Below are 118,596 nucleotides of genomic sequence, written 5' to 3'. Positions count from 1 at the left end.
TTCTTGATCCGAGCAGATCCTGGAGCTGCGTCCAGCGGGGCACTGCCCACCAAGTGTACAGTTTTCACCTAACTAGGGCTCCCTGTCTTAGGTGCCCTATACGTGCAATTTCCACGTACCTTTAGCTGAACCCTTGTGATCGCTGTACACCAAGTGGAGTCCCGCCGTCCACACCGCCAGCATCAGTCGCATCCCATCCTCGTCGCCAATTGTTATGACTCTCCACTCGGCCGAGTAAGATGACAGAGTCAGATGAGGATCCTCGAATTACACGTTTTATTTCCGAAGACCACACGCATGCGGAATGTGACTCAGTGACCCTTCAGTCAGGCTCCCCTGAATCACATTAAGAATATGCTTCAAAACAATCACATATATAATCACACAAAGCAAAACTGGGTGTGGACTAAAAGTGTATGCTAAGGGATAAGGAAACAAAGAAATAAAAGAAATAAATGTGGCAGTGGGCTTCTTTCCCCCCTCCCTTGGGCCCTAGGGGAAGTTGAATCGGTCAATTCTCAGATATGCAACCACAGTTTCCAAGCCACCTACACAACTCTCAGATATGCAAGCCTTGCAAACTAATAACTTTCCTACACTCCTTCACTAGCACCTGCTGATAACAAAGGCAAAGCTTTGGTGATCACTGAGAATAGGAATGTGTGGGATATCAGCATACACAGTTTTCCCAAGGACATGCTGTTGTGCAGCTGCAGAGCCATAAAGAGTTATCAAAGACATAGTGAAAACAGCATGATACATTTAAAGCAACATTTTAAAGCAAGGTTTGAATAATACACAATTACAAGCAAGGTTAGAATCCCGACAGCTGATTAACACACAGCTAATGGTCCAAAATATGACCACCTAGCATATCATCATAACACTAAGCACTTGCAATCGAAATCGAATCGGTTAGCCCGTGAATGAGCAAGGGGGCTTTGAATGGTCATTTTGCCCGAAAAATGCACTCATTGACCTTTGACCCCTGACCGAGCCGAGATAGGTCAATATGTCCTGAACCAAAGTTCTAGTACTCATTGAGTACGATGTACCTATGAACTTTCATTCGTATTGGTTAACCCGTGTAGGAGCAAGGGTGTCTTGAATGGTAATTTTGCCCGAAAAATGAACTTATTGACCTTTGACCCCTGACCTACTCGAGATAGGTCATTATGCAAATAAGTAAAGTTGCAGTACTCATTACGGTCTATAAGCATGTAAAGATTCATTCCATTCGGTTCAACCGGCTTGAAGCGAGTGTACTTTGAATTTTCAGCGGGAATGCTCAATGGCCCTCGGACACCTAAGTTGAGAGGGTTGCCATTTGGAAACTATAAGATCAAGAAAAAAATGGATGTCACATGGTGGATAGAGAATCACCTTCAGATTATGCATATCAAATCTCATCGAGTTCCATATGTTGATAACTACTTGGTATCAATTTGAATGAAAAGTACCGAAAATGCGGTTTGATATCAGAAATCCCCAAAATTCGAGGGGGTGCTGTGGGTGAACACAGATATAAATCGAAAATCCGGCTCCAATGTTTGTGCACAATGTATTCCAGATGATTAGTGTGAATTTTCATGACCATTTGACCATAACCCAAGGAGGAGTAGCATTTGGCACGAAGGCACCTCCAGCTCTCGTATATTATCGATTTTTGCCCTTTGACCCCTAACCTAAGCAATATCAGTCAATATGTCCTGAGGCAAAGTTGTAGTACTCATTGCGTGCTATGAACCTGCAAAGTTTCATTTGGATCGATGCACTCACCTGGTCGCTTGGGGGCCTTCAATTTTCGGGCATACCCCATTTGTAGGGGGCGCTGCGGGCAAAGTATTCCATATATCACAAAAACCGGAATATATTTAGTACCGATTTTGAAGGTTTTTCGGCTGTTGCTAGGGGACCAAAGCGTCCCTAGCAACCATCACAATTCCCAAAGCACTTGGTCATAAGATGTACCTACCACCCGAGTTTGGTCAAAATCGGCCAACGTTTACTACCAATTATGCTGATGACAAACAAACAAACAGACAGAATTACTGACAATAAGGGTCACCTATTTCGGCGACCCAACTGTTCAGCCTGGTGGATGTTTATGTGCCGCTCTTCCGAGTGCTATTGCACTGTAGTTTAGAACTGTGTTAACTGTATACCTAAGCTCCAGATAACTGAGCTCTCTTCACCCCTGTTTGTCATTCATCAAAGCGATAATATCCACGTGCGTGTGGCAGGTGCTCCCCTGGTGACATCTGGAGGGGTTTTCCACCTGCTTGATACCTGTCAGCACATGCGCTTCCTCGACATTTCATTCTGCCCCCTGTTGGACAAGGCGGTGGCCATCCAACTGAGAAATAGCTTTCCACACATCTCCATCAAGTACACCAGCAGCTGGTGAGGTCACGTGACCCGTTCAGAGCTACAAACACACCTGAGAAGGAACTCTCTGATCCATGCATGAGAAACCGATTTCATCATGTCGGTTGAGGATCGTCCGACGACCGAACTGAAAACTAAATGTACAAGTGTGACATGATCATCACGTTTATCAAACATCACGTTTTGATATTTTTGGCTTAATTGGAGATTTGCTGAAAGGACTGCTTTTTGTCCGTCACCATAATGTACTGAACGTTCAAATTGACAAATGTTGTGCCAATAAATGTTCCCAAACTGATAACCCACCTTTCTTGGAGTGTTATTCTTTCACCTTTCACCCCTGCGGCTTTTGCCAACAGATACAAAGGCTCTTTGTTATATTCTCTGGGTATGGGCCAAGGTTCGTGGAGGATCTGCAACACAAATCGTGCACACACGTGCAGACAAATACACGAGACAGCACCGGACAATTTCGCACAAACACGGCCGCTGAGCTTGGGGTGAGTGACGTCACTTCCCGAGGGCACTGCCATCTTTTTTGACGTCACTTCACTCGCCGCATCAGTGGGGCAGTCGAGAGATTTCCTCATCATGGATTCCAACCTACGGGGTTTGTCCACGCCATATCCTTTCAATGCTGAGCGTCCAGCGTGGAAGCAGAGCGTACCATTTTTTTAGTCGTGTGTGTGATTCTGCCAAGGTCGGAATTGAACCGCCTTCCTGCCAGACTCAGGGTTCATGCTCCAACTGTTCTGACACAGAGTCTGAAAGTCTTTGTGGGTGAGTCCACGTTTCGTTGGGCATGTTGGTGAGAAATTATCAAGGTTGTCCTGGACTGAGATCGTGGAGTCGTGGCTTGGGATACCAGGCTTGACTCGGATACCAGGGTTGACAACCAACACCAGTTGGTTGTGCCATTCGATTAATGATGCAAAGTTCATCTTCTCGACTATAAGAGAGAGGTTCGTCCGGCTGTCTGACGACATTTTTCTCAGAAACGGCCCAACGGATCTTCGTCAAACTTTCAGAAGTTCATCAGTCGGTGATTTCAGGATAATAATTATTTTTTTGAAAATTTTGAAAAACAAACTTTTATTTTTTTGTCATTATTTTTTAATCACTTGATAGAGTGCCGAAGCCTTTGTAGCAATATCAAAGGTAATATTAAATTACTTTTTATCAAAGGATCATGGTACCTCAATTGAAAACAAGTCCAACACCAAAGCTTTGTTCTCTGAACTGTGAATGTTAAAATCTTCGAGATGAGGTTGAAAGCCCTGGAGGGAAGAATGGGATTTTCAAATCAGATTGAATAAAACTTTATTTTTTGGTGGGGGGATGGGGAGGGGTACATAAAGTCAAGGCTCATGGAAGAGCTAGTACATTGAACCCATCAGGATGCAACAGAACAAACGGTAAAGTGGAGAGAGTGGGGGTACCAGCAGTGGAGTTAAAAGACAAGATGGAGGCAGATTTGGACAAAAGTGGGTGTGGGGAGGAATGGAGGCAAGAAAGGATGGATGGGGTGGACATTATAATGGATGCAGAGAGAAACTCTCAGGAAGGAATTCGGGGGATTCCGGTTCGGTGATCAACTCATGTGGATAACTGATCGGCACTCTCTCCGACCAGTTATTCACAGTTATGTTCCCCCGACAATTTACGTTGAGTTTTACTCTTTCATTTTTAGTTCGGCTGTTCGAAGAACAGAGAGCGTGAGCGTGAAAATGTTAAAGTTTTTGGTGCAAGTTATTTTTTCCTTTCTAATGTTTTTATCTACCACATTATTTTTTATACGCTCGATATATATATATATATATATATATATATATATATATATATATATATATATATATATATATATATATATATATATATATATATATATATATATATATATATATATATATATATATATATATATATATCATCCTTTTGTGTGTCCATCCACAATGTACGTTGAGTGTACAAAAAACACAAAAACTCACTCGAGTCCCAGTACATTGATGCGGAAGTCCTTGTCCTGCAGAAAAGCACCAGCTCAAGTTTTGTCCAAAGTACTAAATAATTCTACAACTTTTGGCCTTCAGGTGAATTGGGTTCAAACCCCCAATGATGCAAGTCGTCTCAATTTGATGCGTACCTGCGTCCTCACCTGTCGGGACTTGCTTTGGGACTGGTGACCATGACTTCAATTCCTTTCGCTTTATTTACCCAGGTAATATAACTCGACTCCATCAATTTTGGGAAACAAACCTTGCATGAGACTGGGTCACCACTGAGCACGTGGATATTATTCGCCAATGAGAAAGCGCCGAGCTGCCCGAGTTCCACAACTTTTTGTTTTTTAAACACAGCAAGTCTTATCTCGCGTTGAAGGAAACCAGCAATGACGCACACACACCCCAAGGCCTTGAGTTCTCCAAACTCTTCCTCAGCATTCTCTGTGAAGCCATCCGTCTGGAACAGCAGCTGAGGTTGAAGCAAAACTTCGTGGAATACAAAACGTTAACCGTTCAGCCTGGCGGAGGTACGCGCTCGACCGAGTGCCCTTCTAGTTGTACGTGTTAACATCTTCATATCTGCTATGTTAAACCTCGTGTTGTATTAACGGTTAAGATCTTAAGGTCCTTGAGTTTGAGCCCCTGTCGTGCTGTTAACTAACAACAGGTGGGTTGTCTCTTCCTGGTGGGTTCTCTTCTTCAACAGGTGGGTTCATCCTTCCGAGGTCGGCAAAATGAGTGCCAGCTTGCTGGTATCCTGTGTCGGAGAGGCGACCCGTCCAGGATTGTACCCACTGCCCAAGGAGACTACTTTAGGCCGCTCTGCACAGAGCATGGTCCCAATGGATGGATGGGTTGGCTTTACACCTCACCGCAGCTCCATGGTTACGATACACGAACATCTTCCTCTCCTTTTAACACAAATCGGGACTTGGTGAACGGTACATCCACAAAGGATGGGAAAAGGTGTTCACCTGAAATCAAGGTGCACGGTTTCAGGTCGTCGCGTTTACCTGGAAGAGCGACGGAGATGCTGCGGTGCCTCGTTTGCGTCGGGACAGGGAAGCCGTGCTCCGAACGTTCCTCGGGTACTCCGACCGTGCCTCCGTCGATTGAAACGAGCACGTACAACGAACAATGCGAACGTCACAATTGGAAAACAAATAATTATTTCAAACCACCGTCTTTCATTTCTCTCTTATTTATTTATTTATTTATTTATTTATTTATTTAAAACCCACGGGTCCGAGCAATTGAAGGTTGTTTGTAACAGCAGTGGATCAGCAGTTCATGAACCAACTCTGAGAACATGCACACCTTGCTATGAATTCCAATTTTAAGGCCTTCCTGGCATCAGGAAAAAAAACAAACAAAGGATGAAGAAGACAGAAGAAGAAAAACAATAAGAGGAATAAGAAAGGCTCAAAGACTTTTTAAAATGTTAAACATGACGTGGAAACAGCTGTTGGTGAAAGAAGTTCAAACTGTTAACAGAGTCATGTGATCAGCAATGGAGACACACTTTCTTAGCTTCACAGTTAACTGAACTCAAAACTGGCACAAAAACGTGGGCACAGCACTTTCATTCGTCACGAATCAATCACCTGGCAAGGGGATACCACAGGTGGGTATCAAAAACTTTCAAAACACTTCAACACATCAGATGTCAAGGCCACTGGACAGTCATCGTGGAACACAACGGCTCTTTTACACAGGAGGTGGAGGAGGAAAGGGGGACAGAAGAGGGAGGGGAAGGGAAGGCAGACGTGCGGTGGAACGTTAATTCCGATTCAGCCAGCACCCACTTTGAGGCCTTCAATCACATCACCTGTTCACACCTGGAGAAGCAAGGCGACACCAGCCAGCACCCACTATGAGGCCTTATCCTTTGAACGAAGACCGAAAGTCCACACGTAAGTCGGCCCACGCTCTTGAGTCTTGTACACGGGACATTCGTACACGGTTCGGCTGTCTTGGCGATCGACCAACACGGCCTTCACAAGGATGACCGGCATCGACGGTGTCAGCTCCTTGGGACGTGATTCGGCCAGTGAGCCTGACTGGGTATCCCATCGTGCACCTGCAACGATAAAAACATCTTCTATTATTCAGCAGGAACCTTGAAGCTCGTCCAAAAGAGCTCGTGACGCAACGTTTCGCCGAATCATTGTCAGTCCATCAACGAAAATATATATATATATATATATATATATATATATATATATATATATATATATATATATATATATATATATATATATATATATATATATATATATATATATATGTATGTATATTGGATTAATCTCAAGGAAATTGTCCCCAAAAGGAGGCTGTCCTCGGATGACGATAACAATGGAGAAAAGACTGTCAATTTCTGGAGGGTGAAGGCCTGTTCGAGCATTGTTCTCAGGCTGCCATCTTTTGACTCGACTCGAGTGTGACGCGATGGAAATGAATGTGGAACGAATGGCAGGACGTGTGATTGGGAAGAGCTGGGTATGTGTTGAGTGAAGCGCACTGTTACTGGATGACCACTGACCACGTGATGTTTGAACGACCAAAATATCTGAAATCAGCGGCTATCAGCTCCCAAAGAGGTGCGGTCTGCGTGAAGTGGCTTTCTCAGGTTTGGACACAAAGCGTTGAACAATCCAACGTTGGAGGTGTGCCATTTTGAGGAGGTGTGCCATCATCACTTGGTTTCAGGTGACTTCTGTTTGTACTGGTGGCTTAACCTGCTGGTTTGGACAAATCCGTTAAGGTTGCCTGGTCACGGACTCCGTACTGCTATGTAAGATCGGTCACGGAGTCACCTCTCGCCGGACAGCATGGCTGGCCCAATAGGTACGGTGGTGGAGATGAAGGCCGCCATCGACCCGGATGTATATGATGGTAAGTAAAAAGTGTATCATCTCTCTCTCTTTCTCTCCACCCCCCTTCTCCCTCTCTCTCTCCCTCTCCCTCTCTCTTCCTCCCTCTTTCTCTCTCTCTCTCTCTCTCTCTCTCTCTCTCTCTCTCTCTCTCTCTCTCTCTCTCTCTCTCTCTCTCTCTCTCTCGCTTTCTGTGGTGACCTGCCCGAAGGCAGGTTCTTCGCTGCTGTTGAAACGTCATGGCATGGATTACACCGGAGAGTTTCATTCTCAGCAGCAGTCAGGGCAGAGATACAAATTTGGACGGAGTGGTGGTGCCATTGGCTTCTTTTTTTTTTGGATACAATATCGAGGCTCATAAAAGAGCTAATATGCAGAACGTACAACAAAGGGAGCAGGAGACAAGATGGGCAGAAGAGGGAAGGACAAAGCAGTCTGGAACAAAGACATGAGGATATCTGTGGAAGGGAGAGGGATGGGGCATGGTACATGGGGTAAACAAGATGGACATGACAGGGACTTTCAGGAAGGAAAACAGCGAATTTGAAGGAGGTGGGTTTGGGGTGGATTAACGGGGGAAGAAAAGATCGTGGTTTTGGGTGGGGGAAGATCAGAGATGGTGGTGAACAGCTGTTTTGAAGACTGGGAGGGAAGAGTGGGATTGAAGAGAGTGTATGGGGGAAGAGGAAATATGGGGGCGGACAGATCACAGGCGAAGCGGGGTGGGGGGGGGCAAGCCGGAGAGGGAAGAGGGGGAGGTGTGATGAGATTTGAGGTGGTGGTAAGAGAAGGTGTGATGAGATTTGAGGTGGTGGTAAGAAAAGGAGGTGTGATGAGATTTGATGTGGTGGTAAGAGGAGGACGTGTGATGAGATTTGAGGGGGTGTTTAGAGGAGGTGTAATGAGATTTGAGGGGGGTGGGAAGAGGCGGAGGTGTGATAAGATTTGAGGTGGTGGTAAGAAAGGGAGGTGTGATGAGATTTGATGTGGTGGTAAGAGGAGGACGTGTGATGAGATTTGAGGGGGTGTTTAGAGGAGGTGTAATGAGATTTGAGGGGGGTGGGAAGAGGCGGAGGTGTGATAAGATTTGAGGTGGTGGTAAGAAGGGGTGGTGGTAAGAAGCGGAGGTGTGATGAGAATTAAGGGGTGGGAAGAGGGGGAGGTGTGATGAATTTTGAGGGGGTGGGAAGAGGGGGAGGTGTGATGAGATTTGAGGGGGTGGGAAGAGGGGAGGTGTGATGAATTTTGAGGGGTGGGAAGAGGGGGAGGTATGATAAGATTTGAGGTGGTGGGAAGAGGGGAAGGTGTGATAAGATTTGAGGTGGTGGGAAGATGGGGAGGGAAGACAGGAAGGTGTGTAGAATGTGGAGGGGGTGGGAGGGGGAGGAGGTGTAATGAGATGCGAGGGGGGGGGAGGAGGGGGAGGTGTGAAGAGATTTGAGAGGGTGGGAAGAGGGGGAGGTGTGATGACATTTGAGGGGTGGGAAGAGGGGAGGTGTGATAAGATTTGAGGTGGTGGGAAGAGGGGGAGGTGTGATGAATTTTGAGGGGGTGGGAAGAGGAGGAGGTGTGATGAGATACGAGAGGGTGGGAAGAGGGGAGGTGTGATAAGATTTGAGGTGGTGGGAAGAGGGGAGGTGTGATAAGATACGAGGGGTGGTCAGAGGGGAGGTGTGATAAGATTTGAGGTGGTGGGAAGAGGGGGAGGTGTGATGAATTTTGAGGTGGTGGGAAGAGGGGGAGGTGTGATGAGATACGAGGGGTGGTCAGAGGGGAGGTGTGATTAGATTTGAGGTGGTGGGAAGAGGGGGAGGTGTGATAAGATTTGAGGTGGTGGGAAGAGGGGGAGGTGTGATAAGATTTGAGGTGGTGGGAAGAGGGGAGGCAGGTTAAAAAGGAATCAGTTTCTTCGCAAAATATGTCATGGAATCTTTGAAGTCTCTCGGACTGTTCTGTTCGACGAGTCCTCAGTTTATCGTCCCACCAGATGGACAGCACACTCATCGATGCAATCAATTCCCCGCCTGCGAAGCATCAGGTTGACCGTTTATTGTGAGGTTGGGAATTGAACTCAGCCAGTAAATGTACAATGAGGATAAGACAAAGATATTTTGTTAAAACCACTTTCGGATACGACATGATGATATCTGGACAGTCAAGTCAGGAAATCGTGCCGAAGGCTGAATGTATCACACCAGTAGTGTTGCCTGACCAGGATGCGTAAGGTTTAGGAGTGGGGTCGGAGGGTCAAGGACACACCTTCCATGAAAAGTCCATGAATATAGGCCTCGTCCTGGCGGGGACTTGTTACGTCCTCTCGGTTCTTTGTTGTCACTTCCACAGCCAAGGCCATGGAGTCAAGCGGCCACTTGTTGCGACGTGCGGTCGCCTGCATGATGGCAGTGAGGAACGATTGAGGGTTGAACAACCCACCAAGCCACACGGTATTCGGGAGGATAAAATCGGCGGTCCAGCCCTCCAGCTCCTGCCAACACGATACACGCACAAAACAAAATTATTATATCAACTTTTATTTAAATTTATATCTGTTTGTCCGTCTGTCTGTCTGTGTGCAGACGTCAGTGTACGATCGAGGGACTACTCAATTTCATTTGAATGAGATATTTTGAACACGAATCGGAACACAAACCTGCAGCTTCGCGGTCCTTTGGCTCTGGATTTGGCAAATTGTACGGAATCTCTTTCCGATGCGCATATGAAGGTAATTAATGTTTTCTTTTTTTGTTTTTTAAAAATCTGCCTACCTGTCCTGGCAGTCAAGATTGAAGATCATTCCGAACAGGAAAATTCATGTTTTGGGTGACATCATAAAGGACACAAACAACAGGTACAAATCACGAGTGTGACGTGTTCAATAAGGTGGTGTAAAAGACGGTGCGTCAACAGCGGGAAACTTCCTTTTTCTACAAATTAATTATTTACTTGAAAACTGTAGAACACAAAATCTCCTTCTTGGCACTTTAAAACCCCCCTTCCGTTTGGCAGCACTCCATTGGATAAACTCGTACGTCACCTCGACCAATCACATGCACCTGTCGCTCCCTCAGTGTTGGGGTGCATCGAGATTCAGACAAAAATGGCACCTCGTCGGGAGTACATATACATCGTGCTCGGAAACACAAACCAAGAGCTGAGAAGACCCTTCCCACGTCCTTTTCCTCAAGGCTGCGTGGGGTAAGATGTTCTCGGAACTCTCTGGCTTGCTGTGCTTTTTGTTTGTGGGCAGAGTCGAGGCTCATGGAAGAGGTAGTAAAGAAAAAAAATCGTCAAAGTTCTTCTTCCTCATGTTCTTTCTTGGTCTTCTGCTTGATTCCACATAAAGTGGAAGAGAAATTGAGAGCCAGATATGCTATTGTTGTTGCTGTTGTTTCGCATGCAGCCTGTGGCTGCTTGGCTTCATCATTTTATGGAGGCGTGGCTGTGCCGCTGATACAGTGCCCCCTGTGACCAGCACGCCGGTGCTCATTTCACCGACCTCAGAAGGATGACAGACTGAGTAAACCCACCTGGTGTTATTTCAACGGGACAACAGGGTATCCATCGAACTCAAGACCCCAAGATCTTAAGCCAGCCACCTTAACCGTTAGCCAAAGATGAAAAGAGAGCCTAAAAAACACAAACGATACCAGGTGATCATGTGTCAACGTTTGATTGTTTGTTTGTTTTTTTGTCCGTTTTGATCCTTCCTTCATGTGATGTGTGTTGATGAACTCATACCCGTATGCGAAGTAGCAGGTCTGAGTACCAAACAGAAAGGCTGAACATGGAGGGATAGGCCCGACGAGTCCATGCCGCAGGCATGGCGTCAAAGAAGATGGCCGTTTCCAACTCCTCCATGTCCGTTGTGATGGTTAGTTCACCCTGAGGATGCAGAGGATGCAGATGGTTAGATCACCCTGAGGATGTTCAGAATTCAGAGGAATAAGGTCAGAGGGGACAAAACCACCATTGTTTGGTGCACGTTGGTTGCACACAGCGATGAATCTCAGTCGATAATCATTGTTACGTCACGTTTGCACATTTGTATTGTTCAACATCGTATTTCGTTATTCAATATTGTCCGTTCACGATTGGCAGACCCCTCTCAGACCAAAGGAAATTAAATGCGACCTTTTTTGGTTGACTTTGAACACTTGGGGAGGGAGGGGGAGGATGTGCCGGTTCGGTCGGCCCATTGTTCTCAAGTCATTTTCAGTGTAAATTCCTGAACTTTTGAACCCGTCCGGGATGCCAGTCCGGTTTCCTCAACACAAGGCCACAACGACCACAGATAATGATGATGATCGTGTTTTTGAAAACCCATGTGCCAGCAGGATGTGATGACGAATACTTTTGAACAAAAAAGATCAGATTCAAATTGTCCGCTTCCTTGGCGTCGAAGAAATGGGGATAAAACATTCGATTTCTGAGATCCAAATTGGACACGTCACACTTAGTTTCGACATTCCTCCCCCCAAAAAAATCCGGAATTGCAAGATCCACGTGTTGTGGAGTTCCCTCAAATGGGACCATGGCTGCACCAACCACTGCTGCACGGATCATGGGCCTTCTTCACGGAGTCGCGAGAGATTTGTGAGCGGAGTACCGTCCGTCCTGTTCGAACGAGGGCACGTGCACCTTGAGGGCGAGTTTCAGTTCTTGCAGTGACCTTCGGATCTCTCTCGTGAGCAGGTTCACGCGCTCACATTCCTGATAGGCGACGACCACGAAAGGAGTTCGCTTCTCTGCCTTGCTCAACAACTCGGCCAAGTTGAAAGGCTCGGGAAGTTTCTGCAACACTTCTTCCAGTGTGGCATTCACCTGCGCGAGACGAGGACCCAGTGTTAAGATCATGTTCGTGCTTGGAGGTGAGTGGCACATTTTCTGTGTGTGTGTGTGTGTGTGTGTGAGTGTGAGTGTGAGTGTGAGTGTGAGTGTGTGTGTGTATTTATATATATATATATATTTTAAACAGATGTTTGGAACGACAGAACTTTGATATGGATACAAACAAACACGACATAATGGTGACCGAAGCTTTTTGTGTTGCACTCTTCAGGGTAAAAATCGCAGCAAGTGAAGGAGGAAGTGAAGGCGCGTGCTTGATACAAAGTCTAAATAAGGTAGACGCTGATTGGTTCAACCGTAATGACGTCACGGTTAATCCGAACGCCCATTGGTCGGCTCATCATCTTCACCTCGAGCTCCCATTGGCTGGAGCAGAGTTCGTCGATGATTGACGTTTGCAACCGCATCCTGGAGAGAGGGGGGATGGGTTTCCCCGAAGGTCCATTACGGTTGAACCGTGACGTTCGGATTAACCGTGACGTCATTACGGATGAACCAATCGGCGTCTACCTAATTGAGACCTGCGTATAAAGCACGCGCCTTCACGTCCTCCTTCACTTGCTGCGATTTTTACCCTGAAGAGTGCAGCACGAAAAGCTTCGGTCACCATTATGTCGTGTTTGTTTGTCTCCATATTTTATATATTTATAAATAACAGGCTTTTGTGAACCTTGAAGCAAATGAAGATTGTATGAGCTGGTTTGGCAAGAAATTATTTGTTACTCTTAACTAAAAAAAAAGAGTGAGTGCCTGCATGTGAGTGAGTGAGTGAGGTGAAAGTGTGCCTTTTCCTGTCGAGAAATATCTCCTGAACCTCCACCCTCGGCCTGTCTTGGCTGCAGCTCGAGGAGTGTGCGGAAGAGTTTGCTGGAGGTCACGGTCAGAAAACCGATCTCGGCATTGGAGTGAAGCCCGTAGAGTTGGGGGCTTGCGGGGGGCAAATTCTCACTCACGTAATCGTGGTACCCCTGGGAAATCAGAAATGACAAAACTGTACGTTCTTCATCATCACCGACAACGCACGAGAGATCAAGACATCGATAACTTGTTCCTGAACGTTCCTCATGCTCACCGAGCTAACGATGCAGCTTGCACAAAGCGAAATTATTGGTATCACATGGATTATTGCTGTTATTACACAGATAATACAATACAATACATGGGTTGCTTCCCTGGTGCATTATCTCCATCAGATGTTCCCCATTGTTCCAAGCCGTGCCAATGCAAGTTGTTGAAACACAACATAACTGATGCTACAATCCCTGAGTAAATGGTTCATTAAGTAATAATAATGTAAACGGTGAATAACAGCAAACGTAACAAAATAACTACAAATGGCAATCTTCGAGATTCTGTCCTTTCGGTGCCTTCCGTGCGGAGAAAAGTTTAAGTGCGGAAGGATTTGAAGTCTGACCTGACGGCCCGGCAAGAATGTGTCCCGAGCGCCGAAACGTCCTGCGTCTGAAAAATCTTTGACGTTTTCACAAATCAATTACAAGAAAGAAGTGACAGCCTGAACCCACGGTATCTCCAGAAGCTTGGATGGAATCCTCGAGACGGTGAGAATGAACGTACAAAACCCCGGTCGTCATGGAATCAAAGGATTTCACTCTTTCTGGCCAAGGATCTGCTGGAAAATAAATAATGCAAAGCCTCCTGTAAAGAAAACATTTTTTTGTTTTGTCATGCTCACACGTGAGAGGCAACCGGTGTCCGTCATGGTTCTTGGGTCGAAAAGACTTTTATAACACACGAGCGGAGTACCTGCCTGACGGGCGATCTTGTTCCAAGCAAGCAACGCGTTCTTCTGACACATGCCTTCATTTGGGCGATGTATAGGCAACTGGCAGCTGTCTCAATCGCTCCCCAAAAATACACAAACAAACAAATTAGCACGCGCGTTACGTGCACGAAGCCAAAAAATACTTACTGCTTCGAATTAAAAACACCTCACAGCACTGGAAAACGTTGGGGACAGGAATACTGGGGACTTGTAATACCCTCTCCCACCTGGAGGTGGCGCCACATGATACACGTTCACATGGACAATTTGCTCCCTCCCCTCCTCCTTCCTCTCCCCAAGACAACAAGCAAAGATAAAAACACCCCTGTGCACCAATTGGGTTCATGCTGATCCGATGCAGCAGGTATGGATGTAATCGGCACAGAGCTGTCGGAGGAGTAGTGCGACACACACACACACACACACACACACACACACACACACACACACACACACACACACACACACACACACACACACACACACACACACACCGGTCGACGAATTCGAGTAAAGGATAAAGAGCGATGTAACACATTCCTTGGATGTGTCTGCGTCACGTGAAACAAACACCGTGGTCAAGCTCATTTTCCAATTATCTGGGTTACCGAGATCGGAAAATCCTGGCTGGAAGAACGGATTCCAAAGGAAGAAGAATCCTCGTCGTGAGCATCGTTACTGTGTTTCCAACCGACTCCGTCTCTCCGCTTGTCGGAGTTTTGTGAATATGCTCAACCACGTCACCGTCAGCGAAATCTCTTCCTTTCTGGAACCCTCTGCTCAAACATTCTCTTAAAAAAAATTAAATTATCTCAAGATCTTTAAAAATAATAATAAAATAAAAAATTTTAAAAAATCATTTTCTACAATTTTTTGAACCTGACAAAGGTGAGACGAGTTCAACCAAACGTGCCTTGTAGTCGGAGTTTGGAGGTACGGGGAACCCAGGAGCGAGTAACGATTCTCAGTCGAGCATCTCGGTCCGCACGAACTCTTCGAGGTACGTTTTGCACAAGCGCCGGTCTTGGTCATCGGTGATGTGTCCGCCGTACATTATTTCCCCAAACAAATAGCGCAGGTCATCCCAAGGCACCTGGGAAGCGAGCACAACGTTCGCCGAAAGTCGTCGACCCGGCACCGTGCATCGTTTTTGAGCGACGTTCACCTTGATCACAAAGTGCACACTCGTATTGTCCGACTGTAAAAACGCGACAACCTTCGTATTGTTCTCCAGGTAGTTGTGCAGGATGTTGACTGAGATGGTCAGGTCTCCGTTGCTGAAGGGGTAGCTGCGGTTCCAGCCCTGTGCGCCGAACTTGCGCCGTTCCGCCACGACGGCGTGGAAGTAGCAGAGGGCAAAAAGCACCGCTTTGAACTCGTTCTCCTTGGAGCACGTCTCCAGGGTGTCCTGCGAGGTCACAGCACATACACATCCATCGTCACACAGCCGCGTGCTCGCGTCCGAAACCGAAAATTAGAGGGAATCGACACGTTCTGATAACATTAACTCTCTATGAAACTATCACGACGGCGTTAAAACGTCATGAAGCTGTGTGCGTGCGTCTGAAGCCTCGTGCTCAATACCCATTGGTTGGACGGCTAGTCTGACCCCGCCCTCGATTGTGAGCCGGAAAAAAAAAATCATCTGTCCGCCATTTTCTTTCTCTGGTGAGTCTGAAGACGTCTTCGGAAGTCTCACGTTCACCGTCGCCATGGCCGATAACTTTCCCGTTCAGTTTAAACGACCGAAACGAGTGTTGAAATGATCAAGTGTCTACAGATCACGTCCATTGTGAAGGCGACGAGCCTCAGGCTTCAGGCATGCAGGCCACGAGCTTTAGGCATCAGGCTTCAGGCATGTAGGCCACGAGCTTTAGGCCTCAGGCTTCAGCATGTAGGCCACGAGCTTTAGGCCTCAGGCTTCAGGCATGTAGGCCACAAGCTTTAGGCCTCAGGCTTCAGGCATGTAGGCCAGGAGCTTTAGGCCTCAGGCTTCAGGCATGAAGGCCACGAGCTTTAGGCCTCAGGCATGTAGGCCACGAGCTTTAGGCCTCAGGCTTCAGGCCACGAGCTCTAGGCCTCAGGCTTCAGGCATGTAGGCCACGAGCTTTAGGCCTCAGGCTTCAGGTGCAAGCGCAATCGGATCCGATCGATGTAACCACCACATATTACATCTGCACACCAAGCAGTGGCCATGTCATGTGTTTTTGCTTCAAACCCGTCATTGATCGTCCATAATGTAACCCAAGTTATTTAACATTTCCGAGAGCGATGGAAACAGCGGTTTGTTGCCAATACGCCGTCCAAATTAAGGGATGAGCAATTTTGGATGATGAAAGTGGATTCAGCCCGACCAAGCTCACCATAAACGTGTTTGCCGCACTTATCCAGCAGGCAGCCCTCATTGTGTGGGACGAGGCACCGACGACGCGTCGGTGTATGCTTGAGGCACTGGGCCGGACGGACGGACGTTGTGAGAACCGACGCAGGAGGTTTTGACGTTCGCAGGTAAGGTCATTTCACTCGACGGTGACTTCCGCCAGGTCGTGCAAGTCGTACAGTGAGGTCCACAGGCACGAATGACTGATACACGCACTTCCGCGTCCATGAGCTCCATGAAAACGTGTGCGAGTACGGCGCGGCGAGAAATATGCCAGACGTCTTCCGCACAACTGGGTAATGGTGAAACGAACAAAATCTCCCAAGAAACTCTGCAACAGACGGACTCGTGATCATTAAATGTGGAGAAGGTTTCCTAAAGTCTTCTCAGGAATATAAACCAAACATACTTTTGCAAACTTCCTTGGTGAATCCTTGCCAGGATCATTATCTCGAGGTCTGATTGACTTGCTGGTTGCAACAAAAACATAAAGTTGGTCCATCGTAAAAGAAAAAGGGTTTAAATGTCAGCTTTTTTTTTCTTTTTTGACCGGTTATTGGAGGTTTTTAATGTTTTTTTTTTCATGTCCAGAGATTAAAAAGGAAATTTTCTTAAAACCATAATCCCACCAAGTTAATCGAATCTCTTCTTGACTCTTGGCATCCTCGTCTTGTCCTTAAGTTTGCCTTCCAATGATTTTTCGACGCAGTCCTGTACACGATCAAAACTCATGGAAGAGAAAGGGGAAGTGAGCTCCATCGGCCTCACACTGGAGAAGATGAAGAACAGAACTTGGAATGGGACACGTGACGTCTCCCACCATACCCAGACAGCCATTCATGATTACAGGTTAAAATCTGACGTGGAACCCTTCGTTTGTTGTCGCTCATATTTGTTTGAAAAAGGTTGTCAGATTTAACTTGGATAACGAGTCCATTTCTTCACACTTTGTAAATAGATTAAAATAATAATAATTTAAATGGTTAAATTTCTCCAAGAATTGCGGATGGAATGTATCTTTAGTATGTTAATTGGTGGATAAAACCTGAAAACAAAAAGTAACTTCGAACAGCACTCGGTGGAGCGCGTCCCTCGATCCCACCGATAAGCCGGATCTGAACGTGGACTTGAACCAAAATCGAATCAGCTTGTTATTGTCACCAAACCAACTCATCCACCTCGTTTCGTCATAATCCATGAGATATCATGCTATGAATCATTTTTGGCAGACAGACAGACAGACAAACAGAAACAGACAGACAGGGGGTGAAAACATGACCTCCCGCCACCTTCGGTGTTGGAGGTAAACATTCATCAACGGGTAAGAAAGATGAGAGAAGGGGAACACCAATCACGTGACAACACCTGGTTGAACAAGTTGAGGGCTTTGTGCAGGTTGGCACACATGCCCGTGGGAGGCTCGTTGGTTATCTTGATGGAGTTCTCAAGCAATCCCTGAGGCATGATGTGATGTTCGGGTGAAGGTGCTGGTTCAGCGCTCATGTACACGCGAAAGGATCCGTGAGAACCGAGGCTGTACTTCTCCACCTTCTTGTCCAGCAAAGGCAGCCATTTTGACACCAAGTGGATGTTCTACCCACATCACACCAATCACAGGTTTTAATCCATCACATGCTCCATTCACGACACGATGGCTTTGTGCACAGTTTTGTGGTGGCAATGGTTGAGAAGAACAGCTTCATGCACAGATATTTATCAAATTCAGGAATTAACTCGGAAACATAAACGACGCAAGATATTAATAGATAGTGACATGTATGATGCATACCTAATGTACAGACAAATTATTCATAATGTGTGATCAATTTAATTCTTCACTCACATCCGGTCACAGATCAGGTATATGGAGTTTCAGATTTTTTGGATAAAGATTTCGATTCAACCAATTGTGGCTGGAATACCACTTCACCGATGACTTCATCATTATCACTCTGTATACCCCCAATGGGGAGTTGATGACGAATGCCAACTTTCAATTTTTCCAATTTAGAGGTGTTGGGGAAAATGATGTCCAAATTTTTTCCTTCAACATAACGTGGTTGACATACCATGTGACCTATGATGTCATAAGTTTAATCTTCACTCACGGACGGTCATAGATCAGATATATGAAGTTTCAGATTTTGTGGAAAAGGATTTCGATTCAACCAATTGTGACTGGAATACCACTTCACCGATGACGTCATTGTTATCACCCTGTATACCCCATGGGGAGATACGACATTTGCAAAGTTTAAATTTCTTTCGTTTAGCCGGTTCGGAGAAAATGATTTCCAAATTTTTCCCTTTAATCCAATTGAGCTGCCATACCATGTGACCTATGACGTCAGAGTTGCCAATAAATTATTCCCCCATGGGGGAGTCCCTCCCATGTCCAGGTTGAGTGTTGGAGTTTGAGGTCACAAAGGTAGATTGAATGACACACCAAGTGAAGGATTGGGAGAGATTCATCTGAGAACCATCAAAACCACACTGAAATCTGGGAACCATCAAAACCACACTGACATATCTGAAGACCATCAAAACCAGACTGACATCTGAGGACCATCAAAACCACACTGAAATCTGAGGATCATCAAAACCACAATGATATCTGAGGATCATCAAAACCACAATGATATCTGAGGATCATCAAAACCAAACTGATATCTGAGGAAAATCAAAACCACACTGATATCTGAGGACCATCAAAACCAAAATGACATCTGAGGATCAACAAAACCACACTGATATCTGAGGATCATCAAAACCACACTGATATCTGAGGATCATCAAAACCACAATGACATCTGAGGATCATCAAAACCACAATGACATCTGAGGATCATCAAAACCAAACTGATATCTGAGAACCATCAAAACCACACTGACATCTGAGGATCATCAAAACCACACTGATATCTGAGGACCATCAAAACCACAATGACATCTGAGGATCATCAAAACCACACTGAAATCTGAGAACCATCAAAACCACACTGACATCTGAGGATCATCAAAACCACACTGACATCTGAGGATCATCAAAACCACACTGAAATCTGAGAACCATCAAAACCACACTGACATCTGAGGATCATCAAAACCACAATGACATCTGAGGATCATCAAAACCACAATGACATCTGAGGATCATCAAAACCACAATGACATCTGAGGTCATCAAAACCACACTGATATCTGAGGACCATCAAAACCACACTGATATCTGAGGACAATCAAAACCACACTGACATCTGAGGATCATCAAAACCACACTGAAATCTGAGAACCATCAAAACCACACTGACATCTGAGGATCATCAAAACCACAATGACATCTGAGGATCATCAAAACCACAATGACATCTGAGGTCATCAAAACCACACTGATGTCTGAGGACTATCAAAACCACAATGACATCTGAGGATCATCAAAACCACATTGACATCTGAGGACCATCAAAACCACACTGACATCTGAGGATCATCAAAACCACAATGACATCTGAGGATCATCAAAACCACAATGACATCTGAGGATCATCAAAACCACACTGACATCTGAGGATCATCAAAACCACACTGACACCTGAGGACCATCAAAACCACACTGACACCTGAGGATCATCAAAACCACACTGACACCTGAGGATCATCAAAACCACAGACACCTGAGGATCATCAAAACCACACTGACATCTGAGGACCATCAAAACCACACTGACACCTGAGGATCATCAAATCCACACTGACATGTGAGGTTCAACAAATCCCAGGAACGACAGAAAATATTCCTGAATACGATTCCCTCCATCTCCTCCCTGCTGATTCAAATCATTGTGATTTAATGATCGTGATATACGATCGCACAAAACACCTGTAGGATGACCCAGTGTCCATCTTGTGCTGCCACATCCAGTGCTTGCTCAGCTACGACCTCTTGACCCTGACCCAGTGACACGTTGTGGAAGTTGCCATTATCAAATGTGAAACCGAGCTTCCTTCCTGAATGGATGACAAATCGAATTACTTACATTTTATAATCCCAAGCAACATTGGCAAAAGGTGATTCCAAAAGCAAGACAAGAAAAATTAAAACTTAAAAACAAGTCACATGTCGGTCGGTGCAGTCTCAAATAAATGTATGACGTCACTGCGATTTCAGAGTTGTGCATGACGGATCGCAACAAGCCAGACGAACAAATGAGAGAAACCAGCAGTACAGTCAACGTGACCTGGGAACACTGACACTCACTTCAGTGGCGTGCAGCTGGCTGTATTGAACAAGCAGGCCAACTCAAGTCAGAGGACTCAATGAATAAGGAACAAGGAACTGATGCTCCATGTCCGCCGCCTTCTGGGTGGTGTGAGGAATCAATGTGTCTCATGTGGAAAGATAAATCTTGAGCGGTTTTTGAAATATCGCGTGCACAAGTTAAGTTGCTGAGACGGTTGCCATGGCAACACAATCCAGACAATCACCGCCGTGATCAAATGAGGTTGCGATGATGTCACGAGAAATAGATATCTTTAAGATGAAAGCGAAATTCTCAACAGTGTCTGAAATATCGCGGACGCTGCAGTACATGGACGGACGATCGGTCGGTCGGTCAGACGGACGGACGGACGGAGATCATGTTAATATCCCTAGTCTCAGACCTTGTCGGAGGGGCGGGGGACAAAAAGTGGAGGGAAGAGGAGTCAAAGGAACAGGACAGAAGAATCAGGAAGGTGATTGTAAAGATATATCAGTGCGGCTGGGACACGTTCTCCGTGACATCTCAACAGGAAACGAATGAAGATATCCACAGAGTGATACAGGGCCGCGTCGACATCAGATGAAACGAGAAGGGCACTCGGTGGAGCGCACACCTCCGCCACAAGCCGCTTGATCCTGCAGAACATTCCGGGTCCAATAAATGTTTGAAGTATCTTGTTATATCTCGATTTTATTCTCGGTGTTCGTTTAATAGTTTGGTTGGAGGGTTTGGGATCCAAGGCTCCTGAGTTCAAGTCCTGCTCAGCTGTTCAATTAATACCAGGTGTGGTTAACTCAGCCCGTCATCCTTCTGAGGTCGGCAAAGTGAGTTCCAGCTTGCTGGGATGATTGAGCCATTCGATTGTCCTGTGTCAGAGTGGTGACCGGTCCAGGATTGTGCCCAGTCGCCCAGGAGCGTGCTTCGGCAGCACCGATATGCTCTGCACAGAGTGTGCTCCCATTGGATGGATGGATAACGTCTTTGGCCCGATCTCTCAATGATGAATAATCACTTAAAAATTAAATAATTCTGGTGGTCCGATCCTGTGTCCGGTTCTTCACCACAAGTGAATCGATTCGTCCTCGTCACACGCCCAACGCATCCACCGAGTTTCGTCCGAATCCGTTCACAACTTTTTGAGATATCCTGCTCACAGACAGACAGACAGACAAACAAACGGACAGACAGGGGTGAAAACAACCTCCTTCCACTTCGCAGGACTTTCACAACACATGCAGAATGCACAGAATGCACCAAACACGATGTTGTTGCTGGATTCAAACAGACACAGCTAAACGCCAAAAAATTAAATGACAATGGTTGTGATGATTATCCGGAAGGTGCAGTGCCATTTCAAACAAAATATGAGATGAACGGATTTGTAAACGTCCACCACGTCACAGTCGGAGAGAAAACCTTCCAGAGATGCAGAACAAAGCGGGTGAGGGTTCAGTTTCACAACCCCAGGGTCGGGCAATGATGAGGTTAACAGAGTAACTTCAGGTGTCTCAATGAGCATGGACAGTAAAGGTGACGAAGCATGTGACGTTTTGAAGGAGGTGAGGGTTTTCAAACAAGTGTCACGTGACGAACACGTACGTGAATAAATGAACAGAATTGTTCGTGACGTCGGCAGGTCTATTTATTATGGTTCCCTGAAGGGAGGGAGGGATTAAGCGTTTATTGTCGGTGTGGTGTCCCACTTTCGGAATGAATGTTTTCCCCATTATTTAATTTTTAAATAAATAATTTCCCCATTGTCAGTGGTTTTTGTTGTTTTTTTGTTTCTCCAATTTTGAGTTATTTATTTTTCAATTATTTAATTTCTTTCAAGTTCCCTTTTTAAAACAAGGACAAATGTGTCCAAGAGCCGCGTTCTCAAGGTTTTGTCTTCACCAGAAGAACAAGAACAAGAAGAGGAAGAAGAATTAAAAAACAACAACAACTTCCGATATTTCGTCACGTGCCTTGATTAAGCCAATAGCGAGACCCGCCAGAGTGTATTTACGTATTTACGAAACAAATAGTGTGTTTACGAAATATAGTGTATTTACGAAATAAATAATGTATTTACGAAATATAGTGTATTTACGAAATAAATAATGTATTTACGAAATATAGTGTATTTATGAAATAAATAATGTATTTACGAAATTACAATGCATTAAATGGAATAATCCTTAAATAGTAACGTGAACTTTTCTAAACTTTAAAGCAAATGTCCGAATATATTTAAAAATTCATGATAGACGCTCTCAAAAGGCACCCTCAATGCGAGGATGTGTACAGGTGTTTAGTTTTAAGGCGATCCGGATCCTGTATATAAAAGAACCGAGTCGTAAAGGTTTTGTCTTCACCAGAAGAACAAGAAGAACAACAAGAAGAAGAAGAACAACGCGGAGCTCTCTTAGAGCCAACGTTCGCTACACGAGACACGGATAAAAAGTTAAATTATTACATTTTTTCAATTGTTTCATACTCGTATAAAAACAGTGAAAAACGACGGGTTGTAATTACTTTATTCCAAATATTCAAACACACTGGAAGATCTGATGTCTCGTAGCAAGAAGCATTATTTTAAAACACCACGTGAACAAATGTGATCATATACTTTATCTTCTGGGACCTTTCATTCCGAGGGTACAGCCTCATTGAGCGTGCCGAAGCCTGAACCCTCGGCCTAGCTTCAGGTGCGCTTATATGTTCTTTATTTATTCGACATCTCACGGATTCAACTCGTTTTACTCTGCCTACGTGACGCATCACGTGCAGCGAACTTCACTTCCCTGCGCCTTGTATTTATTGTTATTTTAAAAAATGCTTCTGTACACCGCCCTTGAGGCTCGGTTTGCTCGACACCGTCTACACTTCCGACAGAAGAGACGTAATTACTCTTTTTTGAGATATGTTTTTGGAGTTTATTTTTAATCCTGAAAAATAGACCGAAGTGAACACACCGTCGTGTTAAACGATTGCCCTTGACAACCCTTCTTAAATCGTCCTTACGAAAGCGGACAGACAAATACACAAATGCACAGTGTTTTATATGGGTATTTTCATTTTATAATTTATCTTTTAAATTTTCAATTTTTTTCCCCCCCAAATTTTAAATCATTTAAAAATTTAAAATTATTTAATTTTCCAGGTTTTTTATATATATATATTTTCCATTATGAGCAAAATTTCAATTGGCTGATATTATGAGTTGGCTCCACCGGGAACCATCAGCGATCTCCGATAGCGCCTCTCCAGTTCCAAGCTGTATCTTCTTTATCGTTTCCTAAATAGGATCAGCATGACCCCAATTAATGTAGTGGGGGTGATTTTACATTTGCTGGTGCTCTTGGGGGGGGGGGGGGTAGGGGAAGGGAGAGAAACAAATTATCTATGTAAATGTGTATGTATCGTGTAGCGCCACTCCCGGTGAGAGAGGGTATTACAAGTCTCCACGATTTCCAGCGCAGTGGAGATGTTTTTGCTTCATGCACATAACCCAGCTGTCAGTTACCTATACACCGCCCAAATAAAGTTATGTCGCATGCTTGGAACAAGAGTGCCCACGGAGCGGGTACTCTGCTCGCATCGCAGAACGCCAACACACCCAAAGCCTCGACGTCCTTGAGAGGGTCAACACCAGGAGAGAGGATGAAGAAAACGGGCGTTGACGGGCCACTCTCTTGGTATGATTTCGCAAAGTCCAGGCTACGGCCTTCGACGTAACGCGTTCCGAGCTTTTCTTCAATGAAGTTCCTGGGACGGGGTAAAAGAAAAAGCAACAACGGTTGAACGAAATGCTTCAAGTAGAGACGACTTCAAGACGTCTGAAAGTTTTTTCTCCAAATAAAATTGTTTGCACCGACATCGGTCAAATCCCTTTCTCAACAAGGATAACGCTGATTGGATGAAAATCTCTGCAAAAAGAAAAAAATCCTCAGCAGAAGTTCACGATCGAAAGTCTTACCAGACGGCGTAAGTCATCCGGTCGGGACGGAGGCATCGCATCATGCACAATTTCTGTAACGCTGATTTATTCCTCCATTCCTGGGGAAATGTCGTCTTTTCAGCCGCCTCTGCTTCCACAAACGATTTCCAGCGTTTCGCTGAACCCTCGATGTCTCCGTCCAGATTCTTGAACTCCTCCATGTCACAGAGAGCCTGGAGGCACGTTGGAGCTTCTCCAGGGATTGCAATTACATGATCGATCGAAACAAGGCCCTCACTGTCAATCAGGTAAAGCTCGTCTGTTTGCCATTCGAACACTAATTTTACACGCTCATCCCATTAAACAATAATTTACACTATCACAATGACAGCTGCTTCTATTGAAAGGAAAAGTGCAACCACAGTGAAAAATAACACTTATTGAACAAGTGTGAAATACACCACGTGGCCATATTCGTATGTGGACACCTGCTTGTCCAACATCTCATTCCAAAATCATGGCCATTAATATGGAGTTGGTCCCCCCCCCCTTTGCTGGCTGTGAGCCAGAGGTCAACAGACGTCTGGGTCGGGCCTGAGGAGTCATGGATTCACTGGATCATGGGGTGTGGCCGGACGAAAGTCCGAGTCTTCGGGTCCTTGGTGCTTCCAGTCTTGCTCTGTGGATGTGAGACTTGGACTATGATCAAGGATCTTAGATGGAGACTTAATTCCTTTGGTACCAGGTCTCTTCGGAGAATCCTTGGCTGTCGCTGGTCGGACTTTGTGTCCAGCGAGCGGTTGCTGCTAAGAGAGATTCAAATGAGATTAAAAATATAATTTCCTTTCTCTATACTTTCCCCCATTTCCGTACCCCTGCCTTGTGTTCAAGTATTTCCTATTCTTTGCCACCCACACCTGAATCTTCCAGTTGCTCCATCATTATTGGTCTCTTCCACAATGTGTGCCTGCATATTTCTGAGATTGGGATGCGATCTGAATTGGAATCTGACTTTCAGTGAGTGTAACCACATGGCGGTTCACCTACCTGGTATGAAACAGCCACTGCATCTCTCTCACCAACAACCCCTCACCACCTTCCCCCCCTTAACACCATTTCAGCTCTTATTCCTCCCCATACCTTAACAGGATGGACCTCTCACATTTGAGGAATCTGGTCTCACATCACCAATCTCTTCATTCAAGTTGTTGTCTCTTCTCCAGACATTGTGTGTTGAGCAAAACGTTCCTCTCTGAAGCTGGCCCTGACTCTTAATCCTGACTCTTCTGCTTTTCCATCAACAGGAGAGACCTCACACTCGGTGGTGAATCACAGTTTACCTTGAGAGTTCATTCCCCGCTTCAGACAATTTTCAGACAATTTGTGGCCATCCCAATTTGTGCACATGTTGTGTCCTCCCTTTCTGGACATGGAAGAGACCAACTTTCCATCCAATCTGATCTGTAGTTCCTCATCTGCACTGTTTGGCTCCTCTGACCAAAGTACAAATCTCTTCGGCTGTTGTTCGAGACATGATGGAATGAATAAACATCATGTTGATCAAAGTATGACAATCGCTGTGCGAATCAAGGAGACAGCAAATATGGAGACTGACAGCAAATCAGAGCACAGAAACGGCAGAGGGAGCAAGAGCAAAAAGGAGGCGGTGTCAGACAGAGAGACCACCGACCTGTCTGTGATAGCGAAGTGATAGGTCCAGAGACTCAGCTTCATCGCAGGAGATTCCAATGATCTTGAGGGCCTTGATGTCACAGGCATCAAGCTGAGCAAGACCTGAGGCAGGGGAGCCAGCCCAGAGGGGAGGGCAGTGCTCCATCATGCTGCAGATGAGAAGCCTTTTCGGTAGATAAAAGTTCAGGTGTGTCAGGGAAAGATTTTGTATGACGCAGGATGCACAGTTGGCAACTGGCCTTGGGAGCCCAACTTCGAGATGTGATTGGCACAACAAAGATCATGGCTGATAGTGAAGACGAAAAATCTTCAAGAGGATTGTTACGGAGGTAGATGGGAGGGTTGCCCAAACAATCTTTTCACAAAACCCACGGTCCATTGTTTCTTGCAGCTAAATTGATCAAATGAGCAGAAACCATTAATTAATTTAATATGAGGGAGTTGAAATTGAAGGGGGAAATACGAGGCAACAAAATAAGGAATGGCTGCCTTTTTGTGTGCAACATACCTTGATTCCTCCCCAACCTTGGTTCGATATGAAATCAACTGGAGAGTTCAAGCCAGCTTTGGCGGGAAACCGAAGCAGGAAATCAAGTTCCGCTGCACTGATATCCTGTTTCATCAGGAGGACCTGTGTTGGGAACATAAGAATCATCACAGAATTAATGAACTCTTTATTCTCCCGATCGAACACATGAGCCTGGTGTTGGCGCAGTGGTTAGGGCAGCGGCTTGGGATCCAAAAGGTCCTGAGTTCAAGCCCCGTTGGGCCACTGAATTAATACACTAGGGGGTTGACTCAGCCTGTCATCCTTCCGAGGTCGGCGAAGTGAGTACCAGTGTACTGGGCTGGTGTATACCCCGGTTAAAATAGGTGTACCATATCCCTGTGTCGTAAGAGGCGACCAGGGTTGCGTCAGGAAGGGCATCCGGCGTAAAACATGTGCCAAATCACTATGCGGATCATATGGATGATCCGCTGTGGCGACCCCTAACGGGAGCAGCCGAAAGAAGAAGATTCTCCCGATCGAACACCCTCGAGTGGCCCATTTCGGCCCCCTTCCCCCTCCCCACCACACAACTAATTTCTCATCATTTATAATGGAAGAACACTGAATCTTCGATGGTTGAGGTCATTGTTTTTTGTTATCTTTAGATGGGGGAGCGGGGGGGGGAGTTCCAGACGGTCTTTTGGGAGAGACAGTGAGAGTGTGAGATTTTTTGGATTGAAAGACCAGCTTGTTCCACGTGTTGGACCGGCTTGTGATTCTGCAACCAGTCCATTTCCACATGTTGGACCAGCTTATCCAGATCTGCAGAGAGCGAAGAAGCTGCTGCTTGCCAGTCTGAGGGATGACAGATGGTACGGCAGAGGGTGGAGTCATCAGCAAATAGATAAAGAGGATTTTCCAGAGATTCGGAGAGATCATTGATGAAAACCAGAAAAAGAACAGGGCCCAGAACACTGAATTGAGGAACTCCAGTCTGGACAGGAAGAGGGGATAAAAGAACTCCATTCAGGGCCACACGTTAACTGCGACAGGAGAGAAAGTCTGCGAGCCATGAGTGGAGATGGGGTTGGACACCAAAGGAAGAGAGTTTGGTGAGCAGGGCGGTGTGCCAAACTGTATTGAAAGTACGTGATATGTCTCGGGATCTGACTCTGATTTCATGTCTGGCATTGAGGACCTCCATCCATTGTTGGGAGAGCAGAAGCAGCATATCCAGGGTAGAGTGACCTGGTCTGAAACCAAATTGATGATCGGAAATCAAGCAATTGGAGAAGGGGAAGGATTTGATGTCTGAAGCGATGATGGATTCCATCACCTTGCTGATGATTGGGAGAAGGCTGATTGGTCTGTAGTTGCAGGGATCTGTCTTTGCACCTTTTTTATGCAGGGCAGTGATGTTTGCAGATTTCCAAGCGGATGGCAGAGGCCTTGAGCAAATGAGAGGGTGAATAGAACAGAGAGAGGGTGAGCAAGAGGAGAAGAGCAGGCTTTGAGGACACGTGGGCTGATGCCGTCTGAACCGGTTGCAGAATCTGAGTCGAGGTGTGACAGTAAACTCTCCACCTTGTCGGGAGAAAAGGACATAGAGTCCAGGGACAGTTGGGTGCGACTGGGTAAGGTGGGTACAGAAAGCGATGGGTTTCGGACACAAGATTTTGAAGCAAACAAGGAGTTTCGGCATTCAGCCTTTTGAAGCAAACATGGAGCCATTTGTTTATTGCTCCACATAATATTGTGGTTCATGAAGAAATACCAATGATAGAAGTGTTCCACAAGGGGTAACTCAAGCAGCACAACGAGCTCACCTGAAATGTGACTTGTGCGGTGAAGATGAGCTTGTCACGTTCAAATAGTCCACGGCTCGTGTAGTTGAACACAGAAAAGGTCACCTCCTCAATCAAATTGGTAACACGCTGAACAACTTCCTCAGCTTGCTCTGCCCATTCTATAGCTTTCTCAAACACGACTTTGAACTCCTGCAAAGAGTGAAAAAAGAATGAAAGTTTTACAATCTCGTGATGTGTAACAAAGGATCCGTTTTCCGTCATTTTAAATGGAGTACATACTGGACTTAAAAAACAAAACGTTAAAAATCCATCAGGTCTTTGACTCGTCCGCACTCGAAACCGGGGGCCTCGTTATCGCTGTACTCCTTTGCTGTCCCTGTCTCTTTCTCAGCCACCTCATCTTCTTCACTACCCTCCAATCCGACTCTCCCGTGCTCGGTTTTCAGTCCTCATAGAACCTGTCCGTGGAGGAAACAATCCCTGCCTTTTCAACATCAACAGAACCAGTCTCAAGTGGCTTGGTGTGGATTGAGAGTGGAGTTTGTATTTGGAGCAGGAGGGGTGTGGGGGGAGGGGGTGGAGCAGGGTTGGGATACCCACACACTCTCGTGTGCAGCAGCATTGAGGCTGCTGGTTGCATCAATGGTTCGGGACGCGGCGATTCCGCTGATGCGTTGCCTCTATTACCAGTACACTGGTGCTCATTTCGCTGACCACGGAAGGATGACATGCTGAGTTAACCCCACTTGGTGTTAATTCAGTGGAAAACAGGCCTTGAACTCAGGACCCGAGGATCCCAAGCCAGCCACCATAACCACTAAGTCAACCCCTGCCTGAGGGTGAAGATAAAATCATCAAAGGAGGTGGTGGGGATAAAAATAATTGAAATCGTCTCACTCTCTCTCTCTCGATTTCTCCGAACAGATCATCTGGCAAACTCTCCTATCTAGTATATTAACAATCCTCTTTAGGAAGTTCAATCATTCAAACTCCTGGATCTCAATATCAGCCATGATCTTTCTTGGGTAAACCACATTTCAAAGTTGGCCTCCAAAGCCAGCAGCCGACTGGGCATCCAACGTCGTTCCTTGGCACACCTGAAAAACTATCTTACGATCCACCGACAAGACCTTCAACCCCAGCATCATGGAGTACTGCTCTCCCATATGGGCTGACCCCCACCCCCCACCACCTCATGCTCAGCTTGTCGCCGTAGAAACCAAGTCCTTCAAAATCATTGTCATCTCCCACGATGAAGCTGAATCTATCGGCCAATCACTTCGCCATCGCTGACAGGTCGGTGGTCTATCTGTCTTCCACTGCCTCCTTTCTGGTCTTGCACCCTCTTCTCTTTCCCTGCCCCCCCCCAACCCACATCCCACCCCAGGTTTCTGCAGGGCACACACGGTCCACCATCAACCAACTTCTGGTGTAACTTCCCAAATCCAGGATCACTGCTCATCTCTCATTCATTACTCTTTTTCCCACCTGTGGAATCAACTTCCACATTCTCTTCAGTCTCATTCTCCCCAACAGGTCTTCAAGACAACTGTTCACCACCATCTTATATCGTCTCCAATCCAAAACTATCATTTCTTTCTACCCTCGTTAACCCCACACAAATCCGTCCTTCCAATGTTCCCGCCTTCGAGTTTTCTTCTGCACCTATCTTGTCCATCTCATGCATCCTCTGTGCCCATCTTGTCCACCCCATGCATCCTCTGTGTCCAACTTGTCCACCCCATGCATCCTCTGCGTCCATCTTGTCCACCCCATGCATCCTCTGTGTCCATCTCATACATCCTCTGTGTCCATCTTGTCCATCTCATGCATCCTGTGTGTCCATCTTGTCCATCCCATGCATCCTCTGCGTCCATCTTGTCCACCCCATGCATCCTCTGTGTCCATCTTGTCCACCGCATGCATCCTCTGTGTCCGTCTTGTCCACCCCATGCGTGTTTTAAGTCCTGTTTTTTGTTTGTTACGTCCTGATCCGTTCAGTGTACTTACTCTTTCACGAGCCTCGGCCATATATACAAAAATAAAATCATTAACACTGCAGAGATCCACCCAAGGGTAAGGCAATGCTTGACGTGGTGTTCACCCATTGAGTACCGCATACACAAAAAGTGGGATCATTTAATTGTACGAAGTGTGTATGTCCAAACAATAAAATTGAATTTGTTTATTTGTGCTTCAAAGACTAAAATTACTGAACCAAATCGAGCCAAATTTGGCACGTTGCCTGATGGTACCCCAAGTATGGTTTCTGGAAAGGCAGCATATCTGGGGGACAGGGTTGAGGGTGGGTGGAAGACCCCAACTGTCTCTATGTATAAAGGTTTATCGTAGAGTGCAACCCTGGTGGTGTCCAGTATTATAAATCATCTTCTTCTCGAAAGAAAGTTAAAACAACATTACGGTGATGTTGAAATCTGAGTGAGAACAATTCAAATTTTGAAAATGTTTCTTTTCACTCATTTTAAACGGACATTAAAAGCAAAGCATCCAACACTGAGCTTTGCAGCGGAGCGGAAGCGATTTTGTTTTTATACCACCATACATAAGCAGCAAGGACGGTGATGAAGATGGGTGGTAGGATGGCCTCGCGGTATGCAGATTCGTCTCCAAGCTGTCTGGCCTGGGTTCAAATGTCGGCCCAGTTACAAGCTGTCATCCCAGCCTTTCACAGGCAGAGTATGTGCCATTATTAAACTGGGCATCCCATCTATTGACATAAGTTGGTGGACGTTAGAGATCCCACGGTGTCCTTCGCAAAGAGTAGGTGAACTATTGCCGGCACCCTGAACAAGTTCCAGATTCCTTCCCGAACCTTCGTCGAATGTCAGTCGTGGCCAGCGGGTTGGTGAAAGACTTGAGCTGAGCTTCACAAATGTAACGAGCGGGGCAGTAATGACAGGGCAGTAATGCAGTAAGACAGGGCAGTAATGACAGGACGATGTGAAATGGTCCTGTCTGCTCAGCTTCAGCTTGTCCTTACGTGGTACGTGCTTGGAAGCCTTGTTTGTCTGAATTTCTGTCTGTGCTGTCGCTGATGATTCGCCAACAATCGACGAAACCAGTCCGGCAGCTGAGGGGGTGTGTAGCATTGGGATTCTCATGTATGTACTGTTTGTGAACGTCGTTATAGCTGCGGAGGAACTCTTGTAAAGGGCTTGAAACAGCAAAGGCCTTTCCTTGGGTATCCCTTCATGGTTGCTTTATGCAGCTTCTTATACAAATCGCATTTTGTGGAGGTTCTTCAAGAAACAAAAAACCAAAAGATGACCCAATCAGCAAATGTTGTGGTCCTTTTGACACGACCTGTGAGTAACTCTCAAGTCGGACTGGGTGGGAACCTTGAATGGACTGGTGAAGCTGCAGAGAGAGAGAGAGAGAGAGAGAGAGAGAGAGAGAGAGAGAGAGAGAGAGAGAGAGAGAGAGAGAGAGAGAGAGAGCATGGGGGGGGGGCAGGCAGCCTTGCAAGGCACTTTGTCGGCTGAGCGTTGATAAACTACGTGGGACAGGGGAAATGTGGTGAGAAAAAAGACCTCATGAATACCTTGAAGGCCCTCCGAGGCAGAGGCAGGGTGAAAGATGTGTTCAGTTGGATGAAACAAACGGCAACACACTTGGCAACAATAATGGGTTCATAAGGACTGCAGGGAAATTACCCGAGTCGACTGGGATAACAAAGTGACAAAATTATTGATTCAACCAAAAGGATTTTCTCCAGTCGTGGACCAACTAGCAGTAGCCAGCCAATGCATTTGGAAGTCTGGGTCTCTGACTGATATAATCGTCTGGTGTCTCGATATAACCAATCGACTCAATTTTAGGTGTACTTCCATTGGGACGACAAGGATACAAATGCACATACCTTAAGGGAAAACTGGTAGTTGGGATTGATTTTGTTCAGATCATTCAGGATGAAGTAAAGAAGCGAGGCGCGTATTGCTGCTGGCCTGTAGAATTCCCGAGCCTCGTTAATCTTCACTTCCGTGGCCTTCGCTTCTGCAACCTGCGAGGTAGCCCACGTTTGCTCACCGATAACACCGAAAACAGATCATGATCAATGGCTACTCGTAAAAGAACAAATAAATAATCCAAATCTCCTTCCATACCTTTTTCTCGATCTCAGTCGCAGTGTTCTTTGTACTTTCTAGATTCTCGACAAGCTCTGTGTCACCCAGGAAGTTCCCAGAAGCGGCAGATAACTTGGCCAGCAAAGAGTCCTCCAGCTGCTTCAGAGAGATCTTGAAGTCATTCTGCTGTTTTGTGAGGTTGGCCTGAATCATACCGGAACACACTGTTACACTCTGACTCTACTTGTGAAAGGCTAAAAGTTGATGCAAAGAAGAGGAAAATGTTTTTGTTTTTTTTTAGCATCGATCTCAATACAATTCAGCATCACAAGAAGTTTCAGTGATTCAAACAGTTGTTCTTTTGAAATACTGCGTTTTGATGGAGATAGGAGTCACTTTGAGAGGTATACTTCCTTAAGGCCCGGTCACACCTTGACGTTTTAGCCAGCGATGGCAACGTATTAAAATGTATGTAAAACGCTGGCTGACGTTGAACTTTTGATGTTTTTTTTTAAAGATTCGGACGTATTCATAACGAGTTGGTCGTATGCATAACATATTAGTAATGGACACAGAACGTTTCGTTGTGTTATTGATAACTTGTACCAACGAATGCTGACCTGCTGTCGGCCTACACAACCAATGCCCAACGATAGTCTAACTTCGGCATAGCGCGTTGCACGCATCGCCGACGATGTCGTGACGTAGCCTATTAAAAGGCTGACGCACAACGATTCGAATCATAACTGCCGTAGAAATGGAATGTCAACATCGCGGTCGCACCTTGGCGATCTTGCCAGCGTATGCCGACCTAAGAAAAATGTGTCTAAAACGTTGGGGCACGTCAAATACGGTATGAGTAAGTTTGGTATACGTGAGTACAACGCTAAAGTACGCTATCATACGTCGTAGTAAGTAGAGTACGTCAAGAAATTTTAAACATGTTCAAAATTTTACGACGTACTTGGCGTATGACACACGTTCCGCATGCGATGGGGATAAGTTTTACACACGATATGTGGACGCTTACACACGTCCACAAACGCTACTTATAAGCTACTCACAAGTCGAAACACGTCGCGGTAATGTCTTTTTTACGCGAAACTTATTTCTAACTTGTGTTTGACGTGCTTTGAACCAATTCTTTACGTAGTCCCAACACACATCGACGTATGTAGACGTATTCCAATGACGTCTTCCGGTCGACAAAAAAAAATAAATGAACGTGTTTCTAGGTTACAACTGCCATATAAAGACGTGTTCCCAGCAGTTTTGGGAATTGGTATATAAAAATGCTGCTCATAAAAGGGGAACCCAACAGTGTTTTCGAGTTCCTTTTTGAGTCGATGTCCATGTCAGCAGTATCAGTATCAGTATCAGTATTAGTATTAGTATTAGTAGTAGTTTGTTCATGTTGGCAGTAGTAGGTGAGTGTGAGGGGGAGGGTGTGGGTTATGATGGATCCTCCTTGCGTCCGCGTGTCCACAGGTAGGTTCATAGGCTGCCACTCAACGATTTAAATGGCTGCATCTCCACTATTGAAAGTAGACGCTTGCGCTCAACAATTGGATTTTTTTTACACTCAACGACTTTGAAATGGTACCACTCAGCCATTTTCATTGTTTACAATGAACGATTTAAATTGCTGTCACTCGCCTTTGTTTTTTGACGCTGGCGCTCGGAAATTTTAATCGTTTCTACTGAACGTGCTAAATCGCTCAAACCCCACTATTGAAAGTAGACGCTTGCGCTCAACAATTGGATTTTTTTTACACTCAACGACTTTTAAACGGTAGCACTCAGCCATTTTCATTGTTTACAATGAACGATTTAAATTGCTGTCATTGGCTTTTGTTTTTTGACGCTGAGGTTTTGAAATTTGAAGCGTTTCTTCTGAACGTGTTAAAACGCTCAAACTCTACTATTTTAAATAGACGCTGCCGATGGACAATTGGAATCATAGCCAAGCTAGACATCGAAGTGTGAACATCCTCGTCATGCCGAAGAAAAGTTTGAAGAATGCTGCAAATAAGTGTCCTGGCCGTGGCCGTGGACGCTGGCCTGAGACGATCCATTATACCAACGTCTTTCAGCCTATGAGTAACTTAAAAGTAACGTCTGTCGATGTGTGGCAACGATCGCGTAACGTGCCAACAACACGTTAATCATAGGTTAGAAATAAGTTTGGGGTACGCTAAACATTACCTCGGCGTGTCTCAACTTATGATTAACTTACAAGTAGCATGTGTTGACGTCTGTCAACGATCGCAGACCGTGCATACAACTTGTGGCCAGCGTAGCGGAACGTGTGAGTCATACGCCGGCATACGTCGTGAAATTTCAAGCATGAAAAAATTTGAGGACAACCAAAAAGTACAACGTTTAAAGCCAACGTACAACGACGTATGGCAGTGTTTTTCAGCATGCTCTCAATGTTATCAAAACTTACCCATAACGTATTCAACGTGTGCCAGCGTTTTAGAAAAAAAATTCAAAAATCGGCATACGTTGGCTAAAACGTCAAGGTGTGACCGGGCCTTTAAGCACATTTTCTGACCTTGAGTTCCTCAAGATCTGGTCTCTCTTTGGCTACCACTGTAGCAAGCAGCTGTTCTTCAAGGCCGGCACGAGTGACGAGGAAGTTTATGAGCGTGCACTGGGCCTGCAGTTCGGGCTGGTAGTGGGGGTTTGCCAGCTTCGTGTGCAGCAGGAGTCTGAAGCTTGGGTGGTATGACACCTCTCGATCTCCGATTTTTATGTATCTGTTAATGGAATGAAAGCAAGGCCGTTGCCGCTGTCATTGTTCATCATTTGTGAACGAATGAACGGCATCAATGTTTCTGTTGTGGTATTTACTGTTAACACATTGATGGTGTCTGTTGTCATGACCAGGTGTTACTCAAATCTTCTGGCATCATTGAGCTTGACTTTTTTCACTGTTTTCCTGGACCGTGATTTTTACTCCAGATTTGTTCCTATTTTTTCACTATTTTTCTATTCTTTGTTTTCGTCACACCAAAGTGGTTGCTATTTTTTCCCTTTATTTTTTTTGTTCTATTTTTCTTCACTGGTGATTCAAAATCTATTTTTCACCTTTAGATTTTTTTTTATAGCAGGGTGTTGCCTTAGTGGTTAGGGTAGCTGGCTTAGGATCCTTGGGTCTTGAGTTTGAGCCCCATTGGCTGCTGAATTAACACCAGGTGGGGTTGACTCAGCCTGCCATCTTTCCGAGGCTGGCAAAGTGAGTACCAGTGTACTGATAGAGGCACAGCATCAGCATCACTTCCAAGAAATGAAAGCTACCTTGCAGCCAAACTGCCACACACAAGAACAGAACACAATGGAAAACAATTTTTTCTATTTATTTTTGTTCCAAAACTCGCTATTTAAAAAAAAATTGGACTCGGTGGTTTCATTCAGAGCCGATGCTCTGAGCTACTTCTACCGCCGCTGTTAAACGGTGGTAAAACATTGGGCGGCGGAGGTTGAATTTGTCTAAAAAAAAAGGGCAAAACATCCTGCTTGCGAAATCTACCGGAAATGGGAGACAGACGAACGCACGGACAGACACCATGGTTCGCATTCTACTTGTACCAGTGGGGCACCCATGGGAAACCCACGGGCACAGAAATGTATGACATTTGGACAGCTTGAGTTCGTGCAAGACTCTGTTGAAGTTCATCAGCCGTCTCATTCTTCTTCTTCTTCTTCGTTGTTGTTTAATGGTGTTTTCAGAGCCGTGAGGCTCTATATATGCCAAGCGTCCAAACATAGCAGCGGTGGATGAATTTGGGTAGTCCTTAATCCCATGTGGATTTCCTGCTCTTTCATAAATCTCAGGACCGCCTTGCAGAGTCGGGGATGGTTCTGATTTGAAAGGCCGAAAATGAGCGGCGGATCAGACATTATCCGTTTCATTCTCCAGCCTCATTCTTTTTCTTTCCGCTTCTTGTGCAAGTCTATTATGACATTCATCGGCTGTTTCATTCTGTTGCCTCATTCTTTTATTCATTTTGGAAATGGCAGTTCCAAACGCAACACGTCACGTCCTCCGGTTTCACGTCTCTCCGATTGATCGATTCCAACCCTGGCAAGGTAGCTCAATGCCGAATGTGCAATCCTTTGAGAGTCTAAGCTATCCTGGCAGGCCATAAAAGAACAAATGCAATGCCATTGATTGTTTGAAATGATACTTTACTTTTACGATGCTATATTGTGACGACTGTCGAAGAATACAGTCACTGCGAAAAAGTGTTGTCGGCGGTGGATGTGGGCACCCTTGTGTCCACTGAAAACTGAAATTACTCTTTTCGTTCGTGTGCAGCATACAAAAGGACATTTTTAAAATTAAAGATTTAAGAGAAGCGAACAAAATGGCGGCGAGTCGATTTTGAAGCCCCTCCTTGAATGTCGGAAGCCCCGCCCCAAACGGACGGACGGACAGACAGACTGGCGCAAATTATCTATAAGATAATAGATTGGTCTGGCGAGGGTGGTCTCGTGACCACGTACTTTCCCTTCTTGATTGTATTTCGAGCGAGCAGAGGGTCCAGCACGGCATCGATCGTCTCCTCGATGTTCTCGATGAGCAGGGTGGCCCCATCGGACACCGCTCTCTCCACACTCTCCAGGTATCTTGTGACAGGCAGAGAAAGGCAAATCGAAGGAATGACTGCACAACAATCTGATCCGCTTCATCGAACAAAAAACATTTTGTGAGGGAGCTCAGACGACGGTCACATCTGAACTGAGATGCACTTTCATTTACCCATGCTGGCCGAGGCGAATGATTCTCAGCTGGCTGCCAAACTTGTTCTTTATCCACTTGAGGCCTTGCAGCTGGGGGTCCACGAGAAGTGGCCAGCGCTGAGTGCTGCACAGCACCGAGGCGTTCTCAATGGACATACGGTCGCTTGGCAAGCCCTGGTTACTCCAGGAAGCGATTTCTGCATCATCAGTCAGCAAAGTCAGTGGGTCGAGGCCTGGGAGCATTGGAATAGGTACCTGCGAATTGGGAAGTGAGGGATGCGGTGCGGAAGGGGGCTTCATAGGTTATCACTGGAAGCTTACACATTGACCTTGGTTGGCAAGAGGTAGGGTCTGACAAGAAAAACAATTGAACTTGATGAGGTCACAACAATAAATACGAATTTCAGATTTCAGATTCACAGTTAAAAAGCCGCACACATGTCAACTCGATGTACTTCAGGTAAAGATGGATAAAATTACATGATCCAGCCATGAACAAAAGACTTCCATTCTGTCACCCACATGAGAGGTAACTAATTTCCCTTTGATTTTGTCCCATTCGCCATCCTTCCTTCCCCCACACCTCCTCGAATTTAACACCTCGTGCACAATGCGGACATACTGCTGGACGAAGACTCGCTGGAAACGTTGCACCTGAGTTTTGTCCTCGGGCTCAGGTGATTATATTGTTATACCTCTGCTGACGAAGTCATCCGAGGCATTATGTTTAAGGGTTGTCCGTCCATCCGTCCGTACGTCCATGCTGATTGCCCTCGCCAGAGAGGGTATTGCATTTGGGTCCGTTTGTCTATTTGTCCATCAGAGCGTTTGTCTGTTTGTCCAAAATTTTCACCATCAGAGCGACTGCTCATGCAGAATATTTTAATCATAATTATGATGTCATCGTTCTTTTCCAGAGGTTTTTCCAAAATTGCTAAAAAAAAAAAAAGGCAAAGCGTTGTTAATAATATGAAAGATTACAATATTATACGAGTACACCTTGAATCTCTTGATGAAGTAAACGACGAGGACCTTGTTTGTTTTATCACAAGGCTTTATGATGGGGAAAAAAAAGAAGAAAAAAAAGTGCAGTGCATCCAGGAGGACTAGCAGACGAGCTTGGAGGTGTGCACACTCACCTTTGAGCTATCTCGCTTGGGTTCGAATTTCGCCCGAGCTATAAAATGTTACTCCGTCCCCGGGGATGGAAGTTCAGGCGAAGGACCAGTGTGACAGCACTGGTTGCTGTTGGTGGACATTGAGGATCCCGCAGTGTGTGTGGTGAAGAGTGACCGAGGTATTGCAAACGCTCTCGCCAAATTACAGCCGAAAGCTGTAGGTCCCAAGTGATCTGGTTTCCGTGGATATCCCTCGTCATCAGGTGACGCTGCTCGCGATCCCGGTGCGATTGCTTTGTTGCCCGGGCAGCAGCTCGGCACACAAAACTATAAACGAATTCACATTGTCAGGTTGAGAGGACGTCATAAATGGACGGCTGTCTCTTCGGCTACAAAGGGATAAACCATGAGTGTGCTTCAGGGAAAATGAATTATCAGATTTGATGGGAAATTTTCGAAATTCACGCGTCGAAAGTGCCGATATTGTAAAAGGTTATTCACCGTATTGTTCATTGATTCATTGAACTATGACGTCATAAAAGAAAAGCTGTTTATCACATACTTCTGCTAAGCTGAACGACAAGGAAGATATTTAATCTAATCATGTACAAAAAAAAACAAAAGAAACACATTGGAGAGGTAAGTTTCCCATCTGCGGTCCATTCCTGACTTCCTGCCACGTAAGTATCGCGCAACGATTCCCTGACGAGGCCTGCACTGGGATTGACAGTGTGGATTAATAAATAAATAACAAGCAAGGTAAATACAGGTTGCTGACAAGATGTAAGCACAGTTTTTGTGTCGGTTCCATGCCAGGTGTGAAAGGTGTGAAAGCACAGGCAAGATGTTGCATGCACACCTTGCAGCATGGCAGACGTGGTGTAGAAGTTGAACGGCACCGACTGTATCTGGAACAGATCTTGGTCGAGAGTACGCAGCTTGTCTGCGAGGAGCACGGACTTCCCGGTGCCGGCATTGCCCACGAGAAGAACCGGCCGGCGGCTCTCCATCAGGAGGTCGAGGAAGAAGCGCAGTCTGATCGTCTCAGGAGTGTGCACCAGCACAGCCTGGCACGCACGAACACGCGTGGACACCGTACATTTCTCTCAACCTCCTTTGTACGAAAATAAAATTAACAACAAAACAACGTTTTTGCTACGACAAAGCTGTTTGTGCTCTCAATTTCCGAACCTGTGCAACCACACACACCTCAATCGAATTGGGTAGATCTCTCAAGGTACGACAAACCCGACGGGCAAGTGTTCTGCAGGAAATAATTAAATTATTATTCAAACCGTGGACGTGCAGATCTGAGAAATGAAATAATTTTGGTTGAAGAAGTAAAAAAAACAAATTTTCTGTTGTTTTCACAACTAAATATTCCAAGGAGAGAACCCTCAACACGGTGACTGCCATCTCTTGCAGTACGTACACAGCACTCCCATTTGCCAAGCAAACTACATCATCAATTTTTACCCTGAGATGAGCAAATCCACATCAGATTCGATACCATTGTCGGGTCAATCCAGATGAGATCGATGACTTGCTACAGATACCATCGAAACCTGTACAAACCCAATTCATGGTCGGTTTGTGGGTGACTACACCGTCTCCCCCAGCAGGTTTTCTGGTGTGAAGAGGGTGTCCAGATGTGGACACCCAGCAGAACAAAACCAGTCAAAGGGCGGAGGAGCTCCTTGTGAACCAACGGACATCCGTATCCAGTGCGCAACTGTGTCGGCCGAGGTCCTCCTGCAGTTGGGGTACTTTGTTTTCAAGAGGTTGGTGGCAAGATTTGCACTCCGGCCACCGGGAAACACTTGATTCCGCAAAAACCCAGAAATTCAAGGAAACCTGAAACCTCCGTGGGAGTACCTCTGGTGCTGCTACCCTCCACAAGCAAGCTCACCGGATGATGGGATTGGAGCGAAGCCTTTGGGACCCCCATTCCTTGATGACAGGAGGAAAACCAGGAGGTAAACCTCCACGGTCAGAGTGCGAAGGTGTGTGGCTCCTGAGGTGTTGACCACCAGACGGCGGTCTCCTTGGGTAAACCTGAAGCGGTCCCTTCGCGTGGGTGCTTGGAACGTCCTATCTCGAAGACAGGACGATCACCTCTCTCTGTTATCATCTGAGCTTAAGCATATGGACATAGGTATTGCAGCACTCTCTGAGGTTCGAAGACCGGATAGTGGGGAGATCATGGCAGGTGGTTACACTTACTGTTGGTGTGGTTGCCCTGATGGTTACCATGCCCAAGGAGTTGCTGAAGCTGTGTTCAATAAGTTTACTCCAATGATAATTGAGGTAACACTGGTCAACGAGCGTATTATTAGATTAAGGATTCGTGACTCTGATGATACTAAATATTTCAGCACCCACAGTGTGATGTCTGTTTGAAAAGTGTGTGATGTCTGTTTGAAAAGTGTGTGATGTCTGTTTGAAAAGTGTGTGATGTCTGTTTGAAAAGTGTGTGATGTCTGTTTGAAAAGTGTGTGATGTCTGTTTGAAAAGTGTGTGATGTCTGTTTGAAAAGTGTGTGATGTCTGTTTGAAAAGTGTGTGATGTCTGTTTGAAAAGTGTGTGATGTCTGTTTGAAAAGTGTGTGATGTCTGTTTGAAAAGTGTGTGATGTCTGTTTGAAAAGTGTGTGATGTCTGTTTGAAAAGTGTGTGATGTCTGTTTGAACAGTGTGTGATGTCTGTTTGAACAGTGTGTGATGTCTGTTTGAACAGTGTGTGATGTCTGTTTGAACAGTGTGTGATGTCTGTTTGAACAGTGTGTGATGTCTGTTTGAACAGTGTGTGATGTCTGTTTGAACAGTGTGTGATGTCTGTTTGAACAGTGTGTGATGTCTGTTTGAACAGTGTGTGATGTCTGTTTGAACAGTGTGTGATGTCTGTTTGCACAGTGTGTGATGTCTGTTTGAAAAGTTTGTCATCTGTGTGATGTTTGTTTTAAAAGTATGTGATGCGTGTGATGATCACACCCTTTTTCTTTCAAATTTCATTATTTCAAAGCTCCACTTGAAATTCTTTCAAAGCTCCACTTGACGAAATCGTACAGTGCATCAAAGACTGCTTTCAACACTCCGAAACAAATAAAGCATCAATTAAACACCAATCAACAAACTTCATGTGTTTATGTATTTCCACAACACTGACAAAGGTTCTTACAAAATGCATTCAACTTGTATTATTTGTCATATGAATATTTTATCCCTTTCCTTGTTATTTTTTCCTTTCCAAAACATGCTAAAATACACAGAAATCTCAGTTATACATATACTCAAAACATTCATCTCATTTGCTATTTCCATGTAAAAGCAAACAGTCTTTATCAGGGTTCCAATTTGTAATCAATAATTCTTTTCACCAAAAAAAATATTCCATTATCGATACAAAAATATGAAAGTAAGCTTCTTCTTTCAAGTCCCGAATCCAACGCATTTCGATTTTTCACAGTTACCATTTTAACATTTGCAATCATTATCTGCTAAACAATCCACAGTTTCATTCACAAGCAGTTCCAGAGCAACTGCCATTATTTATTTGTTTTTCCAGTTAACTTGGCACTTTTGTGCTGATGAAAGATGGTCGTCAGTGTTAGAAATACCTCAACTTACTTATGTAAACGTACAAGAAGTACCACTCAATAAAAATCATGCACTTGTCCAATTAATCAGAAGACAGATAACATAGGTAATATTTAAATTGGCTTGAAGCATCATTGCACTCTTTTCAATATATAATTCTTTTATTTTGACTGATTTAACATTTATTTCATCATTATGTTTTCTGTACTCCGCATAATTCTCGTTTATTCTTTTGTTTGTCTTTCCACAAATTGTAGAGTCATTTTATTTAAATTACAGTCAGGTCAGTATCATCTCCTAATCAGTGAGAGCAATACAGTTACAATACATGGTACAATTCCTAATTCCATTTAATTGATTTCATGATTGCTGTTGGTCTCGCCATTCTTTATCATCTTATATATTATTTCCGAGTTTGTGGTTTCGTGTCGCGCTATCTTCGACTTTGTTCAGCGCTCGAGTAACGTGATATTCGGCTTACATTATCTCAAAGACCATATGAGGTGCATGGGACAAAAAAGTAAATAAAATGGTTCTGAAACAGTGAAATCGTATTCCACTTCCTGCATTAAAGTAAAATTACTACTGATACTCTGCATCAGATCCTTTCTCAAACACACCCACCCCAACATGTTGCGCAGAGCACGGGTTCTGCTAGTTCTGCATTATGGTTACGTAAATACCATGGTTTTTTTCCCTTATAACTTGATTTCTAACATGTAGTGTTGACAAATCTGTCGATCAATTTAATAACAGAGACCCTTTTCCAATATTATGTAAGTACCTTAACTTAATATATTATTATCTTGATTCAATTCTCAGTAACTTTTTCCTATCCTCAATGAACAGATTATCAAAGTCCTAAGGTAAAGGATTCTCAATTTGCAATCTCAAAACAAAAGTTTATATCAATTATGACCAAAAGAAACATCATGGTTCGTTCCCAATTAGTTATTTTCCCCCAATTTTCCTATTTTTATGAGCTTAGTCTGAAAGTAACTAACACGGTTTCCATACACTATCTCCATTTTTTATGTATTTGACAACCAATCCAGTAAAAGGTGTGTGAAAATCACTTTTCTGATTAATATCACATACAAACATTATCATGAGTATCACTTGTTGGTCCCATTGATCCTAAGATTATCCCCATCACCACCATTACCGGTCAAAACACACTGGTGTACCGTGTCTAGGTGTTCGCAAAACATTGTGCAGATCACACCTGTGTGTTCGGTTATCATAATTCACAAAATAGATTCCCAAATAATTCAAAGATAAGTTATTCACAGGAGTAATGATTAAACATGAGTAATTCACAGCAATATCATTGTCGTCACAGAGAGATTCCATCCATCCATCAAACCCTTTCTGCTGTCCAAGCATTTAAATCCCCCTTAACATCCAATCTACATTATTCCAATCCTCTACCATTGTGACAATAAATAGAATTATCCGATGAAATCTAATGAATTTACCCTGACAGGTAGAGCCCCATATAAACACAACAGACATGTTTTTTTTTCCCTGTCCGTTTCCCGCACAGAAAGCTATGCAATGAATCTCAACGTGTGAGGAGTCAATTAGGCCCATCAATCCTGTGTAATCATGGCGTGTGGTGTAAGTCCTTCTCTTTGCTTCATTAGTTCGCGCTCTCTGGCGGCTTGTTTCACCTCCACCGCCGCTCCTTCCTTCCAGATCGATGTCGTTGCTAAGCAACCATTCCTCCATTGGACTTCCGGTTCCGGTTTTGAGCGGCAAGAGGTCTCCTTCGGGGCTCCCTGCTGACATTCTCAAAGTTAAGTTCCGGTTGTTATTTGTCCCGTTTTAACTGTTTAATTTTCTCACCTACATGTTAATGTGTGTTCCTAGTTCGGTTTTGTTTCAAAAATCGTGCTATTTTGTGAGTATTTTTGTCGACGTTCTTACTTGGTGTTTGAGGCCTAGTCCTAGGTTTGAGGCCTACCGGTTCCACTCGGTGTTCGATCGTTTTTTTTTGTTTGTTTGTTTTTTTCTCCCCATTACCTTCAATTTCTATCCTCCCCATTACCTTCAATTTTCATCCTCCCCACTTTCCAAACATCCCCCATTCTCCCAACTAATCTCTTTCTTATCTCAAAAAAAAAAAAAAAAAAAAAAAAAAAAAAAAAAAAAACCCAACAATAACAACAACACGCTCACCTTCTCCCGATTCTGCTACTTCTTCTTCCTCTTAACTTCCTCCTCGTCTTCCTCGATTTCTTTTTTTTTTTACACTTCCATGACCTAATCTGTTGAACTCTCTCATACATTAATATTAACAACAAAAACGATCTTATAATGCTTCATCTTCCTCTCTCACACATGTGGTACTCTTTACTGTTTCACAATGCACTTCTCTTCTGCTATTTTAACAGACTGCTCTCATTTCGACCTCTCCTTCATTCCTTGCCTAAAAAATCCAACTATTACAGCGCTTCTTCTCTCCATGCTCTGAATTCGCCTTCATTGCATCCATCAAGAATTGTGTTAAATCGCATCTCTGACCTAAAACTTTTAAAAACCACAGTTTGCCATGGATGCTCGCTTTCCATCAACCATTCTTTTTTCCAACTTCAGTGCCAACTCACCCCCCTCACCCCTCACTCTCACTCTCAAAGCAACCATCCCACTCTTCTCCCTCCAAGCCTCCCTCTCACCTCTTTCAAAAATTCCCCCTCACCTTTCTCCCACCTTTCATCCCCCTCACTCTTCCTTCTCTAAGTTGCCCCCTCTCATCCACCAACCTGCCTCCCTCCACTGCCCTCTCACCTCCATCTCTTCACTCCACCTCCTCAAATCCTCAACTGCCATCTTCCTTGTCTCTTGTCCCCCCTCTCTCCCAGCACCACAGAGCCTTTTCTCCTCCTCATTCGGCCCCCTCCCCTCGCTATTCTGCAATACCCCACACTCCTTCAGCAACCCTCCTTACCTCCCCCTCGTCCCTCGTCCTACCCTCCCCCGCCCCTCCACCTCCTGCACCCAAAGCCTCCTCCCCTTCCTCTTCATTAAAAGTGTGGACCTCAAATATCCGGGGCCTTCGCTCAAACCTTTCAGATCTTTCCATGCAGGTTGCCACTGACAAACCAGACATTATCTGCCTAACAGAAACTTTCCTCTCCCAAGACGTGTCTGACTCCCAAGTATCTCTCCCTGGTTACTCCCTCTTACGGTATGACAGACCTGAGCCTCGTCCTGGTGGAGGTGTTGCTCTCTTCATCAAAGACTCTATTCCTCACTCTCCCTGCACTGCTCTCACTCCCCCACACCCCCAGGAATACCTCTGGCTTCGGCTTCCCCTCCACTCCCACCTCATGTTTATATGTGTACTGTACCGTCCACCGAACAGTGATGACTCCATCTACACCTCACTCTCCGAAAACATGGACCATCTTCTATCTTCTCATCCAAACTCTCTCTTCCTCTTATGTGGCGACTTCAATTGTCATCACGCCAGTTGGCTAGGTGTGGGTACCTCTCTCACCTGCCATGGGACGTCAGCAAAAGCTTTCTGTGACTCATTGGGACTGACTCAATCGGTCAACTTCCCGACCCGGATCTCAACCAATGGTACTCCATCTCTTCTGGATCTGATTTTGACAAATTTCCCTGACAATATCTGCTGCTCTTCCTTCGCTCCAATTGGTTCTTCTGACCACGTCCTTGTTAAAGTGGACATCTCTCTGGCTGTCATCAGAGAACCACCTCACCGCCGTCGAGTCTGGCATTTCACTCAAGCCGACTGGCAGGGTCTCCGAGCAGCCATCAAACTTACAGACTGGTCTCCTATCACTACTTTCTCAAACATCAACTCATCCTGGGAATTCTTTCAAAGAAACTTGCTCTCCCTCATGCAAAGATTTATCCCCTCTCGTGTTCAGTTGTCTTACCCTTCCTCCCGCCCTTGGTTTACTGAAGCTTGTGGCGAGGCAGTTGTCCTGAAACAACTTGCCTTTGCCTCATGGAAAGCAAACCCAACTGAGGGCAATCTCAGTTCTTTCCACAAAGCTCGGAACAAGTGTGTATCTACCCTCAGGAGAGCCAGAAAACAACATCTTTCTCATCTCAAGTCTGAACTCTCAGACCTCTCTCCCTCCTCAAAATCCTGGTGGCGTTTAATCAAATCTGTTTCTGGTGTATGTTCCCCCTCCATCCCCTCCCTTACCTCAAATGGCCGCACTGCTGATTCCACACGTGATAAAGCTGAATGTCTAAACTCGGTGTTTGCAGCTAAATCTTGTGTCCCAAACCCATCACTATCTCTACCCACTTTACCCAGTCGCACCCAACTGTCCCTGGACTCTGTATCCTTTTCTCCTGACAAGGTGGAGAGCTTGCTTTCAAACCTCGAGTCAGATTCTGCAACCGGTCCAGACGGCATCAGCCCACGTGTCCTCAAAGCCTGCTCTTCTGCTCTTGCTCACCCTCTCTCTGTTCTATTCACCCTCTCATTTTCCCAAGGTCATCTGCCATCTGCTTGGAAATCTGCTAACATCACTGCCCTGCATAAAAAGGTGCAAAAACAGATCCCTGTAACTACAGACCAATCAGCCTTCTCCCAATCATCAGCAAGGTTATGGAATCCATCATTGCTTCAGACATGAAATCCTTCCTCTTCTCCAATGGCTTGATTTCCAATCATCAATTTGGTTTCAGACCAGGTCACTCTACCCTGGATATGCTGCTACTGCTCTCCCATCAATGGATGGAGGTCCTCAATGCCAGACAGGAAATCCGAGCCGTATCCCTGGACATATCACGTGCTTTTGACACAGTCTGGCACCCTGCCCTACTCACCAAACTCTCTTCCCATGGTATTCAAGGCCATCTCCACTCATGGCTCGCAGACTTCCTCTCCTGTCGCAGTCAACGTGTGGCCCTAAATGGAGTTCTTTCATCCCCTCTTCCTGTGCAGGCTGGAGTTCCTCAAGGTAGCGTTCTGGGCCCTGTTCTTTTTCTGGTTTTCATCAATGATCTCTCGGACTCTCTGGAAAATCCTCTATTTCTCTTTGCCGATGACTCCACCCTCTGCCGTACCATCTGTCATCCCTCAGACCGGCAAGCAGCAGCTTCTTCACTCACTGCAGATCTGGATAAAATCACAAACTGGTCCAACACGTGGAACATGTCTTTCAATCCACACAAATCTCACACTCTCACTATGTCTCTTCGAAAGGACCGTTTACAAAACCCCCCATCCACTTTCTCAACAATCCTCTGGAAGAAGTCTTTTCTTTCAAGCTTCTGGGTCTCACTATCTGCCATGACCTTTCCTGGGAAAGTCACATTTCCAACCTTGCCTCAAAAGCCAGTCGCCGACTGGGAATCCTCCGTCGTGCAAAGTCCTTCCTCGGCCCTCTTGAGCTCCTGACTACTTACAAAGCTTTTGTCCGTAGCCTGATGGAGTACTGCTCTCCCCTCTGGGCTGGTGCTCCTGCCTCCCACCTTTCTCGACTTCACGCTGTCGAAACCAGGGCTTTTAAGATCATTGGCATCTCCCGCAATGAAGCTGAGTCTTTGGGCCTCTCACTCAATCACCGCAGGTTGGTCGGTGGTCTTTCTGTCTTCTACCGACTCCTCTCCAGCCTTGCCCCCCTGCTCTCTCTGCGATTTGTCCCAACCACATTTCCACAGGGCGCTCAAGGTCCGCCAACAACCCCCTTCTGGTAAAACTACCAAAATCACGAATCACTGCTCATCTTCACTCTTTCATTCCTCTTTTTTCCCGCCTTTGGAATAAACTTCCTCACTCTATTCTTTCCCATTCTTCCCTCCAGGCTTTCAAAACAGCTGTTCACCACCACCTCTTATCTTCCCCCATCCAAATCCTCGATCTTTTCTACCCCCGATAATCCACCCATGCCCACTTCCTTCAATTCTCCTGCTTTCCTTCCTGAAAGTCCCTGTAATGTCCATCTTCTCCTCGCCATGTTCCCCGTCCCATCCCCATCCCTCTCCCTTCCACAGTTCACCTGTGTCTGTTCCCCAATGTTTTGTCCCTTCCACTCCCACCCCTCTTGTCTCATGCCTCCTTGCTGTGAGTTGTGTGTTAGCTCTCATACGAGCCTCGACCAAGGTATACAAAAAAAAAAAAAAAAAAAAAAATTCCTCTACATCCCATAATCCTCCACGCCTCGGTCCCGCGTCGCTCACCATCCAAACTGTTGTCCAATGTCGGTAAAATTGTACAGTACACAAAGAGCACGAATCTTCGCAGATACGGTGGCCGTGAAGATATTAAAAAAACGCGTTTTAAAATACCAACTCCATGCGCATTTCAACACAATAGCTACCAAACCATTAAAACTTGCTGGGTTGAGCAACCAGAAGATTACCTTCACAATGCCTGCGATAGCTCGCCCCCCCCCCTCAAATGGACTTCTCTTTCATCTCATCCCCGAGCTGAGCTGAGATTCAAACACATTGTGGAGAGGGCTGGCCAATCACATCACACCATTACCGTCACCATTGAAGCATCTGCTCACCTGCACTCACTACTTGCTCACCTTTTCTTTCGCACACCTCTCTCGAATTAACTATAAACTATGGAGGTTCAAAATGTACTAACATGAACACAAAACCTCCCAACAGCATCCAACACCAGGAGCTTCACAATCAATAACCCTCCCGTTCGCCAACCAGCATGGCTACCGAAGCAAAACCACTCCACATTCAACCGTGTGATTTTAAAACCCTTCCATAAAACTCCCTACTGTGCATCCCTCCTTCAGTACACTGTTCTCTTGGCACAGCCCAGACGTTATACATGTGAAAACAGCAGACACTTTGTAACACCCACCAAACAACAACAGATAGCTCCACTCCGGCGCCAACAGGCACACGAAGCACCCACCAAACACAGGCCGGCAAGTCATCGCCGGCATTCACCTCGCATCAATATCAAAATAGCCTTTGTATAGATACCGAGAAGCTCGATGTTGGGCCACGCCGGAAGTGACGGTTTTTTTTTTCCTCCGGTCACGAAGCCCAATCAACAACAACAACAACAACCGCAAATAACATTTATTACCGCCAAAAGGATTGTCGTTCTCTATGTCCGAGAATGCGTGCACTCATTCGCGAACGATAAAAAATCGAGCAATCCTTGGTTTCAACATTTTCAACATATATTTCTTGGAATCAATCTCGTGTCCTGAATGTAATTCGATTCGGCCGCGTGATGACGTCATCACGCACTCACACAAACCCGTAACGTCGATCAGCCTTATGAAACATGCAAGGTGGAAACAGAACTGAATTTGAATTTAAAATCAAAATGATGCTCCGAAGAAACTATCCATTTATTACGTACCACGTACAGTGTTCAAAGCCAAAACAGCATACAGAGTTTATCGGACCATGAGAAAACCCGAGCCTTGGTCCATTTGACATCCCACAGCTTCACCACAGCACGAGGACTGGAGGGAATTCTCACACATAATCTCCAAACTGTCTGCCGAAGTGGTTTTAATTATTCAATTCCCTATAGAGTTCACACACAGACACAGACAGACACAGACAGACACACACACACAGACACACACACACACACACACACACACACACACACACACACACACACACACACACACACACACACACACACAGACACAGATACACACACACACACACACACACACACACACACACAGACAGATACACACACACCGGTAAAAACACTCTCAATGACATTCGCCCATCACTATGAATTAACAACACGTGCAGAACCAGTCATCATCGTCCTTCCTCCGGATTTGGTGTGCGCAATTCACCTCCTCCAAAGTCTTCACATTTACGATGACGACCAATCATTATCTCCATTCAAACATACAAGTTGTTCCACACATACAAGTTCCAGGTTGGAACACTTAACTTACATCGAACACAAACTCAACCTTCCCACTCACATTGTATTCGCCTCCTCGCTCGTTTACCTTGTGTACGTCCTGTCTCAGCTTGTGACTCCGTTAGCCAAGGTGCTAACGCCCTCCAGGGTGTTTCATTCTGTCTCGAGCATCCCACTCTCCCTCCGCCAACACAGACCTGACGGTGTGTCCTATCTTTGGATCTAAGGGCCCGGTCAGTGAGAAGGGATCCTGTCTTCCCGCTGTCCATGTTATCCAGCCCTGTACTCCCTCACAACATGTTCCTTTGGGTAACTATGTTCTTTGAAGAGTTATTCCCCATTGTATGTTCTTAACTTGTCACGAGCCTTATAGCCTTGAAACGTGTCTCCTTTAATCGGACCGGAATCCCCTTGTCTTACCTACCGCCTGATCGCTCTCTTTTCTCCTTTTAGTGTGCAGGATCAGAGACCCGCTCTTCTCGATTACCTTAAAGCTTTTCTTCCTCTGAAGGACTCTAGACCCTCCCAACAATTACCCCAGGACTCTAACCTGTGGTCACAGGACTCGAACCTGTATCCCCTGTTTACATGACATGACCCCAGGACTCTAATCTGTGGTCACAGGACTTGAACCTGTATCCCCTGTTTCACTCGGGCTTTCCTTGCCCTCTGACCCAAACCCGGTCACCTCATCCGGCCTGACAGCCCCGATGCTCCTCCAACAAACCGCATTCGACTTTCCTCATTTACCGTGACCAGTTCGGAACCCGTGCAGACCCCGAGGCTGCACTCAACAGAGATCCCTCCGGATCGCGGCGTTCAGGACCTGACAGCGTCCCATCTGGGTCGCCAGATGTGATGATGACCCTCACCAATACTGGCCAAGAATTGAGGGGAGTCAACTGAGGATTCTCGAATATACGGTTTATTGAAGTTGCACAGCACACTTACAAGCGGAGGTGGCACAGGGACCAACCACAGCAGTCAGAACCTGTACCACACTCAAGGTTACACTCCAAAAGTTTCATATATAAAACCTATTCCTCGGTGGAGAAAAGCAAAGAAAGAAACAAAGATACAAGTGGGCTTTTCCCCCTCCCTGCGGCCCTCGGGGAGAATTAGCAGTAAACAGCTCCTTCCTCACGCTTCAGACAGCGAGAAAGCGCCGGCACATGTTCATAAACAGGAGCAAATCCTTTGTAGATCTCCAAGACTTGTTGACACTCCACTGGAATCCATAACAACCTGCAGACGCTGCTCTGTGGCAAGGCCATGGCTGGCTTGTTGATATTACATTTTAACACATCGTACAGCAAATTGTAAAACGAGGGCAAAAGCTTGGAAACACAATTTGAAGCAACCGGGACAAAGGTTTGAATCCAGACACCTGGTTAATGCAATTGATGAATGTTTAAATTAGTCAAATGTACAAATATGGGCCAATGGGGCCATCACCTAATATGTCATAACACAACACATTTCTTATCATTTCGGGCAAAAGTCTTTTGGCCAGAAATGACAGCCAATTCAACTTGCAGCAAAAAAGTTACATTTCTGAAACTCCATTGTTACAATTTAAAATACATTAATAAAAATTTTTCCCCCACATGCTCATGATTTACTTCACTTTAACCGTACCAGGCGGTGTAGCAGCTGGCGTCTTGTTAGGCGGTGAATGTTCATGATTTCTTCACTTTAACCTAACCGGGCGGTGTAGCAGGTGGCGGCCTGTGAGGCGGTGAATGTTCTTCTGTTACGCACGTTTTTTTTTCATTGTACTTGTTAATGAGATCGTGCGAATGTTTAAATTAAATAATAGATCATCATCGGGCGGCGCCAACGTGAACGGCAGAGGGAGATGGGGAAGGAGAAGACGTGGCACGAACCTCGAGACGCCTTGTTGTTTTCTCATCCCGTCACGCGTCGTCCTGACCAGTGAGTGTCCCACACGCTTCGGCTTTGGTTCCCTTTGTCTCCCTCTCCCTCTCCCTCTCCCTCTCCCTCTCCCTCTCCCTCTCCCTCTCCCTCTCCCTCTCCCTCTCCGTTTTTAATTACTTTCCCCTCATGATGGAGCCTTCTTCATTGGTTCCTGAGTCGGTATTTCTCGTTCCCTTGAGCCGCACTCGCCGTCCCCAGTTTGACCCGATTTCGTGCTGTGGAGACGTGAACGTGCTGTGTGCGCCATTTCTTCGTCCCCGTCGCGACTTGAGTTTTGTAACATGTTGATTTCCCATTGGTCGTGGAGTCTCGTGTTTAATACCCACGCTCGAGGTTTCTTGATCTGTTTGTGAAGATCCGGATCCGGATTCGACGACAGGAAGTTTGAATTCATTCTTCACCTTTGAGAGATTGGGACAAACTGATGTACATGGAACGATGTCTCAAACATGTGTGTTGGGCTCGAAATGTTCTCGTGGATCAGGCTTTGTGTGCTGGAGGTGTGTGTGCTCCACCGAGTGTCCGAGTTCTTCGTGATATCGACGTGAGATGGACCGTGACGTGTTCATGGGGTTTTACCGACGAACAAATAATCTCACTTCAGTTTCCTCCAAACTCTTAATTACATTTTCACATCTTTTGTTTCTTCTTTTTTTTCTTCAATTTGTCTCTTGGGTGCATTGACAATCAAACATCGACACTCCCATTATCTATCTCTCTCTCTGCCTCTCTGTCTGGCTCCGCCTCTCTGTCTGGCTCCGCCTCTCTGTCTGGCTCCGCCTCTCTGTCTTGCAGTGACAAGTGTTGCAGTCTCTCTCTGTCTCTCTCTGTCTGTCTCTCTCTCTCTCTGTCTTACCCCCCCCCCCCTTCTCTCTCTCTGTCTCTCTGTCTCTGTCTGTGTCTCACCCCTGCCCCCCTTCTCTCTGTCTCTCTGTCTCTCTGTCTCTGTGTCACCCTCCCCCTTCTCTCTCTGTCTCTGTCTCACCCCTCCCCCTTCTCTCTGTCTCTGTCTCCCCCTCCCCCCTTCTCTCTCTGTCTCTGTCTCACCCCCCCTCTTCTGTCACTCTTCACACTCTCACTGTCTCACACTCTCACTGTCTCACACTCTCACTGTCTCTCACTGTCTCTCACTGTCTCTCACTGTCTCTCACTGTCTCACACTGTCTCACACTGTCTCACACTGTCTCACACTGTCTCACACTGTCTCACACTGTCTCACACTGTCTCACACTGTCTCACACTGTCTCACACTGTCTCACACTGTCTCACACTGTCTCACACTGTCTCACACTGTCTCACACTGTCTCACACTGTCTCACACTGTCTCACACTGTCTCACACTGTCTCACACTGTCTCACACTGTCTCACACTGTCTCACACTGTCTCTGTCTCACACTGTCTCACACTGTCTCACACTGTCTCACACTGTCTCACACTGTCTCACACTGTCTCACACTGTCTCACACTGTCTCACACTGTCTCACACTGTCTCACACTGTCTCACACTGTCTCACACTGTCTCACACTGTCTCACACTGTCTCACACTGTCTCACACTGTCTCACACTGTCTCACACTGTCTCACACTGTCTCACACTGTCTCACACTGTCTCACACTGTCTCACACTGTCTCACACTGTCTCACACTGTCTCACACTGTCTCACACTGTCTCACACTGTCTCACACTGTCTCACACTGTCTCACACTGTCTCACACTGTCTCACACTGTCTCACACTGTCTCACACTGTCTCACACTGTCTCACACTGTCTCACACTGTCTCACACTGTCTCACACTGTCTCACACTGTCTCACACTGTCTCACACTGTCTCACACTGTCTCACACTGTCTCACACTGTCTCACACTGTCTCACACTGTCTCACACTGTCTCACACTGTCTCACACTGTCTCACACTGTCTCACTCTGTCTCACACTGTCTCACACTGTCTCACACTGTCTCACACTGTCTCACACTGTCTCACACTGTCTCACACTGTCTCACACTGTCTCACACTGTCTCACACTGTCTCACAGTCTCACACTGTCTCACACTGTCTCACACTGTCTCACACTGTCTCACACTGTCTCACACTGTCTCACACTGTCTCACACTGTCTCACACTGTCTCACACTGTCTCACACTGTCTCACACTGTCTCACACTGTCTCACACTGTCTCACACTGTCTCACACTGTCTCACACTGTCTCACACTGTCTCACACTGTCTCACACTGTCTCACACTGTCTCACACTGTCTCACACTGTCTCACACTGTCTCACACTGTCTCACACTGTCTCACACTGTCTCACACTGTCTCACACTGTCTCACACTGTCTCACACTGTCTCACACTGTCTCACACTGTCTCACACTGTCTCACACTGTCTCACACTGTCTCACACTGTCTCACACTGTCTCACACTGTCTCACACTGTCTCACACTGTCTCACACTGTCTCACACTGTCTCACACTGTCTCACACTGTCTCTCACTGTCTCTCACTGTCTCTCACTGTCTCTCACTGTCTCTCACTGTCTCTCACTGTCTCTCACTGTCTCTCACTGTCTCTCACTGTCTCTCACTGTCTCTCACTGTCTCTCACTGTCTCTCACTGTCTCTCACTGTCTCTCACTGTCTCTCACTGTCTCTCACTGTCTCTCACTGTCTCTCACTGTCTCTCACTGTCTCTCACTGTCTCTCACTGTCTCTCACTGTCTCTCACTGTCTCTCACACTGACTCTCACACTGTCTCTCACACTGTCTCTCACACTGTCTCTCACACTGTCTCTCACACTGTCTCTCACACTCACACTCTCACTGTCTCTCACACTCACACTCTCACTGTCTCTCACACTCACACTCTCACTGTCTCTCACACTCACACTCTCACTGTCTCTCACACTCACACTCTCACTGTCTCTCACACTCACACTCTCACTGTCTCTCACACTCACACTCTCACTGTCTCTCACACTCACACTCTCACTGTCTCTCACACTCACACTCTCACTGTCTCTCACACTCACACTCTCACTGTCTCTCACACTCACACTCTCACTGTCTCTCACACTCACACTCTCACTGTCTCTCACACTCACACTCTCACTGTCTCTCACACTCACACTCTCACTGTCTCTCACACTCACACTCACTGTCTCTCACACTCACACTCTCACTGTCTCTCACACTCACACTCTCACTGTCTCTCACTCTCCCACTCTCACTGTCTCTTGCACTCACACTCCCACTGTCTCTCAAGCTCACCCTCTCACTGTCTCTCACACTCACACTCTCACTGTCTCTCACACTCACACTCTCACTGTCTCTCACACTCACACTCTCACTGTCTCTCACACTCACACTCTCACTGTCTCTCACACTCACACTCTCACTGTCTCTCACACTCACACTCTCACTGTCTCTCACACTCACACTCTCACTGTCTCTCACACTCACACTCTCACTGTCTCTCACACTCACACTCTCACTGTCTCTCACACTCACACTCTCACTGTCTCTCACACTCACACTCTCACTGTCTCTCACACTCACACTCTCACTGTCTCTCACACTCACACTCTCACTGTCTCTCACACTCACACTCTCACTGTCTCTCACACTCACACTCTCACTGTCTCTCACACTCACACTCTCACTGTCTCTCACACTCACACTCTCACTGTCTCTCACACTCTCACTCTCACTGTCTCTCTCTCTCACACTCTCACTGTCTCTCTCTCTCACACTCTCACTGTCTCTCTCTCTCACACTCTCACTGTCTCTCTCTCTCACACTCTCACTGTCTCTCTCTCTCACACTCTCACTGTCTCTCTCTCTCACACTCTCACTGTCTCTCACACTCACACTCTCCCTGTCTCTCACACTCTCACTGTCTCTCACACTCTCACTGTCTCTCACACTCTCACTGTCTCTCACTGTCTCTCTCTCTCACACTGTGTCTCTCTCTCTCACACTGTGTGTCTCTCTCTCACACTGTGTGTCTCTCTCTCTCTCTCTCTCTCTCACACTGTGTGTCTCTCTCTCTCTCTCTCTCTCTCTCTCACACTGTGTGTCTCTCTCTCTCTCTCTCTCTCACTCTCACACTGTGTGTCTCTCTCTCTCTCTCTCTCTCTCTCTCACACTGTGTGTCTGTCTCTCTCTCTCTCTCTCTCACACTGTGTGTCTGTCTCTCTCTCTCTCTCTCACACTGTGTGTCTGTCTCTCTCTCTCTCTCTCACACTGTGTGTCTGTCTCTCTCTCTCTCTCTCTCACACTGTGTGTCTGTCTCTCTCTCTCTCTCTCTCACACTGTGTGTCTCTCTCTCTCTCTCTCTCTCTCTCTCTCACACTGTGTGTCTCTCTCTCTCTCTCTCTCTCACACTGTGTGTCTCTCTCTCTCTCTCTCTCTCTCACACTGTGTGTCTCTCTCTCTCTCTCTCTCTCTCTCACACTGTGTGTCTCTCTCTCTCTCTCTCTCTCTCTCTCACACTGTGTGTCTCTCTCTCTCTCTCTCTCTCTCTCACACTGTGTGTCTCTCTCTCTCTCTCTCTCTCTCTCACACTGTGTGTCTCTCTCTCTCTCTCTCTCTCTCTCTCTCTCTCACACTGTGTGTCTGTCTCTCTCTCTCTCTCTCTCACACTGTGTGTCTGTCTCTCTCTCTCTCTCTCTCTCTCACACTGTGTGTCTGTCTCTCTCTCTCTCTCTCACACTGTGTGTCTGTCTCTCTCTCTCTCTCTCTCTCTCTCACACTGTGTGTCTCTCTCTCTCTCTCTCTCTCTCTCTCACACTGTGTGTCTCTCTCTCTCTCTCTCTCTCTCACACTGTGTGTCTCTCTCTCTCTCTCTCTCTCACACTGTGTGTCTCTCTCTCTCTCTCTCTCTCTCTCTCACACTGTGTGTCTCTCTGTCTCTCTCTCTCTCTCTCACACTGTGTGTCTCTCTGTCTCTCTCTCTCTCTCTCTCTCACACTGTGTGTCTCTCTGTCTCTCTCTCTCTCTCTCTCACACTGTGTGTCTCTCTGTCTCTCTCTCTCTCTCTCTCACACTGTGTGTCTCTCTGTCTCTCTCTCTCTCTCTCTCACACTGTGTGTCTCTCTGTCTCTCTCTCTCTCTCTCACACTGTGTGTCTCTCTCTGTCACTCTCTCTCACACTGTGTGTGTCTCTCTCTCTCTCTCTCTCTCTCTCTCTCACACTGTGTGTCTCTCTCTCTCTCTCTCTCTCTCTCACACTGTGTGTCTCTCTGTCTCTCTCTCACACTGTGTGTCTCTCTGTCTCTCTCTCACACTGTGTGTCTCTCTGTCTCTCTCTCACACTGTGTGTCTCTCTGTCTCTCTCTCACACTGTGTGTCTCTCTGTCTCTCTCTCAACACTGTCTCACTCTCTGTCTCTCTCTCAACACTGTCTCACTCTCAACACTGTCTCACTCTCAACACTGTCTCACTCTCAACACTGTCTCACTCTCAACACTGTCTCACTCTCAACACTGTCTCACTCTCAACACTGTCTCACTCTCAACACTGTCTCACTCTCAACACTGTCTCACTCTCAACACTGTCTCACTCTCAACACTGTCTCACTCTCAACACTGTCTCACTCTCAACACTGTCTCACTCTCAACACTGTCTCACTCTCAACACTGTCTCACTCTCAACACTGTCTCACTCTCAACACTGTCTCACTCTCAACACTGTCTCACTCTCAACACTGTCTCACTCTCAACACTGTCTCACTCTCAACACTGTCTCACTCTCAACACTGTCTCACTCTCAACACTGTCTCACTCTCAACACTGTCTCACTCTCAACACTGTCTCACTCTCAACACTGTCTCACTCTCAACACTGTCTCACTCTCAACACTGTCTCACTCTCAACACTGTCTCACTCTCAACACTGTCTCACTCTCAACACTGTCTCACTCTCAACACTGTCTCACTCTCAACACTGTCTCACTCTCAACACTGTCTCACTCTCAACACTGTCTCACTCTCAACACTGTCTCACTCTCAACACTGTCTCACTCTCAACACTGTCTCACTCTCAACACTGTCTCACTCTCAACACTGTCTCACTCTCAACACTGTCTCACTCTCAACACTGTCTCACTCTCAACACTGTCTCACTCTCAACACTGTCTCACTCTCAACACTGTCTCACTCTCAACACTGTCTCACTCTCAACACTGTCTCACTCTCTCACTCTCAACACTGTCTCACTCTCAACACTGTCTCACTCTCAACACTGTCTCACTCTCAACACTGTCTCACTCTCAACACTGTCTCACTCTCAACACTGTCTCACTCTCAACACTGTCTCACTCTCAACACTGTCTCACTCTCAACACTGTCTCACTCTCAACACTGTCTCACTCTCAACACTGTCTCACTGTCTCACTCTCAACACTGTCTCACTGTCTCACTCTCAACACTGTCTCACTGTCTCACTCTCAACACTGTCTCACTGTCTCACTCTCAACACTGTCTCACTGTCTCACTCTCAACACTGTCTCACTGTCTCACTCTCAACACTGTCTCACTGTCTCACTCTCAACACTGTCTCACTGTCTCACTCTCAACACTGTCTCACTGTCTCACTCTCAACACTGTCTCACTGTCTCACTCTCAACACTGTCTCACTGTCTCACTCTCAACACTGTCTCACTGTCTCACTCTCAACACTGTCTCACTGTCTCACTCTCAACACTGTCTCACTGTCTCACTCTCAACACTGTCTCACTGTCTCACTCTCAACACTGTCTCACTGTCTCACTCTCAACACTGTCTCACTGTCTCACTCTCAACACTGTCTCACTGTCTCACTCTCAACACTGTCTCACTGTCTCACTCTCAACACTGTCTCACTGTCTCACTCTCAACACTGTCTCACTGTCTCACTCTCAACACTGTCTCACTGTCTCACTCTCAACACTGTCTCACTGTCTCACTCTCAACACTGTCTCACTGTCTCACTCTCAACACTGTCTCACTGTCTCACTCTCAACACTGTCTCACTGTCTCACTCTCAACACTGTCTCACTGTCTCACTCTCAACACTGTCTCACTGTCTCACTCTCAACACTGTCTCACTGTCTCACTCTCAACACTGTCTCACTGTCTCACTCTCAACACTGTCTCACTGTCTCACTCTCAACACTGTCTCACTGTCTCACTCTCAACACTGTCTCACTGTCTCACTCTCAACACTGTCTCACTGTCTCACTCTCAACACTGTCTCACTGTCTCACTCTCAACACTGTCTCACTGTCTCACTCTCAACACTGTCTCACTGTCTCACTCTCAACACTGTCTCACTGTCTCACTCTCAACACTGTCTCACTGTCTCACTCTCAACACTGTCTCACTCTCAACACTGTCTCACTGTCTCACTGTCTCACTCTCTCACTGTCTCACTGTCTCACTCTCAACACTGTCTCACTGTCTCACTGTCTCACTGTCTCACTCTCAACACTGTCTCACTCTCAACACTGTCTCACTCTCAACACTGTCTCACTCTCAACACTGTCTCACTCTCAACACTGTCTCACTCTCAACACTGTCTCACTCTCAACACTGTCTCACTCTCAACACTGTCTCACTCTCAACACTGTCTCACTCTCAACACTGTCTCACTCTCAACACTGTCTCACTCTCAACACTGTCTCACTCTCAACACTGTCTCACTCTCAACACTGTCTCACTCTCAACACTGTCTCACTCTCAACACTGTCTCACTCTCAACACTGTCTCACTCTCAACACTGTCTCACTCTCAACACTGTCTCACTCTCAACACTGTCTCACTCTCAACACTGTCTCACTCTCAACACTGTCTCACTCTCAACACTGTCTCACTCTCAACACTGTCTCACTCTCAACACTGTCTCACTCTCAACACTGTCTCACTCTCAACACTGTCTCACTCTCAACACTGTCTCACTCTCAACACTGTCTCACTCTCAACACTGTCTCACTCTCAACACTGTCTCACTCTCAACACTGTCTCACTCTCAACACTGTCTCACTCTCAACACTGTCTCACTCTCAACACTGTCTCACTCTCAACACTGTCTCACTCTCAACACTGTCTCACTCTCAACACTGTCTCACTCTCAACACTGTCTCACTCTCAACACTGTCTCACTCTCAACACTGTCTCACTCTCAACACTGTCTCACTCTCAACACTGTCTCACTCTCAACACTGTCTCACTCTCAACACTGTCTCACTCTCAACACTGTCTCACTCTCAACACTGTCTCACTCTCAACACTGTCTCACTCTCAACACTGTCTCACTCTCAACACTGTCTCACTCTCAACACTGTCTCACTCTCAACACTGTCTCACTCTCAACACTGTCTCACTCTCAACACTGTCTCACTGTCTCACTCTCAACACTGTCTCACTGTCTCACTCTCAACACTGTCTCACTGTCTCACTCTCAACACTGTCTCACTGTCTCACTCTCAACACTGTCTCACTGTCTCACTCTCAACACTGTCTCACTGTCTCACTCTCAACACTGTCTCACTGTCTCACTCTCAACACTGTCTCACTGTCTCACTCTCAACACTGTCTCACTGTCTCACTCTCAACACTGTCTCACTGTCTCACTCTCAACACTGTCTCACTGTCTCACTCTCAACACTGTCTCACTGTCTCACTCTCAACACTGTCTCACTGTCTCACTCTCAACACTGTCTCACTGTCTCACTCTCAACACTGTCTCACTGTCTCACTCTCAACACTGTCTCACTGTCTCACTCTCAACACTGTCTCACTGTCTCACTCTCAACACTGTCTCACTGTCTCACTCTCAACACTGTCTCACTGTCTCACTCTCAACACTGTCTCACTGTCTCACTCTCTCACTCTCAACACTGTCTCACTGTCTCACTCTCTCACTCTCAACACTGTCTCACTGTCTCACTCTCTCACTCTCAACACTGTCTCACTGTCTCACTCTCTCACTCTCAACACTGTCTCACTGTCTCACTCTCAACACTGTCTCACTGTCTCACTCTCAACACTGTCTCACTGTCTCACTCTCAACACTGTCTCACTGTCTCACTCTCAACACTGTCTCACTGTCTCACTCTCAACACTGTCTCACTGTCTCACTCTCAACACTGTCTCACTGTCTCACTCTCAACACTGTCTCACTGTCTCACTGTCTCACTCTCAACACTGTCTCACTGTCTCACTGTCTCACTCTCAACACTGTCTCACTGTCTCACTGTCTCACTCTCAACACTGTCTCACTGTCTCACTGTCTCACTCTCAACACTGTCTCACTGTCTCACTGTCTCACTCTCAACACTGTCTCACTGTCTCACTGTCTCACTCTCAACACTGTCTCACTCTCAACACTGTCTCACTCTCAACACTGTCTCACTGTCTCACTGTCTCACTCTCAACACTGTCTCACTGTCTCACTGTCTCACTCTCAACACTGTCTCACTGTCTCACTGTCTCACTCTCAACACTGTCTCACTGTCTCACTGTCTCACTGTCTCACTCTCAACACTGTCTCACTGTCTCACTGTCTCACTCTCAACACTGTCTCACTGTCTCACTGTCTCACTCTCAACACTGTCTCACTGTCTCACTGTCTCACTCTCAACACTGTCTCACTGTCTCACTGTCTCACTCTCAACACTGTCTCACTGTCTCACTGTCTCACTGTCTCACTGTCTCACTGTCTCACTCTCAACACTGTCTCACTGTCTCACTGTCTCACTCTCAACACTGTCTCACTGTCTCACTGTCTCACTCTCAACACTGTCTCACTGTCTCACTGTCTCACTCTCAACACTGTCTCACTGTCTCACTGTCTCACTCTCAACACTGTCTCACTCTCAACACTGTCTCACTGTCTCACTGTCTCACTCTCAACACTGTCTCACTGTCTCACTGTCTCACTCTCAACACTGTCTCACTGTCTCACTGTCTCACTCTCAACACTGTCTCACTGTCTCACTCTCAACACTGTCTCACTGTCTCACTGTCTCACTCTCAACACTGTCTCACTGTCTCACTGTCTCACTCTCAACACTGTCTCACTGTCTCACTGTCTCACTCTCAACACTGTCTCACTCTCAACACTGTCTCACTGTCTCACTGTCTCACTCTCAACACTGTCTCACTGTCTCACTGTCTCACTCTCAACACTGTCTCACTGTCTCACTGTCTCACTCTCAACACTGTCTCACTGTCTCACTGTCTCACTCTCAACACTGTCTCACTCTCAACACTGTCTCACTGTCTCACTCTCAACACTGTCTCACTCTCAACACTGTCTCACTCTCAACACTGTCTCACTCTCAACACTGTCTCACTCTCAACACTGTCTCACTCTCAACACTGTCTCACTCTCAACACTGTCTCACTCTCAACACTGTCTCACTCTCAACACTGTCTCACTCTCAACACTGTCTCACTCTCAACACTGTCTCACTCTCAACACTGTCTCACTCTCAACACTGTCTCACTCTCAACACTGTCTCACTCTCAACACTGTCTCACTCTCAACACTGTCTCACTCTCAACACTGTCTCACTCTCAACACTGTCTCACTCTCAACACTGTCTCACTCTCAACACTGTCTCACTCTCAACACTGTCTCACTGTCTCACTCTCAACACTGTCTCACTGTCTCACTCTCAACACTGTCTCACTGTCTCACTCTCAACACTGTCTCACTGTCTCAACACTGTCTCACTCTCAACACTGTCTCACTCTCAACACTGTCTCACTCTCAACACTGTCTCACTCTCAACACTGTCTCACTGTCTCACTGTCTCACTCTCAACACTGTCTCACTGTCTCACTGTCTCACTCTCAACACTGTCTCACTGTCTCACTGTCTCACTCTCAACACTGTCTCACTGTCTCACTGTCTCACTCTCAACACTGTCTCACTGTCTCACTGTCTCACTCTCAACACTGTCTCACTCTCAACACTGTCTCACTCTCAACACTGTCTCACTCTCAACACTGTCTCACTCTCAACACTGTCTCACTCTCAACACTGTCTCACTCTCAACACTGTCTCACTCTCAACACTGTCTCACTCTCAACACTGTCTCACTGTCTCACTCTCAACACTGTCTCACTGTCTCAACACTGTCTCACTCTCAACACTGTCTCACTCTCAACACTGTCTCACTCTCAACACTGTCTCACTCTCAACACTGTCTCACTCTCAACACTGTCTCACTCTCAACACTGTCTCACTCTCAACACTGTCTCACTCTCAACACTGTCTCACTCTCAACACTGTCTCACTCTCAACACTGTCTCACTCTCAACACTGTCTCACTCTCAACACTGTCTCACTCTCAACACTGTCTCACTCTCAACACTGTCTCACTCTCAACACTGTCTCACTCTCAACACTGTCTCACTCTCAACACTGTCTCACTCTCAACACTGTCTCACTCTCAACACTGTCTCACTCTCAACACTGTCTCACTCTCAACACTGTCTCACTCTCAACACTGTCTCACTCTCAACACTGTCTCACTCTCAACACTGTCTCACTCTCAACACTGTCTCACTCTCAACACTGTCTCACTCTCAACACTGTCTCACTCTCAACACTGTCTCACTCTCAACACTGTCTCACTGTCTCACTGTCTCACTCTCAACACTGTCTCACTGTCTCACTGTCTCACTCTCAACACTGTCTCACTGTCTCACTGTCTCACTCTCAACACTGTCTCACTGTCTCACTGTCTCACTCTCAACACTGTCTCACTGTCTCACTGTCTCACTCTCAACACTGTCTCACTCTCAACACTGTCTCACTGTCTCACTCTCAACACTGTCTCACTGTCTCACTCTCAACACTGTCTCACTGTCTCACTCTCAACACTGTCTCACTGTCTCACTCTCAACACTGTCTCACTGTCTCACTCTCAACACTGTCTCACTGTCTCACTCTCAACACTGTCTCACTGTCTCACTCTCAACACTGTCTCACTGTCTCACTCTCAACACTGTCTCACTGTCTCACTCTCAACACTGTCTCACTGTCTCACTCTCAACACTGTCTCACTCTCAACACTGTCTCACTCTCAACACTGTCTCACTCTCAACACTGTCTCACTCTCAACACTGTCTCACTCTCAACACTGTCTCACTCTCAACACTGTCTCACTCTCAACACTGTCTCACTCTCAACACTGTCTCACTCTCAACACTGTCTCACTCTCAACACTGTCTCACTCTCAACACTGTCTCACTGTCTCACTCTCAACACTGTCTCACTGTCTCACTCTCAACACTGTCTCACTGTCTCACTCTCAACACTGTCTCACTGTCTCACTCTCAACACTGTCTCACTGTCTCACTCTCAACACTGTCTCACTGTCTCACTCTCAACACTGTCTCACTGTCTCACTCTCAACACTGTCTCACTGTCTCACTCTCAACACTGTCTCACTGTCTCACTCTCAACACTGTCTCACTGTCTCACTCTCAACACTGTCTCACTGTCTCACTCTCAACACTGTCTCACTGTCTCAACACTGTCTCACTCTCAACACTGTCTCACTCTCAACACTGTCTCACTGTCTCACTGTCTCACTCTCAACACTGTCTCACTGTCTCACTGTCTCACTCTCAACACTGTCTCACTGTCTCACTGTCTCACTCTCAACACTGTCTCACTGTCTCACTGTCTCACTCTCAACACTGTCTCACTGTCTCACTGTCTCACTCTCAACACTGTCTCACTCTCAACACTGTCTCACTCTCAACACTGTCTCACTCTCAACACTGTCTCACTCTCAACACTGTCTCACTCTCAACACTGTCTCACTCTCAACACTGTCTCACTCTCAACACTGTCTCACTCTCAACACTGTCTCACTCTCAACACTGTCTCACTCTCAACACTGTCTCACTCTCAACACTGTCTCACTCTCAACACTGTCTCACTCTCAACACTGTCTCACTCTCAACACTGTCTCACTCTCAACACTGTCTCACTCTCAACACTGTCTCACTCTCAACACTGTCTCACTCTCAACACTGTCTCACTGTCTCACTCTCAACACTGTCTCACTCTCAACACTGTCTCACTCTCAACACTGTCTCACTCTCAACACTGTCTCACTGTCTCACTCTCAACACTGTCTCACTGTCTCACTCTCAACACTGTCTCACTGTCTCACTCTCAACACTGTCTCACTGTCTCAACACTGTCTCACTCTCAACACTGTCTCACTCTCAACACTGTCTCACTGTCTCACTGTCTCACTCTCAACACTGTCTCACTGTCTCACTGTCTCACTCTCAACACTGTCTCACTGTCTCACTGTCTCACTCTCAACACTGTCTCACTGTCTCACTGTCTCACTCTCAACACTGTCTCACTCTCAACACTGTCTCACTCTCAACACTGTCTCACTCTCAACACTGTCTCACTCTCAACACTGTCTCACTCTCAACACTGTCTCACTCTCAACACTGTCTCACTCTCAACACTGTCTCACTCTCAACACTGTCTCACTCTCAACACTGTCTCACTCTCAACACTGTCTCACTCTCAACACTGTCTCACTCTCAACACTGTCTCACTCTCAACACTGTCTCACTCTCAACACTGTCTCACTCTCAACACTGTCTCACTGTCTCACTGTCTCACTCTCAACACTGTCTCACTGTCTCACTGTCTCACTCTCAACACTGTCTCACTGTCTCACTGTCTCACTCTCAACACTGTCTCACTGTCTCACTGTCTCACTCTCAACACTGTCTCACTGTCTCACTGTCTCACTCTCAACACTGTCTCACTGTCTCACTGTCTCACTCTCAACACTGTCTCACTGTCTCACTGTCTCACTCTCAACACTGTCTCACTGTCTCACTGTCTCACTCTCAACACTGTCTCACTGTCTCACTCTCAACACTGTCTCACTGTCTCACTGTCTCACTCTCAACACTGTCTCACTGTCTCACTGTCTCACTCTCAACACTGTCTCACTGTCTCACTGTCTCACTCTCAACACTGTCTCACTGTCTCACTCTCAACACTGTCTCACTGTCTCACTCTCAACACTGTCTCACTGTCTCACTGTCTCACTCTCAACACTGTCTCACTGTCTCACTGTCTCACTCTCAACACTGTCTCACTGTCTCACTGTCTCACTCTCAACACTGTCTCACTGTCTCACTCTCAACACTGTCTCACTGTCTCACTCTCAACACTGTCTCACTGTCTCACTCTCAACACTGTCTCACTGTCTCACTCTCTCACTCTCAACACTGTCTCACTGTCTCACTCTCTCACTCTCAACACTGTCTCACTATCTCACTCTCAACACTGTCTCACTGTCTCACTGTCTCACTCTCAACACTGTCTCACTGTCTCACTCTCAACACTGTCTCACTGTCTCACTCTCAACACTGTCTCACTGTCTCACTCTCAACACTGTCTCACTGTCTCACTCTCAACACTGTCTCACTGTCTCACTCTCAACACTGTCTCACTGTCTCACTCTCAACACTGTCTCACTGTCTCACTCTCAACACTGTCTCACTGTCTCACTCTCAACACTGTCTCACTGTCTCACTCTCAACACTGTCTCACTGTCTCACTCTCAACACTGTCTCACTGTCTCGCTCTCAACACTGTGTCACTGTCTCGCTCTCAACACTGTCTCACTGTCTCGCTCTCAACACTGTCTCACTGTCTCGCTCTCAACACTGTCTCACTGTCTCGCTCTCAACACTGTCTCACTGTCTCGCTCTCAACACTGTCTCACTGTCTCGCTCTCAACACTGTCTCACTGTCTCGCTCTCAACACTGTCTCACTGTCTCGCTCTCAACACTGTCTCACTGTCTCACTCTCAACACTGTCTCACTGTCTCACTCTCAACACTGTCTCACTGTCTCACTCTCAACACTGTCTCACTGTCTCACTCTCAACACTGTCTCACTGTCTCACTCTCAACACTGTCTCACTGTCTCACTGTCTCACTGTCTCACTGTCTCACTGTCTCACTGTCTCACTCTCAACACTGTCTCACTGTCTCACTGTCTCACTCTCAACACTGTCTCACTGTCTCACTGTCTCACTCTCAACACTGTCTCACTGTCTCACTGTCTCACTCTCAACACTGTCTCACTGTCTCACTCTCAACACTGTCTCACTCTCAACACTGTCTCACTCTCAACACTGTCTCACTCTCAACACTGTCTCACTCTCAACACTGTCTCACTCTCAACACTGTCTCACTCTCAACACTGTCTCACTCTCAACACTGTCTCACTCTCAACACTGTCTCACTCTCAACACTGTCTCACTCTCAACACTGTCTCACTCTCAACACTGTCTCACTCTCAACACTGTCTCACTCTCAACACTGTCTCACTCTCAACACTGTCTCACTCTCAACACTGTCTCACTCTCAACACTGTCTCACTCTCAACACTGTCTCACTCTCAACACTGTCTCACTCTCAACACTGTCTCACTCTCAACACTGTCTCACTCTCAACACTGTCTCACTCTCAACACTGTCTCACTCTCAACACTGTCTCACTCTCAACACTGTCTCACTCTCAACACTGTCTCACTCTCAACACTGTCTCACTCTCAACACTGTCTCACTCTCAACACTGTCTCACTCTCAACACTGTCTCACTCTCAACACTGTCTCACTCTCAACACTGTCTCACTCTCAACACTGTCTCACTCTCAACACTGTCTCACTCTCAACACTGTCTCACTCTCAACACTGTCTCACTCTCAACACTGTCTCACTCTCAACACTGTCTCACTCTCAACACTGTCTCACTCTCAACACTGTCTCACTCTCAACACTGTCTCACTCTCAACACTGTCTCACTCTCAACACTGTCTCACTCTCAACACTGTCTCACTCTCAACACTGTCTCACTCTCAACACTGTCTCACTCTCAACACTGTCTCACTCTCAACACTGTCTCACTGTCTCACTCTCAACACTGTCTCACTGTCTCACTCTCAACACTGTCTCACTGTCTCACTCTCAACACTGTCTCACTGTCTCACTCTCAACACTGTCTCACTGTCTCACTCTCAACACTGTCTCACTGTCTCACTCTCAACACTGTCTCACTGTCTCACTCTCAACACTGTCTCACTGTCTCACTCTCAACACTGTCTCACTGTCTCACTCTCAACACTGTCTCACTGTCTCACTCTCAACACTGTCTCACTGTCTCACTCTCAACACTGTCTCACTGTCTCACTCTCAACACTGTCTCACTGTCTCACTCTCAACACTGTCTCACTGTCTCACTCTCAACACTGTCTCACTGTCTCACTCTCAACACTGTCTCACTGTCTCACTCTCAACACTGTCTCACTGTCTCACTCTCAACACTGTCTCACTGTCTCACTCTCAACACTGTCTCACTGTCTCACTCTCAACACTGTCTCACTGTCTCACTCTCAACACTGTCTCACTGTCTCACTCTCAACACTGTCTCACTGTCTCACTCTCAACACTGTCTCACTGTCTCACTCTCAACACTGTCTCACTCTCAACACTGTCTCACTGTCTCACTCTCAACACTGTCTCACTCTCAACACTGTCTCACTGTCTCACTCTCAACACTGTCTCACTGTCTCACTCTCAACACTGTCTCACTGTCTCACTCTCAACACTGTCTCACTGTCTCACTCTCAACACTGCCTCACTCTCAACACTGTCTCACTGTCTCACTCTCAACACTGCCTCACTCTCAACACTGTCTCACTCTCAACACTGTCTCACTGTCTCACTGTCTCACTCTCAACACTGTCTCACTGTCTCACTGTCTCACTCTCAACACTGTCTCACTCTCAACACTGTCTCACTCTCAACACTGTCTCACTCTCAACACTGTCTCACTCTCAACACTGTCTCACTCTCAACACTGTCTCACTCTCAACACTGTCTCACTCTCAACACTGTCTCACTCTCAACACTGTCTCACTCTCAACACTGTCTCACTCTCAACACTGTCTCACTCTCAACACTGTCTCACTCTCAACACTGTCTCACTCTCAACACTGTCTCACTCTCAACACTGTCTCACTCTCAACACTGTCTCACTCTCAACACTGTCTCACTCTCAACACTGTCTCACTCTCAACACTGTCTCACTCTCAACACTGTCTCACTCTCAACACTGTCTCACTCTCAACACTGTCTCACTCTCAACACTGTCTCACTCTCAACACTGTCTCACTCTCAACACTGTCTCACTCTCAACACTGTCTCACTCTCAACACTGTCTCACTCTCAACACTGTCTCACTCTCAACACTGTCTCACTCTCAACACTGTCTCACTCTCAACACTGTCTCACTCTCAACACTGTCTCACTCTCAACACTGTCTCACTCTCAACACTGTCTCACTCTCAACACTGTCTCACTCTCAACACTGTCTCACTCTCAACACTGTCTCACTCTCAACACTGTCTCACTCTCAACACTGTCTCACTCTCAACACTGTCTCACTCTCAACACTGTCTCACTCTCAACACTGTCTCACTCTCAACACTGTCTCACTCTCAACACTGTCTCACTCTCAACACTGTCTCACTCTCAACACTGTCTCACTCTCAACACTGTCTCACTCTCAACACTGTCTCACTCTCAACACTGTCTCACTCTCAACACTGTCTCACTCTCAACACTGTCTCACTCTCAACACTGTCTCACTCTCAACACTGTCTCACTCTCAACACTGTCTCACTCTCAACACTGTCTCACTCTCAACACTGTCTCACTCTCAACACTGTCTCACTCTCAACACTGTCTCACTCTCAACACTGTCTCACTCTCAACACTGTCTCACTCTCAACACTGTCTCACTCTCAACACTGTCTCACTCTCAACACTGTCTCACTCTCAACACTGTCTCACTGTCTCACTCTCAACACTGTCTCACTGTCTCACTCTCAACACTGTCTCACTGTCTCACTCTCAACACTGTCTCACTGTCTCACTCTCAACACTGTCTCACTGTCTCACTCTCAACACTGTCTCACTGTCTCACTCTCAACACTGTCTCACTGTCTCACTCTCAACACTGTCTCACTGTCTCACTCTCAACACTGTCTCACTGTCTCACTCTCAACACTGTCTCACTGTCTCACTCTCAACACTGTCTCACTGTCTCACTCTCAACACTGTCTCACTGTCTCACTCTCAACACTGTCTCACTGTCTCACTCTCAACACTGTCTCACTGTCTCACTCTCAACACTGTCTCACTGTCTCACTCTCAACACTGTCTCACTGTCTCACTCTCAACACTGTCTCACTGTCTCACTCTCAACACTGTCTCACTGTCTCACTCTCAACACTGTCTCACTGTCTCACTCTCAACACTGTCTCACTGTCTCACTGTCTCACTCTCAACACTGTCTCACTGTCTCACTCTCAACACTGTCTCACTGTCTCACTCTCAACACTGTCTCACTGTCTCACTCTCAACACTGTCTCACTGTCTCACTCTCAACACTGTCTCACTGTCTCACTCTCAACACTGTCTCACTGTCTCACTCTCAACACTGTCTCACTGTCTCACTCTCAACACTGTCTCACTGTCTCACTCTCAACACTGTCTCACTGTCTCACTCTCAACACTGTCTCACTGTCTCACTGTCTCACTCTCAACACTGTCTCACTGTCTCACTGTCTCACTCTCAACACTGTCTCACTGTCTCACTGTCTCACTCTCAACACTGTCTCACTGTCTCACTGTCTCACTCTCAACACTGTCTCACTGTCTCACTGTCTCACTCTCAACACTGTCTCACTCTCAACACTGTCTCACTCTCAACACTGTCTCACTGTCTCACTGTCTCACTCTCAACACTGTCTCACTGTCTCACTGTCTCACTCTCAACACTGTCTCACTGTCTCACTGTCTCACTCTCAACACTGTCTCACTGTCTCACTGTCTCACTGTCTCACTCTCAACACTGTCTCACTGTCTCACTGTCTCACTCTCAACACTGTCTCACTGTCTCACTGTCTCACTCTCAACACTGTCTCACTGTCTCACTGTCTCACTCTCAACACTGTCTCACTGTCTCACTGTCTCACTCTCAACACTGTCTCACTGTCTCACTGTCTCACTGTCTCACTGTCTCACTGTCTCACTCTCAACACTGTCTCACTGTCTCACTGTCTCACTCTCAACACTGTCTCACTGTCTCACTGTCTCACTCTCAACACTGTCTCACTGTCTCACTGTCTCACTCTCAACACTGTCTCACTGTCTCACTGTCTCACTCTCAACACTGTCTCACTCTCAACACTGTCTCACTGTCTCACTGTCTCACTCTCAACACTGTCTCACTGTCTCACTCTCAACACTGTCTCACTGTCTCACTGTCTCACTCTCAACACTGTCTCACTGTCTCACTGTCTCACTCTCAACACTGTCTCACTGTCTCACTGTCTCACTCTCAACACTGTCTCACTGTCTCACTGTCTCACTCTCAACACTGTCTCACTGTCTCACTGTCTCACTCTCAACACTGTCTCACTCTCAACACTGTCTCACTGTCTCACTGTCTCACTCTCAACACTGTCTCACTGTCTCACTGTCTCACTCTCAACACTGTCTCACTGTCTCACTGTCTCACTCTCAACACTGTCTCACTGTCTCACTGTCTCACTCTCAACACTGTCTCACTCTCAACACTGTCTCACTGTCTCACTCTCAACACTGTCTCACTCTCAACACTGTCTCACTCTCAACACTGTCTCACTCTCAACACTGTCTCACTCTCAACACTGTCTCACTCTCAACACTGTCTCACTCTCAACACTGTCTCACTCTCAACACTGTCTCACTCTCAACACTGTCTCACTCTCAACACTGTCTCACTCTCAACACTGTCTCACTCTCAACACTGTCTCACTCTCAACACTGTCTCACTCTCAACACTGTCTCACTCTCAACACTGTCTCACTCTCAACACTGTCTCACTCTCAACACTGTCTCACTGTCTCACTCTCAACACTGTCTCACTGTCTCACTCTCAACACTGTCTCACTGTCTCACTCTCAACACTGTCTCACTGTCTCAACACTGTCTCACTCTCAACACTGTCTCACTCTCAACACTGTCTCACTCTCAACACTGTCTCACTCTCAACACTGTCTCACTCTCAACACTGTCTCACTCTCAACACTGTCTCACTGTCTCACTGTCTCACTCTCAACACTGTCTCACTGTCTCACTGTCTCACTCTCAACACTGTCTCACTGTCTCACTGTCTCACTCTCAACACTGTCTCACTGTCTCACTGTCTCACTCTCAACACTGTCTCACTCTCAACACTGTCTCACTCTCAACACTGTCTCACTCTCAACACTGTCTCACTCTCAACACTGTCTCACTCTCAACACTGTCTCACTCTCAACACTGTCTCACTCTCAACACTGTCTCACTCTCAACACTGTCTCACTCTCAACACTGTCTCACTCTCAACACTGTCTCACTCTCAACACTGTCTCACTCTCAACACTGTCTCACTCTCAACACTGTCTCACTCTCAACACTGTCTCACTCTCAACACTGTCTCACTCTCAACACTGTCTCACTCTCAACACTGTCTCACTCTCAACACTGTCTCACTCTCAACACTGTCTCACTCTCAACACTGTCTCACTCTCAACACTGTCTCACTTCTCTCAACACTGTCTCACTCTCAACACTGTCTCACTCTCAACACTGTCTCACTCTCAACACTGTCTCACTCTCAACACTGTCTCACTCTCAACACTGTCTCACTCTCAACACTGTCTCACTCTCAACACTGTCTCACTCTCAACACTGTCTCACTCTCAACACTGTCTCACTCTCAACACTGTCTCACTGTCTCACTGTCTCACTCTCAACACTGTCTCACTGTCTCACTGTCTCACTCTCAACACTGTCTCACTGTCTCACTGTCTCACTCTCAACACTGTCTCACTGTCTCACTGTCTCACTCTCAACACTGTCTCACTGTCTCACTGTCTCACTCTCAACACTGTCTCACTCTCAACACTGTCTCACTGTCTCACTCTCAACACTGTCTCACTGTCTCACTCTCAACACTGTCTCACTGTCTCACTCTCAACACTGTCTCACTGTCTCACTCTCAACACTGTCTCACTGTCTCACTCTCAACACTGTCTCACTGTCTCACTCTCAACACTGTCTCACTGTCTCACTCTCAACACTGTCTCACTGTCTCACTCTCAACACTGTCTCACTGTCTCACTCTCAACACTGTCTCACTCTCAACACTGTCTCACTCTCAACACTGTCTCACTCTCAACACTGTCTCACTCTCAACACTGTCTCACTCTCAACACTGTCTCACTCTCAACACTGTCTCACTCTCAACACTGTCTCACTCTCAACACTGTCTCACTCTCAACACTGTCTCACTCTCAACACTGTCTCACTCTCAACACTGTCTCACTCTCAACACTGTCTCACTGTCTCACTCTCAACACTGTCTCACTGTCTCACTCTCAACACTGTCTCACTGTCTCACTCTCAACACTGTCTCACTGTCTCACTCTCAACACTGTCTCACTGTCTCACTCTCAACACTGTCTCACTGTCTCACTCTCAGCACTCTCAACACTGTCTCACTGTCTCACTCTCAACACTGTCTCACTGTCTCACTCTCAACACTGTCTCACTGTCTCACTCTCAACACTGTCTCACTGTCTCACTCTCAACACTGTCTCACTGTCTCACTCTCAACACTGTCTCACTGTCTCACTCTCAACACTGTCTCACTGTCTCAACACTGTCTCACTGTCTCAACACTGTCTCACTCTCAACACTGTCTCACTCTCAACACTGTCTCACTGTCTCACTGTCTCACTCTCAACACTGTCTCACTGTCTCACTCTCAACACTGTCTCACTGTCTCACTCTCAACACTGTCTCACTGTCTCACTCTCAACACTGTCTCACTGTCTCACTGTCTCACTCTCAACACTGTCTCACTGTCTCACTGTCTCACTCTCAACACTGTCTCACTGTCTCACTGTCTCACTCTCAACACTGTCTCACTCTCAACACTGTCTCACTCTCAACACTGTCTCACTCTCAACACTGTCTCACTCTCAACACTGTCTCACTCTCAACACTGTCTCACTCTCAACACTGTCTCACTCTCAACACTGTCTCACTCTCAACACTGTCTCACTCTCAACACTGTCTCACTCTCAACACTGTCTCACTCTCAACACTGTCTCACTCTCAACACTGTCTCACTCTCAACACTGTCTCACTCTCAACACTGTCTCACTCTCAACACTGTCTCACTCTCAACACTGTCTCACTCTCAACACTGTCTCACTGTCTCACTCTCAACACTGTCTCACTCTCAACACTGTCTCACTCTCAACACTGTCTCACTCTCAACACTGTCTCACTGTCTCACTCTCAACACTGTCTCACTGTCTCACTCTCAACACTGTCTCACTGTCTCACTCTCAACACTGTCTCACTGTCTCACTCTCAACACTGTCTCACTCTCAACACTGTCTCACTCTCAACACTGTCTCACTGTCTCACTGTCTCACTCTCAACACTGTCTCACTGTCTCACTGTCTCACTCTCAACACTGTCTCACTGTCTCACTGTCTCACTCTCAACACTGTCTCACTGTCTCACTGTCTCACTCTCAACACTGTCTCACTCTCAACACTGTCTCACTCTCAACACTGTCTCACTCTCAACACTGTCTCACTCTCAACACTGTCTCACTCTCAACACTGTCTCACTCTCAACACTGTCTCACTCTCAACACTGTCTCACTCTCAACACTGTCTCACTCTCAACACTGTCTCACTCTCAACACTGTCTCACTCTCAACACTGTCTCACTCTCAACACTGTCTCACTCTCAACACTGTCTCACTCTCAACACTGTCTCACTGTCTCACTGTCTCACTCTCAACACTGTCTCACTGTCTCACTGTCTCACTCTCAACACTGTCTCACTGTCTCACTGTCTCACTCTCAACACTGTCTCACTGTCTCACTGTCTCACTCTCAACACTGTCTCACTGTCTCACTGTCTCACTCTCAACACTGTCTCACTGTCTCACTGTCTCACTCTCAACACTGTCTCACTGTCTCACTGTCTCACTCTCAACACTGTCTCACTGTCTCACTGTCTCACTCTCAACACTGTCTCACTGTCTCACTCTCAACACTGTCTCACTGTCTCACTGTCTCACTCTCAACACTGTCTCACTGTCTCACTGTCTCACTCTCAACACTGTCTCACTGTCTCACTGTCTCACTCTCAACACTGTCTCACTGTCTCACTCTCAACACTGTCTCACTGTCTCACTCTCAACACTGTCTCACTGTCTCACTGTCTCACTCTCAACACTGTCTCACTGTCTCACTGTCTCACTCTCAACACTGTCTCACTGTCTCACTGTCTCACTCTCAACACTGTCTCACTGTCTCACTCTCAACACTGTCTCACTGTCTCACTCTCAACACTGTCTCACTGTCTCACTCTCAACACTGTCTCACTGTCTCACTCTCTCACTCTCAACACTGTCTCACTGTCTCACTCTCTCACTCTCAACACTGTCTCACTATCTCACTCTCAACACTGTCTCACTGTCTCACTGTCTCACTCTCAACACTGTCTCACTGTCTCACTCTCAACACTGTCTCACTGTCTCACTCTCAACACTGTCTCACTGTCTCACTCTCAACACTGTCTCACTGTCTCACTCTCAACACTGTCTCACTGTCTCACTCTCAACACTGTCTCACTGTCTCACTCTCAACACTGTCTCACTGTCTCACTCTCAACACTGTCTCACTGTCTCACTCTCAACACTGTCTCACTGTCTCACTCTCAACACTGTCTCACTGTCTCACTCTCAACACTGTCTCACTGTCTCACTCTCAACACTGTGTCACTGTCTCACTCTCAACACTGTCTCACTGTCTCACTCTCAACACTGTCTCACTGTCTCACTCTCAACACTGTCTCACTGTCTCACTCTCAACACTGTCTCACTGTCTCACTCTCAACACTGTCTCACTGTCTCACTCTCAACACTGTCTCACTGTCTCACTCTCAACACTGTCTCACTGTCTCACTCTCAACACTGTCTCACTGTCTCACTCTCAACACTGTCTCACTGTCTCACTCTCAACACTGTCTCACTGTCTCACTCTCAACACTGTCTCACTGTCTCACTCTCAACACTGTCTCACTGTCTCACTCTCAACACTGTCTCACTGTCTCACTGTCTCACTGTCTCACTGTCTCACTGTCTCACTGTCTCACTGTCTCACTCTCAACACTGTCTCACTGTCTCACTGTCTCACTCTCAACACTGTCTCACTGTCTCACTGTCTCACTCTCAACACTGTCTCACTGTCTCACTGTCTCACTCTCAACACTGTCTCACTGTCTCACTCTCAACACTGTCTCACTCTCAACACTGTCTCACTCTCAACACTGTCTCACTCTCAACACTGTCTCACTCTCAACACTGTCTCACTCTCAACACTGTCTCACTCTCAACACTGTCTCACTCTCAACACTGTCTCACTCTCAACACTGTCTCACTCTCAACACTGTCTCACTCTCAACACTGTCTCACTCTCAACACTGTCTCACTCTCAACACTGTCTCACTCTCAACACTGTCTCACTCTCAACACTGTCTCACTCTCAACACTGTCTCACTCTCAACACTGTCTCACTCTCAACACTGTCTCACTCTCAACACTGTCTCACTCTCAACACTGTCTCACTCTCAACACTGTCTCACTCTCAACACTGTCTCACTCTCAACACTGTCTCACTCTCAACACTGTCTCACTCTCAACACTGTCTCACTCTCAACACTGTCTCACTCTCAACACTGTCTCACTCTCAACACTGTCTCACTCTCAACACTGTCTCACTCTCAACACTGTCTCACTCTCAACACTGTCTCACTCTCAACACTGTCTCACTCTCAACACTGTCTCACTCTCAACACTGTCTCACTCTCAACACTGTCTCACTCTCAACACTGTCTCACTCTCAACACTGTCTCACTCTCAACACTGTCTCACTCTCAACACTGTCTCACTCTCTCAACACTGTCTCACTCTCAACACTGTCTCACTCTCAACACTGTCTCACTCTCAACACTGTCTCACTCTCAACACTGTCTCACTCTCAACACTGTCTCACTGTCTCACTCTCAACACTGTCTCACTGTCTCACTCTCAACACTGTCTCACTGTCTCACTCTCAACACTGTCTCACTGTCTCACTCTCAACACTGTCTCACTGTCTCACTCTCAACACTGTCTCACTGTCTCACTCTCAACACTGTCTCACTGTCTCACTCTCAACACTGTCTCACTGTCTCACTCTCAACACTGTCTCACTGTCTCACTCTCAACACTGTCTCACTGTCTCACTCTCAACACTGTCTCACTGTCTCACTCTCAACACTGTCTCACTGTCTCACTCTCAACACTGTCTCACTGTCTCACTCTCAACACTGTCTCACTGTCTCACTCTCAACACTGTCTCACTGTCTCACTCTCAACACTGTCTCACTGTCTCACTCTCAACACTGTCTCACTGTCTCACTCTCAACACTGTCTCACTGTCTCACTCTCAACACTGTCTCACTGTCTCACTCTCAACACTGTCTCACTGTCTCACTCTCAACACTGTCTCACTGTCTCACTCTCAACACTGTCTCACTGTCTCACTCTCAACACTGTCTCACTGTCTCACTCTCAACACTGTCTCACTGTCTCACTCTCAACACTGTCTCACTGTCTCACTCTCAACACTGTCTCACTGTCTCACTCTCAACACTGTCTCACTGTCTCACTCTCAACACTGTCTCACTGTCTCACTCTCAACACTGTCTCACTCTCAACACTGTCTCACTGTCTCACTCTCAACACTGTCTCACTCTCAACACTGTCTCACTGTCTCACTCTCAACACTGTCTCACTGTCTCACTCTCAACACTGTCTCACTCTCAACACTGTCTCACTGTCTCACTGTCTCACTCTCAACACTGTCTCACTCTCAACACTGTCTCACTGTCTCACTGTCTCACTCTCAACACTGTCTCACTGTCTCACTGTCTCACTCTCAACACTGTCTCACTCTCAACACTGTCTCACTCTCAACACTGTCTCACTCTCAACACTGTCTCACTCTCAACACTGTCTCACTCTCAACACTGTCTCACTCTCAACACTGTCTCACTCTCAACACTGTCTCACTCTCAACACTGTCTCACTCTCAACACTGTCTCACTCTCAACACTGTCTCACTCTCAACACTGTCTCACTCTCAACACTGTCTCACTCTCAACACTGTCTCACTCTCAACACTGTCTCACTCTCAACACTGTCTCACTCTCAACACTGTCTCACTCTCAACACTGTCTCACTCTCAACACTGTCTCACTCTCAACACTGTCTCACTCTCAACACTGTCTCACTCTCAACACTGTCTCACTCTCAACACTGTCTCACTCTCAACACTGTCTCACTCTCAACACTGTCTCACTCTCAACACTGTCTCACTCTCAACACTGTCTCACTCTCAACACTGTCTCACTCTCAACACTGTCTCACTCTCAACACTGTCTCACTCTCAACACTGTCTCACTCTCAACACTGTCTCACTCTCAACACTGTCTCACTCTCAACACTGTCTCACTCTCAACACTGTCTCACTCTCAACACTGTCTCACTCTCAACACTGTCTCACTCTCAACACTGTCTCACTCTCAACACTGTCTCACTCTCAACACTGTCTCACTCTCAACACTGTCTCACTCTCAACACTGTCTCACTCTCAACACTGTCTCACTCTCAACACTGTCTCACTCTCAACACTGTCTCACTCTCAACACTGTCTCACTCTCAACACTGTCTCACTCTCAACACTGTCTCACTCTCAACACTGTCTCACTCTCAACACTGTCTCACTCTCAACACTGTCTCACTCTCAACACTGTCTCACTCTCAACACTGTCTCACTCTCAACACTGTCTCACTCTCAACACTGTCTCACTCTCTCACTGTCTCACTCTCAACACTGTCTCACTGTCTCACTCTCAACACTGTCTCACTGTCTCACTCTCAACACTGTCTCACTGTCTCACTCTCAACACTGTCTCACTGTCTCACTCTCAACACTGTCTCACTGTCTCACTCTCAACACTGTCTCACTGTCTCACTCTCAACACTGTCTCACTGTCTCACTCTCAACACTGTCTCACTGTCTCACTCTCAACACTGTCTCACTGTCTCACTCTCAACACTGTCTCACTGTCTCACTCTCAACACTGTCTCACTGTCTCACTCTCAACACTGTCTCACTGTCTCACTCTCAACACTGTCTCACTGTCTCACTCTCAACACTGTCTCACTGTCTCACTCTCAACACTGTCTCACTGTCTCACTCTCAACACTGTCTCACTGTCTCACTCTCAACACTGTCTCACTGTCTCACTCTCAACACTGTCTCACTGTCTCACTCTCAACACTGTCTCACTGTCTCACTCTCAACACTGTCTCACTGTCTCACTCTCAACACTGTCTCACTGTCTCACTCTCAACACTGTCTCACTGTCTCACTCTCAACACTGTCTCACTGTCTCACTCTCAACACTGTCTCACTGTCTCACTCTCAACACTGTCTCACTGTCTCACTGTCTCACTCTCAACACTGTCTCACTGTCTCACTCTCAACACTGTCTCACTGTCTCACTCTCAACACTGTCTCACTGTCTCACTCTCAACACTGTCTCACTGTCTCACTCTCAACACTGTCTCACTGTCTCACTCTCAACACTGTCTCACTGTCTCACTCTCAACACTGTCTCACTGTCTCACTCTCAACACTGTCTCACTGTCTCACTCTCAACACTGTCTCACTGTCTCACTCTCAACACTGTCTCACTGTCTCACTCTCAACACTGTCTCACTGTCTCACTCTCAACACTGTCTCACTGTCTCACTGTCTCACTCTCAACACTGTCTCACTGTCTCACTGTCTCACTCTCAACACTGTCTCACTGTCTCACTGTCTCACTCTCAACACTGTCTCACTGTCTCACTGTCTCACTCTCAACACTGTCTCACTGTCTCACTGTCTCACTCTCAACACTGTCTCACTGTCTCACTGTCTCACTCTCAACACTGTCTCACTGTCTCACTGTCTCACTCTCAACACTGTCTCACTGTCTCACTGTCTCACTCTCAACACTGTCTCACTGTCTCACTGTCTCACTCTCAACACTGTCTCACTGTCTCACTGTCTCACTCTCAACACTGTCTCACTGTCTCACTGTCTCACTCTCAACACTGTCTCACTGTCTCACTGTCTCACTCTCAACACTGTCTCACTGTCTCACTGTCTCACTCTCAACACTGTCTCACTGTCTCACTGTCTCACTCTCAACACTGTCTCACTCTCAACACTGTCTCACTCTCAACACTGTCTCACTCTCAACACTGTCTCACTGTCTCACTGTCTCACTCTCAACACTGTCTCACTGTCTCACTGTCTCACTCTCAACACTGTCTCACTGTCTCACTGTCTCACTCTCAACACTGTCTCACTGTCTCACTGTCTCACTCTCAACACTGTCTCACTGTCTCACTGTCTCACTCTCAACACTGTCTCACTGTCTCACTGTCTCACTCTCAACACTGTCTCACTGTCTCACTGTCTCACTCTCAACACTGTCTCACTCTCAACACTGTCTCACTGTCTCACTGTCTCACTCTCAACACTGTCTCACTGTCTCACTGTCTCACTCTCAACACTGTCTCACTGTCTCACTGTCTCACTCTCAACACTGTCTCACTCTCAACACTGTCTCACTCTCAACACTGTCTCACTCTCAACACTGTCTCACTCTCAACACTGTCTCACTCTCAACACTGTCTCACTCTCAACACTGTCTCACTCTCAACACTGTCTCACTCTCAACACTGTCTCACTCTCAACACTGTCTCACTCTCAACACTGTCTCACTCTCAACACTGTCTCACTCTCAACACTGTCTCACTCTCAACACTGTCTCACTCTCAACACTGTCTCACTCTCAACACTGTCTCACTCTCAACACTGTCTCACTCTCAACACTGTCTCACTCTCAACACTGTCTCACTCTCAACACTGTCTCACTCTCAACACTGTCTCACTCTCAACACTGTCTCACTCTCAACACTGTCTCACTCTCAACACTGTCACACTGTCTCACTCTCAACACTGTCTCACTGTCTCACTCTCAACACTGTCTCACTGTCTCACTCTCAACACTGTCTCACTGTCTCACTCTCAACACTGTCTCACTGTCTCACTCTCAACACTGTCTCACTGTCTCACTCTCAACACTGTCTCACTGTCTCACTCTCAACACTGTCTCACTGTCTCACTCTCAACACTGTCTCACTGTCTCACTCTCAACACTGTCTCACTGTCTCACTCTCAACACTGTCTCACTGTCTCACTCTCAACACTGTCTCACTGTCTCACTCTCAACACTGTCTCACTGTCTCACTCTCAACACTGTCTCACTGTCTCAACACTGTCTCACTCTCAACACTGTCTCACTGTCTCACTGTCTCACTCTCAACACTGTCTCACTGTCTCACTGTCTCACTCTCAACACTGTCTCACTGTCTCACTGTCTCACTCTCAACACTGTCTCACTGTCTCACTGTCTCACTCTCAACACTGTCTCACTGTCTCACTGTCTCACTCTCAACACTGTCTCACTCTCAACACTGTCTCACTCTCAACACTGTCTCACTCTCAACACTGTCTCACTCTCAACACTGTCTCACTCTCAACACTGTCTCACTCTCAACACTGTCTCACTCTCAACACTGTCTCACTCTCAACACTGTCTCACTCTCAACACTGTCTCACTCTCAACACTGTCTCACTCTCAACACTGTCTCACTCTCAACACTGTCTCACTCTCAACACTGTCTCACTCTCAACACTGTCTCACTCTCAACACTGTCTCACTCTCAACACTGTCTCACTCTCAACACTGTCTCACTCTCAACACTGTCTCACTCTCAACACTGTCTCACTCTCAACACTGTCTCACTCTCAACACTGTCTCACTCTCAACACTGTCTCACTCTCTCACTGTCTCACTCTCAACACTGTCTCACTGTCTCACTGTCTCACTCTCAACACTGTCTCACTGTCTCACTGTCTCACTCTCAACACTGTCTCACTGTCTCACTGTCTCACTCTCAACACTGTCTCACTGTCTCACTGTCTCACTCTCAACACTGTCTCACTGTCTCACTGTCTCACTCTCAACACTGTCTCACTCTCAACACTGTCTCACTGTCTCACTCTCAACACTGTCTCACTGTCTCACTCTCAACACTGTCTCACTGTCTCACTCTCAACACTGTCTCACTGTCTCACTCTCAACACTGTCTCACTGTCTCACTCTCAACACTGTCTCACTGTCTCACTCTCAACACTGTCTCACTCTCAACACTGTCTCACTCTCAACACTGTCTCACTCTCAACACTGTCTCACTCTCAACACTGTCTCACTCTCAACACTGTCTCACTCTCAACACTGTCTCACTCTCAACACTGTCTCACTCTCAACACTGTCTCACTCTCAACACTGTCTCACTCTCAACACTGTCTCACTCTCAACACTGTCTCACTCTCAACACTGTCTCACTGTCTCACTCTCAACACTGTCTCACTGTCTCACTCTCAACACTGTCTCACTGTCTCACTCTCAACACTGTCTCACTGTCTCACTCTCAACACTGTCTCACTGTCTCACTCTCAACACTGTCTCACTGTCTCACTCTCAACACTGTCTCACTGTCTCACTCTCAACACTGTCTCACTGTCTCACTCTCAACACTGTCTCACTGTCTCACTCTCAACACTGTCTCACTCTCAACACTGTCTCACTGTCTCACTCTCAACACTGTCTCACTGTCTCACTCTCAACACTGTCTCACTGTCTCACTCTCAACACTGTCTCACTGTCTCAACACTGTCTCACTCTCAACACTGTCTCACTCTCAACACTGTCTCACTGTCTCACTGTCTCACTCTCAACACTGTCTCACTGTCTCACTGTCTCACTCTCAACACTGTCTCACTGTCTCACTGTCTCACTCTCAACACTGTCTCACTGTCTCACTGTCTCACTCTCAACACTGTCTCACTGTCTCACTGTCTCACTCTCAACACTGTCTCACTCTCAACACTGTCTCACTCTCAACACTGTCTCACTCTCAACACTGTCTCACTCTCAACACTGTCTCACTCTCAACACTGTCTCACTCTCAACACTGTCTCACTCTCAACACTGTCTCACTCTCAACACTGTCTCACTCTCAACACTGTCTCACTCTCAACACTGTCTCACTCTCAACACTGTCTCACTCTCAACACTGTCTCACTCTCAACACTGTCTCACTCTCAACACTGTCTCACTCTCAACACTGTCTCACTCTCAACACTGTCTCACTCTCAACACTGTCTCACTCTCAACACTGTCTCACTCTCAACACTGTCTCACTCTCAACACTGTCTCACTGTCTCACTCTCAACACTGTCTCACTCTCAACACTGTCTCACTGTCTCACTCTCAACACTGTCTCACTGTCTCACTCTCAACACTGTCTCACTGTCTCACTCTCAACACTGTCTCACTGTCTCAACACTGTCTCACTGTCTCAACACTGTCTCACTCTCAACACTGTCTCACTCTCAACACTGTCTCACTCTCAACACTGTCTCACTCTCAACACTGTCTCACTCTCAACACTGTCTCACTGTCTCACTGTCTCACTCTCAACACTGTCTCACTGTCTCACTGTCTCACTCTCAACACTGTCTCACTGTCTCACTGTCTCACTCTCAACACTGTCTCACTGTCTCACTGTCTCACTCTCAACACTGTCTCACTCTCAACACTGTCTCACTCTCAACACTGTCTCACTCTCAACACTGTCTCACTCTCAACACTGTCTCACTCTCAACACTGTCTCACTCTCAACACTGTCTCACTCTCAACACTGTCTCACTCTCAACACTGTCTCACTCTCTCAACACTGTCTCACTCTCAACACTGTCTCACTCTCAACACTGTCTCACTCTCAACACTGTCTCACTGTCTCACTGTCTCACTCTCAACACTGTCTCACTGTCTCACTGTCTCACTCTCAACACTGTCTCACTGTCTCACTGTCTCACTCTCAACACTGTCTCACTGTCTCACTGTCTCACTCTCAACACTGTCTCACTGTCTCACTGTCTCACTCTCAACACTGTCTCACTGTCTCACTGTCTCACTCTCAACACTGTCTCACTGTCTCACTGTCTCACTCTCAACACTGTCTCACTGTCTCACTGTCTCACTCTCAACACTGTCTCACTGTCTCACTCTCAACACTGTCTCACTGTCTCACTGTCTCACTCTCAACACTGTCTCACTGTCTCACTGTCTCACTCTCAACACTGTCTCACTGTCTCACTGTCTCACTCTCAACACTGTCTCACTGTCTCACTGTCTCACTCTCAACACTGTCTCACTGTCTCACTCTCAACACTGTCTCACTGTCTCACTCTCAACACTGTCTCACTGTCTCACTGTCTCACTCTCAACACTGTCTCACTGTCTCACTGTCTCACTCTCAACACTGTCTCACTGTCTCACTGTCTCACTCTCAACACTGTCTCACTGTCTCACTCTCAACACTGTCTCACTGTCTCACTCTCAACACTGTCTCACTGTCTCACTCTCAACACTGTCTCACTGTCTCACTCTCTCACTCTCAACACTGTCTCACTGTCTCACTCTCTCACTCTCAACACTGTCTCACTGTCTCACTCTCAACACTGTCTCACTGTCTCACTCTCAACACTGTCTCACTGTCTCACTCTCAACACTGTCTCACTGTCTCACTCTCAACACTGTCTCACTGTCTCACTCTCAACACTGTCTCACTGTCTCACTCTCAACACTGTCTCACTGTCTCACTCTCAACACTGTCTCACTGTCTCACTCTCAACACTGTCTCACTGTCTCACTCTCAACACTGTCTCACTGTCTCACTCTCAACACTGTCTCACTGTCTCACTCTCAACACTGTCTCACTGTCTCACTCTCAACACTGTCTCACTGTCTCACTCTCAACACTGTCTCACTGTCTCACTCTCAACACTGTCTCACTGTCTCACTCTCAACACTGTCTCACTGTCTCACTCTCAACACTGTCTCACTGTCTCACTCTCAACACTGTCTCACTGTCTCACTCTCAACACTGTCTCACTGTCTCACTCTCAACACTGTCTCACTGTCTCACTCTCAACACTGTCTCACTGTCTCACTCTCAACACTGTCTCACTGTCTCACTCTCAACACTGTCTCACTGTCTCACTCTCAACACTGTCTCACTGTCTCACTCTCAACACTGTCTCACTGTCTCACTCTCAACACTGTCTCACTGTCTCACTCTCAACACTGTCTCACTGTCTCACTCTCAACACTGTCTCACTGTCTCACTCTCAACACTGTCTCACTGTCTCACTCTCAACACTGTCTCACTGTCTCACTCTCAACACTGTCTCACTGTCTCACTCTCAACACTGTCTCACTGTCTCACTCTCAACACTGTCTCACTGTCTCACTCTCAACACTGTCTCACTGTCTCACTCTCAACACTGTCTCACTGTCTCACTCTCAACACTGTCTCACTGTCTCACTCTCAACACTGTCTCACTGTCTCACTGTCTCACTCTCAACACTGTCTCACTGTCTCACTGTCTCACTGTCTCACTGTCTCACTCTCAACACTGTCTCACTGTCTCACTCTCAACACTGTCTCACTGTCTCACTCTCAACACTGTCTCACTGTCTCACTCTCAACACTGTCTCACTGTCTCACTCTCAACACTGTCTCACTGTCTCACTCTCAACACTGTCTCACTGTCTCACTCTCAACACTGTCTCACTGTCTCACTCTCAACACTGTCTCACTGTCTCACTCTCAACACTGTCTCACTGTCTCACTCTCAACACTGTCTCACTGTCTCACTCTCAACACTGTCTCACTGTCTCACTCTCAACACTGTCTCACTGTCTCACTCTCAACACTGTCTCACTGTCTCACTCTCAACACTGTCTCACTGTCTCACTCTCAACACTGTCTCACTGTCTCACTGTCTCACTCTCAACACTGTCTCACTGTCTCACTCTCAACACTGTCTCACTGTCTCACTCTCAACACTGTCTCACTGTCTCACTCTCAACACTGTCTCACTGTCTCACTCTCAACACTGTCTCACTGTCTCACTCTCAACACTGTCTCACTGTCTCACTCTCAACACTGTCTCACTGTCTCACTCTCAACACTGTCTCACTGTCTCACTCTCAACACTGTCTCACTGTCTCACTCTCAACACTGTCTCACTGTCTCACTCTCAACACTGTCTCACTGTCTCACTCTCAACACTGTCTCACTGTCTCACTCTCAACACTGTCTCACTGTCTCACTCTCAACACTGTCTCACTGTCTCACTCTCAACACTGTCTCACTGTCTCACTCTCAACACTGTCTCACTGTCTCACTCTCAACACTGTCTCACTGTCTCACTCTCAACACTGTCTCACTGTCTCACTCTCAACACTGTCTCACTGTCTCACTCTCAACACTGTCTCACTGTCTCACTCTCAACACTGTCTCACTGTCTCACTCTCAACACTGTCTCACTGTCTCACTCTCAACACTGTCTCACTGTCTCACTCTCAACACTGTCTCACTGTCTCACTCTCAACACTGTCTCACTGTCTCACTCTCAACACTGTCTCACTGTCTCACTCTCAACACTGTCTCACTGTCTCACTCTCAACACTGTCTCACTGTCTCACTCTCAACACTGTCTCACTGTCTCACTCTCAACACTGTCTCACTGTCTCACTCTCAACACTGTCTCACTGTCTCACTCTCAACACTGTCTCACTGTCTCACTCTCAACACTGTCTCACTGTCTCACTCTCAACACTGTCTCACTGTCTCACTCTCAACACTGTCTCACTGTCTCACTCTCAACACTGTCTCACTGTCTCACTCTCAACACTGTCTCACTGTCTCACTCTCAACACTGTCTCACTGTCTCACTCTCAACACTGTCTCACTGTCTCACTCTCAACACTGTCTCACTGTCTCACTCTCAACACTGTCTCACTGTCTCACTCTCAACACTGTCTCACTGTCTCACTCTCAACACTGTCTCACTGTCTCACTCTCAACACTGTCTCACTGTCTCACTCTCAACACTGTCTCACTGTCTCACTCTCAACACTGTCTCACTGTCTCACTCTCAACACTGTCTCACTGTCTCACTCTCAACACTGTCTCACTGTCTCACTCTCAACACTGTCTCACTGTCTCACTCTCAACACTGTCTCACTGTCTCACTGTCTCACTCTCAACACTGTCTCACTGTCTCACTCTCAACACTGTCTCACTGTCTCACTCTCAACACTGTCTCACTGTCTCACTCTCAACACTGTCTCACTGTCTCACTCTCAACACTGTCTCACTGTCTCACTCTCAACACTGTCTCACTGTCTCACTCTCAACACTGTCTCACTGTCTCACTCTCAACACTGTCTCACTGTCTCACTCTCAACACTGTCTCACTGTCTCACTCTCAACACTGTCTCACTGTCTCACTGTCTCACTCTCAACACTGTCTCACTGTCTCACTGTCTCACTCTCAACACTGTCTCACTCTCAACACTGTCTCACTCTCAACACTGTCTCACTCTCAACACTGTCTCACTCTCAACACTGTCTCACTCTCAACACTGTCTCACTCTCAACACTGTCTCACTCTCAACACTGTCTCACTCTCAACACTGTCTCACTCTCAACACTGTCTCACTCTCAACACTGTCTCACTCTCAACACTGTCTCACTCTCAACACTGTCTCACTCTCAACACTGTCTCACTCTCAACACTGTCTCACTCTCAACACTGTCTCACTCTCAACACTGTCTCACTGTCTCACTCTCAACACTGTCTCACTGTCTCACTCTCAACACTGTCTCACTCTCAACACTGTCTCACTCTCAACACTGTCTCACTCTCAACACTGTCTCACTCTCAACACTGTCTCACTGTCAACACTGTCTCACTCTCAACACTGTCTCACTCTCAACACTGTCTCACTCTCAACACTGTCTCACTCTCAACACTGTCTCACTGTCTCACTCTCAACACTGTCTCACTCTCAACACTGTCTCACTCTCAACACTGTCTCACTCTCAACACTGTCTCACTCTCAACACTGTCTCACTGTCAACACTGTCTCACTGTCAACACTGTCTCACTGTCAACACTGTCTCACTGTCAACACTGTCTCACTGTCAACACTGTCTCACTGTCAACACTGTCTCACTCTCAACACTGTCTCACTGTCTCACTCTCAACACTGTCTCACTGTCTCACTCTCAACACTGTCTCACTGTCTCACTCTCAACACTGTCTCACTGTCTCACTCTCAACACTGTCTCACTGTCTCACTCTCAACACTGTCTCACTGTCTCACTGTCTCACTCTCAACACTGTCTCACTGTCTCACTCTCAACACTGTCTCACTGTCTCACTGTCTCACTCTCAACACTGTCTCACTGTCTCACTGTCTCACTCTCAACACTGTCTCACTGTCTCACTGTCTCACTCTCAACACTGTCTCACTCTCAACACTGTCTCACTCTCAACACTGTCTCACTGTCTCACTGTCTCACTCTCAACACTGTCTCACTGTCTCACTGTCTCACTCTCAACACTGTCTCACTGTCTCACTCTCAACACTGTCTCACTGTCTCACTCTCAACACTGTCTCACTGTCTCACTCTCAGCACTGTCTCACTGTCTCACTCTCAACACTGTCTCACTGTCTCACTCTCAACACTGTCTCACTGTCTCACTCTCAACACTGTCTCACTGTCTCACTCTCAACACTGTCTCACTGTCTCACTCTCAACACTGTCTCACTGTCTCACTCTCAACACTGTCTCACTGTCTCACTCTCAACACTGTCTCACTGTCTCACTCTCAACACTGTCTCACTGTCTCACTCTCAACACTGTCTCACTGTCTCACTCTCAACACTGTCTCACTGTCTCACTCTCAACACTGTCTCACTGTCTCACTCTCAACACTGTCTCACTGTCTCACTCTCAACACTGTCTCACTGTCTCACTCTCAACACTGTCTCACTGTCTCACTCTCAACACTGTCTCACTGTCTCACTCTCAACACTGTCTCACTGTCTCACTCTCAACACTGTCTCACTGTCTCACTCTCAACACTGTCTCACTCTCAACACTGTCTCACTCTCAACACTGTCTCACTCTCAACACTGTCTCACTCTCAACACTGTCTCACTGTCTCACTCTCAACACTGTCTCACTGTCTCACTCTCAACACTGTCTCACTGTCTCACTCTCAACACTGTCTCACTGTCTCACTCTCAACACTGTCTCACTGTCTCACTCTCAACACTGTCTCACTGTCTCACTCTCAACACTGTCTCACTGTCTCACTCTCAACACTGTCTCACTGTCTCACTCTCAACACTGTCTCACTGTCTCACTCTCAACACTGTCTCACTGTCTCACTCTCAACACTGTCTCACTGTCTCACTCTCAACACTGTCTCACTGTCTCACTCTCAACACTGTCTCACTGTCTCACTCTCAACACTGTCTCACTGTCTCACTGTCTCACTCTCAACACTGTCTCACTGTCTCACTCTCAACACTGTCTCACTGTCTCACTGTCTCACTCTCAACACTGTCTCACTCTCAACACTGTCTCACTGTCTCACTGTCTCACTGTCTCACTGTCTCACTCTCAACACTGTCTCACTGTCTCACTCTCAGCACTGTCTCACTGTCTCACTCTCAACACTGTCTCACTGTCTCACTCTCAACACTGTCTCACTGTCTCACTCTCAACACTGTCTCACTGTCTCACTCTCAACACTGTCTCACTGTCTCACTCTCAACACTGTCTCACTGTCTCACTCTCAACACTGTCTCACTGTCTCACTCTCAACACTGTCTCACTGTCTCACTCTCAACACTGTCTCACTGTCTCACTCTCAACACTGTCTCACTGTCTCACTCTCAACACTGTCTCACTGTCTCACTCTCAACACTGTCTCACTGTCTCACTCTCAACACTGTCTCACTGTCTCACTCTCAACACTGTCTCACTGTCTCACTCTCAACACTGTCTCACTGTCTCACTCTCAACACTGTCTCACTCTCAACACTGTCTCACTGTCTCACTGTCTCACTCTCAACACTGTCTCACTGTCTCACTCTCAACACTGTCTCACTGTCTCACTCTCAACACTGTCTCACTGTCTCACTCTCAACACTGTCTCACTGTCTCACTCTCAACACTGTCTCACTGTCTCACTCTCAACACTGTCTCACTGTCTCACTCTCAACACTGTCTCACTGTCTCACTCTCAACACTGTCTCACTGTCTCACTCTCAACACTGTCTCACTGTCTCACTCTCAACACTGTCTCACTGTCTCACTCTCAACACTGTCTCACTGTCTCACTCTCAACACTGTCTCACTGTCTCACTCTCAACACTGTCTCACTGTCTCACTCTCAACACTGTCTCACTGTCTCACTCTCAACACTGTCTCACTGTCTCACTCTCAACACTGTCTCACTGTCTCACTGTCTCACTCTCAACACTGTCTCACTGTCTCACTCTCAACACTGTCTCACTGTCTCACTGTCTCACTCTCAACACTGTCTCACTCTCAACACTGTCTCACTCTCAACACTGTCTCACTGTCTCACTCTCAACACTGTCTCACTGTCTCACTGTCTCACTCTCAACACTGTCTCACTGTCTCACTCTCAACACTGTCTCACTGTCTCACTCTCAACACTGTCTCACTGTCTCACTCTCAACACTGTCTCACTGTCTCACTCTCAACACTGTCTCACTGTCTCACTCTCAACACTGTCTCACTGTCTCACTCTCAACACTGTCTCACTGTCTCACTCTCAACACTGTCTCACTGTCTCACTCTCAACACTGTCTCACTGTCTCACTCTCAACACTGTCTCACTGTCTCACTCTCAACACTGTCTCACTGTCTCACTCTCAACACTGTCTCACTGTCTCACTCTCAACACTGTCTCACTGTCTCACTCTCAACACTGTCTCACTGTCTCACTCTCAACACTGTCTCACTGTCTCACTCTCAACACTGTCTCACTGTCTCACTCTCAACACTGTCTCACTGTCTCACTCTCAACACTGTCTCACTGTCTCACTCTCAACACTGTCTCACTGTCTCACTCTCAACACTGTCTCACTGTCTCACTCTCAACACTGTCTCACTGTCTCACTCTCAACACTGTCTCACTGTCTCACTCTCAACACTGTCTCACTGTCTCACTCTCAACACTGTCTCACTGTCTCACTCTCAACACTGTCTCACTGTCTCACTCTCAACACTGTCTCACTGTCTCACTCTCAACACTGTCTCACTGTCTCACTCTCAACACTGTCTCACTGTCTCACTCTCAACACTGTCTCACTGTCTCACTCTCAACACTGTCTCACTGTCTCACTCTCAACACTGTCTCACTGTCTCACTCTCACTCTCAACACTGTCTCACTGTCTCCCTGTCTCACTCTCAACACTGTCTCACTGTCTCACTCTCAACACTGTCTCACTGTCTCACTCTCAACACTGTCTCACTCTCAACACTGTCTCACTGTCTCACTGTCTCACTCTCAACACTGTCTCACTGTCTCACTCTCAACACTGTCTCACTGTCTCACTCTCAACACTGTCTCACTGTCTCACTCTCAACACTGTCTCACTGTCTCACTCTCAACACTGTCTCACTGTCTCACTCTCAACACTGTCTCACTGTCTCACTCTCAACACTGTCTCACTGTCTCACTCTCAACACTGTCTCACTGTCTCACTCTCAACACTGTCTCACTGTCTCACTCTCAACACTGTCTCACTGTCTCACTCTCAACACTGTCTCACTGTCTCACTCTCTCAACTCTGTCTCACTGTCTCACTCTCAACACTGTCTCACTGTCTCACTCTCAACACTGTCTCACTGTCTCACTCTCAACACTGTCTCACTGTCTCACTCTCAACACTGTCTCACTGTCTCACTCTCAACACTGTCTCACTGTCTCACTCTCAACACTGTCTCACTGTCTCACTCTCAACACTGTCTCACTGTCTCACTCTCTCTCAACACTGTCTCACTGTCTCACTGTCTCACTCTCAACACTGTCTCACTGTCTCACTCTCAACACTGTCTCACTGTCTCACTCTCAACACTGTCTCACTGTCTCACTCTCAACACTGTCTCACTGTCTCACTCTCAACACTGTCTCACTGTCTCACTCTCAACACTGTCTCACTGTCTCACTCTCAACACTGTCTCACTGTCTCACTCTCAACACTGTCTCACTGTCTCACTCTCAACACTGTCTCACTGTCTCACTCTCAACACTGTCTCACTGTCTCACTCTCAACACTGTCTCACTGTCTCACTCTCAACACTGTCTCACTGTCTCACTCTCAACACTGTCTCACTGTCTCACTCTCAACACTGTCTCACTGTCTCACTGTCTCACTCTCAACACTGTCTCACTCTCAACACTGTCTCACTGTCTCACTCTCAACACTGTCTCACTGTCTCACTCTCAACACTGTCTCACTGTCTCACTCTCAACACTGTCTCACTGTCTCACTCTCAACACTGTCTCACTGTCTCACTCTCAACACTGTCTCACTGTCTCACTCTCAACACTGTCTCACTGTCTCACTCTCAACACTGTCTCACTGTCTCACTGTCTCACTCTCAACACTGTCTCACTGTCTCACTCTCAACACTGTCTCACTGTCTCACTCTCAACACTGTCTCACTGTCTCACTCTCAACACTGTCTCACTGTCTCACTCTCAACACTGTCTCACTGTCTCACTCTCAACACTGTCTCACTGTCTCACTCTCAACACTGTCTCACTGTCTCACTCTCAACACTGTCTCACTGTCTCACTCTCAACACTGTCTCACTGTCTCACTCTCAACACTGTCTCACTGTCTCACTCTCAACACTGTCTCACTGTCTCACTCTCAACACTGTCTCACTGTCTCACTCTCAACACTGTCTCACTGTCTCACTCTCAACACTGTCTCACTGTCTCACTCTCAACACTGTCTCACTGTCTCACTCTCAACACTGTCTCACTGTCTCACTCTCAACACTGTCTCACTGTCTCACTCTCAACACTGTCTCACTCTCAACACTGTCTCACTCTCAACACTGTCTCACTCTCAACACTGTCTCACTCTCAACACTGTCTCACTCTCAACACTGTCTCACTCTCAACACTGTCTCACTCTCAACACTGTCTCACTCTCAACACTGTCTCACTCTCAACACTGTCTCACTCTCAACACTGTCTCACTCTCAACACTGTCTCACTCTCAACACTGTCTCACTGTCTCACTGTCTCACTCTCAACACTGTCTCACTGTCTCACTCTCAACACTGTCTCACTGTCTCACTCTCAACACTGTCTCACTGTCTCACTCTCAACACTGTCTCACTGTCTCACTCTCAACACTGTCTCACTCTCAACACTCTCAACACTGTCTCACTCTCAACACTGTCTCACTGTCTCACTCTCAACACTGTCTCACTGTCTCACTCTCAACACTGTCTCACTGTCTCACTCTCAACACTGTCTCACTGTCTCACTGTCTCACTCTCAACACTGTCTCACTGTCTCACTGTCTCACTCTCAACACTGTCTCACTGTCTCACTCTCAACACTGTCTCACTGTCTCACTCTCAACACTGTCTCACTGTCTCACTCTCAACACTGTCTCACTGTCTCACTCTCAACACTGTCTCACTGTCTCACTCTCAACACTGTCTCACTGTCTCACTCTCAACACTGTCTCACTGTCTCACTGTCTCACTCTCAACACTGTCTCACTGTCTCACTCTCAACACTGTCTCACTGTCTCACTCTCAACACTGTCTCACTCTCAACACTGTCTCACTCTCAACACTGTCTCACTCTCAACACTGTCTCACTCTCAACACTGTCTCACTCTCAACACTGTCTCACTCTCAACACTGTCTCACTCTCAACACTGTCTCACTCTCAACACTGTCTCACTCTCAACACTGTCTCACTCTCAACACTGTCTCACTGTCTCACTGTCTCACTCTCAACACTGTCTCACTCTCAACACTGTCTCACTCTCAACACTGTCTCACTGTCTCACTCTCAACACTGTCTCACTGTCTCACTCTCAACACTGTCTCACTGTCTCACTCTCAACACTGTCTCACTGTCTCACTCTCAACACTGTCTCACTGTCTCACTCTCAACACTGTCTCACTGTCTCACTGTCTCACTCTCAACACTGTCTCACTCTCAACACTGTCTCACTCTCAACACTGTCTCACTCTCAACACTGTCTCACTGTCTCACTCTCAACACTGTCTCACTGTCTCACTCTCAACACTGTCTCACTGTCTCACTGTCTCACTCTCAACACTGTCTCACTCTCAACACTGTCTCACTCTCAACACTGTCTCACTGTCTCACTCTCAACACTGTCTCACTGTCTCACTCTCAACACTGTCTCACTGTCTCACTCTCAACACTGTCTCACTGTCTCACTCTCAACACTGTCTCACTGTCTCACTCTCAACACTGTCTCACTGTCTCACTCTCAACACTGTCTCACTGTCTCACTCTCAACACTGTCTCACTGTCTCACTCTCAACACTGTCTCACTGTCTCACTCTCAACACTGTCTCACTGTCTCACTCTCAACACTGTCTCACTGTCTCACTCTCAACACTGTCTCACTGTCTCACTCTCAACACTGTCTCACTGTCTCACTCTCAACACTGTCTCACTGTCTCACTCTCAACACTGTCTCACTCTCAACACTGTCTCACTCTCAACACTGTCTCACTCTCAACACTGTCTCACTCTCAACACTGTCTCACTCTCAACACTGTCTCACTCTCAACACTGTCTCACTCTCAACACTGTCTCACTCTCAACACTGTCTCACTCTCAACACTGTCTCACTCTCAACACTGTCTCACTCTCAACACTGTCTCACTCTCAACACTGTCTCACTCTCAACACTGTCTCACTCTCAACACTGTCTCACTCTCAACACTGTCTCACTCTCAACACTGTCTCACTCTCAACACTGTCTCACTCTCAACACTGTCTCACTCTCAACACTGTCTCACTCTCAACACTGTCTCACTCTCAACACTGTCTCACTCTCAACACTGTCTCACTCTCAACACTGTCTCACTCTCAACACTGTCTCACTCTCAACACTGTCTCACTCTCAACACTGTCTCACTCTCAACACTGTCTCACTCTCAACACTGTCTCACTCTCAACACTGTCTCACTCTCAACACTGTCTCACTCTCAACACTGTCTCACTCTCAACACTGTCTCACTCTCAACACTGTCTCACTCTCAACACTGTCTCACTCTCAACACTGTCTCACTCTCAACACTGTCTCACTGTCAACACTGTCTCACTCTCAACACTGTCTCACTGTCTCACTCTCAACACTGTCTCACTGTCTCACTCTCAACACTGTCTCACTGTCTCACTCTCAACACTGTCTCACTGTCTCACTCTCAACACTGTCTCACTGTCTCACTCTCAACACTGTCTCACTGTCTCACTCTCAACACTGTCTCACTGTCTCACTCTCAACACTGTCTCACTGTCTCACTCTCAACACTGTCTCACTGTCTCACTCTCAACACTGTCTCACTGTCTCACTCTCAACACTGTCTCACTGTCTCACTCTCAACACTGTCTCACTGTCTCACTCTCAACACTGTCTCACTGTCTCACTCTCAACACTGTCTCACTGTCTCACTCTCAACACTGTCTCACTGTCTCACTCTCAACACTGTCTCACTGTCTCACTCTCAACACTGTCTCACTGTCTCACTCTCAACACTGTCTCACTCTCAACACTGTCTCACTCTCAACACTGTCTCACTCTCAACACTGTCTCACTCTCAACACTGTCTCACTCTCAACACTGTCTCACTGTCTCACTCTCAACACTGTCTCACTGTCTCACTCTCAACACTGTCTCACTGTCTCACTCTCAACACTGTCTCACTGTCTCACTCTCAACACTGTCTCACTGTCTCACTCTCAACACTGTCTCACTGTCTCACTCTCAACACTGTCTCACTGTCTCACTCTCAACACTGTCTCACTGTCTCACTCTCAACACTGTCTCACTGTCTCACTCTCAACACTGTCTCACTGTCTCACTCTCAACACTGTCTCACTGTCTCACTCTCAACACTGTCTCACTGTCTCACTCTCAACACTGTCTCACTGTCTCACTCTCAACACTGTCTCACTGTCTCACTCTCAACACTGTCTCACTGTCTCACTCTCAACACTGTCTCACTGTCTCACTCTCAACACTGTCTCACTGTCTCACTCTCAACACTGTCTCACTGTCTCACTCTCAACACTGTCTCACTGTCTCACTCTCAACACTGTCTCACTGTCTCACTCTCAACACTGTCTCACTGTCTCACTCTCAACACTGTCTCACTGTCTCACTCTCAACACTGTCTCACTGTCTCACTCTCAACACTGTCTCACTCTCAACACTGTCTCACTCTCAACACTGTCTCACTGTCTCAACACTGTCTCACTGTCTCACTGTCTCACTCTCAACACTGTCTCACTCTCAACACTGTCTCACTCTCAACACTGTCTCACTGTCTCACTCTCAACACTGTCTCACTGTCTCACTCTCAACACTGTCTCACTGTCTCACTCTCAACACTGTCTCACTGTCTCACTCTCAACACTGTCTCACTGTCTCACTCTCAACACTGTCTCACTCTCAACACTGTCTCACTCTCAACACTGTCTCACTCTCAACACTGTCTCACTCTCAACACTGTCTCACTCTCAACACTGTCTCACTCTCAACACTGTCTCACTGTCTCACTCTCAACACTGTCTCACTCTCAACACTGTCTCACTCTCAACACTGTCTCACTCTCAACACTGTCTCACTGTCTCACTCTCAACACTGTCTCACTGTCTCACTCTCAACACTGTCTCACTGTCTCACTCTCAACACTGTCTCACTGTCTCACTCTCAACACTGTCTCACTGTCTCACTCTCAACACTGTCTCACTGTCTCACTCTCAACACTGTCTCACTGTCTCACTCTCAACACTGTCTCACTGTCTCACTCTCAACACTGTCTCACTGTCTCACTCTCAACACTGTCTCACTGTCTCACTCTCAACACTGTCTCACTGTCTCACTCTCAACACTGTCTCACTGTCTCACTCTCAACACTGTCTCACTGTCTCACTCTCAACACTGTCTCACTGTCTCACTCTCAACACTGTCTCACTGTCTCACTCTCAACACTGTCTCACTGTCTCACTCTCAACACTGTCTCACTGTCTCAACACTGTCTCACTCTCAACACTGTCTCACTCTCAACACTGTCTCACTCTCAACACTGTCTCACTGTCTCACTCTCAACACTGTCTCACTGTCTCACTCTCAACACTGTCTCACTGTCTCACTCTCAACACTGTCTCACTGTCTCACTCTCAACACTGTCTCACTGTCTCACTCTCAACACTGTCTCACTGTCTCACTCTCAACACTGTCTCACTGTCTCACTCTCAACACTGTCTCACTGTCTCACTCTCAACACTGTCTCACTGTCTCACTCTCAACACTGTCTCACTGTCTCACTCTCAACACTGTCTCACTGTCTCACTCTCAACACTGTCTCACTGTCTCACTCTCAACACTGTCTCACTGTCTCACTCTCAACACTGTCTCACTGTCTCACTCTCAACACTGTCTCACTGTCTCACTCTCAACACTGTCTCACTGTCTCACTCTCAACACTGTCTCACTGTCTCACTCTCAACACTGTCTCACTGTCTCACTCTCAACACTGTCTCACTGTCTCACTCTCAACACTGTCTCACTGTCTCACTCTCAACACTGTCTCACTCTCAACACTGTCTCACTCTCAACACTGTCTCACTCTCAACACTGTCTCACTCTCAACACTGTCTCACTCTCAACACTGTCTCACTCTCAACACTGTCTCACTCTCAACACTGTCTCACTCTCAACACTGTCTCACTGTCTCACTGTCTCACTCTCAACACTGTCTCACTGTCTCACTCTCAACACTGTCTCACTGTCTCACTCTCAACACTGTCTCACTGTCTCACTCTCAACACTGTCTCACTCTCAACACTGTCTCACTCTCAACACTGTCTCACTCTCAACACTGTCTCACTGTCTCACTCTCAACACTGTCTCACTGTCTCACTCTCAACACTGTCTCACTCTCAACACTGTCTCACTCTCAACACTGTCTCACTCTCAACACTGTCTCACTCTCAACACTGTCTCACTCTCAACACTGTCTCACTCTCAACACTGTCTCACTCTCAACACTGTCTCACTCTCAACACTGTCTCACTCTCAACACTGTCTCACTCTCAACACTGTCTCACTCTCAACACTGTCTCACTCTCAACACTGTCTCACTCTCAACACTGTCTCACTCTCAACACTGTCTCACTCTCAACACTGTCTCACTCTCAACACTGTCTCACTCTCAACACTGTCTCACTCTCAACACTGTCTCACTGTCTCACTCTCAACACTGTCTCACTGTCTCACTCTCAACACTGTCTCACTGTCTCACTCTCAACACTGTCTCACTGTCTCACTCTCAACACTGTCTCACTGTCTCACTCTCAACACTGTCTCACTGTCTCACTCTCAACACTGTCTCACTGTCTCACTCTCAACACTGTCTCACTGTCTCACTCTCAACACTGTCTCACTGTCTCACTCTCAACACTGTCTCACTGTCTCACTCTCAACACTGTCTCACTGTCTCACTCTCAACACTGTCTCACTGTCTCACTCTCAACACTGTCTCACTGTCTCACTCTCAACACTGTCTCACTGTCTCACTCTCAACACTGTCTCACTGTCTCACTCTCAACACTGTCTCACTGTCTCACTCTCAACACTGTCTCACTGTCTCACTCTCAACACTGTCTCACTGTCTCACTCTCAACACTGTCTCACTGTCTCACTCTCAACACTGTCTCACTGTCTCACTCTCAACACTGTCTCACTGTCTCACTCTCAACACTGTCTCACTGTCTCACTCTCAACACTGTCTCACTGTCTCACTCTCAACACTGTCTCACTGTCTCACTCTCAACACTGTCTCACTGTCTCACTCTCAACACTGTCTCACTGTCTCACTCTCAACACTGTCTCACTGTCTCACTCTCAACACTGTCTCACTGTCTCACTCTCAACACTGTCTCACTGTCTCACTCTCAACACTGTCTCACTGTCTCACTCTCAACACTGTCTCACTGTCTCACTCTCAACACTGTCTCACTGTCTCACTCTCAACACTGTCTCACTGTCTCACTCTCAACACTGTCTCACTGTCTCACTCTCAACACTGTCTCACTGTCTCACTCTCAACACTGTCTCACTGTCTCACTCTCAACACTGTCTCACTGTCTCACTCTCAACACTGTCTCACTGTCTCACTCTCAACACTGTCTCACTGTCTCACTCTCAACACTGTCTCACTGTCTCACTCTCAACACTGTCTCACTGTCTCACTCTCAACACTGTCTCACTGTCTCACTCTCAACACTGTCTCACTGTCTCACTCTCAACACTGTCTCACTGTCTCACTCTCAACACTGTCTCACTGTCTCACTCTCAACACTGTCTCACTGTCTCACTCTCAACACTGTCTCACTGTCTCACTCTCAACACTGTCTCACTGTCTCACTGTCTCACTCTCAACACTGTCTCACTCTCAACACTGTCTCACTGTCTCACTCTCAACACTGTCTCACTGTCTCACTCTCAACACTGTCTCACTGTCTCACTCTCAACACTGTCTCACTGTCTCACTCTCAACACTGTCTCACTGTCTCACTCTCAACACTGTCTCACTGTCTCACTCTCAACACTGTCTCACTGTCTCACTCTCAACACTGTCTCACTGTCTCACTCTCAACACTGTCTCACTGTCTCACTCTCAACACTGTCTCACTGTCTCACTCTCAACACTGTCTCACTGTCTCACTCTCAACACTGTCTCACTGTCTCACTCTCAACACTGTCTCACTGTCTCACTCTCAACACTGTCTCACTGTCTCACTGTCTCACTCTCAACACTGTCTCACTGTCTCACTGTCTCACTCTCAACACTGTCTCACTGTCTCACTGTCTCACTCTCAACACTGTCTCACTGTCTCACTCTCAACACTGTCTCACTGTCTCACTCTCAACACTGTCTCACTGTCTCACTGTCTCACTCTCAACACTGTCTCACTGTCTCACTGTCTCACTCTCAACACTGTCTCACTGTCTCACTCTCAACACTGTCTCACTGTCTCACTCTCTCACTCTCAACACTGTCTCACTGTCTCACTGTCTCACTCTCAACACTGTCTCACTGTCTCACTGTCTCACTCTCAACACTGTCTCACTGTCTCACTCTCAACACTGTCTCACTGTCTCACTGTCTCACTCTCAACACTGTCTCACTGTCTCACTCTCAACACTGTCTCACTGTCTCACTCTCAACACTGTCTCACTGTCTCACTCTCAACACTGTCTCACTGTCTCACTCTCAACACTGTCTCACTGTCTCACTCTCAACACTGTCTCACTGTCTCACTCTCAACACTGTCTCACTGTCTCACTCTCAACACTGTCTCACTGTCTCACTCTCAACACTGTCTCACTGTCTCACTCTCAACACTGTCTCACTGTCTCACTCTCAACACTGTCTCACTCTCAACACTGTCTCACTCTCAACACTGTCTCACTCTCAACACTGTCTCACTGTCTCACTGTCTCACTCTCAACACTGTCTCACTGTCTCACTCTCAACACTGTCTCACTGTCTCACTCTCAACACTGTCTCACTGTCTCACTCTCAACACTGTCTCACTGTCTCACTCTCAACACTGTCTCACTGTCTCACTCTCAACACTGTCTCACTGTCTCACTCTCAACACTGTCTCACTCTCAACACTGTCTCACTCTCAACACTGTCTCACTGTCTCACTCTCAACACTGTCTCACTGTCTCACTGTCTCACTCTCAACACTGTCTCACTGTCTCACTCTCAACACTGTCTCACTGTCTCACTGTCTCACTCTCAACACTGTCTCACTGTCTCACTCTCAACACTGTCTCACTGTCTCACTCTCAACACTGTCTCACTGTCTCACTCTCAACACTGTCTCACTGTCTCACTCTCAACACTGTCTCACTGTCTCACTCTCAACACTGTCTCACTGTCTCACTCTCAACACTGTCTCACTGTCTCACTCTCAACACTGTCTCACTGTCTCACTCTCAACACTGTCTCACTGTCTCACTCTCAACACTGTCTCACTGTCTCACTCTCAACACTGTCTCACTGTCTCACTCTCAACACTGTCTCACTGTCTCACTCTCAACACTGTCTCACTGTCTCACTCTCAACACTGTCTCACTGTCTCACTCTCAACACTGTCTCACTGTCTCACTCTCAACACTGTCTCACTGTCTCACTGTCTCACTCTCAACACTGTCTCACTGTCTCACTCTCAACACTGTCTCACTGTCTCACTCTCAACACTGTCTCACTGTCTCACTCTCAACACTGTCTCACTGTCTCACTCTCAACACTGTCTCACTGTCTCACTCTCAACACTGTCTCACTGTCTCACTCTCAACACTGTCTCACTGTCTCACTCTCAACACTGTCTCACTGTCTCACTCTCAACACTGTCTCACTGTCTCACTCTCAACACTGTCTCACTGTCTCACTCTCAACACTGTCTCACTGTCTCACTCTCAACACTGTCTCACTGTCTCACTCTCAACACTGTCTCACTGTCTCACTCTCAACACTGTCTCACTGTCTCACTGTCTCACTCTCAACACTGTCTCACTGTCTCACTCTCAACACTGTCTCACTGTCTCACTCTCAACACTGTCTCACTGTCTCACTCTCAACACTGTCTCACTGTCTCACTCTCAACACTGTCTCACTGTCTCACTCTCAACACTGTCTCACTGTCTCACTCTCAACACTGTCTCACTGTCTCACTCTCAACACTGTCTCACTGTCTCACTCTCAACACTGTCTCACTGTCTCACTCTCAACACTGTCTCACTGTCTCACTCTCAACACTGTCTCACTGTCTCACTCTCAACACTGTCTCACTGTCTCACTCTCAACACTGTCTCACTGTCTCACTCTCAACACTGTCTCACTGTCTCACTCTCAACACTGTCTCACTGTCTCACTCTCAACACTGTCTCACTGTCTCACTCTCAACACTGTCTCACTGTCTCACTCTCAACACTGTCTCACTGTCTCACTCTCAACACTGTCTCACTGTCTCACTCTCAACACTGTCTCACTGTCTCACTCTCAACACTGTCTCACTGTCTCACTCTCAACACTGTCTCACTGTCTCACTCTCAACACTGTCTCACTGTCTCACTCTCAACACTGTCTCACTGTCTCACTCTCAACACTGTCTCACTGTCTCACTCTCAACACTGTCTCACTGTCTCACTCTCAACACTGTCTCACTGTCTCACTCTCAACACTGTCTCACTGTCTCACTCTCAACACTGTCTCACTGTCTCACTCTCAACACTGTCTCACTGTCTCACTCTCAACACTGTCTCACTGTCTCACTCTCAACACTGTCTCACTGTCTCACTCTCAACACTGTCTCACTGTCTCACTCTCAACACTGTCTCACTGTCTCACTCTCAACACTGTCTCACTGTCTCACTCTCAACACTGTCTCACTGTCTCACTCTCAACACTGTCTCACTGTCTCACTCTCAACACTGTCTCACTGTCTCACTCTCAACACTGTCTCACTGTCTCACTCTCAACACTGTCTCACTGTCTCACTCTCAACACTGTCTCACTGTCTCACTCTCAACACTGTCTCACTGTCTCACTCTCAACACTGTCTCACTGTCTCACTCTCAACACTGTCTCACTGTCTCACTCTCAACACTGTCTCACTGTCTCACTCTCAACACTGTCTCACTGTCTCACTCTCAACACTGTCTCACTGTCTCACTCTCAACACTGTCTCACTGTCTCACTCTCAACACTGTCTCACTGTCTCACTCTCAACACTGTCTCACTGTCTCACTCTCAACACTGTCTCACTGTCTCACTCTCAACACTGTCTCACTGTCTCACTCTCAACACTGTCTCACTGTCTCACTCTCAACACTGTCTCACTGTCTCACTCTCAACACTGTCTCACTGTCTCACTCTCAACACTGTCTCACTGTCTCACTCTCAACACTGTCTCACTGTCTCACTCTCAACACTGTCTCACTGTCTCACTCTCAACACTGTCTCACTGTCTCACTCTCAACACTGTCTCACTGTCTCACTCTCAACACTGTCTCACTGTCTCACTCTCAACACTGTCTCACTGTCTCACTCTCAACACTGTCTCACTGTCTCACTCTCAACACTGTCTCACTGTCTCACTCTCAACACTGTCTCACTCTCAACACTGTCTCACTCTCAACACTGTCTCACTGTCTCACTCTCAACACTGTCTCACTGTCTCACTCTCAACACTGTCTCACTGTCTCACTCTCAACACTGTCTCACTGTCTCACTCTCAACACTGTCTCACTGTCTCACTCTCAACACTGTCTCACTCTCAACACTGTCTCACTGTCTCACTCTCAACACTGTCTCACTGTCTCACTCTCAACACTGTCTCACTGTCTCACTCTCAACACTGTCTCACTGTCTCACTCTCAACACTGTCTCACTGTCTCACTCTCAACACTGTCTCACTGTCTCACTGTCTCACTCTCAACACTGTCTCACTGTCTCACTCTCAACACTGTCTCACTGTCTCACTCTCAACACTGTCTCACTGTCTCACTCTCAACACTGTCTCACTCTCAACACTGTCTCACTCTCAACACTGTCTCACTGTCTCACTCTCAACACTGTCTCACTGTCTCACTCTCAACACTGTCTCACTGTCTCACTCTCAACACTGTCTCACTGTCTCACTCTCAACACTGTCTCACTGTCTCACTCTCAACACTGTCTCACTGTCTCACTCTCAACACTGTCTCACTGTCTCACTCTCAACACTGTCTCACTGTCTCACTCTCAACACTGTCTCACTGTCTCACTCTCAACACTGTCTCACTGTCTCACTCTCAACACTGTCTCACTGTCTCACTCTCAACACTGTCTCACTGTCTCACTCTCAACACTGTCTCACTGTCTCACTCTCAACACTGTCTCACTGTCTCACTCTCAACACTGTCTCACTGTCTCACTCTCAACACTGTCTCACTGTCTCACTCTCAACACTGTCTCACTGTCTCACTCTCAACACTGTCTCACTGTCTCACTCTCAACACTGTCTCACTGTCTCACTCTCAACACTGTCTCACTGTCTCACTCTCAACACTGTCTCACTGTCTCACTGTCTCACTCTCAACACTGTCTCACTGTCTCACTCTCAACACTGTCTCACTCTCAACACTGTCTCACTCTCAACACTGTCTCACTGTCTCACTCTCAACACTGTCTCACTCTCAACACTGTCTCACTCTCAACACTGTCTCACTGTCTCACTCTCAACACTGTGTCACTGTCACACTCTCAACACTGTCTCACTGTCAACACTGTCTCACACAACACTGTCTCACTGTCTCACTGTCTCACTCTCAACACTGTCTCACTCTCAACACTGTCTCACTCTCAACACTGTCTCACTGTCTCACTCTCAACACTGTCTCACTGTCTCACTCTCAACACTGTCTCACTGTCTCACTCTCAACACTGTCTCACTCTCAACACTGTCTCACTCTCAACACTGTCTCACTGTCTCACTCTCAACACTGTCTCACTCTCAACACTGTCTCACTCTCAACACTGTCTCACTCTCAACACTGTCTCACTGTCTCACTCTCAACACTGTCTCACTGTCTCACTCTCAACACTGTCTCACTGTCTCACTCTCAACACTGTCTCACTGTCTCACTCTCAACACTGTCTCACTGTCTCACTCTCAACACTGTCTCACTGTCTCACTCTCAACACTGTCTCTACTCTCAACACTGTCTCTACTCTCAACACTGTCTCTACTCTCAACACTGTCTCTACTCTCAACACTGTCTCTACTCTCAACACTGTCTCTACTCTCAACACTGTCTCTACTCTCAACACTGTCTCTACTCTCAACACTGTCTCACTCTCAACACTGTCTCACTCTCAACACTGTCTCACTCTCAACACTGTCTCACTCTCAACACTGTCTCACTCTCAACACTGTCTCACTCTCAACACTGTCTCACTCTCAACACTGTCTCACTCTCAACACTGTCTCACTCTCAACACTGTCTCACTCTCAACACTGTCTCACTCTCAACACTGTCTCACTCTCAACACTGTCTCACTCTCAACACTGTCTCACTCTCAACACTGTCTCACTCTCAACACTGTCTCACTCTCAACACTGTCTCACTCTCAACACTGTCTCACTCTCAACACTGTCTCACTCTCAACACTGTCTCACTGTCAACACTGTCTCACTCTCAACACTGTCTCACTCTCAACACTGTCTCACTCTCAACACTGTCTCACTCTCAACACTGTCTCACTCTCAACACTGTCTCACTCTCAACACTGTCTCACTCTCAACACTGTCTCACTGTCTCACTCTCAACACTGTCTCACTGTCTCACTCTCAACACTGTCTCACTGTCTCACTCTCAACACTGTCTCACTGTCTCACTCTCAACACTGTCTCACTGTCTCACTCTCTCAACACTGTCTCACTCTCTCACTGTCTCACTCTCAACACTGTCTCACTCTCAACACTGTCTCACTCTCAACACTGTCTCACTGTCTCACTCTCAACACTGTCTCACTGTCTCACTCTCAACACTGTCTCACTGTCTCACTCTCAACACTGTCTCACTGTCTCACTCTCAACACTGTCTCACTGTCTCACTCTCAACACTGTCTCACTGTCTCACTCTCAACACTGTCTCACTCTCAACACTGTCTCACTCTCAACACTGTCTCACTGTCTCACTCTCAACACTGTCTCACTGTCTCACTCTCAACACTGTCTCACTGTCTCACTGTCTCACTCTCAACACTGTCTCACTGTCTCACTCTCAACACTGTCTCACTGTCTCACTGTCTCACTCTCAACACTGTCTCACTGTCTCACTCTCAACACTGTCTCACTGTCTCACTCTCAACACTGTCTCACTGTCTCACTCTCAACACTGTCTCACTGTCTCACTCTCAACACTGTCTCACTGTCTCACTCTCAACACTGTCTCACTGTCTCACTCTCAACACTGTCTCACTGTCTCACTCTCAACACTGTCTCACTGTCTCACTCTCAACACTGTCTCACTGTCTCACTCTCAACACTGTCTCACTGTCTCATTCTCAACACTGTCAACACTGTCTCACTGTCTCACTCTCAACACTGTCTCACTGTCTCACTCTCAACACTGTCTCACTGTCTCACTCTCAACACTGTCTCACTGTCTCACTCTCAACACTGTCTCACTGTCTCACTCTCAACACTGTCTCACTGTCTCACTCTCAACACTGTCTCACTGTCTCACTCTCAACACTGTCTCACTGTCTCACTGTCTCACTCTCAACACTGTCTCACTGTCTCACTTCTCAACACTGTCTCACTGTCTCACTCTCAACACTGTCTCACTGTCTCACTCTCAACACTGTCTCACCCTCGACACTGTCACACTCTCAACACGGTCTCACTGTCTCACTCGCAACACTGTCTCACTGTCTCACTCGCAACACTGTCTCACTGTCTCACTCTCAACACTGTCTCACTGTCTCACTCTCAACACTGTCTCACTGTCTCACTCTCAACACTGTCTCACTGTCTCACTCTCAACACTGTCTCACTGTCTCACCCTCAACACTGTCTCACTGTCTCACTCTCAACACTGTCTCACTGTCTCACTCTCAACACTGTCTCACTGTCTCACTCTCAACACTGTCTCACTGTCTCACTCTCAACACTGTCTCACTGTCTCACTCTCAACACTGTCTCACTGTCTCACTCTCAACACTGTCTCACTCTCAACACTGTCTCACTCTCAACACTGTCTCACTGTCTCACTCTCAACACTGTCTCACTGTCTCACTCTCAACACTGTCTCACTGTCTCACTCTCAACACTGTCTCACTGTCTCACTCTCAACACTGTCTCACTGTCTCACTCTCAACACTGTCTCACTGTCTCACTCTCAACACTGTCTCACTGTCTCACTCTCAACACTGTCTCACTGTCTCACTCTCAACACTGTCTCACTGTCTCACTGTCTCACTCTCAACACTGTCTCACTGTCTCACTGTCTCACTCTCAACACTGTCTCACTGTCTCACTCTCAACACTGTCTCACTGTCTCACTCTCAACACTGTCTCACTGTCTCACTCTCAACACTGTCTCACTGTCTCACTCTCAACACTGTCTCACTGTCTCACTCTCAACACTGTCTCACTGTCTCACTCTCAACACTGTCTCACTGTCTCACTCTCAACACTGTCTCACTGTCTCACTCTCAACACTGTCTCACTGTCTCACTCTCAACACTGTCTCACTGTCTCACTCTCAACACTGTCTCACTGTCTCACTCTCAACACTGTCTCACTGTCTCACTCTCAACACTGTCTCACTGTCTCACTCTCAACACTGTCTCACTGTCTCACTCTCAACACTGTCTCACTGTCTCACTCTCAACACTGTCTCACTGTCTCACTCTCAACACTGTCTCACTGTCTCACTGTCTCACTCTCAACACTGTCTCACTGTCTCACTCTCAACACTGTCTCACTGTCTCACTCTCAACACTGTCTCACTGTCTCACTCTCAACACTGTCTCACTGTCTCACTCTCAACACTGTCTCACTGTCTCACTCTCAACACTGTCTCACTGTCTCACTCTCAACACTGTCTCACTGTCTCACTCTCAACACTGTCTCACTGTCTCACTCTCAACACTGTCTCACTGTCTCACTCTCAACACTGTCTCACTGTCTCACTCTCAACACTGTCTCACTGTCTCACTCTCAACACTGTCTCACTGTCTCACTCTCAACACTGTCTCACTGTCTCACTCTCAACACTGTCTCACTGTCTCACTCTCAACACTGTCTCACTGTCTCACTCTCAACACTGTCTCACTGTCTCACTCTCAACACTGTCTCACTGTCTCACTCTCAACACTGTCTCACTGTCTCACTCTCAACACTGTCTCACTGTCTCACTCTCAACACTGTCTCACTGTCAACACTGTCTCACTGTCTCACTCTCAACACTGTCTCACTGTCTCACTCTCAACACTGTCTCACTGTCTCACTCTCAACACTGTCTCACTGTCTCACTCTCAACACTGTCTCACTCTCAACACTGTCTCACTGTCTCACTCTCAACACTGTCTCACTGTCTCACTCTCAACACTGTCTCACTGTCTCACTCTCAACACTGTCTCACTGTCTCACTCTCAACACTGTCTCACTGTCTCACTCTCAACACTGTCTCACTGTCTCACTCTCAACACTGTCTCACTGTCTCACTCTCAACACTGTCTCACTGTCTCACTCTCTCAACACTGTCTCACTGTCTCACTCTCAACACTGTCTCACTGTCTCACTCTCAACACTGTCTCACTGTCTCACTCTCAACACTGTCTCACTGTCTCACTCTCAACACTGTCTCACTGTCTCACTCTCAACACTGTCTCACTGTCTCACTCTCAACACTGTCTCACTGTCTCACTCTCAACACTGTCTCACTGTCTCACTCTCAACACTGTCTCACTGTCTCACTCTCAACACTGTCTCACTGTCTCACTCTCAACACTGTCTCACTGTCTCACTCTCAACACTGTCTCACTGTCTCACTCTCAACACTGTCTCACTCTCAACACTGTCTCACTGTCTCACTCTCAACACTGTCTCACTCTCAACACTGTCTCACTCTCAACACTGTCTCACTCTCAACACTGTCTCACTCTCAACACTGTCTCACTGTCTCACTCTCAACACTGTCTCACTGTCTCACTCTCAACACTGTCTCACTGTCTCACTCTCAACACTGTCTCACTGTCTCACTCTCAACACTGTCTCACTGTCTCACTCTCAACACTGTCTCACTGTCTCACTCTCAACACTGCCTCACTGTCTCACTCTCAACACTGTCTCACTGTCTCACTCTCAACACTGTCTCACTGTCTCACTCTCAACACTGTCTCACTGTCTCACTCTCAACACTGTCTCACTGTCTCACTGTCTCACTCTCAACACTGTCTCACTGTCTCACTCTCAACACTGTCTCACTGTCTCACTCTCAACACTGTCTCACTGTCTCACTCTCAACACTGTCTCACTGTCTCACTCTCAACACTGTCTCACTGTCTCACTCTCAACACTGTCTCACTGTCTCACTCTCAACACTGTCTCACTGTCTCACTCTCAACACTGTCTCACTGTCTCACTCTCAACACTGTCTCACTGTCTCACTCTCAACACTGTCTCACTGTCTCACTCTCAACACTGTCTCACTGTCTCACTCTCAACACTGTCTCACTGTCTCACTCTCAACACTGTCTCACTGTCTCACTCTCAACACTGTCTCACTGTCTCACTCTCAACACTGTCTCACTGTCTCACTCTCAACACTGTCTCACTGTCTCACTCTCAACACTGTCTCACTGTCTCACTCTCAACACTGTCTCACTGTCTCACTCTCAACACTGTCTCACTGTCTCACTCTCAACACTGTCTCACTGTCTCACTCTCAACACTGTCTCACTGTCTCACTCTCAACACTGTCTCACTGTCTCACTCTCAACTCTGTCTCACCCTCGACACTGTCTCACCCTCGTCACTGTCTCACCCTCGACACTGTCTCACTCTCGACACTGTCTCCCCCGCGACACTGTCTCACCTTCCTCACCCTCGACACTGTCTCACCCTCGACACTGTCTCACCCTCGACACTGTCTCACCCTCGACACTGTCTCACCCTCGACACTGTCTCACCCTCGACACTGTCTCACCCTCGACACTGTCTCACTGTCTCACTGTCTCAACACTGTCTCACTGTCTCACTCTCAACACTGTCTCACTGTCTCACTCTCAACACTGTCTCACTGTCTCACTGTCTCACTGTCTCAACACTGTCTCACCCTCAACACTGTCTCACCCTCAACACTGTCTCACCCTCAACACTGTCTCACCCTCAACACTGTCTCACCCTCAACACTGTCTCACCCTCGACACTGTCTCACCCTCGACACTGTCTCACCCTCGACACTGTCTCACCCTCGACACTGTCTCACTCTCGACGCTGTCTCACTCTCGACGCTGTCTCACTCTCGACGCTGTCTCACTCTCGACGCTGTCTCACTCTCGACGCTGTCTCACTCTCGACGCTGTCTCACTCTCGACGCTGTCTCACTCTCGACGCTGTCTCACTCTCGACGCTGTCTCACTCTCGACACTGTCTCACTCTCGACACTGTCTCACTGTCTCACTCTCAACACTGTCTCACTGTCTCACTCTCAACACTGCCTCACTGTCTCACTCTCAACACTGTCTCACTGTCTCACTCTCAACACTGTCTCACTGTCTCACTCTCAACACTGTCTCACTGTCTCACTCTCAACACTGTCTCACTGTCTCACTCTCAACACTGTCTCACTGTCTCACTCTCAACACTGTCTCACTGTCTCACTCTCAACACTGTCTCACTGTCTCACTCTCAACACTGTCTCACTGTCTCACCGTCTCACCCTCGACACTGTCTCACTGTCTCACCGTCTCACCCTCGACACTGTCTCACTGTCTCACCGTCTCACCCTCGACACTGTCTCACCCTCGACACTGTCTCACCCTCGACACTGTCTCACCCTCGACACTGTCTCACCCTCGACACTGTCTCACCCTCGACACTGTCTCACCCTCGACACTGTCTCACCCTCGACACTGTCTCACCCTCGACACTGTCTCACCCTCGACACTGTCTCACCCTCGACACTGTCTCACCCTCGACACTGTCTCACCCTCGACACTGTCTCACCCTCGACACTGTCTCACCCTCGACACTGTCTCACTGTCTCACCCTCGACACTGTCTCACTGTCTCACCCTCGACACTGTCTCACTCGACACTGTCTCACTCTCGACACTGTCTCACCTCGACACTGTCTCACTCTCAACACTGTCTCACCCTCGACACTGTCTCACCCTCAACACTGTCTCACTGTCTCACCCTCAACACTGTCTCACTGTCTCACTCTCAACACTGTCTCACTGTCTCACTCTCTCAACACTGTCTCACTGTCTCACTCGACACTGTCTCACTCTCAACACTGTCTCACTGTCTCACTGTCTCACTGTCTCAACACTGTCTCACCCTCAACACTGTCTCACCCTCAACGCTGTCTCACCCTCAACGCTGTCTCACCCTCAACGCTGTCTCACCCTCAACGCTGTCTCACCCTCAACGCTGTCTCACCCTCAACGCTGTCTCACCCTCAACGCTGTCTCACCCTCAACGCTGTCTCACCCTCAACGCTGTCTCACCCTCGACACTGTCTCACTGTCTCACCCTCGACACTGTCTCACCCTCGACACTGTCTCACTGTCTCACCCTCGACACTGTCTCACTGTCTCACCCTCGACACTGTCTCACTGTCTCACCCTCGACACTGTCTCACTGTCTCACCCTCGACACTGTCTCACTGTCTCACCCTCGACACTGTCTCACTGTCTCACCCTCGACACTGTCTCACCCTCGACACTGTCTCACCCTCGACACTGTCTCACCCTCGACACTGTCTCACTCTCAACACTGTCTCACTGTCTCACTCTCGACACTGTCTCACTGTCTCACCCTCGACACTGTCTCACTGTCTCACCCTCGACACTGTCTCACTGTCTCACCCTCGACACTGTCTCACCCTCGACACTGTCTCACCCTCGACACTGTCTCACCCTCGACACTGTCTCACCCTCGACACTGTCTCACCCTCGACACTGTCTCACCCTCGACACTGTCTCACCCTCGACACTGTCTCACCCTCGACACTGTCTCACTGTCTCACCCTCAACACTGTCTCACTGTCTCACTCTCAACACTGTCTCACTGTCTCACTCTCAACACTGTCTCACTGTCTCACTCTCAACACTGTCTCACTGTCTCACTCTCAACACTGTCTCACTGTCTCACTCTCAACACTGTCTCACTGTCTCACTCTCAACACTGTCTCACTGTCTCACTCTCAACACTGTCTCACTGTCTCACTGTCTCACTCTCAACACTGTCTCACTGTCTCACTCTCAACACTGTCTCACTGTCTCACTCTCAACACTGTCTCACTGTCTCACTCTCAACACTGTCTCACTGTCTCACTCTCAACACTGTCTCACTGTCTCACTGTCTCACTCTCAACACTGTCTCACTGTCTCACTCTCAACACTGTCTCACTGTCTCACTCTCAACACTGTCTCACTGTCAACACTGTCTCACTCAACACTGTCTCACTGTCAACACTGTCTCACTCTCAACACTGTCTCACTCTCAACACTGTCTCACTCTCAACACTGTCTCACTGTCTCACTCTCAACACTGTCTCACTGTCTCACTCTCAACACTGTCTCACTGTCTCACTCTCAACACTGTCTCACTCTCTCACTCTCAACACTGTCTCACTCTCTCACTCTCAACACTGTCTCACTCTCTCACTCTCAACACTGTCTCACTGTCTCACTCTCAACACTGTCTCACTGTCTCACTCTCAACACTGTCTCACTGTCTCACTCTCAACACTGTCTCACTGTCTCACTCTCAACACTGTCTCACTGTCTCACTCTCAACACTGTCTCACTGTCTCACTCTCAACACTGTCTCACTGTCTCACTCTCAACACTGTCTCACTGTCTCACTGTCTCACTCTCAACACTGTCTCACTGTCTCACTCTCAACACTGTCTCACTGTCTCACTCTCAACACTGTCTCACTGTCTCACTCTCAACACTGTCTCACTGTCTCACTCTCAACACTGTCTCACTGTCTCACTCTCAACACTGTCTCACCCGACACTGTCTCACTCTCAACACTGTCTCACTGTCTCACTCTCAACACTGTCTCACTGTCTCACTCTCGACGCTGTCTCACTCTCGACGCTGTCTCACTCTCGACGCTGTCTCACTCTCAACACTGTCTCACTGTCTCACTCTCAACACTGTCTCACTGTCTCACTCTCAACACTGTCTCACCGTCTCACCCTCGACACTGTCTCACTGTCTCACCGTCTCACCCTCGACACTGTCTCACCCTCGACACTGTCTCACCCTCTCACTGTCTCAACACTGCCTCACTGTCTCACTCTCAACACTGCCTCACTGTCTCACTCTCAACACTGCCTCACTGTCTCACTCTCAACACTGTCTCACTGTCTCCTCTCACACTGTCTCACTGTCTCACTCTCAACACTGTCTCACCCTCGACACTGTCTCACCCTCAACACTGTCTCACCTCGACACTGTCTCACCCTCGACACTGTCTCACCCTCGACACTGTCTCACTCTCAACACTGTCTCACTGTCTCACTCTCGACACTGTCTCACTGTCTCACTCTCGACACTGTCTCACTGTCTCACTCTCGACACTGTCTCACTGTCTCACTCTCGACACTGTCTCACTGTCTCACTCTCGACACTGTCTCACTGTCTCACTCTCGACACTGTCTCACTGTCTCACTCTCGACACTGTCTCACTGTCTCACTCTCGACACTGTCTCACTCTCGACACTGTCTCACTCTCGACACTGTCTCACTCTCGACACTGTCTCACTCTCGACACTGTCTCACTCTCGACACTGTCTCACTCTCGACACTGTCTCATTCTCGACACTGTCTCACTGTCTCACTCTCAACACTGTCTCACCCTCAACACTGTCTCACTCTCAACACTGTCTCACTGTCTCACTCTCAACACTGTCTCACCCTCGACACTGTCTCACTCTCAACACTGTCTCACTCTGTCTCACTCTCAACACTGTCTCACTCTCAACACTGTCTCACTGTCTCCTCTCAACACTGTCTCACTGTCTCACTCTCTCACTGTCTCACTGTCTCACTCTCAACACTGTCTCACTCTCTCACTCTCAACACTGTCTCACTCTCTCACTCTCAACACTGTCTCACTGTCTCACTCTCGACACTGTCTCACTCTCGACACTGTCTCACTCTCGACACTGTCTCACTCTCGACACTGTCTCACTCTCGACACTGTCTCACTGTCTCACTCTCGACACTGTCTCACTGTCTCACTCTCGACACTGTCTCACTGTCTCACTCTCGACACTGTCTCACCCTCGACACTGTCTCACTGTCTCACCCTCGACACTGTCTCACTGTCTCACCCTCGACACTGTCTCACTGTCTCACCCTCGACACTGTCTCACTGTCTCACCCTCGACACTGTCTCACTGTCTCACCCTCGACACTGTCTCACCCTCGACACTGTCTCACCCTCGACACTGTCTCACCCTCGACACTGTCTCACCCTCGACACTGTCTCACTGTCTCACCCTCGACACTGTCTCACTGTCTCACCCTCGACACTGTCTCACTGTCTCACCCTCGACACTGTCTCACTGTCTCACCCTCGACACTGTCTCACTGTCTCACCCTCGACACTGTCTCACTGTCTCACTCTCAACACTGTCTCACTGTCTCACTCTCAACACTGTCTCACTGTCTCACTCTCAACACTGTCTCACTGTCTCACTCTCAACACTGTCTCACTGTCTCACTCTCAACACTGTCTCACTGTCTCACTCTCAACACTGTCTCACTGTCTCACTCTCAACACTGTCTCACTGTCTCACTCTCAACACTGTCTCACTGTCTCACTCTCAACACTGTCTCACTGTCTCACTCTCAACACTGTCTCACTGTCTCACTCTCAACACTGTCTCACTCTCAACACTGTCTCACTGTCTCACTCTCAACACTGTCTCACTGTCTCACTCTCAACACTGTCTCACTGTCTCACTCTCAACACTGTCTCACTGTCTCACTCTCAACACTGTCTCACTGTCTCACTCTCAACACTGTCTCACTGTCTCCATCTCAACACTGTCTCACTGTCTCACTCGCAACACTCTCTCACTATCTCACTCTCAACACTGTCTCACTGTCTCCTCTCAACACTGTCTCACTGTCTCACTCTCAACACTGTCTCACTGTCTCACTTTCAACACTGTCTCACTGTCTCACTCTCAACACTGTCTCACTGTCTCCTCTCAACACTGTCTCACTGTCTCACTCTCAACACTGTCTCACTGTCTCACCCTCGACACTGTCTCACCCTCGACACTGTCTCACCCTCGACACTGTCTCACTCTCAACACTGTCTCACTGTCTCACTCTCAACACTGTCTCACTGTCTCACTCTCAACACTGTCTCACTGTCTCACTCTCAACACTGTCTCACTGTCTCACTCTCAACACTGTCTCACTGTCTCACTCTCAACACTGTCTCACTGTCTCCTCTCAACACTGTCTCACTGTCTCACTCTCAACACTGTCTCACTGTCTCCTCTCAACACTGTCTCACTGTCTCCCTCTCAACACTGTCTCACTGTCTCACTCTCAACACTGTCTCACTGTCTCACTCTCAACACTGTCTCACTGTCTCACTCTCAACACTGTCTCACTGTCTCACTCTCAACACTGTCTCACTGTCTCACTCTCAACACTGTCTCACTGTCTCACTCTCAACACTGTCACACTGTCTCACTCTCAACACTGTCTCACTGTCTCACTCTCAACACTGTCTCACTGTCTCACTCTCAACACTGTCTCACTGTCTCACTCTCAGCACTCTCAACACTGTCTCACTGTCTCACTCTCAACACTGTCTCACTGTCTCACTCTCAACACTGTCTCACTGTCTCACTCTCAACACTGTCTCACTGTCTCACTCTCAACACTGTCTCACTGTCTCACTCTCAACACTGTCTCACTGTCTCACTCTCAACACTGTCTCACTGTCTCACTCTCAACACTGTCTCACTGTCTCACTCTCAACACTGTCTCACTGTCTCACTCTCAACACTGTCTCACTCTCAACACTGTCTCACTGTCTCACTCTCAACACTGTCTCACTGTCTCACTCTCAACACTGTCTCACTGTCTCACTCTCAACACTGTCTCACTGTCTCACTCTCAACACTGTCTCACTGTCTCACTCTCAACACTGTCTCACTGTCTCACTCTCAACACTGTCTCACTGTCTCACTCTCAACACTGTCTCACTGTCTCACTCTCAACACTGTCTCACTGTCTCACTCTCAACACTGTCTCACTGTCTCACTCTCAACACTGTCTCACTGTCTCACTCTCAACACTGTCTCACTGTCTCACTCTCAACACTGTCTCACTGTCTCACTCTCAACACTGTCTCACTCTCAACACTGTCTCACTGTCTCACTCTCAACACTGTCTCACTGTCTCACTCTCAACACTGTCTCACTGTCTCACTCTCAACACTGTCTCACTGTCTCACTCTCAACACTGTCTCACTGTCTCACTGTCTCACTGTCTCACTCTCAACACTGTCTCACTGTCTCACTCTCAACACTGTCTCACTGTCTCACTCTCAACACTGTCTCACTGTCTCACTCTCAACACTGTCTCACTGTCTCACTCTCAACACTGTCTCACTGTCTCACTGTCTCACTCTCAACACTGTCTCACTGTCTCACTCTCAACACTGTCTCACTGTCTCACTCTCAACACTGTCTCACTGTCTCACTCTCAACACTGTCTCACTGTCTCACTCTCAACACTGTCTCACTGTCTCACTCTCAACACTGTCTCACTGTCTCACTCTCAACACTGTCTCACTGTCTCACTCTCAACACTGTCTCACTGTCTCACTGTCTCACTCTCAACACTGTCTCACTGTCTCACTGTCTCACTCTCAACACTGTCTCACTCTCTCACTCTCAACACTGTCTCACTCTCTCACTCTCAACACTGTCTCACTCTCTCACTCTCAACACTGTCTCACTCTCTCACTCTCAACACTGTCTCACTGTCTCACTCTCAACACTGTCTCACTGTCTCACTCTCAACACTGTCTCACTGTCTCACTCTCAACACTGTCTCACTCTCTCACTCTCAACACTGTCTCACTCTCTCACTCTCAACACTGTCTCACTGTCTCACTCTCAACACTGTCTCACTGTCTCACTCTCAGCACTGTCTCACTGTCTCACTGTCTCACTGTCTCACTCTCTCACTCTCAACACTGTCTCACTCTCAACACTGTCTCACTCTCTCACTCTCTCACTCTCAACACTGTCTCACTCTCTCACTCTCAACACTGTCTCACTCTCTCACTCTCAACACTGTCTCACTCTCTCACTCTCAACACTGTCTCACTCTCTCACTCTCAACACTGTCTCACTGTCTCACTGTCTCACTCTCAACACTGTCTCACTGTCTCACTGTCTCAACACTGTCTCAACACTGTCTCACTCTCAACACTGTCTCTACTCTCAACACTGTCTCTACTCTCAACACTGTCTCACTGTCTCGCTCTCAACACTGTCTCACTGTCTCGCTCTCAACACTGTCTCACTGTCTCACTCTCAACACTGTCTCACTGTCTCACTCTCAACACTGTCTCACTCTCAACACTGTCTCACTCTCAACACTGTCTCACTGTCTCACTCTCAACGCTGTCTCACTGTCTCACTCTCAACGCTGTCTCACTGTCTCACTCTCAACGCTGTCTCACTGTCTCACTCTCAACGCTGTCTCACTCTCAACACTCTCTCACTCTCAACACTGTCACACTCTCAACACTGTCTCACTCTCAACACTGTCTCACTGTCTCACTCTCAACACTGTCTCACTGTCTCACTGTCTCACTCTCAACACTGTCTCACTGTCTCACTGTCTCGCTCTCAACACTGTCTCACTGTCTCGCTCTCAACACTGTCTCACTGTCTCGCTCTCAACACTGTCTCACTGTCTCGCTCTCAACACTGTCTCACTGTCTCGCTCTCAACACTGTCTCACTGTCTCGCTCTCAACACTGTCTCACTCTCAACACTCTCTCACTGTCTGGCTCTCAAGAGTGTCTCACTGTCTCGCTCTCAAGACTGTCTCACTGTCTCCTCTCAACACTGTCTCACCTCTCAACACTGTCTCACTCTCTCACTCTCAACACTGTCTCACCTCTCAATCTCACTCTCTCACTCTCAACACTGTCTCACTGTCTCACTCTCAACACTGTCTCACTCTCCTCCTCAACACTGTCTCACTCTCTCTCACTCTCCAACACTGTCTCCACTCTCTCACCTCCTCAGCCACTTCACATCTCACTGTCTCACTCACTCTCTCACTCTGTCTGCCTCTGTCTCACTCTACGACACTGTCTCACTGTCTCCT

The 118,596-nt window shown here is 47.1% G+C and overlaps 1 protein-coding gene and 1 pseudogene across 2 annotated transcripts; one reads left to right on the top strand and one right to left on the bottom strand.

The window, feature by feature from the left end:
* Window positions 1-6,063: 6,063 nt before the first annotated feature.
* On the bottom strand, window positions 6,064-43,658 carry LOC147007612 (dynein axonemal heavy chain 17-like; annotated as a pseudogene). The gene is made up of 20 exons (XR_015054054.1): window positions 41,390-43,658; window positions 39,261-39,468; window positions 37,303-37,538; window positions 37,047-37,169; window positions 35,092-35,296; window positions 32,574-32,738; window positions 32,330-32,470; window positions 28,468-28,638; window positions 26,660-26,782; window positions 24,499-24,692; window positions 24,139-24,287; window positions 20,156-20,283; window positions 17,641-17,868; window positions 15,112-15,303; window positions 14,809-14,988; window positions 12,898-13,080; window positions 11,903-12,085; window positions 11,003-11,146; window positions 9,524-9,749; window positions 6,064-6,471 (listed from the first exon to the last, which is right to left on the bottom strand). The product of XR_015054054.1 is annotated as a dynein axonemal heavy chain 17-like (transcript).
* A 7,808-nt stretch (window positions 43,659-51,466) lies between these two features.
* On the top strand, window positions 51,467-65,990 carry LOC147007611 (uncharacterized; the record flags this gene model as incomplete). The annotated part of the gene is made up of 8 exons (XM_085866725.1): window positions 51,467-51,530; window positions 51,796-51,900; window positions 52,599-52,815; window positions 53,544-54,536; window positions 55,173-57,155; window positions 59,161-59,267; window positions 60,941-61,979; window positions 65,412-65,990. Coding segments are annotated over exons 1-8 (5,087 nt in total), but the record flags the coding sequence as incomplete, so codon positions are not given.
* Window positions 65,991-118,596: the final 52,606 nt, after the last annotated feature.

Source organism: Eptatretus burgeri, unplaced genomic scaffold, assembly GCF_056783735.1.
Source record: "Eptatretus burgeri isolate ZD-2024b unplaced genomic scaffold, Ebu_testis_v1 Ebu_testis_scaffold_67, whole genome shotgun sequence".
NCBI lineage: Eukaryota > Metazoa > Chordata > Myxini > Myxiniformes > Myxinidae > Eptatretus > Eptatretus burgeri.
The sequence above is the reverse complement of the archived record's forward strand: the minus strand, read 5'-3'. Positions and strand labels throughout refer to the sequence as shown.